The 144,179-nt window shown below is 41.7% G+C and overlaps 5 protein-coding genes and 1 long non-coding RNA gene across 8 annotated transcripts in view; 2 read left to right on the forward strand and 4 right to left on the reverse strand.

The window, feature by feature from the left end:
- Positions 1-3,082: 3,082 nt before the first annotated feature.
- Positions 3,083-11,089, reverse strand: r3hdm4 (R3H domain containing 4). Its single transcript, XM_080431058.1, has 8 exons — positions 10,894-11,089; positions 9,327-9,484; positions 8,188-8,315; positions 6,918-7,023; positions 6,529-6,614; positions 6,352-6,437; positions 5,695-5,750; positions 3,083-5,311 (listed from the first exon to the last, which is right to left on the reverse strand). The coding sequence occupies exons 1-8, from the start codon at positions 10,938-10,940 to the stop codon at positions 5,208-5,210; spliced, it is 771 nt and encodes a 256-aa protein (XP_080287184.1). The 5' UTR covers positions 10,941-11,089; the 3' UTR covers positions 3,083-5,207.
- A 5,055-nt stretch (positions 11,090-16,144) lies between these two features.
- On the reverse strand, positions 16,145-71,700 carry abca7 (ATP-binding cassette, sub-family A (ABC1), member 7). Of its 3 annotated transcripts, XM_080431835.1 has the most exons (51): positions 71,623-71,700; positions 69,059-69,152; positions 66,595-66,688; positions 63,467-63,608; positions 62,723-62,850; positions 59,316-59,434; positions 57,919-58,116; positions 57,501-57,593; positions 56,631-56,868; positions 55,921-56,060; positions 54,894-55,010; positions 54,264-54,461; positions 52,653-52,858; positions 52,064-52,240; positions 51,430-51,652; positions 50,559-50,780; positions 49,805-50,009; positions 47,965-48,078; positions 46,539-46,710; positions 45,949-46,086; positions 45,154-45,293; positions 44,687-44,824; positions 44,075-44,328; positions 43,555-43,612; positions 42,251-42,453; positions 40,642-40,780; positions 40,107-40,252; positions 38,118-38,242; positions 37,567-37,665; positions 35,918-36,110; positions 34,626-34,720; positions 34,345-34,377; positions 33,974-34,079; positions 33,808-33,882; positions 33,273-33,442; positions 29,773-29,950; positions 28,752-28,867; positions 27,595-27,739; positions 26,629-26,752; positions 25,812-25,941; positions 25,027-25,153; positions 24,664-24,726; positions 24,354-24,460; positions 23,653-23,794; positions 22,680-22,814; positions 22,164-22,267; positions 21,232-21,324; positions 20,466-20,715; positions 18,889-19,825; positions 17,248-18,490; positions 16,145-16,972 (listed from the first exon to the last, which is right to left on the reverse strand). In XM_080431835.1, the coding sequence occupies exons 2-49, from the start codon at positions 69,122-69,124 to the stop codon at positions 19,241-19,243; spliced, it is 7,263 nt and encodes a 2,420-aa protein (XP_080287961.1). In that variant the 5' UTR covers positions 69,125-69,152; positions 71,623-71,700; the 3' UTR covers positions 16,145-16,972; positions 17,248-18,490; positions 18,889-19,240. The 3 variants fall into 3 exon arrangements, with proteins under 3 accessions (XP_080287961.1, XP_080287960.1, XP_080287962.1); XM_080431834.1 differs by having other exon boundaries at positions 16,145-18,490; XM_080431836.1 differs by lacking the exons at positions 59,316-59,434; positions 66,595-66,688; positions 69,059-69,152; positions 71,623-71,700 and having other exon boundaries at positions 16,145-18,490; positions 63,467-63,566.
- A 5,193-nt stretch (positions 71,701-76,893) lies between these two features.
- Positions 76,894-87,153, reverse strand: LOC308087205. Its single transcript, XR_013933291.1, has 3 exons — positions 87,020-87,153; positions 79,817-79,919; positions 76,894-78,846 (listed from the first exon to the last, which is right to left on the reverse strand). It is a non-coding gene; the product is annotated as an uncharacterized lncRNA (long non-coding RNA).
- A 4,066-nt stretch (positions 87,154-91,219) lies between these two features.
- LOC308086956 (N-acetyltransferase ESCO2-like) lies at positions 91,220-94,507 on the forward strand (the record flags this gene model as incomplete). Its single annotated transcript, XM_080430598.1, has 3 exons — positions 91,220-91,228; positions 93,004-93,188; positions 94,029-94,507. 3 exons carry the CDS (start codon positions 91,220-91,222, stop codon positions 94,159-94,161), a joined length of 327 nt encoding a protein of 108 aa, XP_080286724.1. The 3' UTR covers positions 94,162-94,507.
- A 2,178-nt stretch (positions 94,508-96,685) lies between these two features.
- LOC308086280 (solute carrier family 22 member 2-like) lies at positions 96,686-110,266 on the reverse strand. Its single transcript, XM_080429763.1, has 13 exons — positions 110,213-110,266; positions 107,569-107,963; positions 105,016-105,063; positions 103,584-103,687; positions 103,071-103,225; positions 102,297-102,465; positions 102,005-102,119; positions 101,292-101,392; positions 100,584-100,801; positions 100,032-100,140; positions 99,241-99,353; positions 98,902-99,001; positions 96,686-96,801 (listed from the first exon to the last, which is right to left on the reverse strand). The coding sequence occupies exons 2-13, from the start codon at positions 107,920-107,922 to the stop codon at positions 96,714-96,716; spliced, it is 1,674 nt and encodes a 557-aa protein (XP_080285889.1). The 5' UTR covers positions 107,923-107,963; positions 110,213-110,266; the 3' UTR covers positions 96,686-96,713.
- A 30,949-nt stretch (positions 110,267-141,215) lies between these two features.
- Positions 141,216-144,179, forward strand: part of LOC308086957 (ATP-binding cassette sub-family C member 4-like) — a gene marked incomplete at both ends in the record, with an annotated part of 3,858 nt that continues 894 nt past the window's right edge. The window contains one exon of the mRNA XM_080430599.1: positions 141,216-144,179. This exon is cut by the window's right edge and continues 894 nt beyond it. Within this exon, the coding sequence (XP_080286725.1) occupies positions 141,216-144,179 (2,964 nt within the window).

Genomic DNA, 144,179 nt, shown 5'->3' on the forward strand with positions numbered 1-144,179 from the left:
CACTTCCCATCATCACCCATCACATTATGCTGAATATGTGTTTTAGTAGATTCATCAATTAATCGATTAGTTGATTAATTTATATGCTTTTTTCATGCACATCTCTTGTAAACTCTAGATATAACCATGAATTCTGCCAGTCTACTTCTAGTAGGCATTGTGAAATCAACATTCAAATGTTCAGTTCTCAACAACCTGAAAAGGCTGGTCTCTGTCTGCATGGTGGTATGCAGCAAACAATATTTTATACACTAGTTGATTAATTCAACAAATCGATTAGTCGATCAATTAAGGTATGACTATTAATAAATTAAGAATATTTTTAGTCGAGGACCACCCCAGTATGTATAACAGTAACCTAGTATAAGCTAGTGAGTATAACAGTGAGTGTACCATTCTCAAAATGGAAATTTCCACTGGAAAACTATCACATAATTTCTAACCATTACCCTTTTCCTAAGAGCAATTCATATACATCTTCCAGTGGGTAAAATGACAATCATGTTTAGAATGTGTGAGTGTTGACTGGTTGATGTTGAAACGGAAATAAAAATACCAGCTGTCTTCTCTAAAGATAGACAATTTATGTACATCTGTAAAAGTACACCATATCTTTGCAGACTATAAAGCATCCATTCCAAAGTCAAATTAAAAAAAGCAATAAAAGGTGTTTAAGGCTATAGCACTGCAAGAAAACATGTTCTGTGTAACTTATTAAAGAAAGTATACTTTGTAATACTGTATCAAAATGTCACATCAATTATAACACTGGTGTTTTCTTCACTTTTATAGAAATTAACTGTTATGTGGGTTATGTGCCATATTTCTATGTAGAAGAGCTCCATCTAGTGGGTAAAGATCAGAACAAGCCATGGGTGTGCCTTAGATTAAGCCCGAAACATATATTCTAAAATGAGAATTCTTCTGGCATCGTAGTTTTGTTGGTGTGTGTTAAGAGCATGTAGAAAGTGGCATTGACACCATCAGGGTTGAGGGTTCTTGTCCCAGTGGGGTCAACAACAAAGGCATTTTTGGATAAAAGCGTTCACCAGATTGTACAGTATATACCTGTAGTGTAGAGTAAGACTGATCATACTTTGATCTCCTAATAGGCCAGTCTTTTAACCACTTGAAACTTATGTTACACTTTGTTGTATGATGGTGTTCCACAAAATAGCAAAAGAAAGCCAAACTGCAAGCTCACACACATTGCTGTTTTTGAAAAATAATGACACGCCCTTAATAAGTATTATTAAGTATTATAGAGCTTGTAGATCGGCCATTTTTGCTGCACAACATGCTTCCACATAAGACATGCTGACTTCTATGGAATCCAAATGACTGAAAACTTTAATCCATGCTAATGTGCTTTCAACCACACATCCTGTTGCATCTTATCACCAGTAACAACTGTGTCCACATGTTGACCAAGTTATTTCCTGTGGACTATTGCACACCGTATGACATCTGTCACATGATGACAACTGTTTCTTAATCCCTCCACTGTGACTGTCACTCTCCTTTTACATTGAGACATATAGCTCATGCTAATGAGAGTCAGATACGTACACTGAGTCAGTGATGGAGGAAGTACTCACATTTACTCTCTACGGGTAAAAGTCCGCTATTCAACATTCACTTCAGTAAAAGTACAAAAGTGTTGGCAGCGTAATGTACTTAAAATACCAAAAGTAAAAGTACTCGTCACGCAGAATGTCCCATTTCAGAAGTTTTCAAAATCGAAATCTTTGGAAAATAGATGTACAAGATCACAACGCGTCGCGTAGTGAGCTTGGAGATCTGTGATTTTCAAATAGCCTAAGTATATAAAGTGCTGTAACAATGTTTGATTGTTACAATGTGTTTTGTAACAATCAAAATCAGCTAAATAACTAGTAACTGAAGTTTTCAAATAATTGTTGTGGAGTAAAAGTACAATATTTCCACCACTGCTGCTGGCACCACTCTTTACCCAGGCTGCGATTGAATGTTGAGTACATGTACTTAGTTACTTTACACAACTGACTGGTACCAGTGTGGGGGCCCTTTGACTATGGAAGCATGCTTCCATATTTGACTTGACATGTATGTGGCTCTGATGAGGAATGAACACATGAAGACATTTTGGTAATTGATTCTATAAACATGAAGACAGACAGACTCTCACAAACGACAGTGGTTCCTAACCGTTTGACTGTGAGCCCCCCTTCTTACATCAGAGAAAAGCTGAGACCCCCCACACAGATGCATGCATATATGCACACACAAATGCACGTATGCACGCACACATGCACAACCTTGTGTTTTTCAAACATGATAACCACTTAAGCCCCATCTACTTCTCGTACAACGAATAGTGAAAAAAATCTTGGGCAGAATCTACAAGACCACCACGCGGTACGTTGTGGGCTTGTAGATAGGCTATTTTCGAAAATTGTTTAAATGTAGACTACATTTTACAATATAATGACCCCAAAAATGTAAGTTATGATTTTGGGCCAATAGCTCAGTTCAAGTGGAGGACATTTGTCAATGATGGCCTAGAGGAGTATTAAGTCAGTCAGAATCTGTAACCGTTGGCCTGTTTTTTTCTCATTTTAGACCAGAATGACTTAAAATCAACGAGTACGTACATGATCAATGTCTTGCTCAAGGGCACTTCGACAGCAAATATATTTAGCCTACCACGTGGATTGAAGGCTATGGGAGCCAACCCAGGGCAAAGCCAGAAAAAGCAAGAAGCGCACCACCTATGTAGATGCATTCGGCGCGACAGCTTAGCTAACAACACTGTAGAGCTCAAGACCCTGATGCTAGATAGGAGAGTGTGGAGGGCAGCGATTCAGGAGTCCCAAGTTGGTGTTGGCTAGACCGCACTCTTGCATGGCATCAGATTGAAGGGTCATCCTAGCCAGCAGTAGACGACCTTGTCCCCAAACTCAAGTGTGTTGTTCACTGCCATGGATTTAGATCAGAAAGTTGAAAAACAAAAGGTCTATAGGCTGTTTGTTCAATTATAAAGACATTATAAATAAGACGTGTGATTGTTCATGTATCAAACTATAAAGATGAGGTCACTGAGGCGGTAAATGGACATTTATTAAAAGTGTTGTTTCAGACATGTTCTTCGGCACTCATAAGAAAGCAAAACACAACACAGTGTCACATCGTTGTCACTTGTCATATAAATATGAGGCAACATTACTGTACCCCTGTACTTGTTATTGTGCGATATAAATAGGTGGTGATGTACGCTCACATGTTTTAACCACTTAAACCCTATATACTCAGTGGATCGGGGTCCCCCCTCCCCAGGGCTCAATACTAGGTCCGCTAATATTTCCCTCTACAACAAATCTCTTTGCCGAGTTTGTAGATCGGCTATTTTCGCCGAATGTTCGACCCCAGAATAGGGAGGCTAGGGTTTATATGATTAAAAAAACATAAGAGACATCCATCTGCTAAAGGATATAATAAAGCTTTAACATTAGCACACATACATCCATCATTATAAGCCCTGTATTTACAGCTAAATGTATTTCTCAGACAGGTAAACATGGCAGGCAGAGATATTGTCAGCAACTTTTGTCTTTCAACAATGCATAAATTACAAAGAAAGAAATGCCACCATGTGAAGTTACAAAATGACATTCAGAGTGAGACGCTAAAAGCCTGAGAAACCCACACTCATGCACAGTGACACATACGCACGTCGCACGCACGCAAACTTTGGTTGTTGACAAAAAAATGAACATTTTAAAGTTAATTTAACAGTACAAAAGAAATGATGAAGATGAGATTTTTACATAACCTGAATAAGCGTTTCACAAAAGCTAGACAGTACAAATGTATAAATATACATTTATAAATATGTAGAAAGTTGCCATATGGATTTATAAGGCATAAGCGCTTGTCCTGGGGATTGTTTATGTTAACTGGAAAAGTGCTTTCAAGTTTGACTTTTGAACAGTTTTTGGGGGCTGTACGTCTAAATTCATTACCGATGTTTGACTTTTCCACAGTTTGAAACATTACATGTATTCTGTTCATATTGAAATCTGAATTATTAGTAGAATTTCCCAATGAAAGACTTAGTCAGGGTAACAACACATCTATAATTACAGTACACTAATTGAGAGTTAAGTTATGTTGAGTCTATAAAGACCCAGATCAAAGATGCAGAGAAAAAGATCAACTATTCCCACAAAATTATCCTCAAGAAAAAAACCTCATATCTGCACAGTGAGCAAATGATCAAACATGTTATATTATTAAGCATATGAAGAACCATATTATTTTATATCCTTAATAAAAGACAGGCATTAACTGACCAAATGTGAATGACCTAGTGTCTGTGCTTAAGGACAGACTTTTGATTTGATGTACGTATGTCACAACAATGTCACTTTATACAAATCCTACTGATTTAAAAGTATATATAAACACACATTGTGCTTTGTTGTTTGCAGGGAAAACAGTGCTTTTTGAGTGAATAGAATGCATACATTCAATTCATTATCTTTAGCACTTTGACTTTTTTAACTTTCTTAAATCTGAACTTGTTTTCAAGTTTCGGAAGCGCTTACACTTTCTGTGCACTTTACAGACACAATAGTGTTTGAATGGAAAAAAGGCAAGAAACCAAAAGAAAACACTATGTGTGTACATACACTAGGTCTGCAGTGGACTAGTTCCAATTCATCCCGTTTCACCTTTATCTTAGCACCTATAACGCATTGCTATAGCATTATTTTCACAATAAAAGAAAGCCCACTTAACGGAGACATTTCACTTTAACACACTTTTGGGGTCATTTGCATGCCTACTCTGCCTCCTTTGTGTGCACCACAGACACATTTTAAGTTGCTTGATTCAATATTTAGATAGCATTTGATCAAACACGTAGATGTTTCATTATTCTAATATTTTCTGTAACGTAATGTTGCATCAGGGAGCCCTGTAAGTCCATAAATGAAACAACTAATCGTGCAAATGACCCAAGAAGTGTTTTAAAGTGAGATTCCAGTTGGCACATTGACAGGGCCAAGGGGGTGATGGGGATTACAGACTACACAGAATGTAAGAGAGGACACACGACCTGTACTGAAGCTGTATTTCACCTGTCTGTACCTGTCCGAAAAGCAGAGGGAGAGACGGAAGGGGGATGGAGGATGTAGGGGTGGGAGTGGAATGGCGACGTCCTGCTCTCAGCTCATGTGTTCCAGGTAGACAGACAGCAGGGGATTGGGTGGGAGGAACTCGTCCTGTTTGTTCAGGACCTCAGTCTGCCGGGCGCCCTTACAGTCGGAGCCTGACGGGCACAACACCAACCAACGTTACTGACTGTCACGCTGCACGTTACACCATGTATGCTTACACTTTAAGATCTATTTTATACTTTGTAGCACGATGGCGTCGCACACAAATAGCCAAAACAGTCAATCGAGAAGCTCGGCTATTTTCGCAATTTAAAACAAATTCTGACTGAAAATATTTGAATGCATTGCGAGTGAGCTTGTAGATCTGTTTTTTCTATTTTTAAAACAGTTCTTTGCCTATAAAGATGAAAATTAACGCCAGGTTGAAAACCAATAGCCATGCAAGTAGGATATTTGTCATACATTTACATTTATATATAAAATATTCAATACATTCAATATATTCTCCAAATATGTGAAATGTACAGATACTAACTTGCTGAAACCAGGTCCATGTACTGGCAGATGCCATGGAGCAGCAGTCTCTCAAAGCTGATGGACAAACACAGACAACAGACAATGTTACTGTTTAATATACTGTATCTTACCATGCTTTGAGTTTAAAACATTGTGCTTTTCCACTTCCCAACTCTTAAACCCTATATACTTAGTTGACCGGTGTCTACCAGAGGTCTACACTAGGTCCACTCCTTTTTTCCCCCATCTACACATAATATCTTTACGAAAACTAAATTAGCTCACTGGCAGCTAAACTCAACTAAAGCATTCTGAGCTTTTAGATGTGCTATTTTCGCCCACTGTTCGCCCCTGAATAGGAACCCTAGGGTTTATGTGGTTAAGTAGGAATTAAAAATCAAAGAGCAGCCTGTCTTACGTTTCTTTTCCCCCTCTGACTCCCGCCCACGATCGCAACAACATTTCTGACTAATAAAGTATTCAATCAATCAATAAATCAAAACGGGGCTTGGCAAACAGATCCAGATCTGACCCCCCAGTATGACACAGTAGGTTTGTTGTTTTTAAATGTGCAAATAAACAATACATAAATACAATAGGCTCACGCCTGGATTCACTCTCACCTACTGCTAAACCATCAGAATAGCACAAGTTTCATGTTAGGAGAGTAACTTACCTGCTGCCGAGGTTGGTGGTGTAAACAGAGCGAGGCTGAGCAATGAAGAAGCTCAGCAAGTCTCCCTCCAGCACCTCCAGAGTCCCCTGAGAGGAACAGAGGAGACATGGCCGTCAGTCACACTAAGGGAAAGGGACGGCCATGTTTAGTCTCTTAACAGTGTGAGCTGATACTCACCATGGGGATCTGTTTGCGTTTGAGCGTCGCCCGCAGCCTGCGATCGATCCTCTGGAAGCAGTCCTGGGCGCTGAAGGTGGGATTGACTGTGGAGAAGAGTCAACTGATCTTCAAAGATTGAATTTGATCGTTGGCTCCCACTGGATTAGTGTCAAAGTGTCCTTGAGCAAGACACTGAACCCCAAACTGCTCCTGATTTTATGTCATGTGTTTTTTCATCATTATTATTATTATTGTTATAATAATTTAGCAGACAGGACGTTAACAAGGATATCTTCTATATTGAGTTGAAGCTGGGTCTGTTGTGTGTATGTGTGGAGAGATGATACTGACAGTGAAGAGTGCGTGTGTGTGTGTGTGTGTGTGTGTGTGTGTGTGTGTTTTCTCACCAGCCTCCTTGTCCACAGTGTTGTTCTTCCTCATGGCGGCCTCCTCCAGCAGAGCCAGCAGCTTCTCCTGCTCCTCTCCTGAGCGGTTCATGAAGTCGTTCCACAGCTGCAAGGGCAGGGGGTCAAAGGTCAGGCACCTTGAAAAGGGTGATTTCCACCCCATTTCAATAATCCTATTATTGGTGTAGCTCCCGTTAGCTAAAAACAGGAAACTGTGATTTTATAATATGCAGCCTTTAACCACTTTCGACCTGGTGTCCCTGTCATGTCATTATAAGTGAACATTTTCAAAAATGTCAAAAAAATCAAAGAGGTTTTGAAAAATCAAAAGCTTTTCAAACCTCACAATAATGCATCTTTGTTCGAAGTAGATAGAGCTTGTAGATCTGCAATTTTCTCTATCTTTAAAAAGTTTTGAAAGTATAAAATAGGCCTTGTGTCGTTAAAGATGGTTTCAGGCCAAGGACCCCTTAGCTGAAAGAGAGATGAAGCAGGGTCCCCCCCACCCACTACATCTTGTATAAAATTGGGTTGCAGATTAAACTTTTTCATAGACTTGTCACAGACAGTTAACCACTTTAACCCCCCCAAAAACCCATCTTTGCTGAAAATAGGCGATCTACAAGCTCACCTGCTATTTTCGGCAAATATTTTCCTATCACAATCACACAAAGATTTGGCGGCCCCCCTGTAGTAACTCTGAGGACCCCGTAGGGGTCCCGGACCCCCTGTTGAAAACCCCTGGTATAAACATTGAGGTGGTAGAAGTGTTGTCGTTAGGGGTGTAACGATACGTTTTAACAACGATTCGATACGTATCACGATACTTGGTTGTCGATACGATACATGAACGATACAGGTTAATTTAGAACGATACGATACGTTTCGATTCAGCGATTTAGTCGATACGATACATGAACGATACAGGACAGGTTAATTTAGAACGATACGATTCGATTCAATGATTTAAAATCGATATAGTAACTATTTATTTACCCAAAAATTCTGTGTGAAAAATAAATACCTGGATACTGGATATAAACCCCTCTTTCTCTTTTCTTCTTCTTAAAAGTACTTAGTATTGATATAATTGATTATTTGCATTGCAGAACGATTCGATACGATTATTTGCATTGCAAAACGATTCGATACGATTCAAAGTCAAACGATACGATATTTAGCTGTTTGCATATCGATATAGTAGATCGTTGAAAATTCAAAACGATGCATCGATGCAGTTACTGTATCGTTACGGGCCTAGTTGTCGTGCCTCAGCGTATCTCTCATTGGAACAGGCCTCGGTGAAGATGGAGGGCAGAGCGGGGTTGCTGCTGCACATCTCCAACTCCTCTCTGGTGGAACACTCATCTCTCTCCAACAGGTTGGCAAGGAAACGCGCTGTTCAAGGACAAACAAACATTTAGTCCTCCTGCTGACAAAATGCTATCAATGCAGAATCAATTCAAGGTTATTGTTTGTTTGCTTTTTGTTGTTGTTTTGCATGACTGTTTCTGTGTGATGGTAATAAAGATAAACAGGAAGGTCACACTGAAATGAAATTTGCAGTTTATTTAATAAAATAATCTATTTTAAAAAAAATAGCGCAAAATAGCCAATCTTAAAGGGATATTTCACTTTCAAAAAAAAGATTGGGTCATTTTATCGTCTACTGAGGATTTTGTGAGCCCCCCAGACCGTTTTTAAGTTGCTTGATTCAGTATTTAGATATTTGATATTCATTTTATCAGACACGCCCCCTTCCTATACAAACCCATTATAACTTCAAACTCAATTTTTAACATGTTAGATTCATCGAAAACACCCGTCCTTGGTTCTGGTGACTCACCCTGCCTCCTAATACGTGAGTGGCCGTGTTTTTTCGATTACTTTTTTCATTTTTTAATTTTTAATTTTTTTATTGTATTAAATCTTTTTCATTTTCCCAAAAACATATTAAAAATAAATGAAAAAAGTTATAGAAAAAACACGGCCCCCTCGCGTATTAGGAGGGCAGGGTGAGTCACCAGAACCAAGGACGGGTGTTTTCGATGAATCTAACATGTTAAAAATTGAGTTTGAAGTTATAATGGGTTTGTATAGGAAGGGGGCGTGTCTGATAAAATGAATATCAAATATCTAAATACTGAATCAAGCAACTTAAAAACGGTCTGGGGGGTTCACAAAAGCCTGAGTAGATGATAAAATGACCCAAAGTTTTTTTGAAAGTGAAATATCCCTTTAAAGCTCACAGCTCGTAGTTTGGATCTTTGTTTTGTGCACAATGAAGAATAAAATAGGGTTTAAGTGGTTAATCAGACTAATCGATTTAGTTGATTATAAAAAAAAATCTATCTCCGATTTTTTTCCACATTGATTCGTGGGGGAAAAAAAGAAGAAAGGATATCTTACTGTTCTCCAGGCGGCGTTGGCTCTTCTTGCCCTTGGCTCTGGGAGTGAGGTCAGAGTTGCGGATGGCCTGGTTGATGAAGAACTGCTTCCTCTTGGCTGGAGACACTCGCTTGGCCGGAGAGCAGGGCAGAGACGAGCACTTACGCTCCTCTATCAGGCTGCACAGCAAAAACAACAGCTTCATTATTACCAGTGAGTGCTGGACAAAGCACTCAACCTCCAGTACTCAAAGATACTCCTGGTCAAACATTACTCAATTACAAGTTGCTGAGTCAATTTTATACTTGTGTTAAAGAGGACTACGTGCCTTTGAAAGCATTTAAAAGTACACAACCCTTCCCAGAAATAATATTTGTCTTTGAAATGCAGTGGAGTGAACGCCATAAGTATCCAAACATACAAATACTCAAGTACAGATACTCAAATAATGTAAGTCCTCTAAATGTACTTAAATACAGTACTCTAGTAAATGTGCTTTGTACTGTCCACCACCTTCCCATTACCATGACCATCATCATTACACAGAAAGAGGGGAGATTGCCATGGCTTCTCTAAATGACTTAAGCCCTAATTCATACTTCGGTGTCGTGAAAAAAGATCACCTCTGTAAGCTCACAACGCGCTGCAATGCAACGCACTGAGTTTGTAGATCTTCTATTTTTGAAAGTTGTTAACTGCTTCAAGTGGAGTAAAAAGTATATTTGCCTCTGAGATGTAGTGTACAGCAGGATATATATATAAAAAGGAAATGAGTAAATACCTCACAATTTTACTTTAGCACAGTACTTAAATGTACTTAATTACTTTGCAGCAGTGGTTTGTAACAGGATGGGAACATGCATACTGCATGTGTGTCATGTTAAAGTGGGTCAGTGGGCTTTACATAGAAGCCCCGCCCCACTAGGAATCCCTGCAGTGTGATTGGCTACTGAGCTGGGTCTGCTCATGCCATATTTAGCCGCCCTCTCTCTGCAGGCTGGTAACAACATAACGAGCTGTTTACATTTAACATGCAAAAAAAAACAAAAAAACATTTAGCACAGTCAGCTTTTTGTCTTTTTCTTTTTTTTGACAAGCTGCTCAATGCAATCAATATATGTTATTGTACAAAGGCTATATAAACAGCTCGTGTCTCTTGCAATGCCAATTTCCTAGATTAAATATCCACTTCACTACTGCAAGATCACATATTTCTGCAACTTAATATGCATAGATATTCAAGCCATCACACATTATAATCTATGTATAAACAGATGGGTTGCTAAGCTGCAAAACATTCTGCAGTCTAATGTGATGATGCCAAAACAGTCATTGCTATGCAGGCTATCAGGTTAGCTGTAAACCACTCCAACCATTAAGCCCATTTAAATTAGCTCACTGGCAGCTAAACCGACTATCAAGGGCAACCCAAAGCTACAGCAATAATATGCACTTCATCAAGTGATCTTAATCAGTATCTTAACACCGAATAACAAACCCAGTATGTCAACAACACTAGCAGGAAGTTTAAAGGTACATGCTAAAGGCTAAAGGCTAGCTGGCCACAGGACTTGTTATTTCCACTCACATATTAATATCCTGTTCTTCATTGCTGTTATTAGTCAGAACAACCATCTTTTACAGCGCAAGCAACAAGCCGAGTCAACGCAATAATTGGTCTATTCAAAACATGTAAACAATAATTTACAAACTATTGTAATATGAAGGAAAGGTAATGTTGTTTTCCAGGTCAGACAGATTCAGCACTGTGGTTTAAAGCAAACAAAAAGGGTTGAGTCTAGATCCCATAAGCCGGAAGGACGACCGTTGTCAGGGCAACCGTAGCCCTTAGGTCTACAGCACATTTGGACGATCGTCTCGCTGACAACCAAATAGCCAATAACAGCTGCCTTAAATTCCCGAGTATGGGATCAAGATTTTAACCAAATAATAACTATAAAAAAAAGTCTCCACCCTGTGACGTCACGGCCAGGGGCCCCTCGGCAGTGTTGCCATGTCCGCTTATTCATAACATAAGTGACTTTGGGCTTCTTTTTCTGTAACGTTGCTTGTAAATATTGGTGGTTGCGTTTTTTGGGGCTTGTTTCTAAAGTGTAGTTGCTTATTTGGGCAAAATATTATTTAAACCAGTGGTTCTCAAATATTTTCATGTCATGAACCCCCAAATTAATTGCATTTGTCTACGGACCCCCATCTGAAACTGTTTTGTGCCAGGGACCCCCGTACCAGATTTGTGTTTAAAAAATATTCCAAATATTCCACATTCTATTTCAAGATTTTTTGAAAATAGCAAAGGCGTTGTGAGCTTGTAGATCTGCTATTTTCAAATAGCTGATGTGCAGCATTATACAGATGTGCTCATATGGCCTAGTCGCTTCTTTTGGGATTTGTTTTCATAGACCATGGTTGCTTAATATGAATGATGTGTGATCCTGACACTGATGTCGGTTGAAACAAACAACATTAAAAGCCATTACAGATTTAAATTGAACCAATATATTTGCCAACTCAGTGAGTTTGGTTGTGGTTTTGTGTGAGTATTACGCAGAGACTGTGCCAACACAACAATACAATATAGCCTATTAAACAACAAGATGATGATAATAATAATAATAATAATAATAATAATAATAATAATAATAATAATAATAATAATAATAATAATAATAATAATTAAGTAGAACTAATAATACTGATGTAATGAAGTAAAAAAAAATAAAATAAAAATAAAGGTGCTGTAAATATGTATATCCTTTTGGTTAAAACAAAACATAATTTTATTTTTTTAGCTCTATATTCTGATGTATATGGTCTAGTCATTGCTATAGAGTGCTTGTTCAGTAACAGGGGTCTCCCCATCTCTCCAGCTCTTTGGTGAACAGAAAATACATGTTCAGGTGGGTCGTCAATTTAATTCAGTCAGGAAAGAGCTTCATTTACCAGCTTTAATGTTGTAGTGTTTGAGTTCCAAATTGTCCATCTGATTGGATGGAATTGGTATACTGGCCTGAAAATATGTTTTCTGTCAGGTATGACATCTTTAGCAGCAGTGAAGGAAGAAGTACTCACATGTTTTACTTAAGTAAAAATATCAATACCAGTACCCTGTTGTAGAAATTGTGTGTTTGCAATTACAAATCCGGTATTCAAAATGTACTTGAGTAAAAGTACAAAAGTATTGGCATCAAAATATACTTAAAGTACCAAAAGTGAAAGTATTCATTATGCAGAAGGTCCCATTTCACAAGTTATCAAATGTATAAAATGTACAAAAATCCTTTGAAAATAGCAGATCTACAAGATCACAACGCGTCGCAAAGTGACACGTTGTGTGAGCTTGTAGATCGTCTATTTTTAAATTGCCAAAGTATATATAAGTCTGAAGTGGTTTCATAATAATAATCAAAATCTACAAAGTAACTAGTAACTTAAGTTGTCAAATAATTGTAGTGGAGTAAAAGTACAATATTTGCCTCTGAGATGCAGTGAAGTAGAAGTAAAAGTATTGAAAATGGGAAATTCTCAAGTAAAGTAAAAATACCTCAAAATAGTACTTAAGGACAGGACTTGAGTAAATGTAGTTAGTTACTTTACACCACTGTTTAGCAGCAGTGTCAAATGTGCAACAGCAGAAGGCATACATATATCTTCAGCATCATAAAACCGTTGTAGCAGTCTGTTGCTACAACACAGTTTAATAGGCCTCACCCCCCCCAACAGGCAAGCAGACAAATACTTGTCTAATTGTTCTCAGTAGCCCCAGGAACAAGCTGGAAGAACATGCAGCTCTACACTGTTGAGCAAGAAATGTGTTTTTCTTTTTATGTTAATTCTATTCTTCAAATAGACCTGCAGCATGTACGTTTTTGAGAGATGTTTGGGCAACTTCAGAGACTATCAACGACACTGCAGCCACTGGATCGGGAGGCTGGACAAACCCACAGGAAGACTGGAAGAACCGGAGCCTACAGCACCAGACTCCCATCCTCAGATGATGATGGCATTAAGTACTTTCACTGGATAAAATCCATTAAGCCAAAGGAGAAATGTAACATTACCAAATCAGACAGAAAAACAACAACAACGACATGCACGATAAACAACACATGCGAGAGATCAGGGAAGGTGATGAGGATCTGTGTCAATCTCATGCCTGTCCTGGCCTCCGCCATAGAGCCTCTGGGAGAGGAAGAGGATGTGGTAGAGGAAGAGGATGTTGACGGTCCAGATGAGGAAAAACCACCAGAGATCATGAGCGGCTCAGATGAACGGAGTAGCAGCAGCAGCGTCTCTGAAGAAGCTCAGTCCACAGACACTGAAGGTGAAGCAGCTCACACGGGCCTGGATGTGTCAGCAAATTCTGCAGAGCTTCTGAAACTGCCACCTGTGTGTCAAACTAAACCAGCCTCAGCCTCAGCATCCAATACAACACCTCTGCCTCCCATACTATTGTTGCCCGTGGTTGGGTCTGACCCAGATGCTGTGACTATTGATCCGTCCAGACTGAGGACCAAGCACTGCGTGGACAGATCACCATTCACCAGTAGACTGGTGCACGAGATTAGCCCCCCTGACAGATCATTCTACTCCAAATGTGTAAGGGTTAAATATGTTTGTATAAATTACTTTTAACCACTTGAAGTCTATAGCCAGTCTATAGTCTCTATTCTGGGGCAAACATATTATCATTTTACTTGAGGTGTAAGAGTAGTAAAAGAGTAGCTTACTAGTATGTTGCCTATTAGTAAGTACATTGCTAAAAACATTTTAAAAACCTTTTAAAATGTGTAAAAGTTTCATCATGCTTGATATTATTTCTGTGCATAATAAATTGACTGTTTTCAGATGAAATGCCACTTGAACATTTGACCAAACCCTCTCATCGTGTCTCTCTAGAGGTCTCCTGAATTTCTTCTGCCTGACATCTCTCTGTCCAGCCTGGACGCCCTGCTGCAGAGAGTGACCCGGCGAGTGGGCAGACGGGAGAGGTGGTGGGCTCATGGTCCTGGAGACCCTATGCACAAACCTAGGACTCTAACATGTCTGACACAGAGGAAAGACCTGCGTCAGACCCACCGCAGAGCACAGTAAGACATAAAAAGGATAATTCCTTTAACAGGTCCGTTCATTAAAGTCCTTGCGGTCTTGTTTCCAATGAGGGCCTGTGAGCAATTAGGGGTTAAGAGTCTTGCTCAGGGACAAATTTCATTTCATCGACACATTTGCTGGCCTGGCCTGGAATCGTACCTGGGGTAACCAGGGCCTCTGGCTCATTAGGCGGGCTCACTAACCACTCAGCTATGGCCGCCCCCATCACTGTTCATTCTCAATTTCAGGGATTAAAGCAAAAAGGAAAAATAAATAATAAAAAAACACTGAATAGTTTTGGTGTTTGGAGGCTGGCTTGGAGGATGACATCAGAATGCTGGTGACAGACAGCTTTATAGTTGAGCCCATCACAGGAGCCAATCACCAGCGTGGTTCCACCTAAAAGTTAGCCACTCACACTCAGACAACACTCACAACCAGCTGGGGAGAAACATGCACATTGCACAGGGAAGAGAAGACAACACACAAGGAACTACATACTGTATGATATGACCCTAGGGTCATAACACTGCTCATTTTTTAAATATGTGCAAAAAAAAACGCAGCGCGAGGCGTGTGAGCTTGTACTTTGGCTATTTTCACAATATGTATGGAACCGAGTCAAACTGAATGTAATGCCTACAATACCAAGTGCTTGTCAGAGTGGGGGGTCCCCAGTTCAAATATGATTATTTTGGGGGGTCGCAGCACTGAAAGGTTTGGGAACCCATGTCCTAAACAATTAGCACAATATGTATAATCATGATGTTTTGGTATTATCCTTCAACCAACTTAATACTTCCTAAGGTTAATATGAGCATCAAATCAATATTTTAAATGTTTTTAATTTTACATTTTAGTTATGGAGGACAATTATAATGTGTTAAGGCATATTTGGCTTATTAGCCAGGGATCCTTTTAAAGAAGTTGTCAAAAAACACATTTATGTGGAAAGGTTAATGTGAAAAATATAACAGTGAAAGATTATAAAAATAATAAATTAGTTGAAAATGTTACACAGTATACTGACTTTAAATCAAGACGTTTTAACAATACATATCCATGCCATTGTCCTTAATGAAATAAAGACTTTATTCATTGTCTTGTCAAAATGTAACAGAGAAGATGGGATGCCTGTGCCAGACAAGGGACGCAGTGTACCTGCTATTCCAGTAGAAGGCGCCAGACTGAGAGATCTTCCTCCGATCTGTAAAGGTTCCAAACCAGCGGTCATCCTCTCTCTGACCAAGAAGAACCTCCTGGACTCAACTCATCATCTGGACATCCATGGTGGAGTAGTTAAGACTTCAGCTTCCAGAACCACGTGTACCTAAAGCAGTGGTTTTCAAACGTTTTCGTGCCAAGGACCCTCAAATGTATATATATTTGGCCGCGGACCCCCATTTGAAAAGGCTTTGTGCCAGGGACCCCCAGAAGAGAAGATTTATGTTTAAAAAAAAAGAAAAAGATTCAAAATTATACAAAACATTTTTGAATTTTTTCAAAATCGTTCTAAAATAGCAGATGTTACTGAGCGCTGCTATTTTTTAATAGCCAATATTATGTAAATGGATAAAGTGGTTAAAATGATTGTGATGCTGTATTAACTACTTTAGCTGGGGACCCCTGGAACCCCCCCAATGACCCCTGGAGGTCCCCGGACCCTACTTTGAGAACGACTGACCTAAAGCATAGATCCAATCCCACCACTACCTTTTCCACAGAACGTTTTTATTCACTTCTGGAGCAAAGAACATTCAAAAACTGAAAAATACACTTTTTTTCTGTAAATGATCTGTTTTCTATTTTAAACGATTTACTATACAGTATTGTCACACACACACACACACACACACACACACACACACACACACACACACACACACACACACACACACACACACACACACACACACACACACACACACACACACACACACACACACACACACACACACACACACACACACACACGTATGCATATTGTTTAGACAAACATTCATATTCAAGTAGGTACAATACATTCAAGCATATACACTATGAGACCATTCAGTATTATATTATAGTATATTCTGTATTATTTGAACTTGAATAAGATCTTTACCCTCAAAATACTCCCATAATTGAAGATAAAAACAATAAACTTTATATATTAAGATCCAGATTCAAGATCAGTATTTACATATTGACCCATAAATAAATTATATATTTTCGCAACTGTTTGGTTTAGCATTTGTGGAATGACACTCTTCAGAGAGTATTGTCAACTCATGGCCAACATTACTAATGTAACAATATATCCACTATTTTGGAGTGGATCACAGTGCTTTGGAAATACATTCTGCTACATAGTTAAATGTTTTGTTCACAAACAATTAAATATTAAGCCTATAAATAAAAACAAATGAAAATGAATACAAAACAAATTATGGCCTAGTGCAAGGGTTCCCAAACTTTTCAGGCCACGACCCCCCAAAATAATCATATTTGAACTGGGGACCCCCCCACCCTGACAAGCACTTGGAAGTGTAGTAGTTTAGGCATTACATTTAGTTTGACTCTGTTCCACAGATACATATTGCGAAAATAGCCGAACTACAAGCTCACAACGATTGGCTATTTTCACAATGTTTGCCTCTTTCTTCGTAATATTTGACAATTCGGCCAATAGGGTATTAAAAAGGTTTTAAAATTCATTAAATTGTAACTTTAGAAATGTCCAAATACCCTGTATACACTTATACTGTATGTTGGGTTTGTTTACTGTTGAGTGAGAAAACAATGTTGCACATTAAGCTAATCATCTGGGGACCCCCCAAAATAATTTGGGGACCCCCCAGTTTGGGAACCACAGGCCTGTTGTGGAGTCTGTGTTTTGGGGTAGGGATCAAAATGGATCCTAGGCATATGAGTCTGATATACAGTAATTTACAGAAATGATTGTAACAATCAAAATGACAGATGCAGATAAGAGAGGTTTTGGTCCAAAATGACAAGAAAAAAAGTGTCCCATTTACAGAGCTAAAACAAATCCTAATAACAGGGTACTGAAGTCTTGGACTCACTAATGAATTCTAATTCCAGCAGAAATCCAGGCCAACAAATTACCGTTTGCTGGATTAAACGACTATATACAGTAGCCAGAACAGCTTCTATTACAATATTATTATGGCTATTTTCATTTTGAGTTCATGCAGCATGTTCTCCATTAAAGTGCTTTTTGTGAAAGCTGAGATGTTTTAGAGATCCGATGATTGAGCCCTGAGGAACCCCACCTTTCATTTTGACATTGTTTAACCTTCTTGGAGAATAACTACAGCATGTGTTGACTGGAAATATTAATGCAGAGGAAGATGACGTATCACCAGTTCCTGAAGAGTCTTAGGCCCCCTGATAAGACAGCACACATTTTGCAGGCTGCAAAACACAGGGTGCACCGCACTGCTTTCTTTGTGCATTCTACAAAGCAAAGCAACTTGCAGTGCCTTGAGTTTTTTCAATGTGGGGCGACAGGCAGCAAGCAACATACTCATTGATAACAATTACAAAGCTTTCTCGTTGGAGTTTAATAAAGGCACCAAACCCATACTTGAGAAGTGATAAGTGTCTCTGAGCTGCTTTTCTTCATAATATATAAATAATATTTATTTTCGGACTCAATTAAATACGTTTTTATTTCTTTACGTCGTCCGTTTCATACCGATTCACTCGGCGAGAGATGAAGACAGGCCTTGATTATTGGGCGACTGCTGGCATCGTGCAGAGTTCAACCCCATAGTTACACACAGATACTGCATTGGCCACTGCTGTTCACTGGAGCAATGCATCAACACAGTCACCATATTGTAAGGGTCAATCCGTGCCTCCTAAATGCATGTATGCCCCTTGTACGTGTTTTGAAGCAGGGGGGCTCTCCACAATTAAAATAATCATAACTCTCTGTTTTCTCAACCGATTTTCAAATTTAAGTCTTGCACATTATGATCGGCTAAAACAGGTGGTCTGTCACTCCCTGTCCCGCCCTGACACACAGGTCAACGTTTTCAGCTTTCTAGACTCTTCTACCTCCTGGCTCCCTAGGGATGGGTATTGGCAACAATCTCACGATACGATACGTATCACGATACTTGGGTCACGATACGATTATATTGCGATACGCATCACGATACTTGGGTCGTATCACGATATTGGGATATATTGCGATATATTGCGATATATTGCGATATATTGGGATATATTGCGATATATTGCGATATATTGCGATATATTGCGATATCAAAACTACATATTGTTTATATATACACTACATATTGAGTAGCTGCAGATCTGTGATAGAAAAAGAAAAAAAAAAAAAAAAAACTTTTTTTTTTTTTTTTTTTTTTTAATCGCGATATCGATACTGGAGTATCGATACAGTATCGCGAAATAAAATATCGCGATATATCGTGATATCGATAATATTGCCCATCCCTACCAAGCGGTCTGGTTTGTTACAAATTCCAGACATGTAGCTTTATGTTATGACACAGGATACTTGGTTAAATTTAAATTGTTAGTTTTCATACCAAAATGCCTTATCTTCCTTACCGTAGACAGTAAAGTTATAAAAAAGAAAAAAGTTCAGTCTCCAGGTATATGACTCAGGTATGTTTCTTACAGTGGAGTTATGACAAGTTGCCCCAGCCAATACGGTAGCGACATTGACCTACGACCCCAGTGGCCAATGCGGTGTCTACGTATACTATGTCTGAGTTCATCAGACAAAAAACAGAGCAAGAAGCCTCAAAATGGAGATGGTCCATCGGTCGTCTGCATCCAGTCTCACATCACACCTTGCTGTCCTTTGTGTTGCTGCCCACTATAAAGAGAGAGGCAGGGTCCTTGCTGCAGCTGCCCCCACGGGCTTTACTAGAGCTGTCCCTGGTGTCCTTGCTGCAGCTGTCCCCAGAGTCCTTGCTACAGCTGTCCCCGGGGTCCTTGCTACAGCTGTCCCCGGGGCCAGGACATCTGGACTCATCAACTGTGGTCTCCTGTGTGACGTCCCCACCACTGCTGCTGCAGCTGGGTCCGCTCCAGGTGGACGTGTCTTCAGCCTCCCTCTGCTCTGCTTTGGGCAGAACGCTCATGGCCACGCCGGCGTCTGTCTCTCTGTTGGACACGCTTTCTCTGGGATCGTCCTCCACAGATGTACTACTCTCTTTGAGTCGCCAGACTGAGTCGCCAGACTGCGGAGCCTTGCCCGACCGAGGCGGTGGCTTGATTGACGTCCGTGGTTGGACTGTGGGTGGGGCTGTGGGTGGGGCTAAGTGGGCGGGCGGAGCTGGACGGCGGGGCGGCGCCGTTCCGTTGTTGACGACCACAGCTGTGAGTCTGTCGTCGTCACCCTGCTCCTTTGCAAAGTTGACAAACACCTAAAAGAAGGAGCAATATAAATAAGTTGATTGCAACAAGGAAAATTAATGCATTCTTTACTTTAGTCAGATGACTGCAGTTGATTCAGAACTGCTGCTTGAGTCCTTACTGATCCCAAGAAAGTGGATCATATCACTCCAGTTCTTAAATCTTTACACTAGCTCCCTGTCTGTCAAATACATTTATTTCAAAATGGTTTAGGGCCCGAATACATTCCTGATCTTGTGCTACAGTATATCATGAACCATCCAGATATCTCAGGTTGTCTGGGACCGGTTTGCATTCTGAACCCAGAGTCAAAACTAAACGTTGCAAATTAGTATTCCGTTTTTATGCACCCCATATCCGGAAAAAAAACGACCAGAAAACTGCTACAACTCCGGGTTCTTTTAAGACGAAGCTAAAAACCTTTCTGTTTGCCGCTGGCTTTTATTGAGATCTTTTAATCATTCTTCTGCACTTGTAATTTTATTCTTATTTTTCTGTTTATTTTTTTCTTTTCATTGTATTCAATTTTTTATAATGTGTTGACTTTATTCTACTCTATTTAACGTTTTATGTAAAGCACTTTGGAATTTTGTTGTTGAAATGTGCTTCTATACAAATAAGCTTGCCTGGCCTTGCCCATGGTAGCCTCACCTGATCCAGGGTGGTCTGAGACACAGAGTAGTCAACAATGCCCAGCTCCTCGGAGTTGTTGGCGAGCACATCGAAGATGCGCGCCAGACAGCAGGCGTGCGAGGGCAGCTGGTACTGCAGCACGTTCTGGTGGCGCTCCTTCAGCTCGATGCTGGGGAAGGAGCTTCTGATGTACGTGTCTACCGGACAGGGGTCCATCCCCTGCTTGGTGTCGTCCACACGCACGATGACGGTGTACCCGTCACCAAACCTGAGGGAACCAGCACCCACATGGAAAGGGTGGTGTAAGTGATATCTTTTTGTTAACTCATTCACTGCCTGAATTATTTCTGGCCGCGTTTGCCCACTGCCACAAGTACTCAGGAGCCGAGATACTGAATTTTTAAGTTTTAAGTTAACAAGGAAGTGGATAGGAGTCTAAATCTTTGAAAAATCATTATTATTATTTTTTAAATTAAAATTACGTTTTTTACGTTCTTGGCAGAATTGGTAATTGGAAATAATTACGTTTTTTATGTTCTAGGCAGGGAATGAGTTCAAATAAGTGTTAAATAGCTCTATATTCTGATAGCAATCATTGCTATAGAGCAGTCTCAACCTTTTTACACTGAGTGCCACCTCAGAAAATATTTGGCGATTGGTACCAACATGATGACACAGGACAGGAGGAAAATTAATTCCTAATAATATAATAATATATAAGATATACTATAAGATATACACTACAGTAATATAAAGACACAGCGAAGACAGAGAGTGTGGGTACCTGTTTTTCAGGTGCTGTACAGAACCTAAACACTGGAACCTTCCGTTGACCATGATGGCCATCCTGGTGCACAGAGCCTCACATTCCTCCATGCTGACAATAACACAAACTCCATTAGCACAGTGATTCTCAATCTTTTTAATTTCAAGGACACCCAGTTTGACCCATTTTATGTGATTTTTTAAATCCTCAGTGTTAATTTAACTCTGAGAGTGTACAAATAGAAACAAATGGACCTGTAAGGGTGGTTCTATTTGTACACTCTCAGAGTTATAGACCAGTAAGGGTCCATTTGGTTCCTAAATGTCAATCATTTAGCTGTGAGTCCCCCAACCCCGCTTTGAGAACCAGTGCATTAGGAGATTCATGTACCGGTGGCACTGAGTAAACACAAGTAGAGTTTTTAAGTTGTCAGCACCAGAACCTACAAGTACATTCACTACGATTGATTCATTTGGGGTTATTTAACTAAAATATAATTGGTATAAAATGTGTGCTCTACAACAGTCAGTCAGTCAGTCAGTCAGTCAGTCAGTCATTAAATTTAGCGTACAAAAGGACATCAGCTGAGATGATGCATGGTTACACATGCATGCATGCATGCAGGAGAGACTAAGAGCGAAATGACAATGAGAGTGCATGATTTGAAGTGAGAGAATTCTTCCATCCAGTCGCCTTGCATGCACTCAGTCGCATTCACACTGTCGATTAATTTGTAGCCTAATAATATTCTATGATATTACCCCTTGTGTTAATATGATTATGGTGTTACAATAGGGTGTATGCATTTATTTTTGAGACTACAGTCAGCTATTCAACAGGACTGTTTGGGAAGGCAAATCCAGATATATTTTCTGTACTCCCTAGATTAGTCCATGTAGCCCAGGTAAATCACTTTGACAACAGCTGGTTTAGGAGGTAGCGTCACCTACCTGTGGGAGGTGAGAACTACAGCCCGGCCCTCCTTAGTGACACTGACGATGCAGTTCCATAGGAAGCGTTTGGCCTTGGGGTCCATGCCTGTTGTGGGCTCATCCTGACAACAACCAAGTCACAACATAAAAAAATGTACAACGTCTGTGTGTGTCTTTATTATATGTGTATGTGCATAATATCTAATGGCTCATTTCCACTATGTAGAGTAACCCAGAACCTTCCATAATCTCAAACTTCCCAGAACCAGTCAAGTTCTGTGTTTTTTGTGTATGTTTTCCATGTCACGTTGCTTGTGACGCATCTCTACTTTCGTTATTTTAGAAAGATTTTGTTAATTACGGTATACGTTCAGGGTGAGCACCACCTCCTGGGCACAGCCCAAATTAAATTCTCAGAACCTTATCTGAAACTGAGCCGTAGCTCATGGATACAAATCCAAATATGTGTGTAAGTACTGTAGCTCCCCAACTGTTTGCAGGACACTGGGTATATAGTATATGATATATAGTCACCAGGAATATAACAGGAGGAGCTCCTATGAGAGAGATGGCAGTGGACAGTTTTCTCTTGTTGCCTCCGCTGTATCCTCCAGCCTCTCTGTCAGCGTACTGACTCAGTCCCAGCTTGCTCACCCCCCACTGGGCCACCTGCCAGGGAAACAACAAATATGTGACTACTGTGCAAATGCAAATAAATCTCTGAACAAACAACTGATTCATATTCATGAATACACACACACATAGCCTACTGTATATTACACACACACACACACACACACACACACACACACACACACACACACACACACACACACACACACACACACACACACACACACACACACACACACACGCACGCACACACACAAAGGGCAGAGTCCCTCAAGGCTATATACCAGGCCCTCTCCTGTTTTCGCTCAACAGGAAAGTTCTTTTTGAAATGAGCTGTAGTTTTTCAGTTTGTGGCAAGGGCTCCCCTTTCAGTAGTGAAAAGAACTTTTTTTTTATTATTAAGACTTCAGGCCGATTCTACAAATGCCTTTTAAATCAGTAGTTCTCACACTTTCGAGATTTTTCAATAATGTCCCAAAATAGCAGATGTACACGCTCGTGGTCACCGCGTGCCGCACTGTGAGCTTGTATATCTGCAATTTTTTTAATAGCCAACGTAAAAATCTAAAATGACACTTTCCTGGTTATAATGGGTTAAATCATGTACAAATTCAGATATTTCTGTGCTTAGTTTGGTCAAATACACATCTACTCAACACCTTTTGGTGTACATGAACTTGAAAGTGAAAGCACGTCATTAAGATTTTTGAGTATCACTTGAATGACATTCCTAGATACATTTCTCAGAAAATAGCCAACCAATAACCAATCTACTATTTTCGCCGAATGTTCGCCCCCAGAATAGGGAACTCTAGGGTTCCTGTGGTTAAAGATGTTCCTTGTCCATGACAGGAAAATATGTCATCATGCTGACCTTGCTGACGGTGTCCTCTGGGACCCCTCGGAGGCGTGCGTAGAAGTCCAGGTGTTCTCTGCCTGTCAGCAGGTCGCTGATGGCGTCAAACTGGGGACAGTATCCCATCAGCTGATGGACGTGCTCCATCTCTGTCAGAATACTGAGAACAACAAACTCCATCACATTACATTTTACTAATACAATCACTGGTTTAGCAAAGATTGTGCCAGAAATGTGCCATTTATAACTTTGCAAAAAAAAATGAACTTGTCATTATTACATACTATAAAATAAAAATGTGTTTTGACTGCTTGGAAAATGTACAGTATCAAGATTCCTGTTTAGGTTCAGTCCAGGTTCAGTCAGATACAGTCGCATGAGGAGAATGTACCATGATTTTGTTCTTTATAACCTTTTTTCATTTATTCTGAAGGTTCAAGGTAATCTATATTGTTATGTCTTGTGTACGGACGGGTACATAAGAATAAAACATTTAGTTTAGCTTTGTTTAGCTTCTTACAGTAAAATAATAATGAACAAACAAAAATAATAATCAACTGTATGGAGTAGCAGCTGTACACCATTGTTGTCAGTAGAGGGCAGTGTGACTCTATAACTGTTGGCTCACTTTCTACACAAAAGTGAGCTATGTGACTCAACATGTAAGTTGTTAGCTTACTTTTGACACACTTCCTGTTTTCTATTTATATAATATATACCTGTGGTGGTTGAGGAATGCGTTTCCGTAGGTGACAGGTGTGTCTCCCGTCAGCATGCGGAACGTAGACGTCTTCCCTGCTCCGTTCACCCCCAGCAGACCAAAACACTGACACACACACACACACACACACACACACACACACACACACACACACACACACACACACACACACACACACACACACACACACACACACACACACACACACACACACACACACACACACACACACACAATTATGTGTACAAATGGGTTTCATTTGTAAAAGAATAAGAATGTTTACTGTATTTATTTAAAAATCTTCTCACCTCACCGCGGGGAATCCCCAGACACAGACGATCTACTACTGGCTTCCCACCAGCTTTATAGACCTGACAACACACATGACTGTCTGTTACTGACAAATACTCCACTTCAAACTGAATTAATTGTAGCTAAAAATGTGCATTGTTGGTCTGTTACTGACACTCATAAAGGTCTATGAATGGTAAATGGTGCATTTATATGTGTGTGTGTGTGTGTGTGTGTGTGTGTGTGTGTGTGTGTGTGTGTGTGTGTGTGTGTGTGTGTGTGTGTGTGCGTGTGCACGTGTGCGTGTGCGTGTGTGTGTGTGTGTGTGTGTGTGTGTGTGTGTGTGTGTGTGCGCGCGCATGCGTGTGGTGACACGTTACCTTGCTGAGGTCCATAACAGTAAGGATGTCACCGTTTGCTCGTCCTCCAGTCACCCTCTCTCTCTCTCTGGCAACATCCTCATCCTCTGGACCCAGAGGAGGCAGTCCCGCCTCCGTCCACCACGGCCTGTCCATCACACCACACCAACAGCATTACAACAGTGCTGGAACAGGTGCTCCATTTCTGTACTTAACCAGCTAAAACCCACATTGTCGAACGGAGTCCCTCAGGGCTCTATGCTAGTGTCTTTTCTGTTTTCTGTTATTGTGGGGAAAGTTTTCGCTGAAAATGACCGATTGATAAGCTGATGTGAAGCGTCCTTGTTGATCTGCTATTTTACACAAAAACACAATTTTACGTACACAATACGGATGCTGGAGATTAAGTGGTTATGTAAAAGTAGCAATACAACAATATAGATACTCTAGTACAATAACAGTCCTGTATTCAATATTTGACTTGAGTAGAAGTACAAAAGTATTGGCATCAAAATATATAAGTACCAACTTAAAGTTGTCAATCTTTTTGGAAAATAATAGATGCGAGATGCGATGCGTTGTGAGCTTGATGGTCTGCTCTTTTTTTCTCCAATAGACAAAGTATAAAATAGGTCTTAATTAGTTAATGTACAGTATGTTTTGTAATAATAATTGTAATCTAAAAAGTAACTTGTAACTAAAGTTTTCAAATAATTGTAGTGGAGTAAGAAGTACAATATCTGCCTCTGTGAAATAGAAATATACAGCATTGAAACATGAACATACATAATTAGCTCAGAACCTACTTGCAGCGGATGAAGAACCTGTACTGCAGCAGTATAGTGAAGATAAAGAAGATGAGGCCCTCGGCGGCCATGCAGAACAGGTTCTTTCCTACAAAGTCCCACTGCAGAGGGTCCAGGTCGGGTCTGGAGCCTGGTGGCACACACAGCAACACTCACTGTTATTCACCTACTGTATCATACTGTACATGTTGAAATGTAACCAAAATAGCTGACTTATGCGTTTGTGTGCTTGTAGATATGCTATTTTCACAAGCTTGGTAATGTTTTACCTACAGTATAATGACATGCCCAAAATAGGGACGCCAGGATGAAAGTGGTTAACCACATGAATCCTAGCGTCCCTATTCTGTGGTGAACATTCGGTTAAAATAGCGGGTCTGCAAGCTCACAGGGCTAGTGTAGAGCCCTGGAGGACCCAGGGGTTTACAAATCAGTGATACAAACATGAACAATGTGTAGCCCCACCACCTAAAACACTGGAGCCCGGGCCAGCTATGCAAGGCCTTAATGGTATATGCTCTACCAGGTGATCCCATACAATCCGTTAGTTGTAACACAATCCACTTTTGTCATTCTCCTGCAGTCATGTTTTAAAAAATGGGCTTCAAGCTTTTATATCTGCTACTTTTGATACTTTTGTGTGACGCTGCAGCTGTAGTATGATCAAGTAGGGGCGTTCATTTACGAAAAAACACAAAATGTTAGAATATGGAGATAAGAGGTTTCTGGCCAACAGCAACGACATACAGCCTTACTGCAATAGTCTCACAGTCACTTCACAAAGTTGTATTAGTACTAGTGGTATTAGTTAACTTACCCAGTCTCTGGAAGGCGTCAGCCATGGCCTGGTTCTTGGCCATGTCGATGAGGCCTCGGCCCAGACAGAAATGGGGGAAGATGAGGAAGACTTTCTTCAGGATCCTGTTCACCTCGTTGAGGTACTAGAGAGAAAACATACTGTTTTTAACAACACCCCATCACATGTAGCCGACCCACCCCAGCCACCGTGGAACCAAAGTCTCAGCAGATGCTGGATTAATTTAATAAGAGCTATAGCTAATAACTCTTTAATATTTCAAATATCACAATTGAGTGCAACCAGCCCTAAAGCAACTGTGACACTGAGCTAGCCTGGTTCCAGACCATAGACCCCGCCCACTCTCTGAGTGAGCTCCTCTTGGTCTGGTGTCATAATGTGAGCCAATGGCTTTTCACGGTCGAAGAAAAACCTGTCAAATCAGAGTCCGAGGTGGGGGTGGTCTAACGACAAGCCAATCAGTGAATATCTGCTAAAACAAGCTGTGCGATGACGTCAGATGTAGGCGGATCCGTGGATCTCTTGTGATTGGTTTAGGGAAATTTGAATCCCCTCCCCCTGGTAATCGCGGACACTGAAGCTAATGTCAGACTGAAGCTCCACGCAGCTTCAGGCTGATAATCAGGCTAACACTGAGCCATTACAAGAACTAATTTGAAGAATATAATAAATACATAATATATTTATACATGTTTTTAGTAAAATGCAGGCACAACTCTTCATGACCTATCTTACTTGTACATGGTCAAGACAATGAATAAGTGCAATGACTGCGGTTTTGTATCTTATTAAAATAAAACTATACATACAACAGGAATTCATATTTCCAAAACTTTTTTCTGCCTTTCCCAGACCTTTGAGGATGTTGAAAAACCAACAAATCAGTAAATTCCCATCTCTGTTTTTGGGCACAGTTAGGAGGAAGCTCATCTACCTGGTCTACAAACAGGAAGTGATCTCACGTACCTCGTCTACGAACAGCTCCAGGACGAAGGTGGCGATGCTGCCGTTGATTCCGATGAAGAGGTTGATGGAGGTCAGAAACACGTAGGCTGTGCTGGGAACGCTGAACAGAAAGGATGCTGGGTACATGAGGGGAGTGATGGACCACCTGGAACACATCATTATCACATTATTATCATCAACTCACCGCTTCTCTTCAAGCATCACTGATCCACAATTCAACCTGATGTCCCTATTTTAGGCATTACATTAAACAGTACATTACACCGAAAAGAGGAACCCTTTGGGGTAAGACTTTATATAAAGATCCAGTCTATGATACATTATAATGCAGTTATAATGCTTCATAACACTCTTTATAAGTGTTTGTAATTATGCATAACAACTTATAACACAGACTTCCTAACTAACTAAGTTAAGGTAGTTATAATGTGCTGTTCCACTGAGCTTATAATGCATTATGACCACTACTTATAATACGTTACAAATATTGTTATAAATTGTCATTCATGATTATAAACATTTATAACGAGTGTTATAATGCCTTATAAGCGCATTATAATGCATTATAGACCCGACCTTTAAGTAAAGTGTTACCCAACTCGGTATAGTCTCTTCTTTGACACACACATACAGTACACAAAAACATATCAACACATACGATTTATGTCCCCCACAAATGCTGAAAGTTATATTGAAAACCATGTTGTTTATAAGGAAAGCTTGTAGCTATTGTGAGCTTAATATAACAGATAATAAAGTACCTTCTTTTTTCTTTTTTTTTGCGTATTCATTTAGAACAGTGATCGGGCCGCTAGGTCAAAGGGGAGGGGTTATCAGATGATAATGAACACCCTCTGGCCAATCAGAAACAAGCATCATCCGTGGATAAAGAGGATAAAGCGGATGTGACGCCTCCTCCCCGCTTCCGTTTCATCTTTACAGTCGCGCAAATTTGTCCTAATATAAATCAAAACAATCGAGGCATATATAGCTTGCTGCTTATCAGAAATGGACATTCTAAAACATTTTTTAAAGACATTTAAAAATATATTTTGGTTAACAGAAATGACTGAAGATGACAGCTTCCGTTCTCAGCTTTCGGGATGTGTAGTTCCAGACTCTATATAGCATTCAGAGATTGTGGCAGCTCTCCTCACCCGTACAGAAGCAGCAGCAGAACCAGGGCAGGCAGATTTTTCTCTGAGACGTACGATTGCTGCTGGAACGCTATGAAGATCAGCACCACCATGGTGGCTGGAACCGTGTAGTTCAACTGGAACACAAACAGACAACCATCACACTGATAAACCAACATCATTGATTTTGTTTACCATTAAGACCTGAGCCCGATTCTACAAAGGCCTTCTAAATCAGTAGTTCTCAAACTTTTTCCTGCAAAGGAGGACCCCCAAAATGATATGTATTTGGCCGCGGACCCCCCCCATCTGAAAATGTTTTGTACCAGGGACCCCCAGAAGAGAGCATTTATATCAAAATAAAATGTATTTCTCAAAAAATTCAAAAATAGCAGATGTACAAGCTTGCAGCGTGGCACGAAGTGATGCGCTGTGAGCTTGTCTGCTATTTTTGAATAGCCAACGCTAACATCTAAAATGACACAGATGCTTTACCAGTTTTAATGGGTTAAGGCTTGAATCCCACTAGTGCCTCCCTAATTCATATCTTGTAACACAGCCACTACTCGACAAGAGCTGGACAACAAAAATGGTGCGACCCGGGTTCAAATTCCAGCAAAGGCACTGCCACCAGCTTGGTCTTGGCACCGGTTCAGCTGGGAGGGGAACTGGGCAAGATAGCGTGAGTCTGCATGCGTTACACTCTCCTGGTGAAACATCTCACTGTCAGGTGAAAATAAGTATCTGCCAGCTGTCTTTGTAAAATAGAGAGACCAGGTGCTGGTCGAAACATGTTGGCTTTAAACATTTTGTAGACAATAAAGTACCTTGATTTTACTCCCTCTCCACCGTAATTTTTTGAGTGCTTGGATCTTTCCTATTTTTCAAGTTTTGGCTCCCGTTGATCCTAGAAGCACCAATCTACGTTTTTAACTCAACTTTTATGTCCATTGAGCACCTGGTTGATCTCTCTCTCTCTCTCTAGAGAGAAATGTACCTCGTCTGATTGGTGTACGAGCTTGTCAATCAAAGCGTTGCGTACCATGTCCCAGGTGAAGTTGGCCAGCCAGTAGAGGATGGGTTTGACCCCGCTGACAAACTGCAGGTGTTTGGCTTTGCTGACGCGCTCCTCGATCAGGAAGAGGACGAAGCTGGCCGGGACGAAGGACATGGCGAAGATCACACAGATGGACACCAACACGTCCACTGACGTGGTCATCCTGAGACACACAAAGACAGACGTTAAGACACTGGACTCAATCTCTACCAACTACATAGCAAGATCTGGAGTATTAAACTAACTCTGAAAGTGGAAAAATTGAAAAGTAAGGGTCCAGAGTTTACTGTACTGTTACAGTCTTTAATACTAATACAACTAGGGTCAACATAGAACACATTCACTAGATATAGAGTACAAAAACAAGGTAATTCTTCCACCATTATCTTCCACTGAGTAGGTTTATGTAAAACTGTGTCTTTGTAGTACAAGCAGTGACCAGTAGAGTTATTGGCCCGGATTCATAAAGGGATTTACGACCATATTTTGTACGTACCGGCATTTAGGACAAATCCTACACCTGCAGTCGGATTCATAAAAGTTTTTTGTTCTGTGTTTTGTGCGTCAGGTGCGTACGTTCTCAGGTCAGCCCAGAGGCTGTCTTACCAGGGCTGAAATGTGCGTATGTCTTTAGAATGCTTTATTCTTCATGCCAAAATCAATTACAACAGTGGCAAACCTCAAATAAAATATATATGTGCCCAACATTTGTCAACACATATATATAAAAAATAAAAAATAAATGTCAAACGATGTATTGCTTGTAGCCTATGCATAATATAGACATGATGTAGATTCCACCGCTTTTTATTTATTTTCTAGGCTATGAGTTGCATTTAGAGCTGTGTTTGCCAGCGGGTCATCTCAGCGTGTGTCACGTAATAATGAAAATAGGCTATGATGCCTTAATGAAACTGCGGAGGGACTGACTTGCATCAGTGTCCGTGCCGCGGTATTAATTTGTAAAGCCGACTGTAGGCTACTGTATATTGATCACATGAACGCCACACACAACAGCCTAATAAATATTACCATCTGATGAGGAAACTAAAGTGGATGAAAGCTGTGTCCAGAAGATGATCCATTCCCCATTCCGACGTAGGACAGTGATATCCAAAATTAACTAATTTAATCAATAAGCTCAGGTCCATAATCGGATAGAAGCGTTCACTTGTATGCCCTGGATTTATTTTCAACATCATCTTTGTACCTCGGTAAAGGTGCGCTATGTTCATTAGAAAAGGCTCGCTTATATAATATCCTTTCCACGTTTTATTAGCCTTTTATTTGGTAATGGGGTTAAACCTTGTAAACTTCTTTATTCTCATTACACATGAAAGCATTTATTATGTGATCCGCTTCCAGACAGAACAGTACGTTGTCAAGGCGATGCGACACCGCATCTGTTAGCTTTGGACGAGGCGGAGTTGAACTTCAAACTTTCATCAGCGTTGCCAGATGTTGTGAGAGAAATAAGCAACCAGGTCTAGGAAAACAAGCCCAAAAGAAGCAACTGGCACTTAGGCCATTATAAGCACTGTAATTAAACCGTTGTGAGCTTGCAGATCTGCTATTTAAAAAAAAGATCTTGTAATAAAATGTGGAATATTTGGAAGATTTTTTTAACATTCTAACAACACAAATCTGCCTCCAGCTGGCACAAAACATGTTCAGATGGGGCTTATAGGGATAAATTAGCATACATATTAACTTGGGGGTCCATGACATAAAAATATTTGAGAACCACCTGTTAAAACAATTGAACAATTGTGAAGCAAGCCCAAATAACCAACTACACTTTAGAAACAAGCCCAAAAAACCGCACCCCACAGCTACCAATATTTACAAGCAACTTTACAGAAAAATAAGCCCAAATTCGCTTATAATAAGCGGACATGGCAACGCTGTTTAGCACGGTTCAGCACGGTGACGTTAAAGTTGGATGCTGTTGGACGCAGCCTTCCAGAGTAAATCATCACACCTGGTCATACGCACTGGTTGTACGCACGTCTCTGTGATATACGAACCCCTTTGGGAATTGCACGTCCGTTTAGCCCCTTTTCCATCACAGCTTAAGCACGACACTGTCCAGTACAGTCCAGAACCGCACCGCACCGCTTCAAAATGTCTTGCGTTTCCATTGCACAAAAGTCCCCACTCGCAAAATCCCCACCCTCCCCTCCCCTCCCCTCCCGAAGGAAATCAACGCCCCTTTCTTTAACACACCAACTTAGCCTCAGGCTACAGGGTTAGCCTAAATGCTAGCGTGTTTCCTCAGAGCTAGTTTGGCTCTTAAGTTATTATTTGGCCATGTTCACCCTGACTTTAATCTTCGCTATTGTTGGGAAGACCTGTGTGGTGTCTAAACACGTTGCCATCACTTATATAAAAAACATTATTAGCGTGTATTGTCGCACATTCATTGTTGCCAGGTTTAGCAGAAAAAAATAAGCAATCAGGTCTATGAAAACAATCCCAAAAGAAGCGACTATCTACGGCTATTTGAAAATAGCAGATCTACAAACTCACAACGTGTAGCGATGCGACGCATTGTGAGTGTGTGCATCTGCTATTTAAAAAAAATATATACATATATAATGTTGACAAATACATATTAATTTGGGGGTCCTTGACATGAAAATGTTTAAGAACCACTGGTTTCAACAACATATGAAACAAGCCCCAAATAATCAACTACATTTTAGAAACAAGCAATGGTGGAAAAAGTACTCAAATGTTTTACTTAAGTAAAAGTATCAATACTGCAACGTAGAAGCACTCTACAAGTGAAAGTCTGGAATTACTTGAGTAAAAGTACAAAAACTATTGGTATCAAAATGTACTTAAGGTACCAAAAGTAAGTACTAAAATGTTTGAAAATAGCAGATCTACAATGATGCGATGCGTTGTGAGCTTGTAGATCGGCTATTTTCAAATAGCCTAGGTATAAAATAGGGGTTAAGTGGTTAATGTATGTTTTATAATGTAATCATTTATATCTGAAAAGTAACTAGTAACTAATACGTTTTCAGATAATTGTAGTGGAGTAAAAGTACTACCAATATTTACAAGCAACTTTACAGAAAAATAAGCCCAATGTCGCTTATAATAAGTGGACATGGCAACACTGCTACCGTAGTGTTTACATTTTACAGAGACCTGAGTGGACAGACACAGCTGTGAGCCGACCAATCAGTAGCAGCACAGCTTTAGCCCCGCTTAGCCCAGCTCAGACCTACCCAAGACTGGGTACTTTTTAGGCACCAGTTTAGTACCACTTACACACCACTCTACCAACTTCATTGTAGTGGAAACCGTCGCTGTGGTGGGCGGTGTGGGGTGGGGCTAGGTAAGTCCATGTATATGGAAAGCCGCCTTTTGTGACTACCAAAATACGACCGGCCTTTACGAACTTTATTTACCCCATATTTACGACCCTCATTATGAATCGGGGCCATTGACTTCACCACTGGCAGTGCACTTACATGGCTATCTCAGTGAGTTGTTCCTTGGTGAGGTTGAGGGGGTGGTTGTACGCTGTGATCCCGTAGGACCTCCTGTCGGACCCTGGAGGCAGACTGGCCCTCAGGAGCCCGTTGTTCATCACGTTAACAAACGACACCATGGCGTGCCAGCCTTTGTTGTTGTACCACACCTGATGACAGCAGAGACAACAAGAGACTGAAGACAACACACACGCACACATAGAAATAAAAAAAGCATAACGGTCGCTGTCGGTGTAAACCTTGTATGTCCAAAATCGTTACTTTTCAGGAAATGGGGAAAAAGGAACCTGTGGATCTATGGATGTACCGGTAGTTATTATTTAAATACAAAAATAGCTAAATTACCTGAGATTGCAGATTGCAATTTTAGCTATTATTATGTGACACTCTTGTAGGGCATTAATTTACTAAAAACAGATAAAAAGGTTTCTGCACGACAGTGATGATATGCTGTACTTATACCCACACACATTGCACTTTAACACATGTGCACACATTAACATATTACTTATACCTTCACATTATTCTGACTGTTTAATCCCCCTAGAAACTCTGGGAGGCGATCCAGCAGGTGATCCAGTGAGCTGTTCTGTAAAGAAATCAAAGCAACAGTCAGAATGCGCTCTCACACAAACATCCTAAACACTGATGCAGGCAGCATCTACAGTCTCCTACTGTACCTCCGTGACTGAGTATCGGCTTCTGATCGAGGTGACAGAGTCCTGGATGAGATGCACCTGGGCTATGGTCTGTGTGGCGCTGCCCCCTAGGGAGAAACCACCGTATCTGCAACACACAACATGTGCTTTTTTCTAGTTGACCTTTCATGTGCTTTTTTCTACAAACTTCTAAATAAAGTATTCAATCAATCAATCAGCAGTTGGATAAAGCAGTGGTTCACGCACAAGCACGCAAGCACGCAAGCACACACACACACACACACACACACACACACACACACACACACACACACACACACACACACACACACACACACACACACACACACACACACACACACACACACACACACACACACACACACACTTACCGGAATTCATTCACCCATTTCTTGGTCTTCAGACTGTGAAAGTTAAGAGATGAGAGGGTGAGTCTCAAGAAATCTTTCTACATTTTTTATACATTTTCTCATAAATTAGTTTAGTTTAGTTGTTATGTCAATTCCCAATCCCACACACACGTGTAATCCTAGTCCTAGTGCTTTGAATCCATAATGTCAAAAAGTTAAGTAACAGATGCTAAACTAACAATGGTTTGCTCATGGGCACTACAGACTGCACGTGTGCTGTATTGACTTTCATTGAGACGCACCTTTTCTTGAGGATCTGAGGGTAGGTTTTAACCAGATAGTCAGAGATGTTCTGACCAGTCATATTCTGCAGAATGTCACCTGTCAGCCTCTTCATCTGAAAACAAACAAACAAACAAACAAATTAGCAACAGACATACATCTGTTATACATGTTTTGGTTCAGGAAAAGGGTGACAAAGGCACTCAAAAATACTCATACTATACAGCAATACAATATAAAAGATTCAAAAGTTGCAATGCCAATTTGCATTCATTGGATATCTGTAGACGTGTAGCCACTAGTCTACCTGCACACACAATGCATGTTCATATGAAACACACAACCTTGATGCCTGTGATGAGTGGGTATTTCTTGTTTCAAAACACCATGCGCCAAACCTATTTGTGACAGGGTCTGATAGTAGAATGTGCCGCAAGTAGCCAAACATGAAATCACACAAATCAAGAAAATTGTTTATTTTCTTTCTTTCATATTAAACAAGTTTAAATGGCGAAGAATCCACTCAATATTACAGATTTTAGGATCACTAATTAGTTATAATTTGTCCTTAAACTAGTAACTGCTGTGAGAGTTGTGAGATAACACAGATCTTTGACATGCTTTTTGTCATGTTCTTGATTTCGGGTTTAACAACATTGAAATAAGTATACTATCTTCTTCAACTATTTTCATATTTCTATGTATGACAAATCAAGCTTAAAATCTGAGGACAAAAAAATACCTTTTAAGTTCAAGAACCCCCAGTTTGGTATGTCATGGACCCCCATAACTCTGTACAAATGGTTCCATTTGGAGTTACATACCTGTAAGGGTCCATTTTGTTCCTAACTATCAATCATTTAGCTTGAAACCCCTACAAGGACCGATGATAACCACTGCCCTACAGTACATGTGGCACATTATTTCAGACACTGTCACATTAGTTAAAAACTATTTAATGAACCCATTCAAAACACCGCAGAGAAAACAATGGCTGCCGTTCCATTTTTGTCGGCTGCACTCGGTTCCATTCGGTTTCACTCGAACTCGCTACACGGACACGGACGCGCACGGACGCGCACATGCGTGTGTTTCATTTACGTCCCGGACACCCGGATGTCAAAACATAAATAGTAGGGAAAATACGGATTTCAGAAAGAGGACTGTGTTTCAATGCAGGAAAACACCCCAGCATCATTATATAGTGGCTGATAGAGGGGAAAAAATGCAAAATATATATATATAAATATTTTTTAATTTAGGCTTAAAGTTACCTAGAATCCTTTTAATAAGGTGGTCTTATAATGCTGACCTGTGGAGGCGGCAGTCCTCCGGCCCCCAGGGGGCAGTCAGGCAGCATCCTGCGCACCTCCTCGGTGCTACACAGGCAGTCCGGAGATGGCTGTTCCTTACTCCAGTTGCCTCTGTTGAACATCTGCCAGGTGGTGTAGGGGACCTGAGGACGCATGAACATGCCTCCCCGCACCACCTCGCACTGCGGATCCCTGCAGGGAAACATTATATTGTGGTTGTTGGGCAGAGACCTCCTATTTCCATATAGTTTCTTGTAAATGAATGCCCTACTTGATCGTACTACAGCGTCACACAAAAGTAGCAGATCCACAAGCTCGAAACGTAGCGCGAAACGCGGCGCGTTTTGAGTTTGTAGATCTGCTGCTTTTGCTATTTTTGCTATTTTTGGACATATGAGGTTTCCACTCGACAGAGGCGATATTGTAGCTGGGAAACATAATCGCTAAGCTCCAAGTCACAATGGAATATTTCACTGTCTCGACACGTACACGTTGATGGTAGCTGCAGAAGTGTATTACTTTTACAGTGTTTTACTTGTCAAGAAACTTTAGCTTTAAAATAAGTTGAACTTGGATGCACTGAAGTTTTTAGGTAGAACTGATGAAAGTGATGTTCTGACCTTCCTATGTGGATTTACTATGTTGAATTTACCTTATGCGGACTATCTTCCTATGTGACCCTACCAAATCTTTCTAGTGCTGTACCTCATGTACTGCACCTGCTGCTGTCTTTTTAACCTGCACTTTGTGTCTAACCTCTTGTACTACATACCTGCTACCTTTTTCACTTTATGTCTAACCTCATGTACTACATACCTGCTACCTTTTTCACTTTATGTCTAACCTCATGTGCTACATACCTGCTACCTTTTTCACTTTATGTCTAACCTCATGTACTACATACCTGCTACTTTTTTCACTTTATGTCTAACCTCATGTACTACATAACTGCTACTTTTTTCACCTTATGTCTAACCTGCTACTTTTTATGCTATAAATTAGATTTTAGATTTGTCTTTTGACCCGTTTCTTTTCTACAGTATGTTGTCTCCTTGCTCTCCCTCTCTCCCCCCCCCCCCCGTTCCTGAAAACTATGACTAATGGAGCTTGCACAAAAAAAAGGATTTCACCCACTTCTTTACACCTGTAAAACTGTGATGTGACAATAAAGTTGCTGTGATTGTTTTCACTAGTAAACCCAGCATGGGCAAATTCTCCTTCTACACCACGGCCACCGAGATATGGAATAGCCTAACCCCATCCCTCAAAAATGCAGTTCGTTGGGCTCATTCAAAACAGCCCTAAAAACTCATCTTTCTGGAGGCCATAAGAGGAGGTAGTACCAGTTTCCCTGTAGACAGATGACCCCCATCCCCCCTTTTTTTGTATATACTTTTATTTTATTTTTCATGATGCTTTTTTTGTACATAGTGGTATTTTTTCTCTGTTTTTTATGTTGATTTGAACTGTTTGGTTGCTATTATATATGTCTATGAAATTAATTCAAGGACCCCAACGGAAACAAGACCGCAAGGACTTTTTTGGTCGGACCTTTTAAACAAAAGTATTATAAATGTAACTGTGTTATTTTACATTCTTTTGCCTAATAAAATTTTTGTGCGGTTCTCTTTGTCATTCTTGGTCTTACGTGCTGTTGTCTTTCTCCATGCAGTGAGTTCCAAAGCCAGGCCTGTCCAGTAGCGCTTCCAGCAGGCTCTCTATTGCAGGATTCCCTGGGGCATCGTTACTACAACATAAAACCAATGGTAGAAAGTAACTAAGTACATGTACTCAAGAAGTACTGTACTTAAGTACAATGTTGAGGTATTTTTTTACTTTGCTGGAGTACTTCCACATTTTCAATACTTTTACTTCTACTACACTACATCTCAGAACCAAATATTGTACTTTTACTCCACGTACTTTAAACACATTTTGATGCCACAAGTAAATTTTGAATACCGGACTTTCACTTGTAACAAGTGTATTTCTACCTTGTGGTATTAATACTTTTACTTAAGTAAAACATTTCAGTACTTCTTCCAACACTGCATAAAACCAGACGTTTGTTGTCATTCATAAAAAAAAAAATATATTTTAAACATTATCATATGACGGTGTCGAGCGAAAATAGACAATATACAAGCTCACAACGTGTCACATCGTGATGTGATCTTTTTGGCAAGGCATTGTGTCTACCTGAAGAAGGTGTACTGGTCGCCATACATCCGTGGTTGAAGCTTCAGGGCGGGGTACTTCCCAAACGGGGGAACGATGAGGCTGAAGAGCAGAGCCACCAACACGAAGACAGCAGGTAGGACAATCTGTAGGACAGCAACGTGAAGTTACAGCTCACTGATACAGGACAACAACATGGAGTCACAGCTCACTGATACAGGACAACAACATGGAGTCACAGCTCACACTGATACAGGACAACAACATGGAGTCACAGCTCACTGATACAGGACAACAACATGGAGTCACAGCTCAATGATACAGGACAACAACATGGAGTCACAGCTCAATGATACAGGACAACAACATGGAGTCACATCTCAATGATACAGGACAACAACATGGAGTCACAGCTCAATGATACAGGACAACAACATGGAGTCACAGCTCAATGATACAGGACAACAACATGGAGTCACAGCTCAATGATACAGGACAACAACATGGAGTCACAGCTCACTGATACAGGACAACATGGAGTCACAGCTCACTGATACAGGACAACATGGAGTCACAGCTCACTGATACAGGACAACATGGAGTCACAGCTCACTGATACAGGACAACATGGAGTCACAGCTCACTGATACAGGACAACATGGAGTCACAGCTCACTCTGATACAGGACAACATGGAGCCACAGCTCACTGATACAGGACTACATGGAGTCACAGCTCACTCTGATACAGGACAAAATGGAGTCACAGCTCACTCTGATATCATACAGGACAACATGGAGTCACAGCTCACTCTGATACAGGACAACATGGAGTCACAGCTCACTCTGATACAGGACAACATGGAGTCACAGCTCACTGATACAGGACAACATGGAGTCACAGCTCACTGATACAGGACAACATGGAGTCACAGCTCACTCACTGATACAGGACAACATGGAGTCACAGCTCACTGATACATGGTCAAACATGGTCAGCAGCGCTGAAAACATGCAACTTATGCATAGTTACACTGTGATGGATCATACCAACGTGTTCTCACCCCTAATCCTTGAGTTCTTGTATTGAAAATACAATATTTGAGTTCACAGTATTGTCCAAGCTAAACATTCAAGTCTGTCTTCTGTTCATTCTCTTGGTGTTCTTTTCTCTCTCTCAATTTCTCTCTCTCTCTCTCTCTCTCCCTCTTGCCCTCCACTCTCTAGTTTGAAAATTAGATAACTAAATTGTAATTCTGATGTGTAATTATTGATTTGGTTTATTATGTATTATTTATTATTTTATTTCTTTTTTGTGTCAGCATGTTGGCACTGGAAATATTGTTTAATGTGTCTGAATAATCCCGTAAGGGATGGGCTGTGAAAAGCAGCCGGACACGAAAATAAATCATTCATTCATTCATTCATTCGATACAGGACAACATGGAGTCACAGCTCACTCTGATACAGGACAACATGGAGTCACAGCTCACTCTGATACAGGACAACATGGAGTCACAGCTCACTCTGATACAGGACAACATGGAGTCACAGCTCATTCTGATATCATTCAGGACAACATGGAGTCACAGCTCACTGATACAGGACAACATGGAGTCACAGCTCATTCTGATGCAGCAGTGTTTTCAGGCCGCAACCCCCCAAAATAATCATATTTTTCCACCCTGACAAGCACTTGGAATTGTAGGAGTTGAGGCATTATATTTAGTTTGACTCGTTTCCACAGATAATTATTGTGAAAATAGCCGATCTACAAGCTCACAACGCTTTGTGTTGCAAGGTGTTTTTTCCCCCTCTTTCTTATGTAATATTTGACCATTTGGCCAATATTTTATATTGGCCACATATTTTATATACAGTATACAGATCTGTGCATCCAGTCATTTAGCTGTCTTGTATCTTTTCTTGCACACTTTTTACACATAACAGTGGGCAGGTATGTTTGGAGAAAGACTTTGTTTGGTAGAACTCTTGTTGTTAGCGTTTCCTACCTGAGCAAAAAATCCCCTGCGACTGCGTCGAGCATACAGCCAGCGCTTGATGAATAGAGCTCGTAACTGCTGCCAAGTCAACCACCATCCAGTCAGGGGGGCTCCGCCATGTCCATCCCCGCTCAGCGGGTCTGTCTCCTGGGGCTCTAGATTAGGAAAGACCCAGACCATAGCAAAGGAGGTAGGCCAAGATTGGAGGAGACATGGGACATTGGTTAGTTATAGATGTTTCAGAATGATGGTGATGATTTCTTTTTTTTGGGCAGGTTAGAAGTGCTCATGTGACACTAAAGGTACCTTTCTTGTGAAGTCTTTTCCTTCCTGGCAGCAGTGTAGAAATAAAAATAAAAATAAAGAAATGGAAACACATGGAGTAGTGCCATTCAGTGGTAAGAGTGTGTGTGTGTGTGTGTGTGTGTGTGTGTGTGTGTGTGTGTGTGTGTGTGTGTGTGTGTGTGTGTGTGTGTGTGTGTGTGTGTGTGCGTGTGCGTGCGCATGCGTGTGTGTGTGAGAGTGAGTGTGTGTGCGTACGTACCAGGCTCTGGTTCTTCGGTCACCTCTCTCCGAGCTCTCTGCCCAGCCGGATGCTCCTGTCCCTGGGATGTGCTGGCGTGTTCTGGGCTCTGTGCCGGTTCTGCATCCACTCCCGTCTCCTCTGCCACACGCAGAAAGATCTGCATGCAAACATTTGACATTTCAAATGTAGACGATATTCCTTGAAGATCGGATGACCCACGTTTATCTCATCTAGCTACAGTAAGTAATAATGACAGAAATTGCATTAAAGGTACATTCTATAAAGCTGGTTTCAAACCCGGGTCCCCAACACAATTGCTGACATTTTTACCACTGGGCTTATAGAGCCTGCCTGCTTGCTCAGGGGAGAAATCACTTGTCAACCAGTAGTGGTCAAACCAGACCACAGGATCGAAATGTCTCCATAGAAGAGCAGGGAGACCAAATAAAATCACAGCAATTGTGTAAGTTATATTGCACCGTATTATCATACTCTGCCATAAAGATTGGTCAAAAACTAAAAAGTTACATGGTGAAGTCAAGAATAATTACAGTGAAATAAGGCATTAAAATCACATCAGGCTAAATAGAGAACTGGTTGAAACTGTGTGTATTAAAATAGCTCACAATGCGTCACATTGTGACACGTTGTGAGCTTTGGCTCAGTTTCAATTTTGTTGTACGATAAACTATATACAGGGCTTAAGTAGTTAACTAAGAAATTAAGGTCAATGAATGGACAGTAGTGAATGACAGACATACAGACAGACAGACAGACAGACAGACAGACAGACAGACAGACAGACAGACAGACAGACAGACAGACACATCTGCGGTCAGTTCATGACCCCTTGACTCCCTATGAGGAGGTCAGGGAAGCACCAGGCGGTGCCAAGCTGGAGGTGATTTATCAGTCTCTATCTGCCGCTAATCTTGGTGAATATAATCCCATTACAGCACACAGACCATCCACAAATACACACATCTCCTGCTAATCTGAGGCTGAGCTGGATGAGACAGCACACACACACACACACACACACACACACACACACACACACACACACACACACACACACACACACACACACACACACACACACACACACACACACACACACACACACACACACACACACTGAACTGGCAAAAGCTTGTACACACAAAGATTCACACGCATGCATGCTGTAGGTTCCATGTGATACTTATAATAGAAGCAAAGCCCCTTCATACACAGAGAGTGAATGTGATGCTGCCCTTTAGCAAGGCATGGTATTGTCACCTAATCACTTAAAGTGCGGCAGATAACAACCTTCCGGACGTCCGCGAGATAACAGCTTGTAATTGTAATTCTCAGACGTGGTGTATGGTCACAGGTTTGATCTCCACACAGCACACTGGGGCATACATGAACAACACGCACATATACTGTATATACAGCATATACACACACGTATAATCATAATATAATATATGGCCGCGCTTCGAGCTTGCAGATCTGCGACTTTTGGCGCTTTTGTGTGACGCTGTAGTGTGATCAAGTAGGGCGTTAATTTACGAAGAAACACAAAAAGTTAGAATATGGAGATAAGAGGTTTCTGCCCGACAACAACGATAATAAAGGTCACCTCCTCCAGGGTGCTGTCAGAGATGCCGTAGCTGACGAGGCCCAGTTCTCCCAGCCTCTGGTCCAGTTCTCCCAGGAACAGAGCCAGGCTGCTGTCCTGGGCTGCAGTCTGGGGCAGGTTCAGCACCGCCTCCCTGCCCGCCTCCTCCACCAGCCGAGCCCCCGGGATGAACCGCTGGGCCAGAGACAACAACGCAGCCACGTCTACAGCAATGGAGACAAATTCATTCATTACAATTTACAATTTAGGCATTTAGCAGACGCTCTTAATCCAGAGCGATTTACAGTAAAGCAAGGTAAACAGAAGATATTACATCAAATGCATAGAAATAGTCATCTAGGATCATAGGTAAACCAAGAACCTATCATCAGTCTAAAACAATATAACATTAAAAATATATAATCTGTACATTGAAACTACATAGGATGCCAGGTCAACAAATGAACCTGGCATCCTTCTACATAACATGCTATCTAAATTACATTTTAACCTTTGCATAATTAACAAATTATTTAACCACTTCCAACCTGATTTGCCTATTTTGGCCATGATATTATAGGTGAAGGTTTTCATTTTCATAACTATTTAGAAATGTTCAGAAATAGTGACAGTAGCAGATCTACTGTACAAGCTCAACTAAGTTCAATAAAGTATAGCCTAATAGGGCTTAAATGGTTATAGGAGCATTTTCAACCTCATCTTCATATAATTGGCCCTCACTAACGATCATTATAATATGGCACAATGTCCCATCTACTCACTCTGTGTCTCATTGGTGGGCTGTGGACAGTTCAGAAACCTGGCTACCAGTGACATCATCGATGGGGATTTCCAAGCTAATGGAAATTACTTTCTCTCTTCCTGGAAAGCAGGTTTCTGAACGGTCCACAGCCCTCCTCTAAAGACACAGAGTGAGTAGACAGAAATGGTGTCGTCTAATAATGAGCATTAGTGAGGACCTTAAAGTGGATCTTTAAGCCCTTATCCTACTATCCTACTATAAAATGAAGAAACCTCTGTCTGCCTGGAACCATGTTTTCTCCTCCTTGGGTTGACCAATTGGTCTGAACTTGCACACGGGCGTTGACCATATTATGAAGACAGTGACAAAGCCAATTTTTCACATTTTCACCAAATTTAAGCTGTTTATTAGCGTTTTTGCGAACGGTCCTCACAGACTATGGGATCAGTCGTCGTGGTTGCAGTCCAATAGCCCGGATGGAGGGTGGGTGGAAATGACGGGGCATGGACTAGTTTCAATGTATTCAAGGACATGGTGGAGGTAAGGTGGAGACCTACAGTACCTGATCCGTTCTCCTCGCTGCCCAGTCCTGTGTCCTCACTCATGGACGAGTCACTGTCCTGAAACAAGGAGAGACTCATGAACACGAACGCTAGCGACCCTATTCTGCGAAAATAGCCAATCTACCAGCTCACAACGCGTTGTGTTGCGATGCATTGTGAGCTCAGGCCTATTATAGATCCCTGGGGGAATCCGGGTAACAAAGTAGGCTATGTAGGGTTTAAGTCACTGGTTCTCAATGTGGGGTCCAGCTAAATGATTGATACTTAGGAACCAAATTGACCCTTATGGGTCTATAAATCTGAGTGTGTACAAATGGAACCATTTGGTTCCATTTGTACACTCTCAGAGTAAAAAAAAAACACAGAGGATTTTACAGTGTAGATTGGGGTCCCAGAGATAAAGAATTGTATCAAATGGGTGGCCTAATGTATATAAAAACTGGGGGTCCTTGAAATGAAGAAAGGTTGAGAATCGCTGGTCTAAATGGTTAAAACTAAAGCTCCATAAATAAATGGTACCTTGAGAGGTGGTACTTTGCTGGTGTTACTGGTGCTGGCGCTGATGTTGGTGCTGGTTCTGGTGCTGCTGGGTGTGGTGCTGGTGTCCGGGCCCTCTCTCCTCACCACCGTCAGGTAGTAGCCCGTGCCCAGGTGGGCCTTGAGGAAGAGAGGCGAGCCGCAGCAGCACAGCGCCCCCTGGGAGATGATGGCGATGCGGTCGCCCAGCAGGTCCGCCTCGTCCATGTAGTGGGTGGACAGGATGATGGTTCGATCTGACCGCAGGGAGGGAGAGGGAGAATGAAGCTAGAGGTAGTGCGAAAGCAATCATTGCTATAGTGTTTGTTTAGTAACCGTGTTCTCCCCGTCTCTCCAGCTCTTTGATTGAACAGAAAATGTATTTTGGCGCGTGCGTGCCTTAAAGGTCCATTTGGTTCCATTAGTAAACTCTCAAGAGTTATGGGGGTCTGTGGCCTTAATCATTAAGGCCACAATTATGCATTAAGGCTTAATGCATACCAAACTGGAGGTCCTGGAAATTTAAAACGTTTGAGAACCACTACATTATGTCACTCTGGATAAGAAGACAGACAGTGACACTTGTGTCTTTACAGCAGCTAAGTTGATGAGTACCTTTTCGGTACTTGAGCAGCAGGTCCCAGATGCCCCGGCGGGAGTACGGGTCAACTCCGGCTGTGGGCTCATCCAGAACCACCACTTTAGAGCCTCCTACGAACGCTATGGCTACTGACAACTTCCTCTGCATTCCACCTGAGAGAGAGAGAGAGAGAGAGAGAGAGAGAGAGAGAGAGAGAGAGAGAGAGAGAGAGAGAGAGAGAGAGAGAGAGAGAGAGAAACCAGTTAATACAAAAATGATAACAAAGAATTCACAAATGACTGTATTATGTTGTGGGGAGGTGGTCCTGTGGATTGTTCAAAATATCGTTGCTGTCGGGCAGAAACCTCTTATCTCCATATTTAGTTTGTTCGTAAATGAATGCTCTATCGTTCATCAACGATATGCTAGTTGTCCAGAGCTCACTGCTGTAACATGTAGTGTGGTCCAGCCTGGTCCAGGTGGTATAGCACAGTGTGAGTACCTGAGAGGTTCTTGGTCTGTTCGTGCCGCTTGTGCAGCAGATCCACATCCCGCAGCAGTGTGTCCATCTCGCCCATCACCTCGGGCCCGGACAGGCCCTTCAGCCGACCGTAGAACCACACATGCTCCTCCACTGTCAGACTGAGAGAAATAAACCCAGAGTCTCATTTATTAACCACTTAAACCCCAGCATCCGTATTCTGCATGGGGAACACCTTTGCAGAAAATAGCAGATGTACAAGCTTACAACCCGTTGCGTTATAAACTTGTTAATCTGCAATTTTCAGCGAAGGTACAGTATACACTAGTATAGAGCCCTGAGGGACTCCGCTCAACAACATATGGGGTTTTTAAGTGCGGAAAACACCAGTGGTGGAATGTAATGAAGTACATTTACCCAAGTACTGTACTGTAATTGAGTATTTCCTGTTTTTTAATGCTTCTACCCTACTACACGTCTACCCCACAACATTTATACACTGTCAGAGTTACAAATGGATAAATTAATACTGAGAATTGTACTGTGTGTGTATGTATGTATGTATGTTAGAAAGAGAGATAAAAGGGAGAGAGAGGATACATTTTGTTTTCCGTTAGAGCAGTGGTTCTTAAAGTGAGATCCAGGGACTCAGGGTTCCTTGATGGGGTTCTAAATTGACCCATACAAGTCTGTAACTCTGACAGTGTACAAATCAGGTCCATTTGGTTCCATTTGTATACTGTCATGGTTAAGGGGGGTCCTTGTAATGTAAAAGTTTGAGAAACACTGCGTTAGAGGACACAGTGCAGAGCTTACATGTCAAAGAGGACATTGTGCTGTGGACAGACACCCAGGGTCCTGCGTATGATGTCCATGTTCATGTTGTTACGGATGTCCAGCCCTTTGATGTACACCGTCCCCGAGGTGGGAGGGAACAGGCCGGTCAAGATGGACCTGACAAACAATTCAAAAGAGCTTTATTGGCATGAGAAAACATACGTTTACATTGCCAAAGCAAGAGTCAAAACATAATAAAAACAATTTAAGAAAGAAATGGGGAAAGCAAGCAACAGTTGGAGGGGGTACAGCATTGTGGCATTGGACATTGGGAAATTTTGGTCTTGTAAACAAAGATTGCACAGGGCAGATATGACAAATAACTTAAATATAATGTACAAAGAAGTGACTGACATAATCATTTACTAACTTTATACTCAATTTCATTTTTAAATAGCGGAAAGAGCCGATCTACAAGCTCACAATGCACTGCAACATGTCGTCTATTTTCGCAGAATGTTCGCCCGCTAGGGTTCATGTGTTTAAAGGGTTGTTAGAGATGTAATAAACATGATCATTTGTGAGGTAAGAAGAAGACGTGGTGCAGTCCACGGCTCCACGCTCCTTACATGGTGGTGGTCTTTCCGGCTCCGTTGTGTCCCAGGAACGAGGTGATCTGTCCCTCGTAGAACTTGAGGTTGAGGTGGTTGACGGCCAGCTTGGCTCCATGTTTGTAGATCTTCACCAGGTCACAGATGGCCACGCCCAGGACCTGGTGAGCGGGCTCCGCTTCAATGCGGTCTGTCACACACAGAGAGCACAGAGGAATGAGGTCTGTCACACACAGAGAGCACAGAGGAATGAGGTCTGGAGCACACAGAGAGCACAGAGGAATGAGGTCTGGAGCACACAGAGAGCACAGAGGAATGAGGTCTGTCACACACAGAGAACACAGAGGAATGAGGTCTGTCACACACAGAGAGCACAGAGGAATGAGGTCTGTCACACACAGAGAGCACAGAGGAATGAGGTCTGTCACACACAGAGAGCACAGAGGAATGAGGTCTGGAGCACACAGAGAGCACAGAGGAATGAGGTCTGTCACACACAGAGAGCACAGAGGAATGAGGTCTGTCACACACAGAGAGCACAGAGGAATGAGGTCTGTCACACACAGAGAGCACAGAGGAATGAGGTCTGTCACACACAGAGAGCACAGAGGAATGAGGTCTGTCACACACAGAGAGCACAGAGGAATGAGGTCTGGAGCACACAGAGAGCACAGAGGAATGAGGTCTGTCACACACAGAGAGCACAGAGGAATGAGGTCTGGAGCACACAGAGAGCACAGAGGAATGAGGTCTGGAGCACACGGCTGAGGTTGTGATGGGACAGATCTAAATATCACAGTTGAACTTGTTTTGTTTTGTTTAGTTTTTAACCCATTTAGACCTGAGGCCGATTCTACAAATGTCTTCTAAATCCTGAGTTTTCTGAAAAACGTAAGTTGCTATATCAGTGGTGCTCAAACTTTTTCATGTCAAGGACCCCCAAAATGTATTTGGCCGCCGACCCCCATATCAAAATATTTATATTCAAAGATTTGCACACATGTAAAAAAAAAAATAATAATGGCTAAAGTGGTTAAAATCTAAAATGGCAGATGCTTTTCCTGTCTTAATGGGTTAAAACATCAGGTTTTTAAGGTTGGGAGTGTAACGGATTAAACAATCCAATGCAAAAACAATAGAAGAGGGAGACCACTGTATAATGCAAAAATAGTGCTAATGCCTTCAAACAGTTTTGAGTGATAACTCTCAGTCAGCATTGCTGACGAGTTGCTGAGCAGTCTTCAGGTTTTGAGCCAATCGTCTGTTCATTTGAGCAATGCGTCGCTTTATCGCCGTGTAATATTTGCGTACTTTGTGGGTGCACTCATGAAACAAACACCAGTTCAAATATATATATTTTCGGGGCAAATTAATCACATGAAAACAATGCCTCATTGTGTTGGGTGGATGCAGGGGGGTGTTGTATGGGTGCAGGGGGTTTTACCTTCATTTTGTTGTGTGGGTGCAGGGGGGATGGGCATGCCAACCTCCAGTGGAATTCCTCCCCAGTAGTTTAGCTGGAACACAAAGTACCAAGGCCTGGGAATCCCATACTCCCCTGGCGGGCGCACACACACACACACACACACGCACACACGCACACGCACACGCACACACACACACACACACACACACACACACACACACACACACACACGTTACTTTAATGTATGAACATGACTATTACCTGTTTTGTTACACATACGCATGTTGAATACTGTCTAGAGCAGTGGCTCCCAAACGATTTAGCTCGAGACCCGAAAAATAAATTTGATGTCTCCCTGGGACACAAATTAGTGAAAATAGCAGATCTACAAGCTCACAACGTGTTGCTAGCTTGTAGATCGGCTATTTGCACTTCTTCTTAAAAGTTACATTTGCAGAATATTTATTTTAATTTAAATTTTATTCATTAAATTATTTTGTAAAATATTTGAATTGAATCGTTTTTTAGAAAAATATTTTATTTTCTATTTTTTTAAAGTCTTTTGAAATAACAATAATATAACAATAACTAGAAAATGTGCTCCTCGGAGAACAGGTCTCCGCCAGTACTGTTCCTGATTAATCCTGTCTTACCTATTTATATCACATATTGTCACGTGTCACTTGACCAATGTTAGCTTGGCTGATGGAAGCTCACTTAAAAAAATATAAATGATTTTTTGAAGTGCGTCACCTATTTATAGGTTTCTATGTCATCATGCGTCTCGCTAGCCAATCAGAGCATTGGTGACAACAATATTGTCACGTGTCACACGAAGCTTGACCAATGTTAGCTTGGCTGAGACGGGGGGACACACGGAAGGACAAGAACGAAAACATACTCTCCACCTCTGGCGGAGACAACAATAATTGTGGTCCACGACCCATACATGGGTCCCTACCTACTGTTTGGGAAACAGTGGGTAGCGTTCAGGACAACCCCGCTTTTCAGTCGGAGTGGTCAGTGTGTGCTCTGAATGCTCAGGATTTTCAAACGGCAACGCTCCGACCGCTTTGAATTTCCGAACGACCAGAGAGCACCTGGGGTGGGGTGTGCTCCAGCGTCTCTCAGCGCACACTTCCACCCCTGGTGTCGTGTGTGCATGGGTTGTTCTCATAAACAAACAAGCAAGCACGCACGTCCACTCTAAAGTGTGTGCCAGGTGCAGGACAGAAGTCAAACTATAAAAGAAAAATAGAGTCCGCACACTGGATCATGCTCCAAAGGTTTATCATCATTGTACCGTACGATGGTAAACCTTTGGAGTTTTGAGCCCACATGGCTCTTCCTCAGAGCCCAAGTGGCTCACCTGAGGAACGATGGTGGAAGAAAAACCTTTGGAGCATAATCCAATGTGCGGACTCTATTTTTCATGCATGGATGAAAGCAAAATAAAATCCCCCCATACACACACACTAGCACTGTTTCCTAAACAATTAACACAAATATGTATTGCAAAGTTATGATGTTTTAGTAATATTGTTCCTGCTGTTCTACATACTGCCAACCAGGTGAAGAAATCACAGATTGAGGTTTAACATTTGCTTCTATATGAAATATCCCAGACTATTAAGATTTTATGGAAGATGCTTCTGAACACGTTCCCCGTTTGACCACTTCAAATGCTCTAATCTTAAAATAACCAATCTACAAGCTCTCGATGCGTCACAGAGCTTGTAGATTGGCTATTTTTGCTGCACAGCATTGCTTCCATAGAAGACATGCTGACTTCTATTGACTGAAATCAGTCATTGTCGACTGAGAACTTTAATCCATGTTCATGTGTTGTTGTTCTCACCAGGGAACACGGCCTCGATGTACCAGGCGGCCAGGGCGTAGATGAGAGCGTCCACGTACAGCATCATGATGGAGGTGGTGAAGTTGTAGGAGTCTCCCTCTATGGGACTGGAGTTGAGGTTGGACCACTGGATGCCCACTCCCTGCTCCTCGTACTGGGAGAAGTACTCACAGCCGAACCCAAAGGCCACCGGGGACAGGAAACTCTGGTGCACAAACAAACATGACAGGAAACAAATATATAAAGGCAGCTTAACCACTTAATTAACCCTATGTTGACCCCCGGAGTCCCTCAGGGCTCTATACTAGTGTCTTTCCTGTTTTTTGCTCTACATTAAATATCTTCGCAGGAAAATAGCAGATCTACAAGCTTACGATGCGTCCGGTGCAACGCATTGTGAGCTTGTAGATCTGCTATTTTCCCGGCGAAAGCTTTCCCCTCAATACGGATGTTGGGGTTTAAGTGGTTAAAGCACTATTCATGTTATCTGTACAGTTGCAAATGTAAAAATAATTATAATAATAATAATAATAGTAATAAAAAAAAAAAAAAAAGCTTTTCAAAAGGCACTATTTCTAAATCACTATTTTAGTTTTTATAGTATAGTTTGTTGATAACTTTTTTTCCAGTATTAAAAAGGTCTTAAGTCATTAAATTGTCACTTTACTGTCATCTGGGGACCCCCCCAAAATCATGTGGGGACCCACAGGTTGAGAACCACTGCTCTATGTGTGTGTGCTGCGGTGGTACTGACAGCTAGAACACGGTGTGCGGTGGTCAGGCGGTCCCTCCAGGCCACACACAGCACGTAGGGCAGGTAGAGGCTGAAGTAGATGAGGCCGCCGCAGGCAGCAGCCAGGTTGGCCTTGGAGAAGAAGGTACTGATGAGGAAACACTGCATGATGGTGGCTGTGGCGAACGCAGTCAGGAAGAAGAAGACCACGGTCGGGTCGCTGTACGGCAGGATGTCACCCCACTGCGCACACGCACGCACACACACACACACACACACACACACACACACACACACACACACACACACACACACACACACACACACACACACACACACACACACACACACACACACACACACACACACACACACACACACACACACACACACACACACACACACACACACACACACACACACACACAGAGGGAGGAGAGCGGTGCGGATGAGAGGTAATATCTACTATGCCTATTGCCTAATTAAGAAAATATTAGGGCTCTAATTATTGATTATTTTCTTACTGTGTAGCTATTATTCTACTGATTTATTTTTCGATTAATCAAGTGTATTTTTTTTGATGATAAAAACATATATATCAATGCAGGAAAAAAATCCAATCGATTTCTTATAATCAACGAAATCGATTAGTCTGATTAAAAAGGGACTTTTGAAACTGAAGAAGATCCGAAAAGGATTGAAACATCGCAATGTAAAGTGAGTTCCGAATGGATCGAAACATTCTTGGAGAAATGTAAGTTTTGTACGGAGTGAATTGCGACTCGCGAGCCTTCCTTTCACGATGTCAAAAGGTAGCACAAAAGGACAAACAACATCGCGAAGAGCCCAGTGGAGGGGCTGGGGGGGGTCTATGGTTTCTATGTCCACTTGCCTTGAGCATCGCGATGAGGAGCGCAGCTGAGGCGAGGAAGGGCACCACACTGCTGATGAACCAGCTGAGCCACAGCGTTCCCGTGCCCAGTCCCATGATCCTCATGGTCTCCTTCAGACGGGCCTCCTTCTCGTACACCACGCCCTTGATGATCATGGCCACTGAGTAGATCCACGCCAGCGTCATGAAGAGAGGCAACGAGCGGTTCAGCACACGCAGGAAGCTGGAGAGACGAGATGGGGGACACAGAGCTTGTAGATCAGCTATTTTCATTGAAAGTTCGCCGCCTTTTCGAGCGTCTATACGAAAAACAATCGGCCCGCGTTCGGGGGAGGGAAGCCGGGCGGGGAGGGTGGTATTTGTCACTGCATGAATTCCTACGGGCTGGGGCGGCACCTGACAGCAGGAAGTGTTGGGGCGGGAGGAGTAGTCCTCCCGGTGGGGGCTCCTCATTGGCAGGTGAGTCAGTAGGATACAACACACAAATGTGTGTGGGGAGGAATTAATTGGCTAAATTGGGGAGAAAAGGGGGTAAAAAGCATTTAAAAAAAGAGTTCGGCCTAGAAAGAGCACACTAGTGTATCTCTAAAAAAGAGCCATAGTCATAAGATCAGGTGAGACGTTTTGAACTCACACGTCGTCCACGTAGCAGGGGTAGGGCATCTGTTGGACGTAGATGCCGGTGGTTTGCTTCACGCCGCTCAGCACGCGGGCCACGGCGCGCTCCACCAGGTCCTGAACGTAAACGAACCCTCCCCAAATGTAACGCATGTCACTGAACGGATCCGCCGCCGGGCCTGGGTCCCAGAACCTGAAGCAAGGACGCAAGGAGAGGAGTGAAGGAGAGGAGAAAAGAAGGGAGATAGAGTGAGGAATGAGCTAATTCTAAACATCATAATGAGTAAGCAGGAAGTAACTAAATGCTGCAGCATGCTACTAAACAAAGCCAATATTTTTGGCTTGGGCATGGCTTCTCGAACCGACAAAAGTTTGGCAAGGATGAAAGTCATTTTACACTCACTGCAGCTCCACTCTGGGTTCTGAGTGTTAGACCCGCCTACTCTATACACTGCTGGAATAGTGATTTTAGAATGGATCTTCACTATTTGTTCAAAGTGGACATAGTGTGTGCAATCAAATTGCCACCTGGTTGTGTTTGCAGTCCGTCAGAGAAGGAGGTTTGCACCTCCTAACCTTTTCAGACAACCTTTCTTCCATCTCACCTGTCTTTGATCTTGTTGGTGCGGGTGACATCGTCGATGTCCATGCGGATCTTGTAGGTGACGTGGGGGGGCAGGGTGGGGCTAGAGGCGTTGGGCAGCATGAAGACCACGCCCGCCCAAAACTGTCTGTCCTCCAATAGGTCCATGGCCCTGTTGATCATCTGCCCCTCAGTCTCCACCCCCTCCAGCTTGTTTATGGAGAAACACTGAGAGAGAGAGCAAGAGAGAGAGAGAGAGAGAGAGAGAGAGAGAGAGAGAGAGAGAGAGAGAGAGAGAGAGAGAGAGAGAGAGAGAGAGAGAGAGAGAGCAAGAGAGCAAGAGAGCGAGAGAGTGAGAGAGCGAGAGAGAGAGGTGGGGGAGGGGGGGGGGGGGGGTGTTACAATATGCAATCTGTATGATATGACATTATGATAGAAAATGAAAATATGACATAAACCTTGTATCTCCAATATTTCAACCTTTTATGTTTTTTCATAAATTAATACCCTACTTCATCATACAAGAGTCGCTCAAAAGTAGTACAATTAGCTCACAATGCACCACGTTGGGAGATCGTCTATTTTCACTATTTTAAAATGTTTTTTTTAAAAATAATAATACAAAAGGAACAGTTTTGGACATACACGTTTTCAACCGACAACAACAAATTGCTTGTATGAATTCAGGACAGAATGTGAATAGTAATCTGCTCCTCTAAAGATAAAAAAATAATTACCAGATATATCTATTTTATTACAGTGGGACAAATGAAGCATGGCCATGGGACAAATGAAGCATGACAAATGAAGCACGCCTCAGCTGTAATCAGCTGTCAGTCAGCAATCAGCCACGCTGTCCTACTCTCCAATCACAGCTCTGCTGGTCGTTACCAATGTAACCCCAGTGCCCCAGCGTCCACCTTTTGTTCAGAGTCCGGCATAGGCTCAAATACTATCGTGATTTTATGTCTGCTGACTCAAGTCAATCTGTCAAGGCCCGCTCTTGTATACCGGGGGGTTTGCTTAGCGTTTCCTGATTTTGCTTAGCATGCTTCTTAACTAAATTTAGAGCGGAGCTATAGACCGCCGAAGTCTGACGTCATTTACACATCCTTTGTTTGTCTACCTGGTTCGCAGTTTTCCACCCCCGTTCTGAATCCCATAGACGTATTTAATATCGCGTCAAATAAGAACTGTGTTCCAAAAATAAACAAATGACCACGGCGGGTTGACTCTTATGGATATGAAGCATCAACTGACGGTGAGAAAACGCTAATGTTACTTCCGCCAAATTAGTTACATTTTCGCCAGAAACAGACTGTATCAAATATAAGTGACTGACTATCATAAACTATACAGAACCTCCTCCCTGACAATAACGCCGACACGCGGTGTTTATTTTTGGACCACAATTCTTATATGAGACGATTCTAAGATGACCCAATGTTATTCTCCATAGAGAAATTACTTCCGCAAACCTGGGGATGAACGAGTGACGTCAGGACTTCGGTGCTCTATTAACGCCAAGTTTAACTGTATTCCATTTGTTGCAATAAATGTTTAAATCTACTTTGACGTGAGTGTTCCTGACTGAACCTGGGATGAAACAGAGTAAGTACAAAGCCATTAAAACCTGGGTGATTTGTGCGAGCGTGCTGATGGTGTGGTTGAGGTCGTTGTAAACATCCAGCCAGGTAGGGGGAGCTCCGGGCTTCCTGGGGGCGTCGGGGGAGGGCGTGGACAGGAAACGGGCGATACGTGAGGCCGTCCAGGAAGTGTTCTCCAACCGCAGGTTGACCAACACTGCCACCTCCGGTCTCCTCAACAAGTCCTGTTACACACACACACACACACACGTTGTTCACACATCAACAGATACTAGGCCAGGGCGATATGGACACAATCAAATACCATGATATATTTCTGACCAAACACCTCAATATCAATTATTTTGACTATAATATTTTCAATTTAGGCATTTAGCAGATGCTCTTAATCCAGAGTGATTTACAGTAAGCAAGGTAAACACGAGGTAATATCTATAGTATTATCGGCCCCAAACTCTGGATGTGAGGGCCGCGTTGTGGCCCGAACGTCTTGTACTTAAAAGAAAGCTGACCTACAAGCTCACAACGTGTTGCGATGGGAAGAGCATTGAAACATGGTGTGAGGTTGTAGATTGGTTGTAGATCGGTTGTATTTTTAAAAATAATTTGGGGGTCCCTGAAATGAAAAGGTTTGAGAACCTGCTTTACAGTCTCACCCGTAAGAGCTGGATCTCCACGCTGGTCTCCATGTAGGTTTTGATGCGAGGTGCCACCTCCATCCAGGCTTCGTTCAGCTCCAGCAGGATCTGCAGGTCCTGGAATGTCTGGTTCACCTATAGCACCACAGAGGAAGAGGACAGTTAGCTCGAAGGATAAAGCCTGAATCAAGCTTAGTCACACACCGCCGTTTCTTGGCAAAAATAGCCGACATAGAAGCTCACAATGCTTTTATGTCGGCTATTTTCGGTGCGTGGCGCGGTTGTGCGACAAAGCATGAATTAAGGCTTTATATTGCCTCAATTGACCTTTCGCAAAACCCTGCCCCAAAAAGTCAGTGTCCAATCCTACCCTAATAGCAACCTGGTTGCTACTTGATCAAAATCTAAATGGATTTTAGGATGAGTTTAAGCGGTTTCACATTATTCAATTATTGTTGTGTCCCCTTCCTTGTTCATTTGAACGTTCTGAATATATTCATCCACTACATATTGCAAGTGGATGCAAGTTGATCCCCTTTGCTTCGATCTGGAGGATATCGCAGCGGTATTACTCCAAAAAGAATCACATACTGTACAGTGTACACTGACCGGTAATGTGCAAATTACCGGTCAATAACTAATGATAATTAGTAACAGTAACTAATGATAATGATAATGAATTTGATTTGTATAGCACTTTTCAAAACAAAGTTACAAAGTGCTGTACAGAGAAAAGTTAAAAACAACAATAGTAACAACTTTAAAATTAGAACATTCACATGCAGAACGGTTAAGAAAAACACTTAGAGATAGGGATCGGTTTTCAAAAGCGACTTAAACAATGTCGCTAGCCGAAGCTCCTCAGGCAGTACGTTCTGCAGCCTATACGTGCACGGCAGACAGCAAAAGCCTGATCTCCCCGGGTAAATGAGGCAGGTTTTGGTGACAACCAGGTGGGCCCCATCTGAGCATCTAAGGCTGCGCGCAGGCTTATAAGGATGGGTGGGTGGGGCTTTAGCATTAGAGCGTTTTCAAAGTGTAGTACCTCCTTCATGACCTCCTGCACTGCAGGCGTGTCCGGGGTGTAGAGCAGCTTTCCGATGAACAGAGGCTTGATGCCGCGCCACACGATGCGAGACAGAGGGTTGGACTCCAGACCCTGGATCAGGCTTTTACAGAACGGAGCTAGGACAGAGGAAGGAGGTAGAGAAAGAGACAGGAAAGGAACGAGGGAGGAATCGTGAAGAGGAAAAAAAAAGTTACATGAAAATATTTCTCAGTACTGTGGTATAGTGCTTTAAAATACTCTTAATTTGCATGAGGTCAAACTGCCAGCTCACACAGCTTGTGAATTTCACCTTTCTTTTAATTAAGAAACGTTGTGAAAAAGAGTATTGTTATTTATTTATGTCCAATTCAAAGTGTCCCAGTGACCCAGTGTCACTTTCAGTGATGGCTTGCTCTAATTAGCTTTCGCCTGTGCGTGCATGCGTGTGTGTGCTTGTCTGTCTATCTGTCCACAGCTAACCTCACATACTACTGTACAAGGCCGGGCTTAGTAATATTCTGAAAGATGCTTTTTGAGGACAGTTTTGTAGCTAATGTTTTATGCTAATGTTAACTCTCAGCGGGAAATTATTGAAAACACATTCCCTAACCCACTTTAGCCCTATATACTTTGCTGTATAAATAACAGTTGTTTGCCTAGAATTGCGTGCAAATTGACATTGAAAATGGTTAATGGAAGTGTCTCACTGGTGGTGTTGTCTTCATCCCGGTCCGTGTCCTCCGTGCCGTTCTTCCCCAGGAAAGACTTGATGTCGTTGTCCTCGTACCAGTTGAGTGACGGGATGCGCTCGCCTCCCACCTCCGGGTGACCGCACACGATCCTGGAGAACGCTCTGAAGCTCTCCCTGGGCAGGGACGAGCGGTTCTCTGGGGAGAGCAGGGACAGCTCCTTACTCAGCTCTGTAAAGCTGGACAGAGAGGAGAACTGTGGAGGAGGAGAGGAGAGGAGAGGAGAGGAGAGGAGAGGAGAGGAGAGGAGAGGAGAGGAGAGGAGAGGAGAGGAGAGGAGAGGAGAGGAGAGGAGAGGAGAGGAGAGGAGAGGAGAAACAACAGGAGAAAATTAAAAGAATGTCTTGTTCTTCCAGCTTAACACATTAAAACGGTGTCATTTTAGATTGAGCTATTAAAAAAATCGTTATTCAAAAATAGCAGATATACACGCTCATAATTTTGGGGGTCCTTGACATGAAAAAGTTTGACCACCACTGATACAGCAACATACGTTTTTTTCAGAAAACTATTTAGAAGACACAGGCCTCAGGTCTTGATGGGTTAATAAATAACAATTATCATGCAGCAATTGAACCTGTGACATATTTGTTACAGTCCTATGTGAGGTCACACTACTGCTGTCATCATCAAAAGATTCAAACACGTGTGTGTGTGTGTGTGGGTGTGTGTGTGTGTGTGTGTGTGTGTGTGTGTGTGTGTGTGTGTGTGTGTGTGTGTGTGTGTGTGTGTGTGTGTGTGTGTGTGTGTGTGTGTGTGTGTGTGTGTGTGTGTGTGTGTGTGTGTGTGTGTGTGTGTGTGTGTGTGTGTGTGTGTGTGTGTTCTTACGTCCTCCATCACGGCAGCCATCTCCTGGGACACGGAGGTCACAGCCTGGCTGATGACCCGCAGGTTTCCCGCATTGGACATCAGCCGCTCTCTCTTAAGAGGAGGAGGAGGAGGAGGGGCAGTGTTCATTTTGACAACAAATTTTGATTTAGTTTCAGTCATAGTCTTTTGAATAAAATTCCATATTTTATATATTTTAGTCATCTGAAATGTTATAGTCAAAACCTACGGTTGATTTAGTCTATTAAAATGTATTTTGGCATCGTAATGTCTGTTTTACAAGCTCACAACACGCTTGCGGCGTGTTGTGGTTTCAGAGCATTTGTAGCGCTTTGTGAGTGGGCAAACACATGTCCTTGACATGAAAAAGGTTGAGAACCACTGCTCTCTACAGCATCGCGGTGCCACTTGTCATTACCGTGATGAACTTGGTGAAGTCGAGCTGGGAGAGGAACAGCCTCTCTGCCTGCTGCAGGGTGTCAGCAGGAAGGTCACACAGCTGCCTCTGCAGCTCAGACATGGCCTGGTCTCCAGCCTCCACGCTGAGGTACTGAGCCAGCAGGCTGCCGTTACACACCAGCTCCTTCAGCGGCACCCTGGCTCCCAGCGTCACCACCTGCACAGCAGGACATCACAATCACAAGCATTCTTGGAATGATTTGCAGAGGGTTCTGAACCTATCTGAGCTGATCACTGGGAATTTAAATCTATTTCAAAGGATAGGGATACTAGTACTATTAACAAATGTGATCGCTTTTACATTTGTGTCAACTGCCGCACCTGAAGTTGTTCCTGACCATTTTAGTTCCTGATCCTGTTTTGTACTTTAACTGGATATTACGTTCTCTTGCGCGTAATGTGTGATATTCTGATATATGTATTGTTTTGCAATGTTTGTCTATTGTTGTAATAATGCTGCCTCTTGGCCAGGTCACACTTTAATCTCAATTAGTATTTTAACCAACCTGGTTAAATAAAGGATATGATGATGAGCATCATTCATGCTTTCATTCAGTTCATTTCTATGCCGGTGGACCGCATTATGATTCTAGCTTGTATTCCGTACGTCCGTACATGTACAGTACATACGTACGTCTGTACATACGGACCAGAAAAAAATTATAAAAACTTTACAAGTGACTGTAAAGTTCAATGACAACTCACAAGTGTAGGTTGGTTTCATACACCTAAGATAATAATAATAATAATAATGATGATAAACTTTATTTGTATAGCACCTTTCATGACATGAAATGCAGCTCAAAGTGCTTTACAGAGCAAGAATACAAGATGGCTTGTGTCATGTTGTATTTCTCAGCCACCATCAACAAAGGCCAGGGACAAGACATGAATGAATGAATGAATTGCCATCTACCAAGCCTCGGTCTGTGTTCGCTCATGGCCACCTCAACACAAACCTTCTCCAGGGGAAAGAAAACCAGCAGAATTAAAGTTTTTATTGTGGGAGATGAGGAGGCAATACCTGACAATATTGTTAAGGACCTCCTGACAAATGTTTGTAATAAGTTTGATTTGATCATGAAATAACATTCAGCATTCATAACACATTTTCTAAAGGACTTTCTAAAAGGCTTTTCAGAAATAAACTACATTTCTGCCTGCATCCTTACCTTACCTTTGTTGGTCTTTTGTTTTTGTTACTTTAGGCTTAACCACAGTGTTCAAATGTAGATAGCAGGTTATATAGACAGATGGTAGGTTTGTTTCTTACCTGGTATCCTACAGTATAAGTTTCAATGTACAGATTACTATCTGCAACTACTGAACATCACCCGTGAAGCAGCGACTGCTCACCTGTAAATTAAGGCGGGCGTTCAACAGCTGGTCTACAGTAGCAGGCGGAAGGCTGCCATTGGTCAGGAGGAAGGCAGAGAACGTCTCATTGGGTCTGAGGTATTGTCCCACAGGGAGGTCTGCAAAACAGTGCGAGGTCTAGTGAATTTGGGGGCAGGGGGGATACCCAGCAAATGTGGCCAGTGGATGAGGTATATAGTTTTCTATCTAATACACAGTACAAGAAGTAAAGAACAGAGCAGTGCCCAGTGAGGGTGTAGCAGCAGGTTCATATCCCAGAAACACTCTCATGTGTTTATTGTAGAACCATACAGATGACAGATTTTGGCGTCCGAGGCTGATCTCGATTTTGGAGAGACCTGATTATCACCGATATTTTGTCAAAACATTGCTAAAACAATCCTAATCAATATGAAAACGTAAAAAGTTCTTCAGAAATATTTTTGAATTTGTCGCAGCTTTGTAGATTTTTTTAATTACTTTTTTTAACTAAAAATGTAAGCCTATAATCACATGCCCAAAATTCCAGGTTTGAAAGTGGTTAAAAATCTGAACACATCGTTTGCGTAATTGCAGAAAAAATAAACTAGAGCCAGACCCATATCGTCACTGTCGGACAGAAACCTCTTATCTCCATATTTTAACTTTTTGTGTTTTTTCGAAAGTTAACGCCCTACTTGATCACACTACAGCGTCACATAAAAGTATCAAAAGTAGCAGATCCGCAAGCGACGCGTTTCGAGCTTGTAGATCTGCTGCTTTCAATACTTTCTAATTTGAATCCTGAAAAGTAACAGTTTTGGACATGATGTTTCCACCCGACAGAGGCGATATATTGGTTTGGCCCGTATATCGGCCAATCAGCCATTAATTCAATTTCAATTCAATTCAAAGGGCTTTATTGGCATGAGAAAACATACGTTTACATTGCCAAAGCAGAAAGCACAAATACAACAATACAGCAATACAATCAAAACAAAAAATATGTACATTTGAAAGTCAGAATCTTCAATAGATCAATTTCTATGTACCAAGATCACTGGGTGCAGGTATAGTGCAGGAATATACACAATGATTAGTCTTTAGGGTGGTTGTTATTCGACTTTTCTGAAGACATCAGTATTGGCAATTATGCAGCCGACGGTGGCCCAGTTCTCAACCTGTCATTTTGGGTGAGAACTGGGTTATAGGTGAGCATTTTCAGGAGTTTTCAAAAAACTATTCAGAGATCTCTACCTCTGGGGAAGTCTAAATTCAATGTATATGGGCTAAAACAAGCGGAGAAAACCTTCACTAACAAACCTACACCTGGTGCTTTTACAATGATTCCTGAAATGGATGACCGTCCTAAAGTGGTCAGGTTACTACTTGGCCTCACACCCAGAACTCACCTAACCCCTGCTCATTATGCTAGGGTGGGATGGCTCAGGGTAGAGGACAGACTAAGGTCTTCAAGATACGCGTGAAAACAGGGATACCCATGTACCTGTAAGACTACTTCAATAGCGTAAAAGACACACACAGGCACAATACCAGAGGGAGCTCCACTGAACTCACTCAACCCAGATTCTGCACAAACATGGGGTCAAATTCGTTCTACTATTATGCCGCCAAAATGTGGAATGCCCTACCAACAGGCATAAAAAAGTGTGACTCTTTACCCTACTTCAAAACCGCCATAAAATAGCACTTGTCTGCAAATGGTAACTGGTCCTATTAACGTCTAAGCTTAGCACAGGAAATGCCACCCCCACCCCCAACTGTTTACTGTACATAGTTATCGTTGTATTGCTAATTGTGTTGATGATGTCTTGTATATTATTGTGTCTTTAAATGTCTCGATGAATTGAATACACAGGACCACAATGGAAACAAGCCCCTTAGGCGTTTTTTTGTGTTATCCTTTTAGCACCATTGTATAATCGTACCACTGTACTATTTGCAATCTGTTAATAAAGTATTCAATCAATCAATCAAGTCTTTGCATTGGTTCTGCAGTGCAGCTATTATTATTTTCTTTTTTCCAAATTGTTTCCACCCAGGTTTAGCCCCTATTTAGATGTCACCAGACGCATCGGTAGGTTGAGATCTCCGATCATCTGGCTGCGCGAGACTACTTGAGAACCAATTATTATGTGGTTGGGACAGACAGAACATCTCCTGCACTTTCACATCACAATGCTGTTTTCGCCTCTCAGCTTTCACACTGTCTGTCTAAATAACGAACAATTACTAAGGGAATTGAAAGCTCCTCGTTTCTCCTTCTCTCTTAACAAAACAGAACAGGTTTTCATTCTGTTGGTTGGACATATGTCCGGTGTGGCGCTTATCAGACAAAGCACTCATTGTTAATCATGAAATCTGACCGCCATCAACGGCCGCTCTGACCCGCTTTGACAAGCGCTTAACAGTAAAGTGAATGACCGTCACTCGACACCCACTGAAGCCCGCTAGTGTTCAAACCACTAGAGCACATAGAGCATAGAGCACCTGCTGAATGGAGCCCTTCAGTTCGGTGCTTAAAGGGGCATGAAACCAGTTCAGGTTCAAAACTACAGCAGGGTAAAAACATGGCACACTGGCACTGCATGAGACTGACCTTGCTTATAGTACACTGTGATGTAACAAGCAACACAGCTACAGCTGATTGATTGATTGATTGATTGATTGATTGATTACTTTATTAACAGTTTGCAAAAGGTACAGAGGTACAGTTATACAATAATGCTAAAAGGATAACACAAAAAGCCCTGAGGGCTTGTTTCCATTGTGGTCCTGTTTATCAAATTAATAACGGGTGTGTTAGATTTTGGCGTGTCAATGTGCATTTACAATACTGTTGATTACTGTCTATGCTAGCACATGGCTCTGGACACACCCAGAGTGCAGAAGAGAGAGTAACGTCACGCTTTGATCTCGCCGCAAAGCGGGCTGCTATGGGCTATAGTTCCAAACATTGGAACTATCTCATTGAGATAGACAGAGCATTCCATTCTTACAATGGGAGTCAACACTAGTGTCATAACTCTCTTATACGGCTCTGGACACACCTAAATCTAACACACCCATTATTATTAATTTGATTAGCTGCAGCTGTCTTGATTGCCAGGTTTTTAATCTGCTTGTCATTTTAAGCATTAACTAGAAAAATCAATAAATAAGCCTAGGTTAAAGGTTTCATGCCCCTTCCACCCTGGCATCGCTATTTTGGTCATGTCATTATATGTCAAAGTCAATATTTTAAAAAGAAAGTTAATAGAAAATGTTCCAAAAGATTTTCAAAAATAGCAAACACAGCAGCTCTAGTACAAGCTCACCCTGTGTTGCATCCCAACACAATGTTGAAGCAGATGTAAACAAAACAATGCAAACAAACAGACACTCAATCAAATGGATGGTATTCTTACTGGGCCATGCTCCCGGTCTCTCTCCCAGCCTCTGGATGCTCTCCAGCAGGTCCTGGAAGCGGTCGTAGAATCTCTGGTTACCGCTGTACGCCAGCACAGTCTGGGCATCAACGAACAGTCGGGACAGACTATAGGAGAGGAAGGACAGGCCAGGTCTTGGTTAGACAGAGGGTAGCATTTAGCTTAGCTTCTTTCTGTGTTTTACCATATTTTTTTGTAGGGCCAGCCAGACCGATATTATTAGCCAATATTAGCCAATCACAGATATAATATCAGAATCAGTGTATACTGTATGTCAGGGATACTCATTTAGCTTAACCTGAGGGCCACATTAGGAAAATGGCAAGGGGCCGGGGGCCAGTACATAAAATATATCGTCATGGTGTCATTGTATTTTGACGAATCAAACACAGTGCTAAATGATTGGCATGAGATGGTAAAAAAAGAAAGCTAAATCATCTGTCCATTTGGGGGTAAAGTGACAGTTTGTGGCATAAACCTGTTGGTGCTTGCTGCTGCTCATTGCTGCAAATGTAAATTGTAATTTGGGGTCAGTCAGGTGAGTCTGGTGACTTGCAGTTCTGGTGAGTGAATGTAATGTAATAGTAATGTTATTCAATGTAAGTAATGTAATGCAATTTAATAATATTTTTTTAATTTGTATTGATTGATTGATTGGATGCATGTGTGCGTGTGTGCACTTCTGGGGGGAAAAAGGTTGGGAACAACTGCATTAATACTTACATGGAGTTATCAAAGTTGCCCACTTGTCCCGGGGTTTCTCCAGGGGTGGGGTTGTGGAAACAGGGGTTGTTGATGTTACAGACTATGCTCTGGATCCAGGGCAGTGTGCCTGCAGATGGAAGAGCTTTGTTGGGGAAGTGACCTGCAAGTGGAAGCAAAGTAAAACACAAGTGTTTAAACGGCTATAAGAACTATAGGGGTGGGCGATAAATCAATATCACCATCATTTCATACCTCTGCCTTCATTACGATTAAAGAACACATTTTTTTTTAAATAGTGCAAATATCCGATCTACAAGCCATTTTTGGACGCCACCGTCCAAAAACGGCGTCCATGTATAATACAGGGTTAGTGATTAATCAGACTAATCGATTTAGTTTATTATAAAAAAAACGATAAAATGTTTTGGTCGATTTGTTAATATATAAGAAAAAACTAGTATATACCCTGACATAACCCCCACCTGCGACAAGTGCAACAATACTGACGCAACCCTCATCCACCAATACTGGATGTGTGCGCAATTACAACCATTTTGGGAGGGTGCCTTCAATACCCTATCTACTATTTTACACCGAACTCTAGACCCAGACCCCCTAGTTGCGCTGTTTGGTACTGTTGGAGGGGAGGATCTCCCATTAACACGTACAGAGTGCCGTATGGTGGACTTCGCCCTGTTGCTCGCCAGACACACTGTTCTGCTCCGATGGAAGGATGCTGCCCCGCCCGTGCTCATTCAATGGCTTCGTGATATAATGTCTTGCCTTAAATTTTGTTTGTCTCTCTGTGATACGATATGAAAAAATGTATGTGCAGTATGCTTGCCCCTGGGCCTTGTACAAAAAACTAATAAAAAGATCTTGAAAAGAATATATAAGAAAAAACTATTAGCAAAAACCTTGCTTCGACTTTAAGTCAATTATTGGTTAAAAAATATCGGTTTTGATATTTATAATTTTTTTCGGTTAATTGCCCAGCCATACTAGGCCCTATTTTATTCTTTGTCGTACCATGGTGTTGTGCAAAAATAGCTGATCTACAAGATTACAAATGCCTCGCGATTGTGAGGTTGTAGATCGGCGCTTTTCACTATTTAAATAAATTAACAAGTGTGGAAATTAATGAAAAGCTCTCCCTCAGTCCCTCTTGGTTGTCAACGGAATTAAACAGATTTAGAAATCTAATCTACTTCTTGGTAAATTTCCCCCAGGAGTACTGAAGCACCTATTGTTGCTGGGTGCTGAAGGTCAACATTAGATGTTTGTTAACTAAGGATAAGAGTATCAGAATGCATGTGTAGCACGTAACCAATGCCATAAAAATCGTGAATTAAACGATGTTCAAATCAACCTTTATCTGACTGAGTGGATCTTTAGATTTAGTTCGCACATATGCTATGCCTCAATTTGCCACACATCCAATCGACTTTTAAACCAGTGAGAGACAGTTATTTCAGTCAAATTTCAATTTGTAAAGGCCATGAAACTAGCCCACCTCTGCAGCATACAGAATAATGCAGTACTGTGTGTCAAAGCCAGCCAAACAGAAGTTAAAGAACGCAACAGGTTGTAAAAGCAGTGTGAATGTCACTGGAACCAGTGTCACCAAGCTAATCAGCTTACTGTGCGTACAGTAGTGGATAGATAGCCATGTCAGGAGGAGGGGGAGGAGGAGGGAAGGAATGAAGTGTTAAAGTTGGAAGGCAACCTGGAAGGGGACTTATGTAAGATCCATCAGTGGTGTAGTGGTTCACACGCCCACAGCACGCCAGTTACCGTCACTCACTTTAATCCCCTGCCCACACACAGCCGTGTGTGACAGTATGTCATTGCAATCTCTACTGTGTGTGTGTGTGTGTGTGTGTGTGTGTGTGTGTGTGTGTGTGTGTGCGTGTGTGTGTGTGTGTGTGTGTGTGTGTGTGTGTGTGTGTGTGTGTGTGCGTGCGTGCGTGTGTGCGTGCGTGCGTGTCTGAACATAAATAACTATACATGAAACTTGGTGGGAATGAGAAGTATCTTTTGTTATGAATGCAGGTTATATACTTTATACTGGATGCAGGTCAATTAAGTCATACTTTATACTGAATCCAGGTCAGTTAAGTTATACTTTATACTGGATGCAGGTCAGTCAAGTTATACTTTATACTGGATGCAGGACAGTTATAAGTCATACTTTATACTGGATCCAGGGGATGCAGGGCAGTTAAGTTATACTTTATACTGGATCCAGGGCAGTTAAGTTATACGTTTCCCCTATGGGGGAAGCTGTCCTGTATTTGAGCCATCGATGGTTCCTCCAGTATTAGGAGCAGTGGGCAGCCACTGAGCAGGGCTCAGGGATCAGCTCCAGCCTTAATACCAGTGCTTCAGTCAAGGACTTTTCATTAAAAAAAAACCAGTGCTATTGAACACCCTTCACATCTGTGTGTAGGTTTTACAAATATTAAAGGGATGATAATATAAGGACACATTCAAGTATCTGACAATGTATAAAGTCACCATACCAACTATTGTGTTGTTCTAAAACATGTTTTGTTTTTTTCATTTCCTGAAAAGTTTATATTTTGGACATACAGTAGCTGGTTTCTGCACGACAGCAGAGATATGAAACTTTTCATACATTTTCTAAAACAATTGCCAATTTACAAGTGCATACGACGAAGCAGTATAAAGGGTTAACATGCATGTGTTTTGGTGTGGGACGAAACCCGAGCATACACATAAGTGTTTGGCTCAAAAAGGTCAAAGGTCAAGTTAACAGTCAGGGTCAAATGACATCATCGATCGATCCCATGAATGGAGACATAGAAAGTTGAGGTTTGACTTGTTGAATGGGCGAAGTCAATACTAATCCTTTCCTATAACCTTAAGATAGAGGTTACGGTGAGTCAAAGGTCAATGTCACTGTCAGGGTTACAAATAGACCAACGGTGGGGGCAGATGCACACGTGTGTACAAAACTGTATAATATACATAGCACATTCAATGCCTGGTGTTTCTTGTGCGACAAAAGCTGATCTTATATAAACAAACAATTGAATCAATCAACCAACCAAAGTGTTGTGGAGATTTTGCTGTAGGGGTTTGGGGTTTACTCTCCAGTTTAAGTAACCAATAGGAACACTCACATTGGCTCTGTTTGTACGGAGGGTGAGAGTGGCGCACGGAGATGAGGATGACGAACAGGAAGAGAGGCCAGAGGAGCTCAATGAGCAGCTGGATCTGATAAAAAATAAACAATATGAAACACAATGTAACATAACTGAATACAATAGAACAGTAGAAAATACAATATAGAACAGAATAAGAGTACAACAGAACAGAATACAGAACGGAATGTCAATGCGACACATTGTGAGCTTGTGGATCGGTTCTTTTCGGAGGATATATTTGCCGAATGTTCACCTCACCATGAGGATGCCAGGGTTCATGGGGTTAAGCAATAACTCATCCCATGGTTATTGTGATTATAGCACAGCTAAGGCGTGTTGCTTGACATTGACAACAACCTTAGCTGTGATACAGAATAATCACAATACACCATCATGACCTGGACTCTGGAGTTGGTTTCATAAAAACAAATAAGTTTCATAAAATGATTATCAAAAAAAATGTACAAAGACATTAGACATGGCATAGTCATGGTATATGGTTATTATTATACAATATTGTACATATTACACAACAGATTGTGTGATTTGACCAAACTGTTTTATGATGACAATGCTTATAAACACTTCAGCACCGACTACTACTACTGTTGTAGTTTGAACTGTATTAAACTTTAGTGTTACTTATGGTGTTATCATTTGCACTAAGGTTAACATCTGTAGTTTCAGTGTCCTGTCTGTCTGCCAACCTACTGCTGTGTGTTTATGTACTGATCTCATGGACCGAACCCAACATGAGGACATTTACTACTGGAGATATCCACACGTTTTACATGAAATAAGATTATAATATAGATAAGAACAAATGCATAAGATTTGTAAGTAACCCTGTATTTTGAATTATGATTTGGTCAAAAAAGGTGATAGTCTGACTACCAGGTGTACCCATCAGGAATATACGCTGAGGAAGACCTGTTATGTTGAAACGCGTCCGTTGTTCTGTCCGTGGAGAGGTAAATAAACTATGTGAAAAGGACATTGATTGTGTGCTGGCTATTTTCTCACTCCTGTCAGGAATATAAAAAATGTAATCTTAAACATTGATGCCTGCTACTTCGGTCTTCTGTGACATTGCTCTTTGATGTTTGACATGTGGAGGTGGCCTGGTCTGTGCTGAGACCACACCACCTGGCCAGAAGACAGAAGAACAGAGGCTGTAATGTATGAATTAAAGGGGAATGAAACCCTGGGATGATTTTGTAGTTGAATCCGGCATCAGCCGACCCGCATGAAGTAATTCAGACCGCAGTGAATTTTCTCTGCAAAAAAAACGGTTTCAATTCGTGGCAAATCTTTTGGTCTGAACAAGGCTTTAGCTCTAGGTGTTAATGTGCTTTTGACTATACTGTTGACTATTGCTTGCACACTGGCTCTGGGCACACCTAAATCTAACACACCCATTATTCAAATTGTAATAGCTGCAGCTGTGTTGCTTTCTAGCCTGCTATGTTGTTGTTCTTTATACTGCTAGTAGAAGTCGTTTTTAACCGGAACTGGAAAACAAACTACAAAATCAATTCAGTTCTCATTAATGCTCTCTACAGGATGGCATAATTTCTGTCAACTTGTTCTGTGTCTCAGAGAGGAGTTGTGGATAGCTTTCCCTTTTATGTTAATGGCAGGAACAACTGTGGCTAAGAGTAGATCCAACGCCTGCCACTGAGAAACAGAGCAAGTAGACAGAACTGGTATTGTACTGTCCATTAGTAAGCATTAATGAAGATGGCTATATGGAGAAAAGGTTGACACACCGCCAAGGGTTCCAGGCTTTTGCACTTTCCATTGTATTCCTATTTCCTCTTCCTTCCTGCCCACCGTGGACTTTTATTGGCACTTGAGCCCTATACTGGCCTGCTCACTTTATATACGTATACTGTATCCATAATCTGCTCTTATAACTCAATCTATCCACAAGTTTCCTAGGGTGTGTGGGCATCACTTCCTGTCGATTTGATCCAATGAAATCCAATGATATCCAATGAAATCCAATGATATCCAATGAAATCGACAGGAAGTGATGCCCACACACCCTAGGAAACTTGTGGATAAACTGAATCAATGTCAACTGATGGCTCTGTATTGTAAATATTTCCTATATACCCTGCTAAACAATAATACAAATATTTTATTAAAACCAAATTTGTATTTACTTTTCTTTACTTGATTAATTGATTGAATACTGTATTAACAAGTTTGTTGACAGTACAGATAGTACAGTCAAAGGTTATGTTAAAAGGATAACAAAAAAAGCCTCGGGGGGGGGGGGGGCTTTTTTTATATAACTAGTCTATTATTACTATCATTATTGTCATAGATAAAGATAAACATTATTATTATTATCATTAATAACACAAACAACCGTTGGAGACCGTCTGCGTCTCCTCTCCATTTAAAGAAGATCCAGGTTTGTGTGGCCACCTACCTTGTTTCTTCGTCTGAGGGTGATGTTCTTCCAGAGCAGGAGCTGGAGCTGTGTAAGAACCCCCATCGCTGGGATCAGCAGCTATCTGGCCATGCTGAGACACACACAAACACATGCACGCGCACACATGCACACACACACGTGCGCGCGCACACGCACACGCACACACACACACACACACACACACACACACACACACACACACACACACACACACACACACACACACACACACACACACCACAAACAACAACAGTCAAGGACAGATGTGGTGTGTGATGAAAAAACACACACTTTCTACACTAAATGAAACCACTTTATATGTCATTCCAATTATGTTGTGTCTAGTGTTGGACAAAGCATTCTCAACATAATGAGTTACAGAATTAATAAAGGACGACTTCACACATTTTCAACCTATATGATTGGTCCTCACTAATGCTCATTTTTGTCTACTCTGTCTGTGTCTCAGAGGACAACTGTAGACAGTTCAGAAACCCGCCTACCAGTGACATCATCAATGGGGAATCAAAGCCTGATATAAAATGCAGGCTTTCTATTCCTGGAAAGTTAGCATGCTATAATGGAAGCCATTGTTCTCACGTTAATAAAAAAAGAAAAAAAAAGTGAAAACCTGCCTAACGATGATGTCACTGGTAGGCGTGTTTCTGATGTGTCCACAGTCCTCCTATGAGACACAGACCTTGTAGAAGAAATTGGTACCATTTTATCATGACCATTAGTGAGGACTAACTATATGAAGATAGGTTGAAAATGGGTGAAGTCGTCCTTTAACCAGTAACCACTTAAACTTTCTAAACTTGGTAAACTTGCACCTGAGTTGGTTCTGTACTTCTTGGACCACTATTTTCCATCGTCTCTACACCAAATCTCTTCCCCCAAAATAGCTGATCTACAAGCTCACAACGCTGTCACGTTGTTGCGACATGTTGTGAGCTTTTAGATCTGTATACTTTCGGCTTACGTTCCCCCCCAGAATATGGATGCTGGGGTTCAAGTGGTTAACTTATTTTTTCCGGCCCCGGCCCCTCCTGCAACTAGGCCCCCTGGGGCTATAGGACGGTTAGGACCCCACATATCAGCACATGACAGAAGTACAGTGATTACTTAATCCAAAACTGTTACTTTTTCAGGATTCAAATAAAAAAATAGCAAAAGTAGCAGATGGACATTGTCACAAGCTCAAAATGTGTTGCTTCACGCCACATTTCGAGCTTGCAGATCTGCTCCTTTTGTGTGACGCTGTAGTATTGTTCAAGTAGGGCGTTAATTTAGGTAAAAACACAAAAAGTTAAAATATGGAGATAAGAGGTTTCTGCCCCACAGTTACAGGCGGCTCAGTCTGTACTGACCTTCCCCATTATGTCAATCCTCATTATCTATCTACCGTAACAGGCTTAACTGCAACACAAGACATCAACTTTTACTCTTGCTGTGCCGGCTTCCTACCAGTGCTAACAGAAGATGCTGCTGGCATCTTTAATCTGTCAACCATGCTTTCTGGGAACAACAGATTAAAGAGAAGCTCAATTTTAATTGCAAATCCACAGCCAGGTTCTTACACTCATCTGTTTACACCCGTAAGCAGGTTTCTGCTGTAGACGTGTATCAGTATCAGCATCAAGACAATGATGTAGCGCCTTGGATACAGTACAATATTAACGTAGGTGCTCTTTGCCAACAATGCCAAGTAATTTCTGTTACATTTCCATTTCCTTTTCCTTTTCCCTGCTTTTTTCTGTGTTGATTTGAAAAGTGTCAGTCTACAATAATGTTTAGGAAAAAAGTGCAGCTATACAGTAGGTCAGTGACTAGCTACACTTCACACAAAATGTTCATAATAATATATGTATGTATGTATGTATGTATATATATACACTATATTTTAACCCAGTGTTAGTAATATAGAGGTTACACAATAATAATGTGACCCTAGCAACCACAGTTTAAGAACATCCCTGCACAAAACTAGAAAGGCACAGAACTGTATGTTATGTATAAATGACAATATGTGAGAGTAGTATGTATATAAAACCTTTGACCAGGAAGTCACATTGATGTTAAACAAAACCTCAATATAAATGAGACCAGACCAAGACAGGGCCAATGCAGTATTCTACAGACAAAACGAAAAGACTCAAAAATAAGGAATAATAACAACAGAAATGAGCAACTATTACCCAAAAAGAAGATAAAAAAATACAATATAAAAACAAATACAGTATCTGACAGTACAGTACAGCATAGCCTACTATCTGGTTTAAAAACATTAGCAGGGCTTATAGACAGCCTATCCAGTAAACCGCCTTTTAAAATCTGGTAAAGAATTAAGGTGTTCAAGTTTGTGTTGAATCAACACAAGAAATAATAGCGTTATTAAATGGTTGTTATTATTTAACCTGTGATGATGCAGAGCTATAAACAACGTGTGATGATTATGCTGTCTGCTCTGGCGGTGATAAGCCCTCTTCACACACTAACACAATGAGCAATATATTGAATGAACTGATTAAATATATCAACTAATATTCTGTATTCATTACCTTTGGTATAGCGGTGATAACACTCTTTTTAGTTGATTTCCGTATGCAAACCAGTGAGTGTGTTGTGCCTGTGTCTCTCTCTCTTCTCTCTCCATTTCATACACTGTTTGTAACGAGAGAGGTAATCTACACAAGGCCCGCCCTACTCCTCGCCGCTCATTGGCCACAGTGGGATTAAGGGGCCGGGTCATGGAAGCCGGTACAGCATCTGATTGGTTGCGTGGTCTGTGTTTTGGTGCGGAAAGACAGCTGATTGGTCCAGGAGGCGGTGACAGAAGCAGTGTTACACAAGGTTACTGTAGTGTAACCTGCTATAAAATGTAGGCTAGTTCTCAAAGTGGGGTCCTTGGGTGGTGGGAGGGGGTTCCAGGGGGGTCCCCAGCAAAAGTGGTTAACATCAAAAGTGGTTAATCATCTTACCCACTTTATCCATCTGTACGTTGGCTATTCAAAAATAGCAGATCTTCATCTTCAAGCTTGCAGCGTGTCACGAAGCTTGTACAACTGCTATTTTTGAGAATTAAAAAAATATATATCAAAAAAAATTTTTTACATAAATCTTATTATCTGGGGGTTCCTGGCACAAAATATTTTCAGATGGGGGGTCGTTGAAAAACAAAAACAAAACTGCCACTTTAACGTTGAGGTGCCCACAAGGTTAAGGTGCCCACTGGACCTGTATCTGTGATAGACACTGTCACAGACATAATGAGACTAGTAAATGTAGCAATACCTACTAATCAAATTATTTACATTACTTACTCCATTTCACTCACATAATTAGTAATGCATAATGTGTTCACCAGATTAAAGGTAGGGTTAGTGATTTTCATTGGTTAAAATAAGTGTTACATAGCTCTATATTCTGATAGTACTCATTGCTATAGAGTGTTTGTTCAGTAACAGGAGTCTCCATGTCTCTCCAGCTCTGTATTGAACAGAAAGTGCATTTTAAGGTCAGGATACCAATTTTATCCAATCAGGATTGAGAACTCAGTCAGGATACAGATTAAACAAGTGAAATGGGAAGTGATGACACAAAGAAATGAGCAGACAAAATTTGAACTGAAACACTATAAAAATTAAGATGATAATCCTGATTGGCTGAAATTTTGTCACCTACCTGAAAATGTAATTTCTGTTTTATCAAGAGCTGGAGAGATGGGGGGACTCGATTATTATCAAAATATAGTGCTTTAACCTTTTAACAAAAAACTTTTAGTTTTAAACAAAAAGTATCACTTACCTGGCCTACCTGTTCAGTTGTAATGGACAGTTGATAGGCCCATCTCCATCTGGGAGGATGGTAATGATGAGCTGATTTTCTTTTCTTTCTTGTGTCCTATGGTGCAATATGGTCGTCGTGGTCTGCTGTCCACAATTATGTAGGTGGGTGGGTGGGAGGGAGGGAGGGAGGGAGGGTGGTTGTTGTTGGGGACACTTATACTTATTACTATTATTATTATCTGGATCTTGTGACCATGTCTATGTCTATGTTCTTGTTTACGTATATGTTTACTGTGTTTAGAGTTCTTATTATCTACTGTAGCATACATTGCCCAGTTTGGGACATATTAATAAACTTGACCTTGACCTACCTTTAATGTTGCAGCTGATAAAGATGGGCTGATTTTAGCCATTAGTAATATATCATCATTATCACTTAATGTATGTTTTGTATTAAATTACATCTATTGTGAGGATGTGCTGCTTACTAGTACTAGTATTTTCAATAATGGTGGAAAAAGTACTCACATTTTGTATTTAAGTAAAAGTACCAAAACCACAATGTAGAAATACTTTATTACAAATAAAAGTCCGGGATTCAAAATGTACTTGAGTAAAAGCATTGGCATTAAAATATACATAAGTACTTAAAGTACCATAAAAGTACTCATTTTGCAGAATGTCCCATTTCACAAGTTTCCAAAAGTATAAAAATGCTTTGAAAATAGCAGATCTACAAGCTCACAAGGCATCACTCAAACAAACAGACAGACAGACAGACAGACAGACAGACAGACAGACAGACAGACAGACAGACAGACAGACAGACAGACAGACAGACAGACAGACAGACAGACAGGCAGGCAGACAGACAGACAGACAGACAGACAGACAGACAGACAGATAGATAGATAGATAGAACTCAGGCTAGTTGTTGTCGCCCTCTTGTGGTTGAAAGTATCAACAACTCCTATCACGACTGCCTGTTAAAAAGCTTTGGAACTGCAGTACATGTGCTTGTACAGATTAGAAGCATTTGATTTGGGTAATACTAAATTATATACTACAGTATGTATTTGTACAGATTAGAAAGAACCATTTGGGAGTGATAATACTTTAAAACTATGAGTATTTGTACAGAAGGTAGCATTGTGTGTATAGCTATAATAGGGGGAGCTGATTGCAGACTACAGAATCGATTGCAGTGGAGAGGCCGAGAGGGTCAGGGATTTCAAGTTCCATATGGCATACAAATCGACGAGGACAACTAATAATACGTATATTGCATATACTTTATGCCATATATATTGGTGTGATTGGGCTATGATGTTTGAAATATGATCCCGAAGAATCAAAACAAGCAATTTTGAAGAAGACAATTCCTTCCAGTGACCAGGAAGGAGCTGCAACCACTTCCTGGCAGGAGGAAAACAGCGTTTTATGGCATATATGGCCTTTTACAGGTATAACCAAATGTATATGTTCTAATTGGGCTATAATGTTTGAAATATAACCCCCAGAAGAATGAAACCAGGTAGGAGCTGTAATCACTTTATGGCAGGCGAAAACATACATTTTATGGCATAAAATATTATGACATAATCATTATACGTCATACAAGTGAAATAGGAATGGGATGAAATAAATAACTTAGCAGACAAAATTGGAACTTGAATAATATAAAATTAAAGCCAATGAATGGGTTCTCTTTCTTTTCCCCTCTAAATATCTTCACATAAATAAATAAAAACATTTTCAAGATGTTTCAAAAACGTTCTGAAGTTTTCACTTTTTGTTATTATCGTTATTGTAGTCATTAACAATCCTCTCCCTGCAAAAATATATGAATTTATATACTTACGATGTGTTCCTCTGACCTCTCCAGCTCTTTAATAAACAGAAAATACATTTTCAGGACGGTTAGGTCTGTCCCCTGTATACTGTACCTGTCCCCCTGTCCCCTGTCTAAGTCTTAACCTACCACCCTAACCCCCCCACCCTTTTTTTTCTCCTCTTGTACATATTTTTCACTCTTCATACCAGTAACCTGTAAGCTGATTGTATGACGTTCTGTATAGTAGTGTGTATATCTGTCTGTCTCTTATATGTCATCATGATTTGTGTGCATGGGGATCTCATCTTAAACAAGCTCAGTGCTTAATGAGTCTTCCAGTTTAGTAGACCTTGTATTGTGAATTTGTACTTCCATGTACTGTTGTTCTCATGTCTTACTAAATAAAGTACATCAATCAATCAATCAATACCAATTTAATCAAATTAGGACAAAGGTTACACATAATACATCATACAGGATACAAGAAACTGAATAGATTAAACTTTAGAGAAAGGAGCCCATGCAGTGGCAGGACAAAAATGCTGACTGGTTAAGTTAAGAGCGTCCATACTAAGATGTACAGGCTTGTTACACTTATGGACACCATCAATGGTATTGCTGGATCAGCCAAAAGAGAATAGTAGAAATAGACTTTTGGAACTGTTGTTGAATGACAGCAACAGGAGCTGTGAAAAGACCCCTGCTGTGAAGTTAACACTCTATTTTCCAAAAAGTAGATAGATCAGAAATTATATCGAACTGATTGGCATTCTACATTTTCTATTCATGTGTCAGGTAACTGTCATTGCCCCCTCTGGTTCTCATTGACAGAGCCACCGGCACCACTGGTTCTGGATGTACTCACCCACGCCACGACTGCCTGGAGTAACTGCTGCATGTCTTTCCTCCAGTTCCCCTGATCCCTGCCAAGCTGGACAGGACCAAGCTGGCAGGGCAGGTTCATCCCAATTTCCCAGTGCTGGCCAAGGCGGACATTTCCTGTCTGTAAAGAGGAGGAACCAGAGCCCCCCATAGTTTGACCTAGTTTGCGGTTATCACTTGCATTGCGCCTACAGTTTCCAGAGCTGCACAACTCAAATCTTAAAACTTATAAACAATTGTGGAGGAACAGTGTAGCGTGGAAGTAGATAAGTAGGGATAGTTTGTTTACTATTCTCTATTATGGATAAAAACCTCTAACAAGATATTGCTTAAATGGTTGCACAGTTGAACAACTGTTTAATTTCAATCTGTCATCTGGGTATTACATGTGTACAACATAAACTGCAAAACATTAAAGCAATCAAATATTAAAATGACAATAAACTTTTTAACAAGAGATTTGAGGGTTCTCAGTTGCCCTGTCCATTTTTTCCACAGCATTGTGAAAAACGTTTAATTAAATGTAATGCTTTCAGTAGTTGTAGTCAGGTAACAGTTTTCCAGACTTTAAACTAGCGACTGGAAGCGTAGTACTTATGACAATGTTTATTAAGGGCACGGCCACCCCGCACTTTTATTTTACCTCTGGGGCGGAATCTGCCAATGCTTTGTCAATGCAAATGCATGGATTCATGGTCTTGCGCATTTTTTCCAAGAATCCACGCATTTGCTTTGACAAAGCATTGGCAGATTCCGCCCCAGAGGTCAAATAAAAGTGCGGTGTGGCCGTGCCCTAAGGTAATAAAATCAAGTGTAAAGTTCGGCAAAAACCCATCCGTTGAATGGTGACAAATTCTTTCTGACACCAGCAGGGGTAAAACAGCGAGACTACAGGCCATTCATATGAGCTGTCACTTCCTATACAGCCTCCATTTACAACTCAGAAGCTGGCCCCTTAATCGAGCCCAGACAACCCCCCGCCCCCCCCCCCATATCTTCGCGATATAAGGAGACACACAGAAGAAATATTAATGGTTATTTATTGAATAATTTGAACAGTTGAAACCAAAGCATACATCGCCGTAAAAGAAAACATCTTGAGAAAAATAGATCTATCTGCTAACAACGTGGCAGGATGTGACACGTTGATAGCTTGTAGATCTGCTCTTTTTGGCATGCGACACAACTTCGTACCACAGACGTAAACAGAGACTGATAAGTGACGGCAACTTCAATCACTCCAACTCAATTCCTCTTCCTAGTTTTTTTTTTTACTTTTTACCCTTTCTTTCTCCCCAATTCAGTACTTATACCAATTATTTCCTCCACACACATTTCTGTGTGTTGTCACTGCTGTTGTATCCTACTGACTCACCTGCCAGTGAGGAGCCCCCACCGGGAGCCGGGAGGACGTGGAGCCTCCGTCCTACTCCTCCTGCCAAACGCTCCCTGCTAACAGGTGCCGCCCCAGCCCGTAGGATTACATACAGTAACAATTATCACCCTCCCCGCCCGGCTTTCCTCCCCCGAACACGGGCCAATTGTGTTCGTATAGACACTTGACAAAGCCGGATGCACCAAAGTGGGTTTGAACCCCCTGACTATGTGGTGGTGGGCAGCTACCTCTTCCTAGTTTTTTAACAGTGGTTGGCATTGATGTCTGTGCACTAGTTATTTGATTTAAACAACATAACATTTGATACAATGTCATGAACACATTAATTGGGGAACCCATTGATCAAATTGAACAACACGAGACAGATTCAGTTGGTGAGAGGTTATAAATGTCTGTTTTTTTCGGTCACTTGCTAAGCCCTATATGATGGGTCACTTTACCATTGAATACCTTTGTGTACATGTAATGTATGTAACTTTATTTTTTTCTTACCCTGTATGAATAGTCATGTGCCTCTTCAGATTAACATTTTGATTGAAGCTTTTATCACAAACTATACAGCTATATGGCTTTTCCCCTGTATGAATTCTCATGTGTTTCTTCAGACTTTCATTAACAGTAAAGCTCTTGCTACACACTGCACAGGTGAATGGCTTTTCCCCTGTGTGAGTCCTCATGTGTTGTTTCAGATTACCCAGCTGACTAAAGCCTTTGCGACAAACTTTGCACCTAAAGGGCTTTTCCCCTGTATGGGTCCTCATGTGTTGTTTCAGATGTTCTTCATGAGTAAAGCTTTTGTTACAAACTTTACAACCAAAGGGCTTTACCCCTATATGGATGCTCATGTGTTTTTTCAGACCACCCATTTGACCAAAGCCTTTGTTACAAAATGCACAACAGAAGGGCTTTTCCCCTGTATGAGTCCTCATGTGAGTTTTCAGACTTTCATTTTGATTAAAGCTTTTGTTACAGACTGTACAACTAAAGGGCTTTTCCCCTGTATGAATCATCATGTGTTTCTTCATATCACTCATTTTACCAAAGCCTTTGTTACAAAATGCACAACTAAAGGGTTTTCCCCCTGTATGAGTCCTCATGTGCATTTTGAGACTTTTATTTTGGTTAAAGCTTTTGCTACAAACTGTACAGCTAAAGGGCTTTGTATGAGTCTTAATGTGCGTCTTCAGGTTCGAATTTTGACTAAAGCTTTTTCTACACACTGCACAACTAAAGGGTTTTTCTCCTGTATGTGTGCTTGCGTGTTGTTTCAGATGTTCATTAAGACTAAATCTTTTGCTACAAATTGGACAACTAAAGGGTTTTTCTCCTGTATGAGTCCTCATGTGTTTTTTCTGATCACTCATTTGACCAAAGCCTTTTCTACATACTGTACAACCATAGGCCTTTTCACCTGTGTGAGTACTTGAGGATGCAATGTGTTTTGATGAGTTCAGGTCCAGGGACAGCTTGTTGCTCAAAGACAATGTTTGTCCTTCCACATGTTTTGCCTTATGTGATTTCAGTGCCTTTAACGCTGAATGACCTTCCCTGGTCTCCTCCCACTCATCACTGTCTTCAGTGTCAGTTTCAGAACCGTTTGAAGAGAGGAGCTGGTCATCACTAGTTGGTTGTGATGCTCCACAGTCCTCTATTTCACCCTGTGTTTGGTCCTTCATATCACTGTGTGTTTTCATGTGTTCATTTGGGGTGCTGGCTAAAGGCTCTTTCTCGCTGTTTTCATCATCGTCATCTTCAATCTTCACTGCTCGTAATGTCAACGTTGATCTATCACCCTCCTCTGGTCTTTGAAGCAGCTCATCCTGTTTGTCTTTAATCTGTGTAGACTCTGGTTCTTCCTCTTTACAGACAGGGAGCTGCAGGAAGTCTAGAAAGAGAAAAATACCATGATAGACATAAATTATTGTCAACTACAACTTTATTGCCTCATCACAGGTTTACAGGTTAAAACAGTGGGGAAATTTGTTTCTGTGCAAGCTCCATCGTATTAGCTTTTTCCATAAAAAAGAAAGGGAGGAAGAAGAAGGGGGGTTCAATAAAAACAACAATGTATCTATATATTTACACATGATATACATCAGACATACATTACACCTAACTAAACAATAATTTGAACTTGCTGTACGTCATAAAAGTCATCAATGAAAGCAATATAGGCAAGACCCCCTCCTGTCATGTTACATGTTAGTGGTCACTTGACATATAATGTCATACTGATGTTCTGACCGTTTCAGCATCAAAATGACAATGCTTCATGAGAGCTGACATTTTCTGTCAAATGCTTGCCAGGAACTGTCCACTCCCCTTAATTATCTATCTCAGACCAGGTGTGGTAAATTAATAAAAATGGCTATGCCAACTCCAAACAGCCCCAAAGACACGACGCTAAGCACTATTTGACCCCACTGATAGACAGACAGCCCCAAAAACATGGTGCCAGCACTATTTGACCCAAATGGTTTCGGTTATGACTATGACAGGGGCCAGTTTGGAATTGCAGGCTCCAGAAGCATTTCTGTCAAAATTACATAATGATTTAAATTAGATGATTAATGATTAAAAATGTGTTATGCCACAACTTTATAGGGGGAAAAAACAATTATAACAGTTACAGTATTGTTACTTTGTTCTGCATTTTCACAAAATATGAGGTGTGATTGGAAGTGGTAAAAAAAAGAACTCAAAGATTCATTTCGAGTGCTATGTTTTTAATGATGACTATATGATATCATCATCATCGCCATATATACTTTTACCATAGGCCTAATAATCCTATGGTGAAAAGTTGATAGGGGATAGGCCTAACAAGAGAAGAAAAATAAAAGAAAGAGACTTACTGGTGTCCAGGTGGTCCTCAGGTTCCTGTTTAATAGAAAAAGCACTAGCTTGTGCTGGAGAACTCATCTCCACATGCATGCAGGCTGGACTCCCCAGACTCGTCTGGAATAAAGGAATAGAACAAGGATTTTGATGTGACATGGGTGGTCCCAAATTAAGGTAGAATGTAAAACTTACGGAACAGAGGGTGTAAACTGTAAATACGCTTTTTTTCTTTCTTTTTTTTTGCCATAAGTTTGAATCGTGTATTCACTCTAGTGCGCCACCTACAGATCCGGTCAATAGAAATACCACTGACCAGATCTGTAGGAGGCGCACTTGAGTAAATAAAATCATGTCCGAAAATCAAAAGTTGATTTTATACAAAAGATGGGGTTCTAAGACGTTTCCCACCGCAAGAGAATAGTCTTTCAACATCATACAATTGTCTTTGTTTCGGTGAGTAGCAAAATAGTTGTATTTATTTTTTTACTAAAGGTTAGACCTCGCACGTTAGTGGATGTTACCTCTACGGGAATAGCACTGCTGCTGGCAGAGCGATCGGGAGAACTCTGGACACTCTGGACTAGCCCGTTTGGAACCTCGCTCTCCACGATAGCTCCGAGACTAGTGACAGTAGTGAGGTTCCAAACGGGGCTAGCTCTGGACCAGAGCTAAGGGACCTGCAACATGAAAGATTAAATAGGAATATTTGTTGGGAGGAAGAAGAAGGGGGGTTCAATAAAAACAACAATGTATCTATATATTTACACATGATATACATCACATACAAATAATATAGTGTATTCAAATCACAGCATACAATCAATAAAGGCATTACCATTATAGCTATAACTTTTCTTATATATCATACTTTTATACTTCATGTGATTATTCACAAAACCCCACTAGCAAAAAAAGTCATACTCTGCTATGGGGATGAGGATGGTGGCTGCTAGCCTTAGGAATGTGATCGTTGATGGCCTGTGTCTCTGTGTCTCTGTGGGTGGCTCCCTTTAGCCTCCATTAGCCTCCATTAGCTTTGTAATTGTTTGGTAAATAAAAACACCAACACAATAATTGTTTGGTAAATCAATGTACATATTATTATTATTATGTCTCTGTCTCTCTCTCTCTCTCTCTATGTCTCTCTCTGTCTCTCTCTCTCGCGGTCCGGGTCGAAAAGTCAGGTCCAAGCGGGTCGAGAGCGGGTCGAATGGTCCGGGTCGAATCGTCCTGGGTCGAAATCTCTGGTGACCTTGGGAACGATGTCCATTAGAAATGTGTGCCCCTCCCCGTACCCACAGTACCCGCTGTCAGAGTCACAGTGTGTCTGTCTGTCCATCACTCACTCCCTCCCTCAGCTTCTTAGCGATAAGCAAGGCCACGATTCCACCACAAAAAAGGATGAGCGCCGCCGTAGGTGACAAAAATATGGCAAGCGGTATTGTCACTAGCGACAAAATGAGCATGGTCCAGGGGAACTCACGGCTGCAGGCGGCGCAGGTCACCACGCCGTTACGGCCGTTGCCGTTGTCCTTGAAGATGATGGCTGCACAGTGAGGACATTCCTTGATGGTGATGATGTCATCACCGCTGTGCCGGTGGCGCCTCCCAAACAGCGAGCGGAGGCGGGACAGGCGTGGTTTCTTCTTCTGGGTCTCTGGGACGCGAGAGTGGAGATCATGCTCTGTCTCTGACATCTGCTGCTGCATCATATTAACCATGTCCATGTACCCTTGACACATGACTCTTTATCTCTCTCTCTCTCTCTCTCTACTGTACTGTTGTCTACAGACAGTAGGATTAGACAGAGTTCAAGGTGTAGGTCTCTGAGCATTTATACATAGCCTGGCTCTGACGTCAACAGTGACTTTATGGTCAATCGTGGCAACCTCCTGACGTTGCATACAAGACCTCCGGATCTGTGTGTGGACGTTGCCATGGTTACTTACGGTGTGCCGCGAGGTTTAAAGTTGCGTTACCCAGGCGACCCATTTAATGATGATAATTTAGTTTACACTCATGAGGCGAGTCAAACCTGATATTATAAGCCCCGCCCCTATTGGAACTTCATTACTGCTCCCGTTAGCCGCCGTTAGCATTGCTAGCGCTACAATGCTAACGTTACAATGGCGTTTCCCATAGACTTCCGTTAGCAATGCTAACCTGGAGCTAGCTAGCTTGAACGTGCAGTGCAGATGTTGTTTTGGGCTGGTGGAAGAAATACTCGCATTTATTTCTTACGAGTATCAATGCCACAATGTAAAAATACTCTGTTACAAGTCAGAGTTCGGTATTAAAAATGTACTTGAGTAGAAGTATAAAGGTATTGGCATAACATGTACTTAAAGTACCAAAAGTAAAAGTATTTATGCAGAATGTCCCATTTCACAAGTTTTTAAAATGTATGAAAATCCTTTGAAAATAGCAGATCTACAAGCTCACAATGTGCACATGGCGATGCATTGTGAGCTTGTAGATCGGCTATTTTCAAATGGCCAAAGTTTAAATAGGGCTGAAGTGGGTAATGTATGTTTTGTAATAATAACCAAAATCTACAAAGTAACTAGTAAATTAAGTTTTCAAATAATTGTAGTGGAGTAAAAGTACAATATTTGACTCTGAGATGTAGTGGAGTAGAAGTAAAGGTATTGGAAATTGGAAATACTCCAGTAAGGTAAAAAAAAAATACCTCAAAATTGTACTTGAGTACATGTACTTAGTTACTTTACACCACTGGTTTTGTTGACTATGTGATAATGTGCTGATTCATGAATGCACTGAATACATGAATAATACATTGAATCTCTGCTTTTAACTTTATACTAGACTAAATAGTTGGAATGTTTAATTAGATTAAATTCGTTGTTTTGTTTTTCATGTTATGTAAGCTATTGATGTTAAATTATATTTTAAGATAGGATTTGTATATTAAGATTGTATTATTATATTAAGATTGTATTATTATTATTAGTAGTATTATTATTACATTCCCTTGTGGTCTTGTAGATCAGAGCTTCTCAACCTTTGTTCAGCTCTGGACCCACTAGCATATTTAGAACAATCTCCTCAAGGACCCTCCTCCCCTCCCCAAAACAATATACACTATGTAGTCAATAAGAAGGCATAACACGGTCATTTCACATTTTTATATTTATTCACATTTCACATTACAAAATCTTGAAACAGACATACATTTAACAAAAGTACAATTTTAAAACATAAATGGCAGATCTACAAAGGTAAAGTGTCGTAATATTCTGTACATGTAACAAAAGTACATTTATTTTGCATTTTTAAAACTCTGGGGCCTGGGCCCAATGCCCATTGGGAACGGTCACCAGAGATTTCGACCCAGGACAACTCGCCCAACCGCAAATTCGAGTCCGTTCGACCCGTTTTTACCGGGTCGAATGATCTTTACTTTACTTTACTTTATTTGTTTATTTAGACAGGACAGAGCATATTAATGAACGTCACATGAACGTAAATACACCGGGATTAGCAAAGATGCTAATTTTCATCCGCAGTCCTCACACAAAACATAAAAACAGAAAACAGACAAACGGTGTAACCCCTAGAGGGTAGTAGAGTACAAGGTGACGGTGGTGATTAAGATTGAGTATATTTAAGAGTAAATATTGTAAGCATGCTCCCCCAGTTGCATACTTTTTTAAGAAGGGGAACATATACAGTTGGAGGGGGGTACAGCATTGTGTAAACAGAGCTATGTTACATTGTGTCGTTCTATATGGGAGAATAAAATGAGTGCAAGAATAATTGTCAGACAACACAGAGCTGCTGCTAATGTGTAGACTGAACGTCACTTTATGACTGAATGACAAAATAATCATTTCCATATATATGGAAATGATTATTTTGTCATTCAGTCATAAAGTGACGTTCAGTCTACACATTAGCAGCAGCTCTGTGTTGTCTGACAATTATTCTTGCACTCATTTTATTCTCCCATATAGAACGACACAATGTAACATAGCTCTGTTTACACAATGCTGTACCCCCCTCCAACTGTATATGTTCCCCTTCTTAAAAAAGTATGCAACTGGGGGAGCATGCTTACAATATTTACTCTTAAATATACTCAATCTTAATCACCACCGTCACCTTGTACTCTACTACCCTCTAGGGGTTACACCGTTTGTCTGTTTTCTGTTTTTATGTTTTGTGTGAGGACTGCGGATGAAAATTAGCATCTTTGCTAATCCCGGTGTATTTACGTTCATGTGACGTTCATTAATATGCTCTGTCCTGTCTAAATAAACAAATAAAGTAAAGTAAAGTAAAGATCATTCGACCCGGTAAAAACGGGTCGAACGGACTCGAATTTGCGGTTGGGCGAGTTGTCCTGGGTCGAAATCTCTGGTGACCGTTCCCAATGGGCATTGGGCCCAGGCCCCAGAGTTTTAAAAATGCAAAATAAATGTACTTTTGTTACATGTACAGAATATTACGACACTTTACCTTTGTAGATCTGCCATTTATGTTTTAAAATTGTACTTTTGTTAAATGTATGTCTGTTTCAAGATTTTGTAATGTGAAATGTGAATAAATATAAAAATGTGAAATGACCGTGTTATGCCTTCTTATTGACTACATAGTGTATATTGTTTTGGGGAGGGGAGGAGGGTCCTTGAGGAGATTGTTCTAAATATGCTAGTGGGTCCAGAGCTGAACAAAGGTTGAGAAGCTCTGATCTACAAGACCACAAGGGAATGTAATAATAATACTACTAATAATAATAATACAATCTTAATATACAAATCCTATCTTAAAATATAATTTAACATCAATAGCTTACATAACATGAAAAACAAAACAACGAATTTAATCTAATTAAACATTCCAACTATTTAGTCTAGTATAAAGTTAAAAGCAGAGATTCAATGTATTATTCATGTATTCAGTGCATTCATGAATCAGCACATTATCACATAGTCAACAAAACCAGTGGTGTAAAGTAACTAAGTACATGTACTCAAGTACAATTTTGAGGTATTTTTTTTTTACCTTACTGGAGTATTTCCAATTTCCAATACCTTTACTTCTACTCCACTACATCTCAGAGTCAAATATTGTACTTTTACTCCACTACAATTATTTGAAAACTTAATTTACTAGTTACTTTGTAGATTTTGGTTATTATTACAAAACATACATTACCCACTTCAGCCCTATTTAAACTTTGGCCATTTGAAAATAGCCGATCTACAAGCTCACAATGCATCGCCATGTGCACATTGTGAGCTTGTAGATCTGCTATTTTCAAAGGATTTTCATACATTTTAAAAACTTGTGAAATGGGACATTCTGCATAAATACTTTTACTTTTGGTACTTTAAGTACATGTTATGCCAATACCTTTATACTTCTACTCAAGTACATTTTTAATACCGAACTCTGACTTGTAACAGAGTATTTTTACATTGTGGCATTGATACTCGTAAGAAATAAATGCGAGTATTTCTTCCACCAGCCCAAAACAACATCTGCACTGCACGTTCAAGCTAGCTAGCTCCAGGTTAGCATTGCTAACGGAAGTCTATGGGAAACGCCATTGTAACGTTAGCATTGTAGCGCTAGCAATGCTAACGGCGGCTAACGGGAGCAGTAATGAAGTTCCAATAGGGGCGGGGCTTATAATATCAGGTTTGACTCGCCTCATGAGTGTAAACTAAATTATCATCATTAAATGGGTCGCCTGGGTAACGCAACTTTAAACCTCGCGGCACACCGTAAGTAACCATGGCAACGTCCACACACAGATCCGGAGGTCTTGTATGCAACGTCAGGAGGTTGCCACGATTGACCATAAAGTCACTGTGACGTCAGAGCCAGGCTATGTATAAATGCTCAGAGACCTACACCTTGAACTCTGTCTAATCCTACTGTCTGTAGACAACAGTACAGTAGAGAGAGAGAGAGAGAGAGATAAAGAGTCATGTGTCAAGGGTACATGGACATGGTTAATATGATGCAGCAGCAGATGTCAGAGACAGAGCATGATCTCCACTCTCGCGTCCCAGAGACCCAGAAGAAGAAACCACGCCTGTCCCGCCTCCGCTCGCTGTTTGGGAGGCGCCACCGGCACAGCGGTGATGACATCATCACCATCAAGGAATGTCCTCACTGTGCAGCCATCATCTTCAAGGACAACGGCAACGGCCGTAACGGCGTGGTGACCTGCGCCGCCTGCAGCCGTGAGTTCCCCTGGACCATGCTCATTTTGTCGCTAGTGACAATACCGCTTGCCATATTTTTGTCACCTACGGCGGCGCTCATCCTTTTTTGTGGTGGAATCGTGGCCTTGCTTATCGCTAAGAAGCTGAGGGAGGGAGTGAGTGATGGACAGACAGACACACTGTGACTCTGACAGCGGGTACTGTGGGTACGGGGAGGGGCACACATTTCTAATGGACATCGTTCCCAAGGTCACCAGAGATTTCGACCCAGGACGATTCGACCCGGACCATTCGACCCGCTCTCGACCCGCTTGGACCTGACTTTTCGACCCGGACCGCGAGAGAGAGAGACAGAGAGAGACATAGAGAGAGAGAGAGAGACAGAGACATAATAATAATAATATGTACATTGATTTACCAAACAATTATTGTGTTGGTGTTTTTATTTACCAAACAATTACAAAGCTAATGGAGGCTAATGGAGGCTAAAGGGAGCCACCCACAGAGACACAGAGACACAGGCCATCAACGATCACATTCCTAAGGCTAGCAGCCACCATCCTCATCCCCATAGCAGAGTATGACTTTTTTTGCTAGTGGGGTTTTGTGAATAATCACATGAAGTATAAAAGTATGATATATAAGAAAAGTTATAGCTATAATGGTAATGCCTTTATTGATTGTATGCTGTGATTTGAATACACTATATTATTTGTATGTGCAGACATACATTACACCTAACTAAACAATAATTTGAACTTGCTGTACGTCATAAAAGTCATCAATGAAAGCAATATCCAAACTCCAAACTCCAAACTCCTTTGTTTTTCAAACTCCTTCTTATGGATGTGCCGCACATCCATAAGAAGAATCTCTTTGCACCTCTAAGCACGTCCTCCTGGTCCCCGGTCAATAACTATACAGGGTTTAAGTGGTTAAGGTTTAATGTTAATTGATTGTAGACTCCAGCTTGACTTGATGGTAAAGTAAACAAAATAATAACGGCACGTTACCAGATACCAGTGCTGCAACGTTGCTGCTACACCCCTGTTGTTGTTGTTTACACACGTTGATGGAAAACTTTAGGACGCCGTATCTCCGAAACACAGCAGCAGCTTTTGGTGGACACCCCGTGAGATGAAGGATAGCAGTAGCCTCCTTTTCTGCTGATATTTACAGTCGTATCTGTCGCATGTCGCTCTCTGGCTACTAAACATTATTATAAAAGTATCAAGCTTTTCACAATAGGAAAAAATACTACTTCCGGGCTTAACTTTCAAAATAAAATCTATAAGGTATTTTGGGGCAAAATATAATGCTATGCAGACAGACAGGCTCCCAGCTAATATTATGTGTTGCCAGCCGGTGTTATGCCAGAACTAGGGCCGTTTGAACTTTGGAGTTGGCATAGTAATTTTTATTAATGTACCAATCACCTGGTCAGCTGGTCTGAGAAAAGGGGGGTGGACACTTCGATTCTAGAAAGCAAATCTATTGCCGAAAACAGTCCTCCTCCAATTTCTGTTTTCGGAATCATTGGGGTCAAATAGTGCTGGCATCGTGTCTTTGGGGTTGTTTGGAGTTGGCATAGCCATCTCCATTAATTCACCACTCACCTGGTCTGAGAAAGGGGGGACGGACACTTCCTGGCAAGCAAATCTGTATTGCCGAAAACAGTCCGCCTCCTTTAATTTATGTTTTCAGAATCAGTGGGGTCAAATAGTGCTGGCCAGGGTTGCATAACATTGCTCATGGGACGGCCTTGCACGCCGTGCAGGAACCTACAGTATTTGACCAGGAGCATGCGCAGGCACACGCATAGATTTAAAACAACTTTAAATTCACACCTCAACAAAGTTTACAAAGGCTCCCGACTCACACCAGGTGGATTAACATAGGAATGAGCCTAGATGCATATCAATTGTCCATTGTGTCCCCCCTAGTCAGTATGAATATTTTGAAGATTCTTGCAGGGGCCCTCATACAAGGTCATTTCGATTATGCATGCTCCTCATGGTATCACAACACCACCAAGGCCTCAAAAATAAGGCTCCAAACTTCCCAAAATAAACTAGTAAGGCTACTTCTTCGCCTCAAACTCACAACCCATCTAACCCCGGCTCACTTTGCTAGGGTTGGATGGCTCAGGGTTGAGGACAGAGTACATCAACTTGCAATGGGCCTAGTCTACAAGATACGACACAACATTGGGATCCCCCTGTACTTGTCAAAATATTTCAAAAACGTAAATGAAGTCCACGATCAACACCAGAGGCAGCTCCATGGATCATGTTCAATCCAGATTTGGCACAACAAAGGGAATGAACTCTTTCTCATGCTATGCAACAACAATGTGGAATGCCCTACCAAAAGGAGTAAAGGAGTGTAAAACCCTACTCACTTTCAAAACTGCCCTAAAGAAACACCTTCAGGTGCCTGCAATTCCAAACTGGCCCCTGTCATAGTCTTAACCTAACCCATTTGGGTCAAATAGTGCTGGCACCATGTTTTTGGGGCTGTCTGTCTATCAGTGGGGTCAAATAGTGCTCTTTGGGGCTGTTTGGAGTTGGCATAGCCATTTTTATTAATTTACCACACCTGGTCTGAGATAGATAATTAAGGGGAGTGGACAGTTCCTGGCAAGCATTTGGCGAGGACCCAAACGCAGGACAGCAAGGCAGGCAGAGTTCAAAACCCAAGATGGGTGATTTAATACAGAATGACAGAGACAACGTTGCAATCACAAACTAACTTGATACAACACTAAACATGATGTGACACCAAACAATGACAATCCATCCTTGTCAACCAACGGTTGAACAAGACTAATATACACATGACGGCTGATTACACATGAGAAACACCTGGGGAAGACATGACCATAGAACCGTTGAAACCAGAACATGAATATAACACATAGAAATACAAGACCTAGACAAGACAAGACAGGCAAAATCTGTAACTGTGACAGCAGAAACCTTCAAAAAAGTCAAGTCAAAGGTATTTACTTATTCATAAAGCACATTTAAAAACAACTCTCGTTTATCAAATTACTTTAAACCATAAAAAGCAGCTAAAATCACAAATACAAGAACCACAGACAGACACTAGACAGAATTAAGAAATTGCACGAAGTAGGCTACTTGACAGAACTTTGACAATGAATGCAACAGCATACCGTGGCCTGGTTACTGTGTCCAGCCACTAGAGGGTGCTGTTGGTTCAGTAGTGAAGGAGTGTCGAGGATAAACATGGAGGTCCCTTGTTAACACCAAAAACCAAATCATTTTGTGACCATGATGTTACCATGGAGCACTACTAACCTAACACCAAAATGAACTAGACGCGTCGCAATTCAGGGCAATTGCAAAGTGTGGTTGCGCCGACGCGAGTCGCGAGTCGCTGCCGCCAGGACTCGAGGAATACGCTGGGAGGAATACCGTCGGAGGCTGCGCCAATTACATTGTCACGTCACTCCTGAGATCACTTGCGTTTCATTTTGAGAGGACTTATCCCCCCCCAAAATAAGGTTTTTGCATCAAACGGTTACATTTTGAGCATTTGTGGCGCCCCCTATGGATCAAAGTGGAAATGCTTTTGGGGAATTGTTGAGTAAATGTGATTCAAATTTGGGATTGACTGGATGTTTCGTTCGTGACAGTACGTTTTAACAGCGGGCGACTCTCGGGCGATCCCGGGCGACATCGTCCAAAAGATAAAGAAAATCCATCTTTCATCGCCCCCCCGCCCACTTCGCCCTATCGCCAGTAGTCGCCGGCTCTCATAGACATATAATGCACTTCCGGAAAATACTATCCTGATCGCCCGCTGATCGCCCGCTGTTAAAACGCACCGTCAGTTTTGGCTTTTTTGGTAAAACAAGCCCCTTCCGCTAACTTTGGAAGCCATTTACGGACGAACGGTAATGACTATCAAAATTCCGCTTGGAGCTGTTTATCGCATGGGTCCAGAGATCATGTGTACCGATTTGTGAAATTTGGAAAAAATATGTGGGAGGAGGAGCTAAAAGTGTGATATGAAGAAAATTCAAAATGGCGGAAAATCTATCCTGACGCAAATGGGCGTGGCCTATATGGGGAGTTGCCATAGATATAGAAACCTAGATACCTCATTGGCCTCTGCAGTTCATTGGAGCGACTGGTATAGAGCGTCGCAGTTCCCGCCCACTTCCTGTTTTTTTTGGTGCCGGAAGAAAAAACTCAATGCATTTTTCCATTGACATTTCCAAAAATATTTATATCTATTAATTTAAGCCTCGAATCAAGCCATCATGACATGACATGAATCATGACCATAAACGTTTGATTCTGTGATTTTTTTTTTGTTGAAAACGGCAAAACAAAGGGTATTTATTAAATATAGTATATCATATAATTAAATATAAAATAAAAAAAAATCACAGAAAAAAACGTTTTATGGTCATGATTCATGTCATCTCGTGATGGCTTGATTCGAGGCTTAAATTAATAGATATAAATATTTTTGGAAATGTCAATGGAAAAATGCATTGAGTTTTTTCTTCCGGCACCAAAAAAAACAGGAAGTGGGCGGGAACTGCGATGCTCTATACATCCACACGGCATAGTGTCATCAGTGGGTTGGTTGTACCTAGGGGGGCGGAGTTGCACTCGGGGGGGGAAAACACAGATTTCCCCCAGCTGGTATAGACGGAGGGATGTGGGGTTTTCAAACTCGTATGCTGTAAAAGTGTACTGATCTAAAAGCAGGCGTCATGGCTTGCCAGATCACAGGCACAGAACGTTGTTGCCACTCGACAAGGAATGCTACATTAGCAAATTAAACAAGAGTCCGATTGGAATGTTGTCCTGACTGAACAGAGGATCCAACACAACACAATGGCCCGAGGTTATCGGATTTAATCACCTGGTAAGAGACACTATTACATTTTCTATAGATATGATCAATTAAACTTATCATAATATCAAAAAGCAAAAGCCATTCATTCATCAATGATGTTTATAGAACACGTTTTAGTGAATTCCAAGTACAGGAGACATCGACTCCATTGCAGTTTGGAAACGCAACATGCAGCGATTTACACACAAAACAAGCCAAACCCTAGACTATCCTCGTTTAAAAACCTACAGAAAACACAATTGTTAATCTGGCAATGAACACGGAGCTAAAGCAGTGTGTAAATCCTGCATGATATTAAATGACGCACTTCGCCAAATGGTAATGGCGACGGTACGTGCCGTTCACAAAACAGTCTCTAAACTGTACTTCAAATTCACTATAAACATTATTGATGACTTAATGGCTGTTGGGTTTTGATATTATGGTAAGTTTAATTGACCATATCTTGTAATAGTGTCTCTACCAGGCGATTAAACACGGTGCATATGTAAACATGTTTTGTAACAAGGAGCGAGACAAGAGGTAACCAGAAGACTCGCACCAAAACACGCTCGCCCCCATTTTTCTCACCGACCAGCGGTTCTTTTATTTCTTGTATTCTTGTATTTGTTTTACGGTTTGAAATAAGTTCAGGGTTAGGCATAGTTTTACTGAGGTTCAGTTTAGGAATAAGGTTATGTTTAGCAGTTTAGGCATAGTTTTACTGAGTTTAGGAATACCAGGTGAATACCGGCGGGTTTGCCCCGGGGCGACAGTGTTTTGGGGCGAGTGTTTTGATACTCAGACGGAGATGGAAAGAGGGAAACAGATCTCCGGTCTCAGTGGTGCTTGTGCTGAAACTTGACTAATGCAATAAGATATAAGGATAATCTGATAAACCACATGAACCCCAGTTTACGTATTCTGGGGGGAACATAAACCAAACATTGCCAATCTAGCTCACAGTTACAACGCGTCGCGTTCCGACGCGCTGTGAGCTCATAGATTGTCAATGTTTGGTCTTTTTAGTCACATATCTTAATAATAAGTCAACTTTTCCAAGGGCGAGTGGACGATTGTGTTCCAGCTGTCCTGATGGATTTTTCTTGGCTGACAATGTCTCCATCGTCCATAAAATAGCTCTGAAAGTGATCAAACGATCGTGTATGATGTAACTCTATGAGGCAGATCGTTCTGTTTTCCCCTGGGACAAAATCGAATGGGCGTTCCTGGGCGTTCCCGTCTATCTCCGTGTGTATCTATCTCAATACAAGGCTCTTCCGCAGGGCTGTTTGACTACTGACCAATTACATCGCGTTGACTACTGGCCAATCACAGCGCGTCTAACTGACTAGTTGCTGCGCGGCTGCCTCTTAAGGAAAGACCCGCCCCACCTGCCTCTGATTGGCCTACCGAACGCCCCCTGCTGAAGCGGAAGGAAGTGATAGGCTAGCCCTGCGGAACAAGGAAGCGCGCCCGAGATACGAACGCTTCAGAGCCGAAGGAGGCGTCTACCTTTATATGTCTATGGGGAGTTGCGCCATGACCCAAGGAATCTAGGGAAAAAACGGGCTGTTATAGCGCCACCATGAGGCCGAATGGTGTAATTATTGTTTCAATAATTTCGCACTAAATTATGAACCTCCCCTCCAAGTCTTGTAACTCTAGCCCTTACGGTTTCTGAGAAAGAAATACTTGAATGGGAGTTTTTTTCATTTTCCCCATTAAAGTGGATGGGGACTTTTAATGCACTAATAAATCAATATCAATTAAACTATGTAACCAATCCGGTCATTTTGACATATAGCACTAAATTGGGAAAAAAAAACTGGGAGGAGTAGCGTGGCAAAATAAAGTTTATCTAGAAAGAAGAAGAAGAATAAAGTGGGACTATAACTATAGTCTGGTTTCCCTGTTAGGGCAACCACACTAAATAGATGTCCATTTGTCTATGACATGTTATAGATTAGGGTTTTCCATCCCTTCTCACAACAAATTCATCCAAACATTTAAAAGGCACATCGGTTTATACCACTGTAAGGTAAGGTGTTACCATGGACCTATATGTATGGCTCTATGATGTGTAGGTTTTGAACAGGTGGATCTCTTTGTCTTCCTTGCACCAGGCGTTTCGTGTGCTGGATCAGGCAGAGCAGGCCAGGGACATGAACCGTGAAGACTTCATGGAGCACCACAGGGCCTGGTGCTGCTCTAGCACCCCAGAGAAGGCCCTGTGTGGAATCAGCCGCATCTGGGTGTTCAGCCTGGCCCGGCGGCAGAACATCGCCACACGCATGCTGGACACAGTCAGGTGCGATAGCAGGTTTTACTGTCCTCACAACATCATGCTATAAGAGTTTAGTTTGCCACAGGCTTTCTGGCAGGTTTGTAGGTGCCAATCAAACACAAAACGACTCCTTCCCGCATGCTGTCCATCCAGCATATGAGATCTATCCAATGCCAATTAATTCCTCTCTTCGGCTGAAGCTGTACAACTGTTGCCTCATAGTTTTTCAGTTCATGCAAAAAATTATATTTTCCAGCGACTCTATTAATTGCACCGACATTATTGTGGTGCAGTAAGTTCATAAGGATCGCTACATCTGTCTATTCCACGCAGCGCACCTGTGACGCGTGCACCCCACACATACAGATACCGCCGCGTCTTTGACGTGCATGCATACGCAAGCCGTACACAGACACATGGGGACCATGGCACCTATGATGCATGGTGCACAGTAGAGTTCAATTAAATCCCTCGTCTGATTACCATCAATATATTAAGCGTGACAACAACAAGGTTCACTTTATTTGTCATATACATGTTTGCACATGAAATGAAAAAACATAGCTGCTATGTTGTCATGTATGCTAAGCATACATATTCATATAACATATTCATATACTGTACATATTGGGCTGTGCCTCCTGGCGTGAAGATTTGTGCTCCACTAAGCGCACCTTTATGATCTTGAAATTAAAATATTTAATTGTAAGCATATGTGGTGTGGTCCTATGACCTTCTCCACTATAGAAAATATAAATATTCATAACATCAGTGATATTTCATTTGAGTTGGGCTCTTTCAGAAGTGTCCCAAAGACCTGTTCCCTGACTCCCTGGTGTAATAATGATCTTTAACTCTTCCCAGGAGTACCTTCATATTTGGCGGCCATCTGACGAAGGAGGAGATCGCCTTCTCTGACCCCACCCCTGATGGCAAGTTGTTCGCCACCAAGTACAGCAATACGCCCACCTTCCTCGTCTACAACTTCGTCGCCTGAAGGAAACCGGCCGTTTTGTCCTGTTTCAGGGCGGACCGAGACGGAGAGCTTTAGAGTTGGATATAGAGCCTTGGTGTCATGTGTGGTTCTACTGTAGGTTGGTGGTAGTCAGCTAACTTGGGACCCAGAATTTAACCCACCAGCCCAATTTGATATAGCTGTGGTTTCCCAATTCCTGTATTTCAGTGGTTCCCCAGTTCCTGTATTAAGAGACCCAAAATACTGCTGGATTTTGTTGTAGCGCTCGAACAGAGAACTAATTTAGGCGTGGAACACCAGGTGACTGCAAATGGAAACGAGCAGTAGTTAGGACCAGAGTGATAATGTTGTATGAAACAGCATTTTTCCAGCAGACTTATCTTAATGCCCATTTTTAGGTCTCCATTTCTTTTTTGTATGTTCCAATAATATGCAAGTTGGCTGATTCAGTGCACCTCAGCTGGATCGCTCTTATTACGCAAAGAAACTACATTATGTGTACAGGGTTAGAATTGTGCCGACACAGTTGTGAAATGTTTATTTGAATGTACATATTTACTGCACTTTCTAAGATGTGTTAATGAAGCTGGTTTTTGGTTGGGCTTTACAAGAGGTGTGTGCAGCCTACACATCATTGGCTATTTAAATGCCACCTGAGCTTAGGCTATTGTCATGTGTGAGAGAGAATCCTTCACCCTTAAATTGTTAAGTCTGTAAAGTATTGGTTTACTGACAGCCAGAGGGATTTGAGTTTCAGAGGGATTGTCAGATGGAGGAACAAACATCCAAACTCCAATCTGAAACTTCCATTTTATGCTCTTGACATTATTTAACTCGATTTTGAGTGCCCAATAATTGTTGTGCGTGTTTTCTAGTAAAGCAATTACTAATACTATATCTGATTCAAAAAATATTTTGCCAGCTAACATTTCAGCAATTACATTAAGTTAAAAGGTAGATGGCTGCCACTTTGAAACATTACATACAAATATTTGCTGTTGAACTACGAAAAAGAATGGGCAGAATAATGACTCCTGGAGGAACTAAACACTGAGATGCAGATGTGTTTACGGTACTCTTGACTATACCAGAGCATGATTTTTAAGTTTTGGTACACAATGCAGAATACTAATATTGCTTTGACAAGTCTTTTTCTTCTCTTTTTTTTATGATGACAAATGGGCAATAAAACATTTACTCTGCACAGTACAGTAATCACCTCTAAGCTAGGTTGTTACACAAACCACTTGTTCGTTATCAGGAAACCAATCACAGTTTTACCTGTCAGCCAGGCCCATAGCAACCTGGAAGCCCACGTTAAAGTGGCCAGCTATATTATAGGGTTGCATTTGCCTTATCTGTTGGTTGTCAGGTTGATTTCTGCCTTTGATTCCCAGTCATGTCTCACAGTTGAAAGATTGCAACGTGTCCTGGTTTGGAATATCCAGGCAATAGCCATCTGCACACACCAGTTCAAACTGGGACCAAGGGACATTTATTTATTTGAATACATCTGGCTTGAAGGCTGTGTAGCACAGCACAACCAGTTCTCCAGTCACATTTATTAACCACTTAAAGGAGTAGTTCACCCAAAAACTTACTTATTTTCTATATCAATTAAACACCCCATGAAGCCTTGAATTCATGGCAATTTAAAAAGAAGTCGCATTCCTAAACCAATATTTTGATGACCGGCGGAGTCTCCAGTAGGAGACTCCATAGACCTGCAATTGAGTCTCCGACCGGAGACATTAGCATCTTTCCGGCTGTCATCAAATTATTGGCATAGGAATGCGACAAAAAACTAAAGAAATCCATGAATTCAAGGCTTCTTGGAGTGGGTAATTGATAGAAAATAAGTAATTGTTTGGGTGAACTACTTCTTTAGGGCGCGCTCCCACCGCACTTTTATTTTACCTCTGGGGCGGAATCTGCCAATGCTTTGTCAATGCAAATGCGTGGATTCCTGGTCTTGCGGATTTTTTCCAAGAATCCACGCATTTGCATTGACAAAGCATTGGCAGATTCTGCCCCAGAGGTAAAATAAAAGTGCGGTGGTAGCACGCCCTTAAACCCTCTATACTTTGTTAACAGGAGTCCCACTGGGGTCTATACTTGGCCCCCTCCTTTTTTCCCTTTACACCAATTCTCTTTGTCGAATTAGCTGATCTACAAGCTCACAACGCGTCACACATGTGAGCTTGTAGACGTGCTATTTCCATTGAATGTGCAAAATGGTGACACAAGGGTTCATGTGGTTAAAGTTATGATTTTTATTCTGTAACTGTTTGGTATTTCACACAACACAGTATTTAATTAGTTATTGGTTCAATTGCATTTTCTTAATATTTGTATTGTGTTTGTGTGCCACGTTAATTTCCTGGTTCTGTTGGGGGAGATCTGAATGTGTATATGTTCTTGAAGAATAAAAAAGTACAAACCCCAAACATGAGGAAGTTGTGCTTTAATAAAAAAAAATACGTGTACATCACAGCTGCTTTTATAATAATGGTGAATATTCTATTATGAAGAAAGTCACAAGTGTATACACAAACATGCACTAAGAGTGAAAATCACACTGCTGTCGGTTCCTTTCCGTCATTCGACAGATCTGATTGTAAAAGGTTCTTCAAGCGTTGGTTTTTCAGATCATCCTTTTTCCTGAAAAAGCAAGCATCCAATTCACCCATCATTTGATTTGCTAAGGAGATCAACTGAGAATAACTAGTTGATCAAATGCTATAATTAAGGCTACAATTAAGGGCCAAGCACAGGTATATAAAGACAACTGAGGCATGATACAGTTAACTCATAAAGCCTCAACCCTGATTTATAGGGCTATTTCCTGCACGTGGAAACTCAATATGCTTGGATAGAAAGAACATAGTTTCTGTGGGGCAGACACCTTTATCTCCATATTTGATCATTTTTTCATAAAATGAATCCCCTATTTTTACTTTGTATACGACAGTGTTCAGCAAAAGTAGTGAAAATAGCCGATCTATATGGCATACTCAGTGCGTGATGATGCCATGCATTGTGAGCTTCTAGGTCTTTTGCTATTTTTTTTTAAAGATTTTGAAAACTTTCACCTACATGCTCAAAATAGGGACGCCAGGATGAAAGTGGTTAAGGTAGGGCAAGGGATATTTTTGTGTTCACATAAGTGTTAAATAGTTCTATATTATGATAGTACTCATTGCTACTGTATAGTGTGAGTGTTTGTTCAGTAACAAGAGTCTCCATATCTCTCTAGCCCTAGAATGTCTGTGATCTTACATACATTTCATGTATTCCAAATACACAGTCATAGATCGCTCTAACCGCCGCATCGTGAGCAGCACGATCTACGCTCTAAACTCCGTCTGTACTGACCCAATAATTAATTCCTAAGACTTGGAGTCAGATATTGTCCTCTAGTTTCATATCCATTTGAAAGTTCTGCCAAAAAACGTGTGTTTAGTCAAATATCTCTAATTATTGGGTGAGTACAGACGGAGTTTAGAGCAGTTTTACGCCGCGTAGATCGTGCTGCTCACGACGCGGTGGTTAGAGCAATCTATGACTGTGTATTTGGAATACATGAAATGTATGTAAGATCACAGACATTCTAGGGCTACATGTCTCTCCAGCTCTTTATTAAACAGAAAATGCATTTTCAGGATGGGATACCAATTGTATCCAAACAGATACAGAAGTCATACAGGATACAGAATAAACAAGTGAAATTGGAAGATATGACACAAAGAAATGATGAGCAGACAAAATTAGAACTGGAGCGCTATAACATTTAAGCTGATAAAAGGGTACTCTCTCCTGATTGGCTGACAATTGGCAACCCACCTGAAATGTATTTTCTGTTTATTAAAGAGTTGGAGAGACGGGGAGACTACTGTTACTCCTGTTACACTCTACAGCAATGAGTACTATCAGAATATAGACCTTTGACCTTTTAACAAAACACTTTTTGTTTTAACCAACAGATATCACTTACCCTACCTTTAACTCTGTCTGTGGGTTTTATAAATATTAGGACGATGCCAGTTGGGAACGTATTAACAAGAGATTGTGATTCTTTGGAACATGTTCTTTAATCATGGTATGGTATCATGGTCAGTACAGTATCATGATCAGTATGATGTCAGTATCATGGTCAGTATCATGGTTAGTCATGGTTATTATCATGTCAGTATAATGGTTTTGGACCTTTCCACCTGATAGGAACAATTTGTATGTTTGTCCACATGTTACGAATGGTTTTCTTTACACCTACAGTGTAGCTGAGCAGCCTGATCTCCAGAGAATACCGTAACATTGCACGGAACGAGTGCACTTCATTCCGTGGATAGTCGCCTCGGAACTCCCAAATTGCGTGCATATGTACGGCGAGTCCCACGGTGGGCGTAACCAGTCGCAACACGGAAAAACCCGGAAGCAGAGCAGTCCGCACAATAAAATTTACGATTCTGTGCCTATCGGTACATAACTCAAACGGCGCTGAGTAGGCACAGGCGAATGTCACACCGTTCAGGACGGCAACTCGGTCGCCTTAGCTCCCTCGGTGGTCCTTCACGGGGTGACAATTCGCCTGTGACTGCGCGCCTCCGAAATGGTTTTGTCACAAAGGCAGCGCCGTACCATATGCACGCAATTCGGGAGTTCCGAGGCGGCTATCCACGGAATGAAGTGCACTCGTTCCGTGCAATGTTACGGTAATCTCTGGAGATCGGGTTGAGCTGAGTGTTGAGAAAAAGGTCTAACCTGCCAGGGAATTCGATGTCATCAATGGTCTCAGGGAGGGGGACTCCTCTAGTCTCAGGTAGCAACAAAACCAAACCCCCGGCTACCAAGGCTACAGTTCCTGTATGGAAACCCGACATGGAGGCCAAAGATGATGATACATTAGTGATTCACAAATAAGTTATGGAATCAGTTCAAAACATGAATTATAATACAACTAGGTAGATTGAACTAATGAACTAATGAATTGAATACCTCCTTCAAAACTATGAAATTGTCAAGATATGCCATTTCCACCTGAGCATTTACTGATGGATTTTTGACCTTGATTGTGACCTTGACATTTGAACCTTGACCCACCAAAGATGAGGAGTGGGAGCTCCAGCCAGACGGTAGCCAGTCTGTAGAGCATGAAGGGAGCAACGATCCCTCCCACATCACACAGAGTAGAGCACACAGACACTCCCAGGTTCCTGGATTAAAGAGAGTTGAGCCGTGTCATTGGTTAACTTTAACTACAGCATTCTCTGTACACATGCTTGCATTTGGATAGACAATCTTCTCATGTCCTCAAACATGAACGAAAGCATGAACGTAACAGTTTCAGGAACTAGTTCGTTCCTGTTCACGGCAATAGAACATTTGTACTCTGCACCCAGATTTACACGAAGGCAAAAAGAGATGTTATGTTTCATTTTAGTCTAAGTAATGCCATTAAAATGTATACCACTCAAAAATTAATGTAAAGGAGTGGACGTTTCCGTCCTCAGACCATCATCAACACTGAATGCAGGTTGCCCATGTTGGCTATAAGTAGGCAGTAGGCCTATTTGAGGTAACCAATGATAGAGAGGCTGATCGAAGGCACAGCCAATCAGCCCATTACCACTGTTGGGGCTCAAGGGCCTGCAGGGAAATTAACACCATAAAACTCAACAACCCATACAGAAAACCAACATGGAATCAATCCAATATTGTCAAATCACTCTTAAAGAAGAGAAAATCGTATTTGTAAGTCGTCTACACAACTTTACAACTTACAAGAAGAATACATTGCAATAATATAACTTAGGAAGTATAGAAAAGGCCACAGTTTTTGGTGAATAAATAGCCTACAAAAACATATAGAAGATAGAAACATGAAACCTCACCTTACTGAGGTAGGATAGAGTTCAATGTTGACAAACACCACCATCTCAAAGGCCATGGTGATCCCCAGCCGGCCGATGCAGGCCACTGCTGTCTTCAACCAGAACATACCTGATGTAAAAGCAGTTAAAGCACACATTCCTATAGTGCTACAGTCAGTGGACAAAGTATTATACTCAAGTAAACACTCAAGCATTCAAAAGTACAAATGATGAAGTACATTTTCAGAAATGTGAAGAAATTGAGAAAATAGCAGATCTACAAGCTCACAACGTGTCACGCTTCAATGCCGCTTGTAGATCGGCTATTTTCAATATTTTTGAAAAAGGGTAATTCAAATGTACAACATTTCTATTTGAAATGTAGCGGAGTGAGTCATCAGCTTGCAAAAAAACAAAAACAAAAAACAAATACTTAGGTACAGTACTCAGGTAAATGTACTTAGTTACTGTCCACTACTTGTCTACAGTACTGTACACATGTTGGGAAAAGAACACAATAAGTTTGAAACTATTCAACTGAAGAGAATTAGTCTTTGGCCATGGGCTCCTCACTGTCAGGAATGAAGGCAGTGATGATGCAAGAGGCTCCGGCTACGATGTTGGCGGTGGCGAAAGGCAGACGCCTGCCGATGCGCTCGATGGTGAAGATGATGAGGAAAGCGGCGGGAAACTCCACCAGGCCTGAAATCAGGAAGTCTACATAGACATTTCCTCCTGCTACTATCCCCACGCGCATTATGAGGCCCACGTACACCACAGCACTGGTGAACCTACAAGCATGGAAATCATAAGATCTGATCTTTCCTTTTACTTGTAATTAAAAGATGTACTGTAGGTTGGAAGTGTCATATCTAGAAATAGCTTCAATTTATATTCATATGTATATAAACAATTAAACATTCAAACCCAGCCCACATACCAGCCCAGTTATTTTGGTAACAGACTTTGACCTGGATTTTGACCTTGACCTTTGAACTTTTGGACCCAATGGTTAATCATCTCTTTGAGGCAGCGTACTGATTTATTCTCTCCAAGTATCATGACAATCTGATCTCAAATTATTATAATGCTAACATCCAACCAACAAACAAACAATCAAACAAACAAACAGATATCCTACCATGCATTGCTAAAGATAAAAAAGGGTGTTCAGTTAAAGGGTTCACAAGGCTAAGTCACCTGCCCTAGTGCGTCAGTGAAGCCATTCATCATAAACAGATCAACCTGACTTAAAGACCTGTGATCTATGAAGACTCTCACCAGTTGAACATGAGAATGAAGGTGTGTTTTCTCATGTTTGGAGTTCTGATCAGGTCCATGAAAGAGGCAGTAGGGGAATCTGCTATATCATCTGTCAGTGTCTGGAAGAAGGAAAGCAATACGAATACTTGATCACAAAAACAAGATATAGAATATGATTTATATATAAAATCAGGACATTCAATATTTCCACTATGTCAAAAATTAAAGTGATTTTTTTGGTGTTGCAAGTTTAGCACAGTAGTGGCTCTTAAACATGACTGGTACTGTATTTCCTCTGTGCTTTCAATCCATTTCTCATGAATCTCCCTCTGTCGCAAACATCAAAATCAAAATCAACAAAACTCCATCAGCAGAACACACAGCAAGACTTTTAATCAGCGAGAAGACTGCAAGACAGCTGCAGAGGAGAATTTTTTGCCCTGAACCAATTCAGACTCGGGCACATCCTCTTAGGCTGGTACAAATCTTGATTCCTTTGGCAGAAATGGCATACCCAGACCCCAACCACCTAAACCTAAACATAACCGCTTGATTGGTGGACCTTGTTGTGGGAGGTACAGTACTGTAAGCACTGCATGAGAGCCTAAATTACACGCAAAAGGAAGTCCCTTAACCGGCTTAAATTCAGCGCAAAAAGTCTCTTAAAACGAGAAGGCTGGTTGCACCAGCACACTCCAGGGTCAGTGGGTGCAAAGAAGTTGCTAATGTACCTCTATGTTTGTTGAGAGTTTCTTCTTGTTTTCCTTGGCCATGGCCTCAATGATCTCCACAGCTTTAGCAGACTGGTTCTGAGAGAAAAGCCACCTGGGAGACTCTGGAATGAACCTATCAGACAAAGACTATGTATAACTATGAAAGATAGATATGCACAGGTTGTAGACTGACTTCACAGCAACTCTTTACACACCGTCCCATCTTCAGTTATCATAGACCAGCAATCATTTGAGCCAGGAGGTCATCCATGCACTGTACAAGAGAAGAACTGCAAATGTGTTTTCTCACCAGTAGTAGGACAGGAAGAGGAAATAGGGTGCAGCGATGGCCACCTGCAGCCAACGCCAGTCAGTGATGTAGTAGGCCAACAGAGGGAGGATGAGGTTAGCAACGCTGAAGAACATCTGGTACAGAATCCCCACCGTCCGCCTGTACTCCATCCCAACTATCTCTGTCACTGCAATATGACACAGTACATGTGCTTAAAATTCACCAGCAGAAGAACTTTTGGAGAGATATTTTGTAACATAATGAATAGGCTACTATTAATTTAATTATGGGATATGCAAATGCTACACTGTGTGGTCATTCATGGGGATGGATGATTTTATTTTGTCATTGAACACAAGTGCACAACGAAATGTTCTTAATGGCATCAATCTAATGCAATGCAATGCATGATAGAATGCATAAATGTTGGTAGCAGCATAGGTACTAATAAATAAACAATATAAGTCAGAATGTACTGTGAGTGTGAGGAGTTCATTAGTTTGTGAGCATTTTGGTGATTCACTCCACCCCAAATTGTTCAAATCGACCTCATGGTGGTGCTATAACAAGCCGCTTTACGCCACATGGATTTCCGCCTAAATAGATTTCTGCCTAAATAGATTTCTGCCTAAATAGATTTCTGCCTAAATAGATTTCTGCCTAAATAGATTTTCCACCATTTAGCATTTTCTATTTTCTCCAAAACACACTTTTTGCTAATAGTCCTACAGATTTGGTCCAAAACTCACATGAATCTGTACACTTTAAACAATAGATGATTATTGTCCTTACATAATACATATGTGACAATCCAGCCTCCTTTGACACCAAAGCCACAGATGGTTCTGAACACCAACAAGCAGATGTAATTAGGAGCCACAGCCACCAGGATCCCCGCTATCCCATTGAACACGTTGGATATCAGGAAAACCATCTTCCTACCAAACCTGCACAGAGACATACATTGGCACAAACAGTGAGAGGATTCCCATCAGTGCAAGAAATAGTAGAATATTAAAGTCCTGTGTGATTCACCCTCAGTCACCCCACTAGTAGGCTACTATACTGTATGTCAGCATACATCAGTCTAAACCTCTTAGCTCATGGAAATCACATGTATAATGCTATATCATTATTAGGCATAGTTATTTGATGATATGACCTAAAGGGTAAATTAAAAAAGTGTACCCTTCTGCAAAGAACAGGAACAATTTACAAAAGCGTACCCATGGTGCCAGGTGGCAACTGATACAAATAAAATAAAATAAAACATATTGACTATCAGCTAATTAGTCACAGTTATACCTGTCAGCCAGGTAGCCGGTAACGATGCCACCAACCAGGAAGCCAATATTAAGGGAGGCCTGGTACATATCTACCACCCAGGCATCTGCACACACCAGGTCAAACTAGGACCAAGAGAACATGTTGTTTAAAGTTTAAATACTAATGTATCCTCTGTAACTTAAAGGGATATTTCACTTTCAAAAAAACTTTGGGTCATTGTATCATCTACTCAGGCTTTTGTGAACCCCCCAGACCGTTTTTAAGTTGCTTGATTCAGTATTTAGATATATGATATTCCTTTTATCAGACACGCCCGCTTCCTATACAAACCCATTATAACTTCAACTTCAAAATGTTAGATTCATCAAAAACACCCGTCCTTGGTTCTGGTGACTCACCCTGCCCTCCTAATACGCGAGGGGGCCGTGTTTTTTCTATAACGTTTTTCATTTATTTTTTATATTATTTTTGGAAAATTAAAAAGAATTATTACAATAAAAAAAATGAAAAATAATAAGTGAATAAAGTTATCACCGCCTTCCCTCGCATATTAGGAAGGCGGGGTGAGTCACCAGAACCAAGAACGGGTGTTTTTGATAAATCTAACATGGTTAAAATGAAGTTTGAAGTTATAATGAGTTTGTATAGGAAGGGGGCGTGTCTGATAAAATGAATATCATATATCTAAATACTGAATCAAGCAACTTAAAAATGGTCTGGGGGGTTCACAAAAGCCTGAGTAGATGATAAAATGACCCAAGTTTTTTTTAAAGTGAAATATCCCTTTAACTTATTTGTGTAGCACATTTCATACGCAAAGGCAATTCAAAGTTTCTACAGAAGGCATTTCAAAAGAAAATAGAATAGAAGGAATATTATCAGAAAAATACGCATAGGAAGAATTATGGCCACATTATGGTTTTACTCATTGTCGCATTATCAACAACAAGGTGATTACGAGTATTGTGTAAGAGCATCCTTCGGTTCAGCCATCAACAAGTGGAATTCCTCTGATTAAAGCTCATGTTTCCAAGAAATGTAATGTTTCCCTGAACACTTTATATGCACCAAGCACATTGGAGTCCCACATTGGAAACCCGTTTTCTCTGTACCCTTTCTGTGCACACTTTTCATTGCTCTGGCTCAATACTCCATCAGAATCAACTCAAGAAATCACCACTTGAAATTCATCAATGGTTGATTATCTGAAAGGTTGCCTTAGCACCTCTGTAAGTATCTTCCAGAAACGTATATGTAGCATAATAACTAAACTCTGTTTGTTTTAGCTCTATGAACAGTTAGTAGACTGGTGCCAGATAACCAGAGATGTATTATGGAGTGATTTAAAGACAACATACTGAAAACATGTAGTGATTATTCATACAATCTTTTCACACACTGAAAGAAGTTGAACTTTTGCATTTCAGTCAGTAGACAGTTTGTCACTCACCTCTGTGACGATGGACTGCCTCCCCTCATAGTTGTATTCCCAGCCATCCTTCAAGGACAAGAACAAAAACATGTATTCAATTCAATTAAGCAAAATGCCTTGATTTATCAAAGAAGATCTATGCCTTAGGAAGGTATAATGAAAAAGGACTTCTCGAATGTGGGTCGTTAATGTGATTACTGCCTAGATTAACTACAACTTCACTCAGAGACTAAAGCCTGATTTATGCTAAGCAACCAGGAAGCACAAGTTAAAGTGCCTAGGTATGGTATATATTATTACAGGGTTGCATTTCCCTATATCCATACATTTTTGGGTTGATTTCTGCATATTGATTGCCAGTAACCATTGAAAAGTTGCAACCTATCCTGCAGTATGTCTGCGAAGTATTAAATCAGTAGTAAATCAGGCATCAGGGTGCTGCACATGCTACATACATGAAGAACGTCCATCATAATACTAAAACCTTTGCATGTTATATTGCGTTTTTTAAGAAGAAAGATAATACCTAATTCCAAATATCCAAAATATTTTCAAGCACAAAAGTTACCTTCTCCTCGTCTTTTAAAACAACTTTGTTTTGTGTAATCATTACACACACACACACACACACACACACACACACACACACACACACACACACACACACACACACACACACACACACACACACACACACACACACACGTGGATGGACAGATTTACAGCACAAACAATACATCAATGCACATACATGCAAGCACCTCCAAAAGAGATTTCACTTCTGACCATTATAGGAGCACCACAAATGTGACGCATCACACAGACCGATGTCAGTGTAAATTGGCACTCGACATAAATGACTAAGCCCTTTGATTATGGATATACAGGAAATGCAAAGTTAATAACAGTGACTTCACACAGAAGCTCTACTGTAGGCGCACTCTTTTCTTTGTCCTTTGGCTGCAGTTTTTGTCCCCTATCTCAAACTGAAGCCCCTTTCAGGTAGCATGTGACATGTTCTTCAGTCATCTCAAGTTAGTTTCTTCTAATGGCTCCTAGAATGATAATTAAACAACAATGTCAGAAATTAAACAAAATGATGATGAAAAGTTTTGCAATGTAATCCCCAAATCAGCATGTTCGCATCACACAAATGGTTTTATGTCAAATTCAATAATAACTAGAAAAAGTGCTCCTCGGAGCACAGGTCTCCGCCAGGTCAGGTAGGTTATTGTGGCCTCCTGGTGGCGCTATAATAGGCCAATGTGAAAAGGGTGCGATTTGTTCTTAGGCTTTTCACTGCAATCGGACACTGCATTCATGATTTGAGGCATTTTGTTCCAAAAATGTGTTTTGCAAAATTAGACCTGCTGGTGGCGCTATAACAGGCCAATGGTAAAAGGGTGGCATTTCTTCCTCGGCCTAATAGAAATGTGCGTGTGAAATTTCACGGAAATCGCAAGCTGCGTTCATGATTTGAGGCATTTTGTTTGAAAACGGACCAATCCTGCAAACGTTGGAAGCCAATCTTAGGCAATCAGGATGTAATATGGGAAATTGGATAGATCCGTGTTGATCACATGACTATAGAGATAATGTGTACCGATTTTTGTGATTTTTGGACAAAATCTGTAGGAGTAGTATCAATAAATGTGTTTTGCACAAATCGGCCTCCTGGTGGCGCTATAGTAGGCCAATCTGAAACATTTGGGCCAGAGGTTTTGACTTGGCATCCAGGGAGTGTGTGTGCACAGTTTCGCAGCGGCCGGGCCAGCGGTGCCGGAGATTAGGTGGTAACGGACGGACAGGACACACGGACACAAGGACACACGGACAGACGGACGGACGGACGGACAGGGGGTAAAACATACTCTCTCGCCATGCCTTTCGGCCTGGCGGAGACAATAACCATCTAAGGACAGCTGTAGTGCGACCCTATTACTCTACAGTAACATGGTTGCAATTAACAAATACATTCCATGACATTCCATGACCTACATGACCTTTGACAGTAGTCAAAGTCCTTTCAGACTGAGGAATAATGTCGCCTCTGTTTATTCGTTCACTATAATATGAAAAACTGAAAAGAGAACCTACCTTTGGTCTACCCATGATGTCAGTACTGTAGGTAACTTGGTGATGTTATTTCCTCTGTGTCACGTGACTCACATGATTTTTGTTTTCTGTGACAGGGTTGCACGCATGTTGTGGCACACAACTTCAGTGCATAACTAGAAAGGTGTATATCTCCGCCAGGCTGGGTGGCCTTCCCAGGGCTGTGCAAGTCGTTGCAGCCATCAGGACCAGAGGCAGCAATAGCTTTTCTATGACGTCATACATTTCAACTTTTCACATTTGTGTCGACCCCCTATTGGCAGATGTGAGAGCGATTTTGGCGGTGTACTCTTTAGAGGCCCCTCAACAGGTGGTTCCAAGTTTGGATAGATTTAATGTTACGTGATTCAAATTTGGGGTCGATTGGACAATGCATTTCTATATAAGTAAGTAAGTACATTTATATATACTATACAGGTATACGTACTGTATATCAAATATAAAAGAGGTACACACCTTACATGCCATGAGGCCAGCTCTGCTCTGGTTCACTTTCTGTGTGTCACAGGTGAGTCCGGTGGCGTTCCAATCCAGGTCGTACTGCTTACATGTGCTGTGGAGCAGCTCTCCAGAGGTGTTGATCAGGGGAACAGTGAGCCTGCGTGTGTCCGCCAGGCTCCAGCCACAGCGCTGCCTCATCTCTGTCACAGCCGGGATACGGCACCAATGCTCCGGAGTGAAGCCCTGGAACACGACGTTGATGAGCGCACCGGCAAACGGCAGTGACACAAGGCAGAGCATTGCGAAGATGCGCTTCTGGCAGGGGCCGAACGTCCCGACTTCCTCCAGCATATCATCAAAAGTTGTCATCACGTAGGCTATAATCTCACCGCGGTGTGTTGAGAGACTGTCTGAAGATGGAAAATAGGGATGTAACAATAAATTGATTTCCGATTCGATTTCCGATTAGTGCTAAGTGTTTAACATTACTATTGCTTAATGAAAAGTAGGCAGCTTCCAGTGTTCATTCCTAAATGTAATTTAACCCAATCAAATATTTTTGATAAAGAACACTTTTATCTAAAATAAACTGTACGCAATGTCATTCTTTGAGACATACATCCGGGTTTTTGACCAATAAGCACCGTTTGGCCCCATTTCGGGACAGGTGACGTTTTTTGGGGGCTAAACAAAGGCATCACATGACGTTGATCCCCTTCCCCTATTCGCTCATACTAGGACATGACGTATGTGTAGGCAAAAGAACGCAATGTGCAATGCACAGCGTGAAAGCAGAAGTCATGTTTCTGCAGGCTTTCCTTGCTAGAGCGAGGGGTAGCAGCCTCTTGTTGGAGAACGGCCAGGGCAATGGTACTTGGTCTTGCCTGCGTTGAGCCAAAAATGGTTACTGTCACACCACCTCTCATCATGTTTGTCCGTGTTGTGCCCTGTGACTGACAATGACGGTGTCATCAGAGAACCTCTGGAGGTGACACCTTTCTGAGTTGAAACGAAAGTCAAAGGTGTAGAGGGTGAACAGGAAGGGAGACAGCACTCTGCCCTGGGGTGCGCCTTGATGTATTGCAGTCTACCAGTGAGGTAGTCAGTCCAGGCCACCAGGCTGTGGTCCACCTGCACTGCAGATAGCAGCTAGTAGGAGTGGTTGGATGGTGTTGAAGGCACTGGAGAAGTCAAAGAATATGATTTGTTGTGTCCCCAGGGTCCACTCCAGGTGGGTGTACAGTAGATCCTTTAGGGATAAAAAAATAATAAAAAATACCCAGAGGGTTCGGCCCCCCCCCCCCTTAGGGGTCCCTGGAGACCCTGGGGTCTCCAGGCCGTGACCTACAGACACGGCGAAGGAAAACTGTAAAGCCACAGCCACACATGCAAGATGTTGCACATGAACTCTGCAGCCGCACTGAGGCGCTCCAACACAAACACTCTGACATAAGCTGCACACAACAAACATCAGCAGCACACACAACATTCACCACAATGCCAAACAAATTACGTCCGCGCAAAAATAAGCGAGGGCTCGCTTATTTTGGGGTTCAAAAATCGTGGGATAAAAATTTCCCCCAAAAAAGTTTTTACATTTTTTAAAATAATTTTACTCCCAGGGGGTCCGCGGACCCCCTGGGAGGTCCGCGGACCCCCTGGGAGTCTTGGGGACCCCCACGAAACATCGCGGACCCCCGTGACACATCGCGGAGCCCATCGGCTGTTTTTTGTTTTTCATGAAGAAATGTCCCCCAAAAAAGTTTTTTTATTTTTTTAAATAATTTTACTCCCAGGGGGTCCGCGGACCCCCTGGGAGTCTTGGGACCCCCGCGAGACATCGCGGACCCCCGTGAAACATCGCGGACCCCATCGGCTGTATTTTTTTTTTCATGAAGGTGGTTGCTTGTTTCTGGCGCACATCTGGCAACACTGACCTGTGTGCTTGTCACCCCAAACGTGGCAACCCAGATGCCAACGGTGTTGTGTGGGGACATTACGGGTGCGTTCGGAAATACAGCACTGAGCGCACTGGCCAATACAAACTAATAGGCGAGTGCGCTCCGGTGTGCAATATCCGAACGCACCCTACAAAAGCAGCTGCGTGGTGTTGGGTTTCACTCCACGCATGCGCAGTGCGCAGTTTTTTTTCCCTTTCAGCCAGTTTCCCCTACCTTTCAGCCAGTTTCCCCTACCTACCTACCTACCTACCTTTCAGCCAGTTTCCCAATTGTATAGATAGATGTAACCTACTGTATCTTTTCCTTTCTACGCTTTATAAAGGAAAGCTTTGAAGCTGATTCACACTATATTTGGTATAGGCTACCATAAGACATTTCTAGTAATGACTGCATAAATTGAGAAACAGGTTTTGTTTGATGCACTTTGTCAAATCTGGGTAATGCTGTAATTTCACATAGCAGGTCTAACCTGAACACCAAAGTGGTAGCCTAATGTCACACCTATTGTGATCATTTTAAGCTAAGGGTTGCCTAATAGTTATGGAACAATTTACACCTCAACGTATAGGCTATTTATTTTGTTGTATGATTACCACTAGCTAGTCATCCACATATAAATTAAAGCTCACAAAGCTGAACTGAAGTAAAATAAATAAATAAAACGGTTGTGAGTTTTATAGTGCATAAATCTGGCTTACTTTTCCCAGCGTCGAATGTGTCCAACCCTAAAACTCTATCCACTCCTTGGCCAGAAAGTGCCAAATCACAGTTCCAGCGCTGTACTGTACACAGACACAGCTGTCAGTGGGCGGGTCTCGATTCTAACGTCCAGAAACAGAATCAACCCCCCCCCCCCACTTCGTAGGGGGGGGGGGGTGATTCTGGTACTCGGGGGAAAATCTCGGGGGAAACAAGTTAACAACAATACTACACTCACTACAAAACTGAAAAACATTAATAAAAACAATATGCAAGTATAATCAATCAATCAATTCTTCAGCAGTGGTCTCTTCATGTTGTAGTTTAGTAGCCTAATGAATGGCTCAAGCTGCTCTCAGAGCCCCTTTTATGCCAGGTGAGTACAGGTGATGGCCCAGACCCCCACCCCTGGCACTCCTGGTACCCCATGAAGACAAAGGCATACATTTGCATCACTGAATGGATACGGTGGTGATTAGCTGCCTGCCAGCGTGAATGGACGAGGAGGAGGGCTAATGGTCCGAAGGCCACTATTCTGTTTGGCTTTTTTTCACTGCTTGTTTTTCAGTCAGTCTTTTACTTTATTTTCTAGGGGAGGCGAGATTTTAGTTCCTGCCTCTACGGTGGGTACGCCCAGGGATGAGCTGTAGGGGGTGCTATGGGGGGTCGGCGACCCCTTAGTTCTGGCGCTGGCTGGGGGGCTGGGAGCTCCACATGCACGCGCGAGCACGCACCGTCAGCTGCGGTCTTAACACCTTAAAGTTTAAACAATAGCCTCTCAAGGTTCGCGCCGTCAGCGGCGAGCCGTTCTCAATAGCGTCTACCTGGCTGCTTTGCATAACATTAGGCTACTCGAAAAAAGCCATGGACTTGAATTGAATGTGTACATTCCTCTCACAAAGAGAGACAACAGTCTCTGCACTGCAGAGTGTGAAGGGGATCGCTTAGAAGAGGACCCAGTTCTCTGAGACAAGACAAAGACAAGTTGTCTGATTATTTTAAGTACTTATGTGTGGGTAAGGGCTTAATTAATTAATTGAAACAAAAATAAAAACAACAAATTAACAATGCAACTAAATAATAAGATATAATTACATTAAAAATCACATGTTGAATACAGTATTTCAACTAGCACTGAGCTGATTGGCTATGTGCACATGCGTGCACGTGCGCGTGCACGTGACGTCAGAAAATATAGCCCCCCTAGTTAAAAAATCCACAGCTCATCACTGGGTACGCCACTGATAGCGTCACAATCATTTTTAACCACTTAGCTTTGGCTATTCAAAAATAGCAGATCTACAAGCTCATAGCGTGGTACCGAGTGCAGCGCTATGAGCTTGTAGATCTGCTATTTTTGGAAAAAAATGCAAATGTGTGCATATCTTTGATATATATAAACATTTTTAACTCAAATTGCTTCTGGGGGTCCCTGGCACAAAAAAAAATCAGATGGGGGTCAAATGTATATCAATTTAGGGGTCCTTGACATGAAAAAGGTTGAAAACCACTGTTCTAAATGGCAAGCCTGGAACCCAAGCCTCAAGCCTCAAGAGTCTCGAGGCTTGGGTTCCGGCTCCCGGGGAGACATCAAATTTCTCTTTGGGTCTTGAGTCCCAAGACTCAAGACCCAGGCTCCCGGGGAGACATCAAAAATCGAAAATTTACATCTCCCCGGGAGCCTGCATATGGGTCTTGACTCAAGACCCAAAAGAGACATTTGATGTCTCCCCGGAATCATACGAGGATGTAAAATGTATAATAAGCAAGAAAGGAAACACGGCCGCAATAAATGGATCCAGGGAGAAAGCATGGCAAAGTATTGCCGACAAATTAAATGCACAAGTCGCCATAAATATATAATTCAGTTAGGCTTAAACATGAGGAGTGTATAGTGAATATTGGAATTATCGCCTACTAATCTACAATGCGATAGCCTATTATATGTGCCATGCATCCAGCCAATATGTCTGAGTCTGTGCTCAGGAATGTGTCAAAAACTAAAAAATCTCCATGAATTCAAGGCTTCATGGAGTGTGTAATTGATAGAAAATAAGTACTTATTGGGATAACTATTCTTTCAAGTGTCTTGTTCAGGGACACTTTGACATTGCTGAGGCCTAGGATCGAACCTGGGATTCATAGCTTGCCAGGCAGGCTCTCTAACCATTCAGCTATGGCCACATCATCAGCAGAGATTCTAAGGCAGTTCTACTATAGTAAAGGGGTTTCAGGGGAAACCAGCAAAATGAGGAATAATATAATAAAAGACCGTCTTGCTAATAAAGCGTCATGTCTCTAATTTTTTACAATGTATTTGATATTACCTTTATATTATTTAATAAATTATGCATTTCATCCTCTATATATTGTCCAGCAACCTTTATGATAAAGGCGAAAAAAGATAATAGACCCGTGGGAGCCAGATTGCTCAGATGCCAAGGTTCCTGTGCTGGGATTTATTTCGATCCCATGATCTTGTGGTCTGAAGTCAAGAGCTCTTCCGATTGAGCTATGGATAGAGCAGCCACATATTAAGCAGAAGTCACACTTTCAACTCCCACCCTCGCCAGGGTCAAAAACTTTATATTTGAAATCCAGCAGGTTGAAGTTCATCCATGACAGTCATGACAGATCCAGACTGCACTTGCGATTTGTTTACATTCGACCGTATGGCTCATTTGCATAAGACGTTACCATATTGATTTTATCCCACTGTTGAGGGTTAGGGTTATGTTTTATATATTTTGTTTAAGACTTACAGTAGGCTGCCTTGCCCCACTGGAATACAGTGACTGATATGAATGAATAATATACTGGACCATATGTAAAATGAAGAATACCTTGTGATGTCAGTGACATTTTATTACAAATGAAAATAAAAATAAGAAACAGTGTAGTAACAATACGTTTTCGTATAGCAGCAATTTTGCATGTACAATATAAATATTGATATATTGTCTGTCGGGCGGAAACCTCATTATGGCCAAAACTGTTACTTTTCAGCATAAACATTCTAAAATAGCAAAAACAGCAGATAAAATAGCAAAAACAGCAGATCGACGCCAACCTGCTTACGGCCTCCTAAAAAGGCGTCCGCCCACTTCACGCAGATAGCTACGCGAGACGCCAGACTATGCAGATACGGGAAGTAAACCGGAGATGGTGTGTCTTGCCGATTTTTGTTGCGCGAGTCTTGTTTTTCTTTTCAGGACTTTCAAAAAGCGTTAAGCGTTGGTTCTCAAAGTGGGGTCTGGGCACCCCCAGGGGTCCTTGGGGGGGTTCCAGGGGGTCCCCAGGACGCATCGATAGTGAGTTTAATTTAAATATGTTTAAATTAGTTTAAATAATATGCGTCAGACACAGGACGCATAGCTAAAAAAGTGCCCAATCTTCTCAAGTGCCCACTTTTCTGCATACCCTGTACTACTCTAAGCTACCATAGAACATCTTTCCGGTGGGCCAGAAGTTAAAGTCCACAAAGCGTAACTAGATTGAAAATTGACAAAGCATACTGTATGTGTAGTGGAGATTACATGTTATTGGTTAATAGGGTGAAATAGAGATGCCTAACACAGGAGACAAAATTAATAATTCTCTCAATATTGTGAACAGTTTGTACACATTGAGAAGAGAAAAGAAAACCAAAACCAGGATAAGTAGTGCAGATACACATCTGAAATGTTGCAAATTAAATTCACTGTAGGCTACTTTTGATGCGGAAGGCATTGTGGGCTACAAAGTAAGAAATGGGTGAATTCATTTCTGTTTTCCATGAAGTGAATGTGATATTGTTTATTGATGTTTTTGATGTCTTATAATCCTGTAAAGAATGGGTCTTATGGGGTGTCTGCTGGCCTAGCAGAAAAGCCCCCAAAAAATATCTTTAAAATTAAAAAGGAATTGGTCTTATGACAAGACACGAAAAAAAAAATACAATTACAATACAATTCATTAATTCACTGTGGAAAGTCCCAAGACTCAACTATAGCCTAATGACTGCTTTGCGGTGTCACCGGTCCGGGTACTAAAGTATAATTCGGGTCCTGCATGGGCGCACGGATTGAAAAAAGGAAAAACTTTAGTACCCGGACCGTCACCCTTAGGGGTATAGGCTACTGTAGTTATACGGTGCAACAGTAGCACCAATATGACTGTAATATAAGATTTGTACTTTTCACAAGATTTGTGTCTTTTCAAAATGTCCCAAAAGTCTCAGCGCATAAACTAGTCTGTGAGTTAAAATTCAAACTCGCTGCCCATTGCGGGTGTATTGAAGCCAGGTTGGGCTGTGGCAGTCATTTTCTGTTACCAGTTTGTTGTGGTCAAAGAGTATACAGTTGGGACCTGTGTAAACTTTGCACAGCCACGCCCACCCGCAATCTTATTCTCACACTCTGATGGAGAACGACAGCTGTGCTGGCTCTGGAACAAACACGTCATGCATTAAGCATGAAGCTTCGACTGGAAAAACACAACCTGTCTTTTTAAATTACTTAAGTTCAGATCGAGGATCAGATTTACTTATATGTGAAAAGCCAAACTGGATCCTGAATCAGCAGCCAGGGATTGAGCATCTTTTTTTGTGAAATGGCGAAATTATTTCACATTTGGGCATTTTTGGCATTATTGATCGTAGGCCTATATTGTACAGAGGGTAAAATTATCGTACAAATACAATAATTATCGCACACCTGGCAATAGTGGTGCCACTCTCATTTTGTCAAATATGTCAATGTGAGTACGCTCTGTTGCCTGAGGTCTAATGCATATGTTGCTCTCTCCCATCTAGCCACAGTAGCCAGTCTCTCTTTATTATCTCTGCCAGGTCGATAGGCCTGCACCATGTGTGTGTGTGTGTGTGTGTGTGTGTGTATGTCTATGAACAGCTCATTTCAGACACCGCTGGACAAATTGGGGTCAAAATTAGGCCAAGGAAGAACCCGCAAGTCACATTTTTCAAATCGTCCTCATGGTGGTGCCATAACTGACTGCTTCACGTTTTGGCCTATATCTTGTGAAAAAAATGATACAGATTTTCTCAACAAAAACAGAACCCTGATGGTTTCCCTGACACAGAGCACAATCAATCATATTTTCCCTGAATTGCTTGGATCATCACACAACATAGAGGTCAAATTTCAATATCACATGGTCATCACATTGAGGGGCCTCAAACACAAAGCCAAAAGCGATTACACGAATAGGGGCACCACAAATAATACAAATGTCCCCTGCACCAAATTAGGTACAAATGGTCCGATGTGACAATGATCATCAAACAGTGTTTTGATACTCCATACTGTTTACCTACAGTATAATTGCCTTAAAAGAATCTGTAGGTGGGGCCTATTTTCTCAGAAAAACGGCATATATCATAAATGCTACATCCACATTCCTCATGTCCTGCCAGTTGCACCCCAAGAGAGCCCTGGATAGGCAACCCAGCCTGGAGGAGAATTGCGCTCCGAAGAGCACACTTTTTTGGTTCCTTCTGTAGCTTAGCCTACCTACCGACAAACATGAGGTCAATGTAAAATTCCAGTCAATGGCACATTTTTTAGGAAGGAAAAGAGTGCAAGACGTATTTAGAGAAAAGTCTTTAATATTTTTTTCATCTTGCCCGGCGTTATTGTACAGACAGCAGCGTGTTCAGGAAGTTAAAGTCCACAAAGCGTAACTAGATTGAAAATTGACAAAGCATACTGTATGTGTAGTGGAGATTACATGTTATTGGTTAATAGGGTGAAATAGAGATGCCTAACACAGGAGACAAAATTAATAATTCTCTCAATATTGTGAACAGTTTGTACACATTGAGAAGAGAATGACTGTTTCACAGTAAAAAGAAAACCAAAACCAGGATAAGTAGTGCAGATACACATCTGAAATGTTGCAAATTAAATTCACTGTAGGCTACTTTTGATGCGGAAGGCATTGTGGGCTACAAAGTAAGAAATGGGTGAATTCATTTCTGTTTTCCATGAAGTGAATGTGATATTGTTTATTGATGTTTTTGATGTCTTATAATCCTGTAAAGAATGGGTCTTATGGGGTGTCTGCTGGCCTAGCAGAAAAGCCCCCAAAAAATATCTTTAAAATTAAAAAGGAATTGGTCTTATGACAAGACACGAAAAAAAAAATACAATTACAATACAATTCATTCATTCACTGTGGAAAGTCCCAAGACTCAACTATAGCCTAATGACTGCTTTGCGGTGTCACCGGTCCGGGTACTAAAGTATAATTCGGGTCCTGCATGGGCGCACGGATTGAAAAAAGGAAAAACTTTAGTACCCGGACCGTCACCCTTAGGGGTATAGGCTACTGTAGTTATACGGTGCAACAGTAGCACCAATATGACTGTAATATAAGATTTGTACTTTTCACAAGATTTGTGTCTTTTCAAAATGTCCCAAAAGTCTCAGCGCATAAACTAGTCTGTGAGTTAAAATTCAAACTCGCTGCCCATTGCGGGTGTATTGAAGCCAGGTTGGGCTGTGGCAGTCATTTTCTGTTACCAGTTTGTTGTGGTCAAAGAGTATACAGTTGGGACCTGTGTAAACTTTGCACAGCCACGCCCACCCGCAATCTTATTCTCACACTCTGATGGAGAACGACAGCTGTGCTGGCTCTGGAACAAACACGTCATGCATTAAGCATGAAGCTTCGACTGGAAAAACACAACCTGTCTTTTTAAATTACTTAAGTTCAGATCGAGGATCAGATTTACTTATATGTGAAAAGCCAAACTGGATCCTGAATCAGCAGCCAGGGATTGAGCATCTTTTTTTGTGAAATGGCGAAATTATTTCACATTTGGGCATTTTTGGCATTATTGATCGTAGGCCTATATTGTACAGAGGGTAAAATTATCGTACAAATACAATAATTATCGCACACCTGGCAATAGTGGTGCCACTCTCATTTTGTCAAATATGTCAATGTGAGTACGCTCTGTTGCCTGAGGTCTAATGCATATGTTGCTCTCTCCCATCTAGCCACAGTAGCCAGTCTCTCTTTATTATCTCTGCCAGGTCGATAGGCCTACACTACGGAGCCCCTTAGGGGACATTACTAGGTAGATTGTTTTAAGGGTAGGTACATTATTTTAAGAGCTAGGTAGATTGTTTTAAGGGTAGGTACATTATTTTAAGAGCTGGTGGTTTATGTTTTCTGGTATGGAAAAAAAAAACATAGGCTATAACATTTTTTTTGAGGGATGATTTTTTTTTTTTGAGGGATGATTTTTTTTTTTTGAGGGATGAGTTTTTTTTTTTGAGGGATGAGTTTTTTTTTTTGAGGGATGAGTTTTTTTTTTTGAGGGATGAGTTTTTTTTTTTGAGGGATGAGTTTTTTTTTTTTGAGGGATGAGTTTTTTTTTTTGAGGGATGAGTTTTTTTTTTTGAGGGATGAGTTTTTTTTTCAAATCCTTCTTTTTTTTTGAGGGATGAGTTTTTTTTTTTGAGGGATGAGTTTTTTTTTTTGAGGGATGTTATTTTTTTTGAGGGATGAGTTTTTTTTTTTGAGGGATGAGTTATTTTTTTTGAGGGATGAGTTTTTTTTTTTGAGGGATGAGTTAATTTTTTTGAGGGATGATTTTTTTTTTTTTGAGGGATGAGTTTATTTTTTTGAGGGATGAGTTTTTTTTTTTGAGGGATGTTATTTTTTTTGAGGGATGAGTTATTTTTTTTGAGGGATGAGTTATTTTTTTTGAGGGATGAGTTTTTTTTTTTGAGGGATGAGTTTTTTTTTTGAGGGATGAGTTTTTTTTTTTCAAATAAATTTTTTTTTTCAAAGATTTTTTTTTTCAAAGTGAGTGTTTTTGTGTCTTTCAAAAGGAGATTTTTTTTTTTCAATACAAATTTTTCTTTTTCATTTTTTAGTTAATTTAAAAAAAAAATTCCCAAGTATTGTTTCATCTTCAAAGTTTTTTTTTTCAACGGCCGGGGGTCCACAGGGGTCCCCGTGGCGGGGGTGGCGGCCGGGGTTCCACCGAGGTCCCCGTGGACCGGCCAGGGGTCCACGGGGGTCCCCGTGGCGGCCGGGGGTCCACGGGGCTCTCCGTGGCGGCCGGTGCTCAGCTTAGTCTAGGACCTGGCTAAGATATGTATGCACTTAATTTAGGAGAGAATATCTCAACTGTTCTTGGCTACTATGACCCCAGGGAACAACTTATGAACTTTGACTAATTCTCTATCCGGGACGAAATACCCTATATAATGCCCCCATCTTTCTAATTCATTAACATGCCTCATGCTTCTGCTATTGCAGCTATTGGAGAACTAAAACTAGATAGGCTTATTCGCCTATTTATAGAATCACTTCTACAAATTAAAAAAGAATAAAAACATACATGCATGCATGTATACAGTATAACCATATTTAACTACTGCTGGAGCCCATATTATGTGAATGAGATTACAGAATTGAAAAACTACTTTGATCAAAAATAAGTTACTTCTATACTTACTTCCAACTTCTACAAGTGAAAGAGAGGTGATTCACTCTAACAATCATCGTCTTGGGTCATCTTTCTAATTAATTAACATGCTAATCATCGTCTCATCATCTTGGGTCATGTTCTGCTATTGCAGCTATTAAGTACCTCAAATGGCATGTGAATGCACAGAGGTGAGTCGTCTTGGGTCATCTTTCTAATTCATTGAAATGCTCAGGTACAGCTGTTGTCATTGAAGTTATTGAAATACATCAAATAGATAGGTCACTTTAACTCCTCATCATCACAACAACCATGTAGCCTACAGAATCATGTTAAGTACATGAAATAACACGTATAGCCTACAAAATCAGGGTCTTTATTTGCCACTCTTTGCAGAAATGTATACATCAGCAATAACTGTGTCATCACATCATCACTGTGTCATCATTTTGGGTGTGTTGTTCAAGCCCTCTTAGATGGCTGGCTGTAGACATGGTCAGGTCAGGTTGTAACCTTGGCAGGGCATCCATGCAGCAATCCGATGTTTTCCACCAAAGCGCACCGTGTCCCGTGTGTGTGTGTGTGTGTGTGTGTGTGTGTGTGTGTGTGTGTGTGTGTGTGTGTGTGTGTGTGTGTGTATATACACACACATATATTTATACACATATACATACACACTGATATAAATGACAGCTTAAATTAAAAGTGCATACAAGAATTACAAATAGACATTTGTGCTTTGACATTTGCCATGTTCATGACTGCTGTTTCCTACATTATCAATTGCTTATGTCACGTTGAACTCTGTTGAATAGTATTACCCCACAAAACATCTATATCTTAGTTCATTACATAAGTCATTACATGCTAAATGTTGCATTTATCTCATGCTATGCTGACATACATTCCCACATTCATGTTGCTAACAGAAAGCCTTTGGCAAAAAAATATTGACCAATTAAAAAACTTTTTTCGTTTGCACTTGAAGTATACTTAGCTTACATGACAAAGACTCAAACCATTGGAGGGGGGTAACTCTTGGAAGCTAGTGTACTTTACTATCATCAGGATGACTTGAACCATTGAACAGGGGTGTGGGGGGTAACCCATTTTTGAAATCTTGGAAGCCTACTAGCTCCTTCCATGCACCTTAACAAAATGTCATCCTACATAACAGCAAGTTGAGATCTCATTAATTTAACTGCCATGGATTCGCTTCCTGGGATGTCAAAGATGAAAGTCTGAATGAACTCCCAAACCTGGGAACATGGTTTCAGGGAAATTGAGATCGAAGACATAAAATGCTTTTCACGAGTACAGACCACGCCTTCAAACCAAACATTGTTTAACATTCTTTATTTAGAAAAGAAGGAGATGGACCTGTCAGGAAAGGAATTGGTTATGCATGGATTAGGAGATGGAGGGAAGGAAGGGAAGGGAAGGAAGGGGGGGGAGGAAGGGAGGCTTTAGGGGTGGGGATGTAGGAGTGGAGATGGAGGAGGAGATGATGTGTAGACAGGGAGGTGATGAGGAAGGGGGTGAGGATGAGGAAGTGAAGACAAGGGGTACGATTTATCTAGTGAGGAGGGTAAGTGAAGGATGTAAGGTGTGAGGATGGTGAGAGGATGGCTAGGGTGAGGTGAGCTTGAGGGAGTGAGAACAGAGGAAGGGGAGGTGGGGATGAAGGGGCATGTGAAGCCTGGATAAGGGGCGCAAATGGGAGTGTGGGACGGAGGGCGTCGTAGCCCTGGGGAGGGATGAAGGACGGGGCCCAGTGGGGGCGCGGCCCTGGGGGAGGGAAGGGCAAAGCCCTGGTGGGGGAGGAAGGGCGTAGCCCTGGTGGGGGAGGAAGGGCGTAGCCCTGATGAGGGGTGGAAGGGCGCGTGAAGCCCAGAGAGGGGGGAGGCATAACCATGGGGCTCCAGGGGGATGGAGACCTGAGTATTTGGCTTAGGGTCTGAGGAGATAGGCGTCCGTCTTGGCAGTAATCTGTGGACGCACCATCACTCAAGACCCCAAAAGAGAAAGCATAATTAGTCAGACATTAATTAGAACATTTACTGGACCATGGATGTGTGGGCGTTCCTGAGGTCTTGGACATTGGTTCTAATGTAAGTGTGGTATGCTTGGGAAGTCCAACGCCCTAGGAGTTGGACGGTGTGGTCGGTGATGCCTCTTCTAGATGCAGAAGAAGCAGCACCGATTCGGAACGAATGGCCGGAGAAGTTACCTGCGGGATATCCGGCCTTGGTCAGAACTTGCCGGAGGTGGTAGAGGAACCAGTGACGGGTCGCGACTGAACCGGTATCAGTGGTAAATAACGGGTCGGAAGGAGAGGCGTGGGAGGAGTGCCTGGTATGGAGGTGATGGACCAAGGGTTCGTAAGGGCTGAGGTAGGAGTTGAGTTTAAACATGTAAATTGGCGTTGTTCTGCCGAATTGGTCTGTTTTGCTATGTTTTAGCAAGAATACTAGTGTGGAGGAATCTGGAATGGTCAGATCAGATAAACAGGGATGGTAGTGAGGAATGAATGTAGAATTAGAGGTAGTGAATTCTGAACATCTTAGAAACCCAAAGAAAGCTAAGAGAAACATTGCTTCCAGTGTGGAGTCTACAGATGGGTTTACATAGCCAGAGCGGAGTATGTTGATGCATCCTGCGAGAACATCAGAGGTAATAGGTTGGCGGCCTGGAGGATTACGTGGCTCGTTCCTTCTCAGGCTCTAAAGGAGCAGGGTGACGTGTGAGTGCTGGGCAAAGGGGTGAGGTACTCCTGTTAGGAGCTTAGTAATAAAATGTATACCTGATAGATAGACGCGGATGGTTGGTGGATGCATGGCCCGAGAAGAATGGCTGTAGCTGATGTAGGAGGTGAGTGTAACGAGGTCCAGAGACGGAAATGGCAGGCTGTAGAGTGAAAGGATTGGAAATTGTTCCAAGCTGTCCAGTAGGAGGAGAGTGTGGAGGGAGCTATACCTTGCAGGATGTGATTTTGGGAGATGGATACCAGGTTATGGAGAGAATGGTTTATGGGAAGGTCATCTCGGAAAATGGAGGAACTGGAGTCGGGTGGAGGTCTGCGGATGGTGCCAAGGCTCTGAATCTTTGGAAGGAGAAACGTGAGAGTGAATCAGCTACCGTGTTGTGGTAACCTGGGACATGGGCTGCTCGGATTATGAAGTTATTGGTGACTGAGAGCCATGTTAGACGCCTGAGAAGAGCCATGATGGGTAGTGATGCTGACCGACCTTTATTGATGATGTGGACTGTGGACTGGTTATCGGAGTGTATGAGAACAGAGCGGCTGGTCCATTCATGGCCCCAAAGAGAGGCCGCGACAATGATTGGATATAATTCGAACAAAGCTGAAGAGTGGGCGGTGTCGAACGGGGGGGAAACAAAATCTAAGGGCCAATTATCTGCAAACCATCTCCCTCTTAGTAACCCCCGAAACCTACAGAGGGCGCTGCATCGGTGTATAATTGCAAATCCTCTGGTGAGGAGTGGAAATCGTTGTAGAAAAAAGAAATGCCATTCCAGTTGGATAACAGGAGGTGCCAGAGCCTAAGCTCTGAGCGGCATTCTAGGTCTAACATGATATGATGGTGGAGGGATAGCACGGATGCAGCGAGGTGGAGGAGGTGGGAAATAAATGAACGGCCTTGTGGGATGATTCTAGTGGCGAAATTGAGGTGACCTAGTAACTGAAGTAGTTGCTGCTTGGTGCAGGATGTGATTTGTAGAAAATTGGAAATGAGTAGTGTAATACGGTCTAGTTTCTCTGTAGGGAGTGAGGCTTGAAATGAGATGGAGTCCAAATTGATTCCTAAGAATTCAATTTTTTAAAATGGACCTACTGTTTTTTCATCGGCCAGGGGAACTCCGAGTGCCACAAAAGCGGTCTTGAGGCACGTGATACTGCGTGCGGGGGGGGCTGATGGGGGGTCGACTGTGAGGAAGTCATCCAGGAGATGGACTAGGTGCGGGATGCGGTAATTGTTGCTTAATATCCAGCAAAGGAGCTCTGAGAGATTGTCGAAAAGTTTTGGGCTACTTTTACAGCCAAATGTTAATCTTACTGCAAAATAAAATTTTGACTGCCAGCAGACGCCGAAAAGGTGCCATGAGTCTGGGTGGACAGACGTGATGTCGGCTTTTGATAGCCAGGCAGCCGGATCAGGGCAATGGCATGATCAACGGTTGAATAATGAAGTGTGAAATCTGCACTGGGGATGAGGCTATTAATACTGGGGATGGATGAACCGTGTGGGGAAGATAGATCGATAATTAATCTTTTCTTCCCTGAATACTTCCTAGTGGCCACTCCTATTGGGCTGATGCGGTAGATGGGGAATGGGGGGGAATCGAACGGACCGATCATGAACCCTTGCTTGACTTCTTTCTCAAGCAGGGTGATGACGATTTCAGGTTCTGTTAGTGCGGACTGGAGGTTATTGCAAGAGTGGGAATGATCGGGAAGTGTGATGAGGCCGGGTGAAAAACCATGATTGAGACCGTCAATGAAAAAATGGACGAATGTGGGGTCTGGGTGGAATGCGAGCTCCTTGGCCAGGGCAGGGATGTTAATGGGGGTGGCCAGATGGTGCGACAGTCAACTTTTGGAAGGTTTGGTTGGGTTGTGGGGGCATGTGGCGGGCATGGGCTCCTCCGCAGTAGGTGCATACGTGCAGGAGCTTGCAAAATGATGAGTCGCATCCTGCATCGTTGAAATTATTGCATAGCATGCGGGAGCCTACAAACATAATCTTCCTGCCACGCTTGTCCGTGGCTTGAGAGGAGGCTGGTTGGGCGATGGGGCGGCCGGGTTTGGATCGCTTGTCCCGGCCTGGCTGGTACTGTTGTGTTCCTATTCCCATGAGGGCGGGGACTGATGGAGGGATGGAGAATGGGGTGGGGCGATTGTAATAATGAACTGGGGCTGCTGGCTCTCTTTTAGGTTGGGCTACAGGTGCAGGCTGGTGTGCGGTGAGCACGCAGTCGGTGGTGGGGTGGGAGGGGCAGCCGCAGATGTTGCATGCTATGGCGGCGCTGCCTGTGAACAGCCGGCTGTAAAGTTCTATGTCCAGCGCTCCCCAGTAGGTAGCGAGGTTCCACTGTTGGATACGGGCAGCCGCCCTCGCTGCGAACTGCCGATGGTATTCATAAAATAAGGTGCCACCAAACCGCACTGCCATGTCCATGATTAGGGAAAGGTAGTCGTCTATCTCTTGCCTTCTGTGGGGGAATAGGGAGCAGATGACATTTCTGAAAATGGAGAAGGCTAGGGTGAATTTGGTGGCAGTGAGGGTGTTGTGGGGTGGGGCAGTGGATGAAAGGTCTCGGAGGGTGATCGAGATGCCTCCGCAGTCGACTGTCCGGGGTTGGAAGGTGTGGGTGGATGGTTTTAGAATTGCAGAGAGGTCGATGTCCATACCCTGGATGATTTGTTGACGGAGGTGGTTGGATATGGGTTGTGGGTTGAGGGCCAGCGCGTTCAGTGGCACCTGGGCTGCGACTGCGGAGGAGAGAGAAAAGGGGGGGGTTGGAAACACAAGGGCGGGGGAGGGAGGGAAAGAAGAGAGAGTTAAGTTGCTCAGGATGCCGATGGCTGTTTGGGGGGGCACCTGAGTGGGGGGTGAAGGTGCTAGCCGGCCCCGTGCGATAGCCATCTGGGTGTTGGGCTGGCTAGCGGCCTCGGGGACGGAAACAGAAAAATAGACAGAAGTGTGGGGGAAGTTGGATGATTGTGCAGGGGGGTGGGATGACAGTGAAGCCTGCATTGACGGGGGTGAAAACCTTTGCAGAGGGTTTTGGTAAGAGGGGGAAGGGATGGGGGAAAGAGGATTAAAGGTAGGGAAGGAGGGGAGGGGAGCAGGCACAGGGGGTGGAGGGAGATGCATGGGGGTAGTGGGAACAAGCCTGGTCTCCTCTGCTTGAGTTGGGGGTCTGAGGCGGCTCAGCAGAGTGCGACCTGTAGGTGGAGATGAATTCGATTGGCGAATATCTTGTGTAATTATGGACAATGCTGGTGGATGGTTTGCATTAATAGGAAACAACACAGGCTCACCTGATGAACGTGTGTCGCCGTCGTGTCTGCTGGTAGATGGACCCCGTGCCGGCTGTCTGACGTCATCATGGCGCGCCTGTGAAGGTCCCGCTGGAGAAGAGGAAACTCTTGCTGCTGTGGTGTAAAGATGAAAAGGTTGTCCTTTGTTTGCGGTGCTGGAAAAAGCGACGCTCTTCTCTCTTAATGCCTTTTTGAGTGATATCACGGTCCAATCGCGGATTGGCTTGTGAGTGGCAAGGGTGGAGCTGTGATCGGTTACCATGGCAGATAAATCGAGGGCGGAGTTGACTCAGTTACCATGGTGATCGATCAAGCTTGTAACCTAGAGAGTGAGCTAGGAATGGAAATAGATCATGGGAGTAGAGTGAGGGGCAAGGTTAGTAACAATCTCATAGCTTGAAGGCGTAGTCTTCCTCCTGAACATACATTGTACCAACTCCATTAAAACACCCATCACCCAAAAGAGATGGGTGCGCCAAGGCCGCCCCATTTATTATCACATAAGCTTGGGAACACTGATGCCCCTCCCCTAGCATAAAAACATATGGATACTCTGTGGTTGCTGCGGTCAGCTACTGCACCAGGTTTGTCACAGGCTGAAGAAGAAAAGAAAAGAGAGGAAAGAACAAGATTATTACAAGTTGATACAACAGGTTAAATTGAACTCCAAAGCTCCAGTGCTGTAGTCAAGTCACTATATCTGGAGTCTAGGTTGAGTCAATTCCCCAGCAGTGCTCAAGTCCAAATAGAGTCCACATTAACTGAGTCTGAGTCCAAAGTTACTGAACATGAGTGTGCATGCACATGTAGGTGGAACACACATGCCTTCCCTTAAACAGCATTAAAATAATGTCACTGCAATTAGCTATCAATATCTTATGCCAACTTATATATTAGGCTATATTACAAAAAAATGTGTCTGCATGATCCAACTGTTTGTTGGGCTTCTTCCTCACGGAAGACCAAGGCTGGAGACCAAGGCTGGGGCGCTAACCCATACTGCTCCCGGAATATGAGAGCTCTATGTGAATACCTGCGAAAATCATGAGAAATCTACAGACAGGTAAAGACAAAAAAATGTGTAAGGCACAAACAATAATCGATTTAGTCTGTACTAAACTTATTCTGTGAGATTGTAAGCTCACCATGCCTTGAGTGTCCACTAGATGCGGCAACTCTTCGATTATGGCTTGGATTGAATTTGTCCCATCTGCAGTCTGCAGTGGTGGCCAAATACAAAACAATTACACTCCATTTATTAATTTATTTTAATCAATGTGTTCACAACACATCCCTAATACTGCTGAATGTACAGTATGTGAGGATTTGGCCTTCAACCTAGCTAAGATGAGTGCAACTTTTTAATCCTGTCGTCCTCTAACTTTTCCCATTCGTCGCACAGCATTCCACCTCACCAAACACATGTATGTAAAATTGGCTATTTTGTCCAACATGTAAAAAAAGAAAAATGGTCTCAAGTAATGTTAAGTATACATGATGTGACCATGCACGGTACATCATTATAATAATAATGTAAATTATACATGATGTGAACATGCACAGTACATAATAATAATAATAATAATAATGTAAAGTATACATGATGTGAACATGCACGGTACATCATTATAATAATAATGTTAAGTATCATAGCAACAACCTCATTAAGCTACATGTACAGTACAGTATAGCAACACCACATTAAGCTACATGTACAGTAGAGTATAGCAACAACACCTCATTAAGCTACATGTACAGTAGAGTATAGCAACAACACCTCATTAAGCTACATGTACAGTAGAGTATAGCAACAGCACCTCATTAAGCTACAAGTACAGTACAGAATAGCAACAACACCTCAATAAGCTACAGTAGGTATATGCTACATCGCACAACGTTGTCGGCCCCAAAAATAGCAGATCTACAAGCTCACAGCGCGTCGCGGACGCAACATGTTGTGAACTTGTAGATCTGCTATTTTTGATGTCAACGTTATGTATGTGATAGAACACGAACGTATACAATAGCTCAGCTATGCTAGCTTGCGCCTGTCAGCTGCTAGCCAATATGATGACATTCTTTCCCTAGAATTAAATCACTTTGAAACGCTGCACTCCATATACAACATAAATATGATCGGCAACGTACATTAACGTAGTGGGTTTGGCGTTGAGTGCCAGTGCTAGCTGGGTGCTACCCATGGAGCTAACGGTGCTAATGTTAGCGTTAGCTAGCATAATGGCTAACGTTAGTAAGCAAGCAAGCTGTACACACGCATTCATTCATTCATTAATTATCCCAGATAGCGGTAGATTAATGAGAGCATATTATCACTTACAATAATTTCCTTGTAAACAAGTAAACGTTAGCTGACCAGCTATTTCCTCCGTGGTGGAGAGTGGAAAGTCCGGTGACCATTGCCAAATTTGGTCAAAGAGGAAGGGACGTACTTACCCGGAACTCCTTTGACGGACGGCCTGTCCTTCAAAATAAAATAAAATGCGGCCTGTCCTTCAAAATAAAATAAAATGCTATTTATAGCGACTTTGAAAAGGAGAGGTTTTATTTTCAAGATAGGTATAATAATTTTTTTTGGTCCAAGTTTTTTTTTTTTTTTTTTAAGTTTTTTTTTTTTTTTCTTGAAGTTTTTTTTATGTCATGCATGAAAAAAAAACTAACCTAAAAAAAAAAACTCATCCCTCTTTTTAAAAAAAAACTCATCCCTCCTAAAAAAAAAACTCATCCCTCTTTTAAAAAAAAAACTCATCCCTCAAAAAAAAAAAACATCCCTAAAAAAAAAAACTCATCCCTCAAAAAAAAAAACTCATCCCTCAAAAAAAAAAACTCATCCCTCAAAAAAAAATAACTCATCCCTCAAAAAAAAATAACTCATCCCTCAAAAAAAATAACTCATCCCTCAAAAAAAAAAACTCATCCCTCAAAAAAAAAAACTCATCCCTCAAAAAAAAAAACTCATCCCTCAAAAAAAAAAAAATCATCCCTCAAAAAAAAAAAACTCATCCCTCAAAAAAAATAACTCATCCCTCAAAAAAAAAAACTCATCCCTCAAAAAAAAAAACTCATCCCTCAAAAAAAAAAAATCATCCCTCAAAAAAAAAAAATCATCCCTCAAAAAAAAAAAAATCATCCCTCAAAAAAAAAAACTCATCCCTCAAAAAAAAAAAATCATCCCTCAAAAAAAATGTTATAGCCTATGTTTTTTTTTCCATACCAGAAAACATAAACCACCAGCTCTTAAAATAATGTACCTACCCTTAAAACAATCTACCTAGCTCTTAAAATAATGTACCTACCCTTAAAACAATCTACCTAGTAATGTCCCCTAAGGGGCTCCGTACTACACCATGTGTGTGTGTGTGTGTGTGTGTGTGTGTGTATGTCTATGAACAGCTCATTTCAGACACCGCTGGACAAATTGGGGTCAAAATTAGGCCAAGGAAGAACCCGCAAGTCACATTTTTCAAATCGTCCTCATGGTGGTGCCATAACTGACTGCTTCACGTTTTGGCCTATATCTTGTGAAAAAAATGATACAGATTTTCTCAACAAAAACAGAACCCTGATGGTTTCCCTGACACAGAGCACAATCAATCATATTTTCCCTGAATTGCTTGGATCATCACACAACATAGAGGTCAAATTTCAATATCACATGGTCATCACATTGAGGGGCCTCAAACACAAAGCCAAAAGCGATTACACGAATAGGGGCACCACAAATAATACAAATGTCCCCTGCACCAAATTAGGTACAAATGGTCCGATGTGACAATGATCATCAAACAGTGTTTTGATACTCCATACTGTTTACCTACAGTATAATAAAAGGTGGGGCCTATTTTCTCAGAAAAACGGCATATATCATAAATGCTACATCCACATTCCTCATGTCCTGCCAGTTGCACCCCAAGAGAGCCCTGGATAGGCAACCCAGCCTGGAGGAGAATTGCGCTCCGAAGAGCACACTTTTTTGGTTCCTTCTGTAGCTTAGCCTACCTACCGACAAACATGAGGTCAATGTAAAATTCCAGTCAATGGCACATTTTTTAGGAAGGAAAAGAGTGCAAGACGTATTTAGAGAAAAGTCTTTAATATTTTTTTCATCTTGCCCGGCGTTATTGTACAGACAGCAGCGTGTTCAGGTTCTGGTGCCCAGCATTGGTTATTTCATGGGTGAAACAGGCTCTCTCTCCCTCTCTCCATCTTCCCTCTCCCTGCCCTCTCTGTCCACCCCCACTGTCTCTCTCTCTCCCACTTTTGGAATCTCTTTATGATGTCACCCACCACAGGAAACTCCTTCCACAGGTTTTTTTTCACCACCTTGTTCTTAAGCAGAATTTGCTGTGTTTTATTTAGTAAAACAGATAAGGGATAAAGAAAACAGTACACACCTTACATGCCGTGAGGCCAGCTCTGCTCAGGTTCAATTTCTGTGTGTCACAGGTGAGTCCGGTGGCGTTCCAATCCAGGTCGTACTGCTCACATGTGCTGTGGAGCAGCTCTCCAGAGGTGTTGACCAGGGGAACAGTGAGCCTGCGTGTGTCCGCCAGGCTCCAGCCACAGCCCTGCCTCATCATCTCTGTTACGGCCGGGTTACGGCACCAGTGCTCCGGAGTGAAGCCCTGGAACACCACGCCAACGTACAAGCCAGTGAACGGCAGTGACACAACGCACAGCAATGCGAAGAGGCGCATCTGGCAGGGTCCGAAGTTGCCGACCTCCTCCAAGATATCATCAAAAGTTGTCATCGCGCAGGCTGTTATCTCGAGAGATGCTACTGTCTGAAAATACTAAGATATTGCTTGAGATGAAGAAGAAAAGACCTGCTGTCTGTTTCAGAAGTACTGAAACGTTTTAACAATGCTGACATGTATTGGACAGCTTCTGAATCTGATATGGCTACTGTGGGCTACTCTGCAAACTCTTGCCGGTGGGCCAGAAGTTAAAGTCCAAAAGGTGTAACTAGATTGAATATTCACTAAGAATAGAAATGGAGATGCCATGTTACTGTTTAATAGGGTTAGATAGAGATGCCAAATACAGGAGCCAAAACAAATAACTCTGTGTAAATGTGTACACATTAAGAGAATGACTGTTTCACAGTAAAAACAAAAACAAAACTGTCTCTCTCCATTTTACAATCAATGACGGCAGAAAAAGCCCAGGCGGAAAAAATATATAATTATCGGACATAGACTTGGAAACAATCTATGCAAAAAATATATTGTATGTCAAATGTTTGAGTATAGCTGTTGCCTGAGTTACAATGCATATGTTGTTGTCTCCCATCTAGCCAATCTCTCTTTAATCCTACTGTAGCTTATACCTACAAACAAACATGAGGTTGATGTGAAATTCTAGTCAAGGGTACATTTTTGCAGAAGGAAAAAAGGATGCAAGGCATGTTTAGAGTAAAGTCTTACAAAATGGTTTTATTTATTTATTTAAACTGCTCATAACGCAATGTCACTTATTCCTCTAACTCTAGTGACAAATAAATACATTTATACAAGTGGGTTCCCAATACAGTGTTCCTTGACTTCATGGTCATCTGAAAATGTAAGATTACCAGTCCAAATTACCATTGATTTCAAGTAGGCCTAATACCTTAAATTTGTAGGGGCTGTATGATTCTAAAACCAGGACCACAATGGAAACAAGCCCCTAGGGCTTTTTGTGTTATCCTTTTAACAATCATTGTAAAATTGTACCTCTGTACTATTTGCAAACTGTTAATAAAGTATTCAATCAATCAAAAAAAAGTCTTAAATAGACCCAATGACAGAACCAAGGCTACATTATTGAGAACAAAATCAAGGGAGGTATCTGTACAATACATTATATTTCAATGCAACAAGTATCATTTTCAGTATATCGACACAACAATCATACATAACTCATGAAACAATATAAACTAGAAAAAGTGCTCCTCGGAGCACAGGTCTCCGCCAGGTCAGGTAGGTTATTGTGGCCTCCTGGTGGCGCTATAATAGGCCAAAGTGAAAAGGGTGCCATTTCTTCTTAGGCCTTGCACGGCAATCGGACACTGCATTCATGATTTGAAGCATTTTGTTCAAAAATGTGTTTTGCTAAATTAGACCTGCTGGTGGCGCTATAACAGGCCAATGTTAAAAGGGTGGCATTTGCTCCTCAACATAGTGTGAATGTGCGTCCAAAGTTTGACCGCAATCGGATGCTGCGTTCATGATTTGCGGCATTTTGTTCAAAACAAGGCACTACTGCAAACTTTAGATGTCAATCTTAGCCACCCTTAGCAAAAAATAGTATACTTCAAGGTCATTTTATCAAGTATACTTAAGTATAAGTATATGTATAGTAAGTATACTAATACAAATGTACTTGTAGTACACTAGAGTATACTTTTAGTATTACTAAATTGGAACACTTTCAAGTATACCACAAGTACACTCATCTATATACTGCTAGTGTACTAGTTATATACTTCTAGCTAGTGATGTGTCGGTCATGATCGATTGGCTCATAAGAACTAGTTCTTTGCCGTGAGCGTGAACGAATACGTTCATGACTCGAAACCGTTGCGTTCACGGGTTCGTTCATGCCCCGCCCCCCGATCCGCAGGGTCGCACACACACACACACACACACACACACACACACACACACACAGGAGGACGGGAGCTTCAGCGTGCTTCCCGCGACAGACAGGCGGACATGCATTGCAAATTTTGTGGATTGAAATGAAGCACTGCTGTTGTGTTGTTAGTGTTGTATTCATTGTTCCTGTACAAAAGACCGGTGGTGACCAGATAGCACGACATTTAACTATGAAAGAAATACAGACAATTAATGATTGTCAGGTCACGGACAATTAACACGTTTCAGAATGAATGCAAGATGCAATCTGCACAGCCAACCACATAGTATAGCCAAAATAATAATAGTAACCTAAATGAATAAAATGTTTGAAAATAGCAGATCTACAAGCTCACAATGCGTTGTGAGCTTGTACATATAAAATAGGGCTAAAGTGGTAAATGTATGTTTTATAATGTAATGTAACAAGTAACTAAAGTTTTCAAATAATTGTAGTGGAGTAAAAGTACAATATTTGCCTCTGAGATGTAGTTGAGTAGAAGTAAAAATACTGATAATTGAAAATACTCAAGTAAAGTAAAAACACTTTATTTATTTATATTTATTATTAATTTAAATATATTACTTCTACACATTATATTACAAAGAAGATGGTGCAATTAGATCGTGAATGACAGTGCTGTGTTTCTGTACAGAGTAGACTGTGCAGTCATGTCAGTGTAGTCAGTGGGATCAGATGCACACAGTTTCATGCAGTTAGCGTAGCGCATCGCATACGCTCCGCCGGGACCTGAAGCGGAACTGAACGAGAACGTGAACGAATCATTTGAACGAGTCTTTGCCGTGAACTGAACGAGAATCATTCGTTCACCGAAATGAACTGTTTTTCCCATCACTACTTCTAGCCCACTTTGTGGTTCATTGGAGTACACTTTAAAGTATATCCTCAGTAAACTACTAGTTTACTTGTAGTTATACTTTAAGTATACTATTTATGTACTTGTTATATACTTCTAGCCCACTTTGTAGTTCATTGAAGTACACTTTCAAGTATATCCTCAGTAAACTACTAGCTTACTTGTAGTTATACTTTAAGTACACTATTTATGTACTTGTTATATACTTCTAGCCCACTTTGTAGTTCATTGAAGTACACTTTAAAGTATATCCTCAGTAAACTACTAGCTTACTTGTAGTTATACTTTAAGTATACTATTTATGTACTAGTTATATACTTCTAGCCCACTTTGTTGTTCATTGAAGTACACTTTAAAGTATATCCTCAGTAACCTACTAGTTTACTTGTAGTTATACTTTAATTATACTATTTATGTACTTGAAAGTACACTCACCTATATACTGCAAGTGTACTAGTTATATACTTCTAGCCCACTTTGTGGTTCATTGGAGTACACTTTCAAGTATATCCTCAGTAGCCTACTAGTTTACTTGTAGTTATACTTTAATTATACTATTTATGTACTTGAAAGTACACTCATCTATATACTGCAAGTGTACTAGTTATATACTTCTAGCCCACTTTGTGGTTCATTGGAGTACACTTTCAAGTATATCCTCAGTAAACTACTAGCTTACTTGTAGTTATACTTTAAGTATACTATTTATGTACTTGTTATATACTTCTAGCCCACTTTGTAGTTCATCAAAGTACACTTTAAAGTATATTCTCAGTAAACTACTAGCTTACTTGTAGTTATACTTTAAGTATACTATGTATATACTTGTAAGTACACTCATCTATATACTGCTAGTGTACTAGTTATATACTTCTAGCCCACTTTGTGGTTCATTGAAGTACACTTTTAAGTGTATCCGCAGTAAACTACTAGTTTACTTGTAGTTATACTTAAGTATACTATTTATATACTTGTAAGTACACTCATCTATATACTGCTAGTGTACTAGTTATATACTTCTAGCCCACTTTTTAGTTCATTGAAGTACACTTTTAAGTATATCCTCAGTAAACTACTAGTTTACTTATGGTTATACTTAGGTATACTATTTATATACTTGTGTCATGTACTAGGGAACACATGGCAAAACAAGGGAGTCCACAAACAAGTCAAACGTTTAAACTATATTTATCGTTCTAAATTAAATAAAGAATTGCAATAATTAAAACATACTGGTATGAGGTGTGTAACGACGGGTCGCCTTTACTAGACCTAATTCACATTCAAACACAGCTCTGCATAGGTATTGTATAGGTAGAGAAACACACATATGGTAACGAATGCATTTATTGAAGTTATGGGGGGTGGGGGCAGTGTGTTTCACTCTGAAGGTGCAGAGTTGCTGATGTCATCATACACCTATGTAGGAACAGAAAGGCCACATTAGTAGGACTCCACAGTAGTAGCATACTTTGAATTGACAAGTATAATGGGAATGCGAATCTCTGATGTCTAAACTTACCTCTGTCCCAGTGTGGTGTTCGGGCCAAAGAGTTCCCTCCGGCAACACGCACCCTATTTATTAGTTCCGGGAGGGTGCTACCAAGTGGGAAGTGGAGAGAGGGGAGATTGGCATCGACTGTAATTAATTGAACCCTTGCCAATCTCCCCTCTCTCCACTTCAATAAATGCATTTGTTACCATATGTGTCTTTCTCTACCTATACAATACCTATGCAGAGCTGTGTTTGAATGTGAATTAGGTCTAGTAACGGCGACCCGTCGTTACACACCTCATACCAGTATGTTTTAATTATTGCAATTCTTTATTTAATTTAGAACGATAAATATAGTTTAAACGTTTGACTTGTTTGTGGACTCCCTTGTTTTGCCATGTGTTCCCTAGTACATGACACAAGTATATACATAGTATACTTAAAGTTGTACAATGCAAAATCACAAATAACGATTTTTAGCAACCTCTGCTGGTCACTACCGTCACTGCATACAATTTCCCTAGTCCTCGATTACCCAGAATTCCATTCGTTTTCACCGGAAGCCGGAAGCGTTTCAAAAAGCGATCTTTTAATTGTTTTATACTATCTACGGATCGTTTCTCTTAGCCAGTGGAGCATTAGTTACCATGAGCTGTGCTTTCTTTTTCTGTTCTTTTTCGATCTCCCAATCCTACATTATCTTAAAATCAGCGTGAGGTTCCTTTTTGTTAATAGTGCGGTAGTTCCTGGCCAAACAGGAAACCGTTGCGGTAGTTCCTGAGGACGTCGGCCACGACGTCATGACGTTGGCCAGGAACGTCATTTTCCCGGGAAAGTCCCCCCCGTACACGTTCAATAGAAAATATATAAATAAAAGGCTTCCGGGGGTGAAATTCACGGAGTGGGTGTTGTGAAACTTTTGCCACTCGCAAAAGATATACAATTTAACTTTAGTTTTGTTGAAAACGTTACCTAGTATTACTTTAAGTATAACTACAAGTAAACTAGTAGTTTACTGCGGATACACTTAAAAGTGTACTTCAATGAACCACAAAGTGGGCTAGAAGTATATAACTAGTACACTAGCAGTATATACTTGTCTTATACTGAAAGGTATAAAGAGAAGTCTAAGGCTTATACTTATACTTCCTGAGACTAGTATACTTAAGTATACTTGTCTTATACTTAAAAGTATAAAGAGAAGTCTAAGGCTTATACTTATACTTCCTGAGACTAGTATACTTGTTGTATACTGAAAAGTATAAAGAAAAGTCTAAGGTTTATACTTACACTTCCTGAGACTAGTATACTTGTTGTATACTGATAAGTATAAAGAAAAGTCTAAGGCTTATACTTATACTTCCTGAGACTAGTATACTTAAGTATACTTGTCTTATACTGAAAAGTATAAAGAGAAGTCTAAGGCTTATACTTATACTTCCTGAGACTAGTATACTTAAGTATACTTGTCTTATACTGAAAAGTAAAGAGAAAAGTCTGAGGCTTATACTTACACTTACTGAGACTAGTATACTTAAGTATACTTGTTTTATACTGAAAAGTATGAAGAAAAGTCTAAGGCTTATACTTCCTGAGACTAGTATACTTAAGTATACTTGTCTTATACTGAAAAGTATAAAGAAAAGTCTAAGGCTTATACTTATACTTCCTGAGACTAGTATACTTAAGTATACTTGTCTTATACTGAAAAGTATAAAGAGAAGTCTAAGGCTTATACTTATACTTCCTGAGACTAGTATACTTGTTGTATACTGAAAAGTATAGAGAAAAGTCTAATACTTAAGTATACTTGTCTCAGGAAGTGTAAGTATAAGCCTTAGACTTTTCTCTATACTTTTCAGTATACAACAAGTATACTAGTCTCAGGAAGTGTAAGTATAAGCCTTAGACTTTTCTCTATACTTTTCAGTATACAACAAGTATACTAGTCTCAGGAAGTGTAAGTATAAGCCTTAGACCTTTCTCTATACTTTTCAGTATACAACAAGTATACTAGTCTCAGGAAGTGTAAGTATAAGCCTTAGACTTCTCTTTATACTTTTCAGTATAAGACAAGTATACTTAAGTATACTAGTCTCAGGAAGTATAAGTATAAGCCTTAGACTTTTCTTTATACTTATCAGTATACGACAAGTATACTAGTCTCAGGAAGTATAAGTATAAGCCTTAGACTTCTCTTTATACTTTTCAGTATAAGACAAGTATACTTAAGTATACTAGTCTCAGGAAGTATAAGTATAAGTCTTAGAATTGTAGTACTTGGTAGTCTAATTAGTATACTTAGACTTGTCTTTACACTTTTCAGTATAAGCCAAGTATACTTAAGTATACTAGTTTTAAGTATATATATCTGTTGAGTATATAAAAGTAAACATAAGGTATACTATCTCATTTTTAGTATAAAAGAAGTATACTTATAGTGCACTTTAATAAACTGCTTTTTGCTAAGGGCAATCAGGATGGAATATGAAAAATCAAACACATCCGTCTTGATCACATGACTGTAGAGATCATGTGTACCGATTTGCGTGACATTTCGATAAAATCGGAAGGAGTAATATAAAAAAATGTGTTTTACATAAGTCGGCCTCCTGGTGGCGCTATAAAAGGCAGATGTGAAAAATGCAGGGCAAAGGTTTTTCCTTGACCTCTAGGGAGTGCGCTTACAAAGTTTTACACAGATCGGTGCAGTTATAGGTCAAAACACAAATCGGTCTGTTATAGCGCCACCATGAGGCTGATTTGAACATTTTCAAGTGGCATTTCTTCCTCGGCCTAGTGGGAATGTGCGTGTGAAATCTCACGGAAATCGCAAGCTGCGTTCATGATTTGAGGCATTTTGTTGAAAACGGAGCAATCCTGCAAACTTTGGAAGCCAACCTTAGCCAATCAGGATGAAATATGGAAAATTGGACAGATCCGTGTTGATCACATGACTATAGAGATACTGTGTACTGATTTGCGTGATGTTTGGATAAAATCTGTAGGAGTACTGTCAAGAAATGTGTTTTGCAAAAAGCGGCCTCCTGGTGGCGCTATAAAAGGCTAATTTGAAAAATTTAGGGCAGAGGTTCTGCTCTGGCATCCAGGGAGTGTGTGTGCACAGTTTCGCTGCGATCAAGCCAATGGTGCCGGAGATTAGCTGTACACAAAATGACAGAATGACGGACACACACACGGACACACGGACGGACACACACACACACACACACACGGACGGACGGACAGGGGGCAAAACATACTCTCTCGCCATGCCTTTCGGCCTGGCGGAGACAATAAATACTATGGTGATGCAGCCAGAAATCAGACTTCTTTGTTGCTTGTTCCGTTACTGGAGGGCAGAAGGACAGTAAGCTGCTGACTCTTCAGAGCAGCATTCGCTTTTGCTCTGAAGAGAAATGAGAGAAACACATTATGAGACAATGCAATAAGTCTGATAACAAGCATGTCATTTATTAGCATGCATGTTATTCAGCATGTACAGTAGGTGTTGCTAATGAGTCTTTAGCGAAACCAAAACGTATTTGGGGGACCTTTACCTCTCAGGATGCTCAATGTCATCGATTGTGTCAGGCAGTGGGACTCCTCTGGTCTCAGGAAGCAATAGCACCAGCCCTCCTGCCAGGAATGCCAGGGACCCTCCCCAAACAACACAGTTTTTGCAATGCATTAACACCTAGTATGATCTACTATGTGAAAGGAAATTAACATTTGTGCACAGCCACATCATGTACTGTACGTCCAGTTAAAGTAAAAAAGGGACAGTGCCTCGGGTTGAAGTGTAAACAAGCACTTAGGGATGGCAGCAGTCGAGTGGCAGGGAGGCTGCCCAACCAAATTGCCACATCAAGGCAGGTGTATATTCCAGTTGTGTAGTGATGACTGGAGGGTGGCTGGCATTACATCTACAGCACCCATCAGCTCTGCCATAGTGCCCCTGAGCAAAGCACTGAAACACATTGCTAGATCGCGTGTGGCTGCTGTACCCCAGTGGGTATGGAAGTATATGCTGTGAATGCTTGCCTTCTTCATAAAGTATGTAAATATTACAAGAAAGTGACAAGCGCTTCAATCTGTATTTTGAATGAGAAAGACATCAGGTTTCATAGCGAGTTTGTTGCTTATGCCTCCTCATAAAGGGGGTTTTATGCGGATGCATGGATGAAATAATGATCTTTATTGAAATGTCTTAATATAGTTTATCCTTTTCATTTTTACTTTATGTTTGTAGGTGAAGGGGTTTTACATGCAAAAAAAAAAGAAAAAAGAAAAAAAGAATCGGTCGAAATGTCTGTTGATAACAGAGACATAAAACATGTGAAATGTATTAGTACTATTATGGAAGTAAACTGAATGATTTATTGTTAAAGGTAGGGTAAGTGATTTGCATTGGTTAAAATAATTGTTAAATAGCTCTATATTCTGATAGTACTCATTGCTATAGAGTGTTTGTTCAGTATTAGGAGTCTCCTTGTCTCTCCACCTCTTTATTAAACAGAAAATGCATTTTCGTTTCAGTTTCAGTTTCATTTCCAATTTTATCCAACCAGGACAGAGAACTCAATCAGGATACAGATTAAACAAGTGAAATTGGAAGTGATGACACTAAGAAATGAGCAGACAAAATTGGAACTGGAACACTATACAAACTAGACGCGTCGCAATTCAGGGCAATTGCAAAGTGTGGTTGCGCCGACGCGAGTCGCGGGTCGCGGCCGCCGGGACTCGAGGGATACGCCGGGAGGAATACCGTCGGAGGCCACGCGACGTGCCATTCGAATCGGGTGCCGATCGGATCCTGCCTTCGTGATAAGTGCCGTTTTGATTTTAGGAAATAGGCCCCTCCCATTAAATAAATAGGCCCCTCCCACAAATGTAAGGGGCCAATCGTATTGTCACGTCACTCCTGAGATCGCTTTTATTTCATTTTGAGAGGATTGATTCTCCCAAAAATCATGTTTTTGCATCAAACGGTTACGTTTTGTGCATTTGTGGCACCCCCTATGGATCAAAGTGGAAATGCTTTTGGGTATTTGTTGAGTAAACCACCCTCAACATGTGATTCAAATTTGGGATTGACCGGACGTCTCGTTCGTGATTTCTGCCATTTTTTGTAAAACGGGCCCCTCCCGCTGACTTTGGAAGCCATTTACGGACGAACGGTATGGACTATCAAAATTCTGTTTCACTCCAGATTATCGCATGGGTCCAGAGATCATGTGTACCGATTTTTGTGAAATTTGGACAAAATATATGGGAGGAGGAGCTAAAAGTGTGTTTTGAAGAAAATTCAAAATGGCGGAAAATCTATCCTGACGCAAATGGGCGTGGCCTATATGGGGAGTTGCGTCATAACCCAAGGAATCTAGGGAAAAAGACATTTTGATTTTACGACCTATGGTTCAAGAGTTATAGGCCAAAACGTAAAGGGGGCTGTTATAGCGCCACCATGTGGCCGATTAGTGTAATAATGTTTTCAATAATTTCGGAACAAATCATGAACCTCCCCATCAAATCTGGTAAGTCTAGCTCTTACGGTTTTAGAGGAAAAAATACTTGAATTTAAGTTTTTTCACTTTTCCATTAAAGTGGATGGGGAAATTTAATGCACTAATAAATCAATATAAATTAAACTATTGAACCAATCTCTTAGCAAAATACAATTGCACGATTCCCGGTGAAGCCGGTCATTTTGACATATGGCACTAAATTGGGAAAAATAAACTGTGGGAGGAGTAGCAGCCCGAAATAAAGTTTATACAGAATAAAGTTTCTCTATAACAATAGTCTGGTTGCCCATTCGGGCAACCACACTAATGATTCAACACCATCATACCACAACAGCTCGTGGAGATGCTGAGATTGCTGGACGTGGACACTGGCATCTGGGTCCTTGACCTCCGGTTGTAGACTATCCATCTCAGTTAGCACAGGTTCAACCCAGGGCTGCGTCCTGTTGTTCACCTTGCTAACCCATGACTGTACTGGGGTCTAGGGTGGCAGTAGCTTAGTGCAGTGGTTCTCAAAGTGGGGTCCGAGGACTCCCAGGGGTCATTGAGGGGGTTCCAGGGAGTGCCCTAAGCTTTAACATAAAAATCTGTTTAACAACTTTAAACATTGGCTATTTGAAAATAGCCAACCTACGAGCTCACAAACCGTCGCAATGTGAAGTGTTGTAGATTTGTTTATAGATTTATTTTATAATAACAAAAAACATTTTAACAACTAATATCTTGTATGGGGCCCAGGGTCTCTGGCAACAACATTTTCGGTCCATTCAGGAAACAGCTGTGAAGCCAGAACGTTCTGAGTTTGGGCATATAAATCAGTCATTCTCCAAAGGGGATCCCCAGGAATCCTTGAATAGGTTCCAGGGGGTAAACTATTGAGGAACCAAATTAAATGAACACTGAGGAGTGTACAGTGTCTCTGAGATAAAAGTTGTGTCAAACTGCAGGTCCTTGAAATACAAAAGGTTGAGAATAGACTAGAGTACCGAAGTCCTGACGTCACTCCCACTACCCCTGGGTCAAAAAATCCCATAGAGAAATCTTAGATTGCGTCATATAAGAACTGAGTTCTAAATGAACACTGAGGAGTGTACAGTGTCTCTGAGATAAAAGTTGTGTCAAACTGCAGGTCCTTGAAATACAAAAGGTTGAGAATAGACTAGAGTACCGAAGTCCTGACGTCACTCCCACTACCCCTGGGTCAAAAAATCCCATAGAGAAATCTTAGATTGCGTCATATAAGAACTGAGTTCCAAAAATAAACAGACAACCGCTGTGATTTGGTCAGGTATGTGACTCTGTGTCGTTTATGATATTGAGTTACATTTGATAACGTCTGTGTTTGAAAAAAAAATACTTATTTTTTCTTACCCTTTTGATAAATTCGTATTTTTTCACCGTCAGTTGATGCTTCATATCATATGAATAAAATCTCCAGGCTGATTTGTTTATTTTTGGAACACAGTTCTTACAGATATGATGCAATATAAGATTGCATCATATGTGTGCACATTGTCTCTGAGATAAAAGTTGTATCTATCTATCTATCTGTGTATCTGTGTGTCAAACTGTGGGTCCTTGAAATAAAAAAGGTTGAGAATCACAGATAATCATTTTTTGATACCTATCACATCCCACAGGGAACTTCAGTTCTCAGCTTCGCCAAGCTGAATAAACATGGGCATGGCAATGGTTTGTGTTGCGTCAACTTGCGTGTGACGTCAGACCGTAGCTATATAAGGTGTAAAGTTTCCTTTAGACATTTGCTTCGACCAAATAAGTCTTAGGGAAGGATATAGACTGGCCCCTATACCTAATCCCAACCGAGAAGGGAAAAGAGAAGGGAGAAGAGGAGAGCAGGGAAGAAAAGCACATAGAAGGAGAGCAGATAAAATAAGAGCACATTCATGTACAGGAATACGTGGAATTGATTGATAATCTGAAGATAACAGAATGGTGGAGGAGGAGCTGAGGAACGATGCGAGGAACAAGAGCCCCTTTACTACAGCAAATGTTTTCTCTCTGGTATTCTTCTCCTGGCTGAACCCGTTGTTTCGTATCGGCTACAAACGGAGGTTGGAGGAGGATGACATGTATGAGGTGCCTCCTGACGTTCGGTCTGAGATAGCGGGACAGGAGCTACAGAGGTGCTGGGATGATGAGCTTAAGAAATCCGCTGAAGAGCAGAGGCCACCTAAACTCACCAAGGCCATCATTAAGTGCTATTGGAAGCCCTATGCATTGCCGGGCATCTGTACCTTGATTGAGGAGTCTATTAAGGTGATGCAGCCAGTGCTTTTGGGGAAGATAATCCAGGATTTTGCAAATTACGACCCAGAGGTCACGAGGAGCCTGTATGGATACGCTGTTGCGTTGTGGTTCTCCACCATGTGCCAGTCCATGGTCAATCACCAGAAAGTCTTCCTTGTCCAAAGAGCAGGCATGAAGTTCAGAGTTGCCATGTGTCACATGATCTACAGAAAGGCCCTGTGCCTCAGCAGCACTGCAATGGGAAAAACCACCACGGGTCAGATTGTGAACCTCCTCTCCAATGATGTTAACCGCTTTGACGAGGCAACTGTCTTCACGCACTACCTGTGGGTGGGGCCTCTCCAGGCAACAGCAGTCCTAGGGCTACTATGGATGGAGCTTGGCCCATCGTGCCTGGCGGGAATGGCAGTCCTAGTCATCCTAATGAGCATTCAAACCATGTTTGGCAGAATTTTCTCCATGTACAGGAGTAAAACTGCTGCCCTTACTGACAGTAGACTCCTTACCATGAACGAAGTGGTGTCTGGAATCCGGATCATCAAGATGTATGCCTGGGAGAAACCATTCTCAATGCTGGTTTCTGAAGTCAGGAGGAAGGAGATCTCTTTGACCCTGAAAAGCTCCTTTCTGCGAGCACTCAACATGGGCTTCTTTTTCTCTGCCGGCAAGGTCATCCTCTTCGTCACCTTCACGGTCTACGTGCTGCTGGGGAACCCCATCACGGTCAGCCGCATCTTCGTGGCTGTGTCACTTTTCAACGTTGTGCGCCTCACTGTCACCCTGTTCTTCCCCGCTGCCATCGAGAAGCTGTCTGAAGCCCGCGTCAGCATCCGCAGGATCAAGGATTTCTTGCTGCTGGATGAGATTAAGAATACCAATGCTTCACCGTCACCAGAAGATAAGAAGGAGGTGTCTGTTGAGATCCAAGACCTGATCTGCTCCTGGGACAAGAGTCTAGACTCTCCATCTCTTCACAACATCTCCCTTTCCGTTAAGTCAAAGGAGCTCCTGGCTGTAATCGGACAAGTGGGGGCTGGAAAGTCCACCCTGCTGAGTTCCATCCTAGGAGAGCTGCAGTGCGACAAAGGGACGTTGAAGGTCAATGGTCAGCTGACTTATGCCTCCCAGCAGCCCTGTATTTTCCCTGGAACCATCCGCAGCAACATCTTGTTTGGCAAAGAGCTGGACCCCCAGAAATATGAGAATGTCCTCAGTGCCTGTGCACTCAAGAGGGACCTGGAGCTGCTTCCAGATGGAGACCTGACACTGATTGGAGACAGAGGAGCCAACCTCAGCGGGGGGCAGAAAGCTCGAGTCAACCTGGCCAGAGCTGTGTACCAGGATGCTGATATTTATCTTCTGGATGATCCTCTGAGTGCTGTGGACGCGAATGTTGGGAGACACTTGTTTGACAAATGTATCTGTGGCCTTCTGAAGAACAAGGCCCGCATCTTGGTCACCCATCAGCTGCAGTATCTGGATGTGGCCAACCAGATTGTGGTTCTTAATGAGGGTCGCATGTTGGCCCAGGGCACCTTTGTCGAGCTGCAGGACTCTGGCCAGCTCACCTACCTGCAGGAGAAGCACAAGGAAGAGGGTCAACAGGCTACCCACAAGAGCCCCCCGCGCAAGCGCACCCTGTCCCAGGAATCCATACACTCCATCAGAGAGTTAGCCGAGCTACCAGCAGAGGCGGTCCAAACATTGGCGGAGGAGAGTCGCTCAGAGAGAACCGTCGGGGTGGGCCTTTACATCAAGTACCTGCATGCTGGAGCCAGTATTGTGATCCTGCTGCTTGTGGTACTCTTCAACATTCTGGCCCAGGCATCATATATTGGTCAGGACTGGTGGATTGCTTACTGGGCCACACAGTATGTCACCAAAGAGCAAGTGGACCTGGCTTACTACCTGGGCATTTATGGAGGTCTGACTCTAGCCACCGTGGTCTTTGGCATTGTGAGAAATGTGATGTTGTTCTGCACCCTGGTGAAAAGTTCACAGGCGCTCCACAACAGCATGTTCAATGCCATACTCTGTACAACCGTGCACTTCTTTGACATCAACCCAGTAGGAAGAGTTCTTAACAGATTCTCCAAGGACATAAACCTGCTGGACACCGCCTTGCCCTGGAGCTTTGTGGACTTATTTCAGTTGTTACTGCACATCCTTGGGGTGATTGTTGTGGCGGCGTTGTCGAGCCCCTGGATCCTCATTCCTGTGTTCATCCTCTTCCTCCTCTTCTGCTCCAGCCGCCGTTACTTTCTGGAGACGTCCAGAGACATGAAGCTTCTTGAGTCGACCACTCGGAGTCCTATCTTCTCGCACTTGTCGTCATCTCTACAAGGTCTGATGACCATCAGAGCCTTAAGAGATGAGGAGAGGTTCCAAAAAGCGTTTGACGACCATCAGAACCTACACTCATCTGCATGGTTCCTGTTCCTGGCCATGTCTCAATGGTTTGGCCTCCGGCTTGACATCTTATCCTCCATGTTTGTTTCCATCACCGTTTTCGGCACCCTGCTGCTCAGACACCAGTTGGATCATAGTGCAGCGGCCCTGGCACTGACCTATTCCATCACACTTATGGGCATGTTCCAGTGGGCAGTCCGGCAAAGTGCAGAGGTCGAGAACATGATGACGTCAGTG

This window comes from Gymnoscopelus braueri, assembly GCF_963280865.1.
Source record: "Gymnoscopelus braueri genome assembly, chromosome: 6".
NCBI classification, from domain to species: domain Eukaryota; kingdom Metazoa; phylum Chordata; class Actinopteri; order Myctophiformes; family Myctophidae; genus Gymnoscopelus; species Gymnoscopelus braueri.

What these genes read in the sequence shown, in the direction of transcription:
- r3hdm4 (XM_080431058.1), bottom strand. Translation starts at nt 10,940, where the DNA reads ATGGTTGTTCTGACTAATAACAGCAATGAAGAACAGGATATTAATAT. An exon ending in GAAGAACAGGATATTAATAT is followed by an intron (nt 9,485 to 10,893) that starts GTGAGTGGAAAT and finishes TTTGCTGTGCAG; the next exon opens with CCTGATAGAGGAGCGTAAGT. An exon ending in CATGGACCTGGTTTCAGCAA is followed by an intron (nt 5,312 to 5,694) that starts GTTAGTATCTGT and finishes TGTGCCCGTCAG; the next exon opens with GCTCCGACTGTAAGGGCGCC.
- abca7 (XM_080431835.1), bottom strand. Translation starts at nt 69,124, where the DNA reads ATGGGGGTTCTTACACAGCTCCAGCTCCTGCTCTGGAAGAACATCACC. An exon ending in ACCAACAAGATCAAAGACAG is followed by an intron (nt 52,241 to 52,652) that starts GTGAGATGGAAG and finishes TCCTTGCTTCAG; the next exon opens with GTTCTGGGACCCAGGCCCGG. An exon ending in TCCTCATCGCGATGCTCAAG is followed by an intron (nt 50,781 to 51,429) that starts GCAAGTGGACAT and finishes GCGTGTGCGCAG; the next exon opens with TGGGGTGACATCCTGCCGTA.
- LOC308086280 (XM_080429763.1), bottom strand. Translation starts at nt 107,922, where the DNA reads ATGACAACTTTTGATGATATGCTGGAGGAAGTCGGGACGTTCGGCCCC. An exon ending in TTCATTCTCATGTTCAACTG is followed by an intron (nt 100,802 to 101,291) that starts GTGAGAGTCTTC and finishes CCATGCTTGTAG; the next exon opens with GTTCACCAGTGCTGTGGTGT. An exon ending in GACATCGAATTCCCTGGCAG is followed by an intron (nt 96,802 to 98,901) that starts GTTAGACCTTTT and finishes TTGCTTTTTCAG; the next exon opens with GAAAAAGGATGATCTGAAAA.